Source organism: Onychomys torridus, chromosome 11, assembly GCF_903995425.1.
Source record: "Onychomys torridus chromosome 11, mOncTor1.1, whole genome shotgun sequence".
Lineage (NCBI taxonomy): Eukaryota > Metazoa > Chordata > Mammalia > Rodentia > Cricetidae > Onychomys > Onychomys torridus.
Window position 1 is genome coordinate 31,225,629 of NC_050453.1, and position 144,179 is coordinate 31,369,807.

Genomic DNA, 144,179 nt, shown 5'->3' on the forward strand with positions numbered 1-144,179 from the left:
TACAGTTAGTGACATGTTTTTACCTTCATCTATTCTTTCTCTAGTCCTTTCTTGCTTTGCATAGGACCCATATTTCAGGCATATCATTTTCCTTCTTTTCAGTGAATTTCTCTTAACATTTCATGCAAAAGATCTGCTGGCTATGAATTCCTTCAACTTGAAGGGTAATTTCAGTTGGACAGAGGGCTTGCTCTGTGAGTATGAGGACCTGAGTTCAAATTCCCACTGCTTCCAGATTAGAAGTGGTAAGCAGAGCAATAAGCCAATATGCTTTTTAAAAATGAAATACAAGTGATTAAATATGAACTACTGATATGGAAATACACAGCTTTATTTTGAAAGAAAACGTGTGCATCAGCCTTTGTAGCCCTTACATAAACAAGGAAAAAAAAAAAAAAAACCTGTGATTTAGTTTTTTGTTTTTTTTTTTTCTCTTCTTTCAGCCCCAAAGAAAACAAACATCTACACAGCTGTTAGAGCACTTGCTTTCTGCTCCTTACAAGAGTGACTGCGGAACAGAAATCTTTGGGCTCTCAAGACATTCCCTACTAGCTGAGCAGTGGCAAACAGCAGTGGCCAGACTCTCAGCATGGAGGCCACGATTAAATGGAGATGCTTCTGTGCACCTGCAGCAAGCTGTCCCCTGCTTCTCTGCATGCTAGAGACTGTCCGCTCATAACTGTAGAGTAGGGAGGTGAGGGAGTAACATCGTGAGTGTGGGGAAAGAAGGCTCCCTGCACTTCTACCACGATAGCCCAATTTCCCAAGATTGAGTATATAAGAGCCAATAAAAATACCTCTAGTTCAGAGGTAGTGGGCAGAAACCATCAGTGCTTTCTCTTAGGTTTAATGAAATATAAAGGAAAGACCATTTACAATTTAAAGCATTTCAGTGGGTCATGCGGTTGAAATGCATTAAGATCTTTGTCTTAGGTTAGAGATGTCAATGAACTTAGTCTTTCTTGTAATTGTTCCTTTTTATAGTTACAGTTACTAATAGTATTAAATCATGCAGGTTAGGGCTGCAGAGAAGGATCTCTGGTTAAGAGCACTTGTTGCGCCTGGCGGTGGTGGCGCACGCCTTTAATCCCAGCACTCGGGAGGCAGAGGCAGGCAGATCTCTATGAGTTTGAGGCCAGCCTGGTCTACAAAGCGAGTTTCAGGAAAGGCGCAGAGCTACACGAAAAAACAAAACAAACAAACAAAAAAAGAGCACTTGTTGCTCTTGTAAAGGATAGAGTTTCAGTTTCTAGTACCCACAGGATGCTCACAAGCATTTGCAACTCCAGCTCCAGCAGACCCGATGCCCTCTTCTGACCTCCACCAATACCAGGCACCATACCCGGCACAGACATATACCCAGGCAAAATATTCATACACAGAAACTAAAATAAATAAATCTTTAAAACATAAAAACAGCAGATTAGTGTTTTATATATTGTTCTTTAATGAAACTAAATTGGATTTACTTATTCATTCTTATAAATTCTCAAATTCCGTTTTGTAGATCTCTAATTCTTTTGTATTTTAGCTCCTTTTACTTTAAAGATGTCTAGCTATGTAGAAGTTGATTGCTGTTCTTCCTTGCCTAGTGGTAAAAGCAATAAGAATATGAATTTGTTGTAAATATAGTTTGTGTTGCATTTCTAGGGAGGAAAATATCTATTGGTCTAACTATCATCTATCTATTTATAATCTACTTATCTGTCATTATCTATCAACCTCACTAGCTATTACCTATCTAGCTATCTATCTGTCATCTATCATATATATGTTTAGTACACAGGATGTGTTATTTAAATGGACATATTGTTATTAATTACTAACTACTGTATTATTGTGGTTTTTCATTCTTTTATTCTTTTTGGCAGAATGAAACAAGTCAGTCATTACAATTAATTATCTATGAACCTGTCAATTCTTTGTAGTTTAAAATATCTGAAGTCTATACCCACAACTAACATTTAGTAATGCTTTACATTTATAGGAAGCATCCTGCAGATACTACCATGCTGATAAAGTCATCTATATCTTTTATATTTAGGATTATTTTCAAAGGATATTATTGATTGATGGAGTTTTGTAGACATAACTTAGGGAGAGACCATTTGTTCCCAGCCTCTTAGCTGCCATATTGTATTGTATCATATGACTAAAGCTCGTTTGCTTGTTTGTTTGTCTTTTCAGACAGCCTCATGTGGAACAGGCTGGCCTTGAACCCACTTCATAGCTGAAGATGACTTGGAAACCCTATCCTTCTTCCTTTACCTCTCTAGTCCTGGGGCTATAGGTATGTGCCAACAGGCTTAATATACATGCTGCTGGAGATTGAACACAGAGCTTTGTATGTACCAGGCAAGGATCCTACCAACTGAGCTACATCCAGGAGCTGACTAACCAGTTTTAATCCTTTCCATTATTAATAGTCTGCTCTCTTATATTTCAGTCTGTTGGTATTGCTTTGCTTTAAATGTATCATTTGTTGGTTTTACAATACTGCATGTTTCTTTCAAATATTTTCTAACTAATTTTGACTTTTAATGATCTTAATCTGTGTGTAGCAAGTACTGTGAGTATTGACATATTTGGTTTCATGTTTTGTATTTACTGTGCATCTCTCTCTATGATTTTATTTCCACATCTCTATCAATTTTGTTGATTCTTATTAATGTTTATTTTCCTTTAGTGGTTTTTAGATTGTGTAATTAATTTATACTTTTTAATGGTTAACCTCAAATTTATAATACATTAATTTAACTTAATTAAAAAGTTAAAAATTAAACACTTTACTATCTTCCTCCTAAAGAAACTAACGTAAAGATCTTAAAATTATTTAAATCCATGCTCTGTTTTATGCATGATTTTCTTTAAATTTTTAGCTTTATTTTTTAATTTTCATGATTTTTTTTACAGTTAATCATTAAAAATCACAAATGTCACAATTACACTCTCTTAAGAGAATGTGACTGAATACGCAAATAGTAAAACTCTTACCTTAAGTAATGATAATGTCAGTCCTAAAGATATTAAATACATTCAAAATAGTAAAAATTAAATGTGCATTGAAAATCATTACGCAAAAGTACGAAGAGTATTAAAAAGAATCAATATAGATTGCCACTGAAATAAAATAATTGACCAAGTGGATTAAACAAAAGATCAGGTCCTGCTAAAGAGATAATTAGTAAGTTAGAAATCCATCTAAGGAGGTCATTCAAAACACAACAGAAAGAGATATAGAAATATATCATATGAAGGATGTTTAGGAGATGTGAAGGATGATCATCCTGTAATTAACCAATCACAGAAGTAAGTAGAATACTTTTGATAGCGTGTCAATTATCTATTTTTCCATAACACAATGCTACCCATTCACTAATAAGATAGTCCAGCCTTGCCTTATTAAACAGAGGCAGCCAAACTCAAAACAAATAACACTATAGTGCATGTTGTCTGTGCACAACTAAAACTAAACTTTAAAAAAGACCATTGTGTTAGTATTTTTGGGAAGAAAATGTTTAATTTTTAACTTTTTAATTAAATTCATGTATTACAAATTTGAGGTTAACCACCTATAAAACTTGGCAATATTGATTCTCTTTTCTATACCCAGACCTTACTATTAGCAATAAAGAGAATTGAGGGTTGTAACATTTATTAATGCAACAATATCTTACCATTTAATTTTGTGAATCACTCTTCCTTTAGAAGCCTATATATGGATTGAGTTGACTTGATGCTCCTATGAGAAAGGACAGAAGGTTGTTATCGGGGCATAATGAGATGTATGCATCAGTAATGAATCACTGAGATTCATTACCTAGAATGTCAGTGTATGGCCCTTTGTTCCTAGGCTACTTATTTGTTATTGTTGTTCTCCCAAATACGTTAAAAAATATTCAATGATAACAAGAATACTTGATTTCTATTGATTTTAGGATGATAGAACAACTGCTTTTTTGGTTTTTGTTTTGTTTGTTTTTCTACAGGCTCTTCATCAGTTGTTTTCTAAAGGCTCTTCATCAATTGACAGATTTTACTGTCATGTACCATCTCATTTTCTCCTCTCTCTCTCTCTCTCTCTCTCTCTCTCTCTCTCTCTCTCTGTGTGTGTGTGTGTGTGTGTGTGTGTGTGTGTGTGTGTGTTGTGTGTGTGTGTGTGTGTTGCTAGAGATTAAAGCTGGGGCCTCATAAGTGTTAGGTAAACATTCTATCACTAAGCTACATACCTAGCTATCTCTAACTTTTTATTTTGAAACAGAGTCTTACTAAGTTGCCCAGTCTGGCCTACAATTCACTCTGTAATCTAGAAAGTCTTTGAATTTGTGACACCCCCCCCCCCTTAGCTACTGAGTAGCTGGGTCACTAGGCCTGGCTTAAATTTTCATGACTTCTTAAAATAGAGTCCACATCTCAGACATTTGTATGAAAAAACATGTGTTCTGTCATTGAAAGCTCTAAGAAATTCTAACAGGAAGAAACTTATTTGTATATCTTGCACCAGATTATCAAAGAGAAAACAATTGCAGCATTCAATTAATTCTACTTCTGGTTGTCTATGCTGTGTTGTATGCTCCTTTTTGCTGCTTCCATTGTGACTTATAAACTTAGAATAAGATAATCTATTTTTAATTATAATAGAAGCAGGGAGAATGGGTCAGTCTGTAAAGCTCTTGTCCTACAAGCATGAGAAGCTGAGATTAATCACCAGAATTCACATGAAGATGTAACGGCATTCTGTGTAGCAGAGTCCAGAAACCAGAGAATTCCTGGGAGTAGCTGATCAGTCAGTTTAGCTAAGTTGGTGAGCACTGAGCTAATAATAGACCCTGTCTAAAAGGAAGTGAATGACATTCTTAAGGGAGACAGCTAAGGTTGTCCTCTGGATGCCATGCACACACGTGCAGATGCATATATACAACATGCACTTACACACACATAAAATGCAAAAACAATAGCAAGTAAGATATAAATCTGCACATATACAATTTTAAATATAAGGTATGATAAATAGATCAAATATAGAAAATCTTAAAATACACACTTTTTAAAAACTTACATACATGTAACTCTAGTTATTCAGAAATAAACATCTGCATGAAGCTGGAAAGAAAAAACTGAAAAGAAAGCAGCTGATAACAACTGACTAAACATGGGATGGACTTAGAATTGTTTTTATGATAGCTTTCTAGAAGGCAAGTACTGGGAAAGACAAAACTCATTTCTAATTTTTAAACCCCTATAAATCATTAAGAATTAGGACTTACTATTTCAATATCAGATATCCAATTGTAGAGAAAGTTCACAAAACCTAAGTTATGTCTACATAGATGAGGATGAGACTACACTGTCAGTCAACTTGGTTGAAGAAAAAGAGAGAGAGGAGGAGTGAATGCTTAGCTTCGACACCTCAGACATCCTCCTTACAGAGTGTCCTGCCAATTCCAAGGTCTTTTCAAAAACCCACTTTCCATTCAGATCTTTAGAAAGCGGTGGCTTCATGGAACTCTATCCTGAATCAAAATAAGGTGGGTAGCGGGAGGAGTTGGCTTTTTTATGCTTCCTGGGTTATCCCTTGAATGGCTTCCTCATCTCCAGAGTATGAGAAAGACCCAGAAGTTTGCATCCTCTGTGGTGCAGAATGAGGTTGGGGTTCAGAAGGCAGCTGGGCTGAGCTGTTAGACCTGCATGGTATCTTTGTGGGAAGAGATGAGAAACCTACAAGGCTCTGGGTGTGGGGAAGCAGAACTCAGCTGGCAGAGACTGAGCAGTCTGGATAAGGTTCACCAACAAGCATGAATGTTAAGAGAGAATAGAAACACACCTTTATCAATAAAACTATCAAAGAGAAATCCAGGAATTGAGCCCCCGAAAGCAACTTTTCACAGAGGATCCAAAAGTCAATGCAGAAATTTCATACATGAATCTTAGATTTATTCTCCCAGTCTCTGTGAGACTTGAGACACCCTCCACAATGTTCTAAAATGCCATCCTAAAGGAAGTCAGAAGGAAGCAAGCAAGAAAAAAAAAAAAAAAAACTACCAGAAAGACAGCAGACATGACATTAAGTTACCTTCAAAAGACTTCAATGTCTAGAAGTCTGAGGTACGATGAAATATCAGTTTAAACTTTCCTTTGGTCCTACACATAGAAAAGCTAGGAGAATGGGATAATTACAGAAATTGTAGAAATTGATTTTCCCCTTTTTTAAGACCTGAGAAGTAGAATATTCAATTATCAGTCCTGCAACAAAAATCATTTTACAAATACCAGTTTCTCTCCTTGTAGTGAACACACTGTGGGCAAGTCAGATTTCTTTACTTCCTAGGGATAGTGGGCATGCATGCTGAATGCCAAAGCTGAGGAGTTTATTTTTAAAGTCCACATGTTGATGGTTACAGGTAAACAAACATGAGAAGGACACTGATGATAGAGCAGGTAACTGTGGATACCCAAAACAGCAAATACAGAGAAATCAGGCCTGCTATTTTTGTGTAAGCTGATTCTTTCTGATCTTTAATCTCCAGTATCATTAAAAAACAATATGGGCAGTAAAGGGTTCTGGAATCCTCACTTCAAGTGCTGCCTGACTCAGTAGTTATACTTTTTATTTGATCTTCAATAAAGCCCTCTTTGTTCTGATGTATGAATAATGGGTTCAAAGTTTTTATTAGCTCCCGTGCTGCAGCAGGGAGCAGTAGCTCAAATGCTTCTTCAACTTGTGGAAGTACAGATTTATTTCTCAATTGTAGCTATTATCTCCCAAAGAACACATTTCACCAGGCCAGTGCAGAGGCAGTCATGATAACAGGTCTCCCCTCTTGTGCAAGGACAGACAGCTGCCTCTTGGATGCTGAGGCTCCTGTCTGAGATGTGCATCTCTGTTACAACCTGAGAACCAACAGCTTTCAAACACAGAGTAAGGGAAAGATGGGGGGAGCATGGTCAGGTGTCTTCTGACTTACAGCTAAGTGTACCTTTTGCAGTCCCTTAAACCTATGTTGGACCCAAAACTTCCTAGCAAATCTGAATCCAGCCCTCCCCTCCTTTACTCTGACTGTAAGAGAAGGAACCAGACTAGACAGGTTCTGAAGCGTTCATTGCTAAAGTTAACCTTGGATCTGAATCCTTGGGTGAAATAAACACGGGTATCAGTGTTTTTTGGTTCTTGATATCTCTGTTTTTGTTTTGCATTGTGTTGTGTTGTGTTTGTTTTTCTAGAGCAATGAGACTCAAAAGGCATGGGCTAAGGAAGGAAAACAGCAACTGTCAAGGATGAATGTATTTAAATCTTACACTTACAGTTTCACGTCCCTGGATTAGTACATTGTACATGTATTCATTTCTGCGTAACCCTTCGACAGTGTTTCAGACCATGGGACTGGTCATCAGTGAGGAACAGATTTTAATCATGGCTTAATGATTCCCCTGGGGAATCTGCTTCATTTTTTTTTTAATCTGTAAAAGGGGATAAAACTTTCATTTTGTGGCTGTTGTGAAGACCATGTAAAAGAGTGGGTAGAAAAGTATCTAATGTGGTATTTAACATACTGTTCACACATCTGAAGATGACAAAGCGTACTTATTCAGTTATGAAATTGAGGGCAGTGTGAACAATTGCATACCTGACAGAAATTTATTATGAGCATATGTATTTTAGATAACTGTGCACAATGATATTTTCTTGGCATGTGTCCTAGTTAGGGTCTCTATTGATGTGATAAAAATACATGACTAAAAGCAACTTAGGGAGGAAAGGGTTTAATCTCATCTTACAAATTTCGGGTCATAGCCCATCACTAAGGGAAGTCAGGATGGAAACTCAAGGCAGGAACCTGGAGGTAGGAACTGAAGCAAAAGCCATGAAGGAATGCTGCTTGCTGGCTTGCTCCTGGGGCTTACTCAGTGTGCTTTCTTATACCAACCAGAAAAACATGCTTGATGTGGCACTGCTGCCCACAGTGAGCTCTGCCCTCTCATATCAATCATTAATTAAGATTATACCCCCACAGACTTTTCTACAGGCCAGTCTTATGGAAGCATTTTCTCAGTTAGTATTCTCTCTTCCCAGATATGTCTAGGTTTGTATCAAGTTGACAATTACCAACCAGCACAGTATATCATTTTACTGGACACAGAAAAGCATGGCTAAAATCCTCTTCAGTCTTGGACTGCAACTTACAAAAAATTTGCTATTTATTAGACCAATTAACATTATATTATAAACACTTTATTTGTGCTCCAACTCATATAGAAATCTCCTATGGTAGATAAATGATATCCTGATAACAAAACTAAGTCTTCTATTTCCTGCTTGAATTATCATTTCGATGAGATGTGATATGAAATCTTTTCAGGTTGGGAAAAGCTTTTTCATCCTAAATAAGTGATATATAAACTCTATGCTGTTTGTGTCTACTGTTTTTCAAATATTATCTTTGAGAAAATTATCCATATTATTGCTAGTGTTCAATTTAATTAGCATACAATTTTTTTATAATGTTGATTTTGAGTATTTAGGGATTTGGGTTATTTGTTTGTTTGTTTTGTTTTAAGATAGGTTCTCATTCTGTAGCCCAGGCTAGCCTTGAACTCATCTTCCTGTCCCAGCCTTCCTACTGCTTAGATGACAGGCATATATTGTTGTTTTAAGTCCATGCATTTATGTTGTATATTTACTTAGGAATAAAATATTTGGGTCATAGCATGTATTTGGTGCTTGTAGATATTATCAGCTTTCCAAAGTTTTATCTGTGTGTATTCCCCACAACAGTACATGAGAGTCACAGTTAGGTGGACTAATTTACTGGCAAAGCATGAGTGCTCTAGGGCATGACAGCAGAGTTATTATTGTTCTGCATCCTTGAATATACCAGCTTAGTTAACCATTTTGGTGAATGTATCATGGCATCTTAGGTACATTACTCCACTCTTTTCACACAAAAAGAACTATTTCCATCTTATTGCACATCCTCTGCCTTCAGAAAAGATTATATAGAAATATTAGTTATCAGTTATTCATTAAAGAATTTAAAATAAATACTTTTACATTTTACCAGCAAGTGCCTATGTTTCAATAGGGTTTTCATGACTCCTATTGATCAGACCAAAGAAATTGCTTCCTATTCCAAGTTTGTTAAGAAAGTGTGTGTGTGTGTGTGTGTGTGTGTGTGTGTGTGTGTGTGTGTATGTGTGTGTGTGTGCATGTGCACATGTAGGTTGGAAGCTGGTTGATGTTGGGTGCATTTCTCTATCATTCACTCCTCACCACAGTATTTATTACTTATTATTATTACTATCATTAATTTTGATACAGCCTCTCACTAAGCCTGTTGCTCACCCATGCAGCTAGCATGGTTGACCATTAAGCCCCCAGGATCTTTTGACCTTTACCTGGTAGTGCTGAGATAACAGGCATGCACTGCCATATCCAACTTTTGACATAGGTACTGGGGATCCAAACTTAGGTCTTCATGCTGTACAACAAGTACTATACCCACTAACCAACTTCTGAATTCCAAGAATTTTAAAAACTATAATTAAATTTAGCTACAAATGTAAATAGAATTAAATTATAGCTAGTGAATTTTATCAAATGCTTTTTCTTCAGCATGTGATAAACATATTTCTCTTTCATTATATTAAATTTTCATTAAATTAAACTCACATTGGTTCATTTTATAATTTTAAACCAACCTTGCATTCCTGCAATAAACCCAACTTGATTGTGAAGTGTTTGGCCTTTTGTATCTCACTTGCTTGATTTTTTAAAATTTGTATAGAAGTTTTATCTATTTACTTATGAAGATTAGCCTATAATTTTTCTTTTTTATGATTTATTTTTTATCTCCTATTTTGGTGATGTTGATAGGACTACATGGTTCTCATATAATTTTAAGAAGTATTTCCTCTTTATTCTTCACTAAGTTTTATGATGTTACTGTTGTTTGTTTTTCACGTTCTTGGAAGAATTCACTTTTAATGACAGTTGAGCCTGAAGATTTCTTTGTGGAGAGAATTCTACACTCATTTCCTTTAAAAGGTGCAAAATTATTCATACTTTCTAATTGTTTTTATGTCAATTTTGATGAATTATGTTTAATTATGGGACTTTTATGCCCTCTGAATTTTCAATCTTATTGTAATAAAATATTTATGGTGTTCCTTTCAGACAGAGCAGGGATTCAGTTCAATGGTTCAGTGCTTGCCTGGCATACATGAGCCATGATTGTGACTTCCGACATCACCACATTCTTTAAGTATTGACTGTAAGGGAGTCAAAGCATGTACCCAGCATCGGCAGTTTCTCCCTCTTTACAATTCTTTCTTAGTCTTGCTATGAGTTTTTGAGTTTTTCTTAGTATATTTAAAGCATTTATCTTTGTGGAGTTTTTTTGAGACAGGGTCTCTCTACATAGTCTGGTTGCTCTGAAACTCAATATGTAGGTGAGGCTGGCCTCAAACTCACAAAGATTCACCTGCCTCTGCCTTTAGAGTACTGTGATTAAAGGTGTGTTCCCTCACTCCCAGCCTTACTTTATTAAAATTTTTACCTTTATTGTTTTGTCCTTGTACTCTATTAGTCATTAAACTGAAGACATATGTCTTTTTTGATACAGTTATGTGACTCATAGGTTTAGTTCTTTTTTATGTCTTCAGGGTATAAAAATCTCCCATTAATCTCATGCCTCAAATACCTTCTATAGGTTGAATATATATATATATATATAATGTATGTGTGTGTTATGTGATCCACATTGTTTGTAATTTGCATTTTAATTTCTTCCTTGATGAACAGTATGTGGAATTGAATAGCTTAATTTCTAAACATTCAGAGATCTTCTAGTTATCTTTTTTTATTGATGAATAGGTTACTGTAATTTGAACTCTAGCTAGCTTGAAGATTTAATTGGCTTGTTTCAGTGTTTTCAATAATTTTGAGACTTGATTAAAAGCTCAGCTTTCTAGAAATCCTGACATATACTAGAGCATGTTTTACAAATTTTCTTCTTCAGCAAATTGTAAACACCAATGATCTTTCTGGAACTATCAAGTTGCCAAAATTTCTGCTCTGATTTTTATCTACTTAATCATCTGTAGCCTCTTACCTGTGCTTCCATATTGGGAAATTCCTTTAGGGGAAACTGGTGAGAGAGTTATTCTTTCTTGTTTCAGCTTCTGTTCTCTTTGAAATCATAGTCACAATCTCGAATTTGTCTTTCTCCAAGGCTACACGATTATATGTATGTGAACTGTATTTTCCTTGTCTTGGTGAGCACTTACTCATTTTCCAGTCTCTAGTTATACACTGAAGTACTGAAGATAAACCAAAAATTAAAAGAGAAGGAAGGGAGTTTAGTTAACGTCAGAGCATCTTTTTCTGGAATATTGTTGCTCAAGCCTTGGCTTCCCCTTGATATTTGAGGAGATGACAAGGACACAAATATTTTGGGTATTTTGTTTGCTCTTGGAGAGAGCATTGGTGGTCCGATCCAAACAACTACATCATAGCCAAATGTGGAGACTGAACTAACTTTTGTTGACTACTTACCACATTCCAGGCACTGGTCTTGATCCTCCCTGTGTTATTTTAGCATTTCTGAAGTAGCCTGAATACTGAAGCTCAGAGTTGGAGATTGAGAGGACTAAGTAACTTGTTTAAAGCTGCATTGAGAAGGCAGAACCAAAGGTATCTAAAGCGATTTTCTCTCCCCCAACTTGGGCTCTACATGGTCAGAGCAAGATGTCTAGTAGTGGTTATAAGAATTAATGGTTTGCTTGCACTTTACATCATTTGGTACAAAATAGATATAAATCTTAACATCTAAGGTCTTAGAGAATAATTTAATGGATACTGAGATCTATTGGTTAAATTATTAAGGCCACTCCACGTAGTTAAAAGGGAGGTTTATTTTGTGGGGTAACTTACAAATGAAGGGGTAGGTTACAGGGTCTGGCAAGGGTATAGCGCAGTCCGGCGGTGTTCTCTTGAGAACTCTGCTCGGTCTACCTCCAGCGTCCAGAGTCTGGGAACCAAGAGAGAGAGCTCTTTCCGATCCTTGGTCTTCTGCTTCCTTCTCCGCCCCGCCTTGTGGGCGTGACCATTACCGAAGCCTCAGTGGGGGTTGGAACTTCCAGGCCAATGCTGGGATGGCTACCCACTACAGAGATCAACCAAATAGTAATGAATATCAGAGACATCACTAAATCTTACCTTCAAATTTTGTGTTTGGGGTTTTTTGTTTTTTGTTTTTTTGGTTTTTTTGGTTTTTTTTCTTTCTTTTTTTCTTTTTTTTGTCATTTGTGACAATAATATCTCTGTATAGCCCATGCTGGCCTAAAATTCAGGATGTTCTGGCTTTGTTCTTCCAAATTTTAGATGTCAGCATCCACCATCATATCTGTTGTCACAGTTAGGATCTGGAATGTCACTAAACATTGTTACATCAAAAGCTTGCTTTCTCAGTGCAACAATGTGTGTATGTAGGGCTTTGGAAAAGTAATGGCTTTCCTAGTAGCTATAAGTATTAAAATAATACATTATTCAGATTTTTAAAGTCAGGTGCCTCAGTTCCACTCCTTAAAGCTTCCTGCTTACTTGTGGTGTGAAAGGTAAGGCAGGAATGTTAGGAAAAGATAATTGATAGTGATGGTAACTCAGCTGGTCTTATATACAGTTGCGGCTTCTACCCCAACTTACATATACATTGCCCATAGCATCTGTTGGAGCCAGGCAAGGAAAAAATGTCTCTGAATTTTTGTTACCACTGTTTAATCTGTGGCAGAGCTTGAAGTAAGACAGATCCATGTGTGTTTAACAGGAGAAAAACATAAAGAAGTGATGGTAAAAATATATACTTAACCTAGCATATGAAATTAGAGGAGAAATTTCAACCATCCATCATTACTGAAAAAGTGGAGAGGCAGGAAAAGGAGGAGAGGGAGGCTGAAATAACTAGAAATGTGTGAAAACACTCAGGGAGAAGAAAGCAGTTAGAGAGGTGGCCTGGAGTTGGCTCCAGATTTTGGGGGGACAACAAGACAAGGGAGGTTATCCACAGCATACCCATGGACATTGTGTAAATCAACACTGAAGTCACTTGAAGAGACTAAATGGTTTCTGATCAGCCAAATTCACCCAGGAACAAAACATTTTGGTGTTTCTCCAATAAATAAAATCTATGTCATCTGGGCATGGGCCATAAACAAATCTGTGCCCCAAAGTTAGGGATTTTGCAGAGGCCCCAAGTCTCGGTATACATGTCTTGTGTAAGGCCGAGAATCCAATGAGTGTGCAGATTCATGAATTCTCAGAATCCAGTGAGTGTGCAGATTCATAAATTCTCAGAATGGGGCACCCTCCCCTCACCACCACGAATCAGCTCTCTTCTTGGTAGGGACTAAAGGGTCAGTCATGGCTTTCTCGGTAGCTCTATGTGCTATCTCTCATAGTTACATGTCCTTGCCATCTTCAAAGGATTTTTAAAATACGCAGCGGTAACAAGAATTGAGCCACTTACTATTCAGTGCAGCCCCAAAGAACATGTAGTTTGGGCCATTCATATATGAAGGAAGAGACAGAAAAAGAGAATTAATACCTGTTTGATGTGACCACAGTAAGGCAATTCCTCTTTGTTTTCTGTCTTAATCTTCCCAAGAGTCGTATGTGGTCCATCTGAAATGACCTGATGATTAAGGATTGGATGCCTCCAAGGAGGTGTCTACACATAAATTTTTCTGAGGATATTTGGCCAGGAACCTTGACTACAGACTATATCATGTTTACACAATATAAACACACCCAAATATCATACCTATATATTTTCATGTAGCTTTTCTTATCCCCCCCTCTATTATTACCTAATCTTTCTCCATTTCAATTCCACCAGAATATGGTGATTATTTTGTGTCAGTATCATAGATTGTTATATAAAACTGGTAGACCCTTTAAAATGTTTTTAATTTAATTTTTTTTATGTGTATGGGTATTTTGCCTGCATGTATGTCTGTGTACCATATGTATGTCCGTGCCTGTGGAGGCCAGAAGACAGCATCAGATCCCTGAAAAATGGTGTTATAGATAGTTGTGAGCCATCATGTGGGTGCTGGGAATAGAACCTAGGTCCTGAGGAAGACTAGTAAGTGCTCATAACCATTGAGCCATCACCTCCCCAGCCCTCAAATTGGTAGATAGTACTGGTTACCTGGAGAAGCTAGGGGTGTTGTCTGAAATAACTCATTTTCTACTGGGGGAAGAGGGGAGAAGATTGTGAGTTAAATTTTGGACATGTTAAATTTCACTTTCCTCAATAAATGTGCAAGATCATCAGGGAGATGGCTTTCTTTTTATTTCCAAGGCTTACTATATGCCAAGTACTGAGCTAGATGAGTTGCATGCATAGTCATTTAACTTTTAAAGAAGTGTGATAGAAGCCTTATTAGCCCAATTAACCTTATTTTAACTACTTTTGAGTTTCATCCTGGTGGCATAGCTTTGTAACCAAAGCACTCAGGCGGCTGAGGCAGAAAGACTCCTAGTGTGAGGCTAGCCTGGGCTACCCTGTAAAATTCTATCTTAAAAACAACAAAAACAAGACAATGATGGATTTTAGATTCATTGGTAATCAAGGGCTGGTTATGATATTGCTCAGCAGTAAGTTATACGGCAGAGACCGGTCAGGAGATCACGGATAGTTTGGGCAAACAAGTAGCAGTTAACCAATGATTATATGTGAAATCTAAGAACAATCTGTTTATTACCAAGGGCAGTAAAGATGATGGATATAGCTCAGGAAAATATCAGTCTTTAAGAGGGAGAAAAATTCTCCATGAAGACCAAGGGAAGCAGCCAGAGACATAGAGAGACGATGAGGAAGAACTCCCCAAGTACAGTACTTTGCACTGTCAGTTACAGCAGAAGCCTCTAGTAGCATAAGGCCTGAGAAGGGCTCACTTGCATTGCCAGCATGCAGGTGTCTTTGACTAAAACGACCCCTGTGACATAGGCAGCTAGTTGATGGTGCGAGAGGCAGACAGATACAGTAAAACCACAGTAGGTCACTGAATATACTGATCTCCCATCCTACGGTAAGAATGGGCCATACCAACTCACTGCCAGCAAGTCTGTTTTTAGTCTTATTTATTTTTATTACTGCATTGAAAGTTTCAAAATCTTTCAATGGGAATATTAGACAGAGTTTGGGGTACATAGGAAACCTCCACTCAAGACATGAGGAATTTTCCTAGTATGCCACTTAGGGTTACAGGAACTAGAGTTGGAAAGACATGATAGGGTCTGACATAAAAGCTCCATAGAAATATTAAAATATGGGCACCCTGTAGAATCCAGCTAGCACTTCTCCCCCACCTACCCCCATTTCTCAATATGTACTGGACTGTCAGTCATGATCAGGAGGGCAGTTCCACCCCTGGCATGTTGTTTACATGAAGGTAATACTGTGTTCTTTATGTGTCATGGAACCTGTGACGTGTCATGTGTGATTATCATGTCAGCCAATTAAGATGTCAGAGAGCACACAACTCCTGGCTTCTAGCTCAGAGGGGGAGCTGCTTAGGGTGGGGGACATCCTGCTAGCCAGATGAGGCAATGTTGTGCCAGCTTCTAGTGCCAGAGAAACCCTGGACAATAACCACTACCAAGCCTATGCAGGACCACCCAAGACTACATGGCTGTCAACCAAAAGTCCTTCTTACCTTGGTCTAGTCTCTTGGCAACTCTCCTAGCTAGTTCCAGCTCTGCACCCACTGAGGTGGGGGAGGAGGAGTCGGAAAACATGAATTCTTTTAAAGGGGGCAAGACCAGAAAGAATGGGTGGGATGCCACTGTCAGGTTATTAGGATTATTAAATTATTAGGAAGAGAGCTCTGTAAGTTACATCATCCAAAGTTACAGACTTTAATAAATAATGATTGATTGATGGACAAGAGTCAAAGCAAAAGGCGAGGGAGAGGCTACACATGTTCCAATCTTCCTACCAGGAAGTCCCTTGGGAAAACAAAACAGTGATTAGAGAATGGCAAAGGCGAAACCAGGCCACTTTCCTCTAGGACCTTCTAAGTGCTCAGGCCAGTCCAGCATCCCGCCTGGAAAATGACTGTGTACTGATAGCCATAGCTTCCCTGAATAGCCCCTCCTGGCATATTTCTGCCAGATGGTCATTCTCTTCCGGAATTCTGAAAGTTCTTGGCTCTCCCGGTAATTGCAACCTGAGCCCAGAGCACTTGGTTTAACATTTTTCTCCTTGCTCCACCCCTGCAGCCAATAAGCCATCCTGGAGCCTGGACAGAGAGGAGAAAGGAGGCCAAACCTCCCCAACCCTGAGCTGAGTGTCTTGGAAGAGCATTAACAGTGCTGATTCTGTGGGATCTGGGAACACCTTCTCCTGCCCCAGCATAGGCTCTGATGTAAATGTTGTTTGCCATGTCTTGAATTTCCTCCTGGGGCTATTCCACAGTTTTTAATTGCAATCCAGAATCTCAACAAATCACAAATGCCATATATAAACACAATCAGGATGTAGATCCAATCCGGTTGTGATTGCTAATAGAAAAGGAGAGAGAGAAGAGAGAGAGAGAGAGAGAGAGAGAGAGAGAGAGAGAGAGAGAGAGAGGAGAGAGAGAGAGAGAGAGGGAGGGAGAGAGAGAGAGAGAGACTCATCAGCTCTTGAAAGAGCCTGGGGTAGAATGGGAGATAGTTCCCAGAGAACTTGCTTCAGAGGGTTTCTTCCAGCGCAGCCAATCCCTCCACCAACACCCCACCCCACCCCCATGACGGCGGGGGTCATATGCCAGACAAAAGGGCTTAAATGGACGCAGCAGAAGCCCAGCAGGCTTTCTAGGAAGAGCGCAGGTCCCAGGAGCTTTTTGAGCTAGCACAGCCTCTAAGGAAACCCGGTTGGGAGGTGGCCTAGCTGCCTGCCTTGCCCTCCCCAGGCACTAAGGGATGCAAGTTTCTCTGGGACTCTGCTCCTGAGTTCCAGCTTAGGGGCCCTGAGTACACTCTGGGCCCACCGATTTCAAAGGACACCCTTCTAGTGTGCCATTCTTGTTTCTAGAGTAGAGGGGGGAGCAACGGGGGAGGCAGGCAACCGGCAGAGTTGGTTTGCATTTGAACCTTAGGAAAATACCACACATTTGAATTTGCTATATTTGTTACTATATAAACAAATTTGACGCACAAATGTCTAGGCACATACCCTAAGTTCCTGTAGAAGCCGTTAGTGCCCTAGCTGATGCAATTGCAAGCAGTTGATATGCTCACGGGTAACACTAAGGCGATTTTCAAAACCTGTCTCCTGCCTCTAGAGAAAAGAGGGGGACCTGATGGTACTTCCGGAGATGTTGTATGATCTCTCTTCCTTGTCATTATTCCAGGGTCATCAGTCATACCGGCTACACACAGAAACAAGGCTACTTCTCGGGGGGGGGGGGGGGGGATGATGTCCTTCCACTTGGAAGAACTGTCTTGGGGTGCTAGACGTCCTGAATTTTTGCTCAGGGTTTGGTCACAAATGGCAATACTCCAGTCTGAAAGAAAAAGAAATCCAACTGTATCAGTGAAGTTGGAGAGTGTAAGGCTCCAGTTCTGGGACGATATGGGGGGGGAGACTGGTGCTGTGGGGACCCATGCTGGCCTTAGGGAAGAAAGAAAGGGTGGCCTCTTTCACCCAAGAGAGTAGAGAGCTCAGAAGTGAAGTAGTGATGGGAACTGTCACTTTAACCTGTCCAGAGTCGCTACTGCTCCAGGGAATAGCACCCGTGGTTTAGGCTCTAAAGGCTTTACCGTTAGCATCTCTAAAGACACCCAGGATACCCACGCTCCTAACCTGCCCAGCCCACCCACGCGCAAGTTCCTAGCCTAAGAACTAACTACCTTTCCCTGTTCGGGCGCTGGCAGACAAATCTTCACTACTCAGAGCCTGGGCTGAGGAGCCAGAGCGGCCGTCGTGTTCTGGCAGGGTTGGGGGGCTGCCAGTCGGGGGCACGAGTGGCTGGAGGGAGGCGAGGGGGTGGAAAAAGGAGGGGTAGCGGGTGGGCTAATGATGAAAAAGTCTCCTCCATCCTGGCTCCTTAATTAAATGCATGGAAAGAACCGAGGCGCGCACATCTGGTTTCAATCTACAACCCTTTGATGGCATCAAATGTTCTTTTCCCAGATCAGGGCTGGAAGTTCTGGGCTAACTATGGCCGTTTGGAGCCCAGAAACCATTTACACACACTCCGGACCCTTCCTCCTTTTCAATTCAACCTCATAGCTGTAGGGGGGCTGGGGTGTCTAGCAATCAAGGGAGTGAAGGGAAACGTATGTATGTGTGTGTTTAAAGAACATAAAACCCCACAAATAAGCACTTACTATTTTACTTACTGGCTATATAGTAACTCATTCCTAATGAGACTATTAAAGCTGTTACCAGATTCCAACAGGTCGTGAAAGCACCGCCCAGCACCTCTCTGTCCTCTGTCAAGCCTGGTCCATAGACACCGACCCTGGCTTCCTTGACTCAGTGTCTGCCAGGCTCGCACCCGGCTGGACACAGATTAGCATAGAGCCTACCCCCAGATCCCCCAGTTCCCTCAGCCTGGAAGCTCCTGTCTGCTCCGAATTTGGGCAGCCTCTGTGCTAACAACACTTGTCGCCTGGGAAAGCGACCTTGACCACACCTAAGAAATTATACCCCTTGGAAGGATAGGGGAATGATCAGGACAGACTTCTCTCCTGCTTAATAAATATGTAAATTTTCTGCTGTCTGAAGCCTGGAGATTTCTAAATGGTGGCAGCGAAAGTGGCGAATCCATTCGACGCCGAAGACTTCTGGATCTCTCCAAGCCGCCTTTAGAACGCAGAGAGCCTCCAGTTATTATCGCTCTTGTTATTTTATTACATTATTTAATAGGCTGTCTCTACAGAGCAAAACGAGCTTTAATAGGCTTGCTCTTTTGCTTTTCTGTCTCAGACTCTCCTTGCGCTCTTCGCCAAAACAAATCTGCAGGAAAAGTTACCGGGGGCGGGGCAGCAGCAGAAGATTTGATTGTTAGAGATGTGCATTTTTTTTTTCTTAACAAGTTTGCCCTCAGCTGTTATCAAAGCATGCAAATGAGATTTTCCAACAGGATCTCAAACAAATCCGGAGGAGTTAATGCCCAAACAAAATAATCAGCCCATTTAAAGAGACTGTGGGTTTCGGCTCTTTTCTCTCTGTGATACTACTGCAAGGGAATGATAATTAGACCTTTATTTTAAAAAATCCAACGGGACTCTCTCTGCTTCCCTCCCTCTCTCCCTCCTTACTCCCTCCCTCTCTCTCGCTCCCTCCCTCTCTCTTTCTCGCAAAGGGGGTTTTCTTAATCAGACTTTTTTCGGTCCCAGGGAAAGGGGGAAGGAGATTGTGATGGAGAAAGGGGGTCTGTAAAACGTCAGGCGCCGCACAAAGGCTTTGCCACGTAATTACAGGCTCCTATTAAGTGGAGATCTGCCCTCCCAGGGGTCTCCAATTTTCTTGTATTCCCTACAAAGCCTCCTCTCCATGCCAGTCTGTGCCTTTTGAAGTGCCAGAGAGCTTCTTGATCCGACTGAGAAGGGGAGAGGAACTCAACCCAGAGAGGAGAGAGAGAGAAGGGAAGGGGGGACCCGCCGCCCTTCTGCAGACTCTTGAAGCCCTACTTCTTTATTTCTTATTTTTTTTTTTCTCCTAACGAAAAGTAAAGTGAGAATCCTGCTCTCTAATACATCTGCAAGACATCACTCTCCTGAAATTCTAGTCACTCCCGAGAATCCACAGGAGTGCAGAGAGGGGGAACGCGATTTCTTGAAGACATTTTAAAGCTGGAACAAACCTCCTTCTGTTGGTGCTTGAACTCTTGCCGGGGAATAACTTTTTTAACCTTTTTTTTTTTAAAACCCACTTTGATTCTTCTCTCCACCCCTCTTCTCTCTTCTGTTTGCCTAACTCCCCCGCCCTGCTGGCCTACCCTTTCCTCTCTCCCCCTTATTATTATTTTTAGTGTCTGCGAGTGGACGCTTTTTGAGAGTTCGAAGGGATACTTTTTTCTTCTTGATTTAAGCATAGGGTAATTTTTTTTTTTTAACTTTTTGGTGTGAATTGTGTCTTTGGACCGCACCGCCGGACTTGGCTTCAGGGAAGCAACCGAGGCCGCCGCGGGAAAGTTATTGGTGCCGAAAGTTCCGCTCTGCTCTTCGGAAGGGGATATTCTCATTTTCTCTCTCTCTCTCTCTCTCTCTCTCTCTCTCTCTCTCTCTCTCTCTCTCTCTCTCTCTCTCTCTCTCTCTCCTCTCTCCCTCCACTCCCCCCTCTTTCTTCCCCACTCGACTCCTCTCCCCCCGTCGCGCCCACAGCGTTTGGTGTTGATTCGAGCGGGAAGAGGGGGGTGGGTGGGATTGGAGGGGAGACCATGACCTCCAGCTACGGGCACGTTCTGGAGCGGCAACCGGCGCTGGGCGGCCGCTTGGACAGCCCCGGCAACCTCGACACCCTGCAGGCGAAAAAGAACTTCTCCGTCAGTCACCTGCTAGACCTGGAGGAGGCCGGGGACATGGTGGCGGCACAGGCGGACGAAAGTGTGGGCGAGGCGGGCCGGAGCCTGCTGGAGTCACCCGGACTGACCAGTGGCAGCGACACCCCTCAACAGGACAGTGAGTGAGGGGCGCGCGCTCCGGGAAGTGTGTGCGGGGGACAGCGGGTGGCGGCCCGGGAAGGGCGGCGGGAGCGTGTTCTAGGCTTAGGTTCTGGAAGAGGTGAAGGTGAGGAAGTTCAGGGTCCTGGGAAAAGTGGCTGATCGCAGATTGCCGAGAGACGGGTGAGAAAAAGAGGGCTCCGCCAAGGGTGTAAGCCAAGCGGACGCTGGAGAAAGGCCCGAAGGCCCAGGGACGCTGGGAGGCCAGGCGATCCCAGGCTGGGACTCTGCGGCCACGACTGTCTCCAGCCACCTCGGCTGCATCTCGGTTTCGAGCGAGAGCGGCGGTCAGAAATCCGCCAGGCGGGGCGGCTGCGCCCCGGTAGTAGCGGTCTGGCCAGAGCGCAGACTGCACGGCCACTTCGGTTAGAGAAACCCGGGGACAAAGATGCTGGGTGTGCCTGGGAGCGCTTCTTCCGCGGGGCTGAGGGGAAAGCACTGTGCTCAAGAGAGTCTGGCAGAAGCCACTCAGGTTGCACATCCCAGTGCGTGGGATCCAGGCCTGGAAAAGGCAGAGGGCAGTACGGAAATGCCCAGCCCTACTTGACTAGGTTTGTTCTCTGCCCCCATGCTGTCACTTCTACCTGCAAATCAGTTTTGAGACGGAGCTAAAAGCCCATCTGTTAGGGCAAACCTTCACGAAGCTAGAAGGATGTTCTTTATTAGCAAAACCCAAAACTGCTTAGCTTGATCTAGCACCATAGGTGCACCGGGGAATCGCGGGTTCCAGGCCCAAGCAGCGCAGCGGGGCCTATTGGCTCCTAGACCTCCAGAAAAGTCTATGTACAAGATGCCTTACCTATCTTCAACCCACGAAATGTTCATCTCAGAGTTGTAACTTTGCCCTTACAAAAAGACTGACTGCAAGCTTATGTGGTGGTCCCTGAGTATGTAACACACTTGTCACCTGGTTCATCCCAAGTGGCCTCTAGTCAGATGCACACAGATACTCTCTTCCCTCCTGGGGGTTGCAGGAGTCTGGACCCAGAAGACAGTTCTAAAACGACCTCTTTTCTTATCTTTATATGCTGTTCGCATTTTCGTGAACTTTGTAGTTTGGAGGTCCTCGGACATTCCATGATTTTCTCAAGATGCTGCCCATCTTAAACGTGCAAATAATAATTTTAAAAAGACATTCAAAGCAAACTGGCATCAGAAAACGCTGGAAATGGTACCTGGGCACAGTGTGTGTGTGGGGGGTCAGGCTCACTGAAGCAGGCCACTAGAGATCCCTACTGGTCAGGGCACTGGCCACTAGTTCTGTAGCCTTAAATTCTGCAGTCTACTAGGATTGAATTAGTTCAGATGGAGGTAACCTGGGGGACAAACAATTCTGGATTGGGCCCACTGAGTGCCACAAGAGCTGGATGAAGAGGTTTGAAGTAGCCATTTGAATTGCAGAAACTAGTCCAAACCACACCCAGGAAGAATCAGTGTCCCTAAAGCCTGAGTATGGACTAGGTTTGGAACTATAGTCATTCTGTGTAGCGTTTGGGGGAAGCTGATCCTGGTATACATACCAGCATCATCTCAAGGATGAAGCTCTAACAAAATGGGCTATGAAATTCTACAATTATTTACATCCTTTCACTAGGGAAAATGAAAAAACAAAGACTAGGAAGATAGTACCAGGAAGCCCAGCTGCAGCTGCTCTGTGACTGTCAGGACGGTTATTGATCCCGACAGTTATCACTGTTAGAAGAACTGAACGTTGGGACCTCACACCACCACCCATACACACACTACCCCAACAGAAAACAGGCTTTAAAGAAACTGCTGTGTAGAGACCAGTATTGCTTTGCTCCAAGAGAGGCCTGGAGCATAGGAAAAGCAGCCAGCCTCAGAAACTGCGGGGCTGGAAGGGGACAGAAAGCACTAGTTTTGTTTGTTTTGTTTTTTTACTTCTTTAAGGAAACCTAGGAGAAGGGGACTTGGGGACTGTCATGGTCGTGTAGTGGGCCTATAGAAAAGTGAGGCTAAGGAAACCATTGTGGAGCTGATTTGGAGAGGTTGTACTGAAACTGGTTGAAACAGGGAGTTTTGTTTTGTTTTGTTTTTTTTTAATGAGACTTATGCCTGGAACCACCCAGGTCACATCATGCATACAAATCCCCTGGACAAGCTTAAGGTTTGCACCTGAGTTGTGGGACCTTTTACCCCCAGAGAAAGGGACAAGACCCCATGAATCTGCCTGCATCGAACTCAGCCCCACCTCAGAATTGTAATGAATAGAGAGGCTGATGGAGAGAAGACCCAGAGAGGAAAGCGAGCCTCTTAAGTCTAGCCCAGGGAAAAGGATGCAAACAGGACCTTCACTAGTCAACACAATGCAGGGTGAGGTAAGAGGTGTAAGTGACCAGAACATAGGACTGACAAAGAATTCAGGGAAGCCTAAGACACAGGCACTGGCTGACTTGGCCTTTGCTGGGAGATGGTTGCAGGGCTGGACTAGAAGACTGTTGCTTTTGGAAGCAGAGTTTTCTCAGCCTTCCTCTTCTCCATGGGGGGTGATAACAGGAGACTCCAGTCTGGTCAGACAAGCAGTTCCCCCCCCCCCTTATTCTTGGGGATCAGTTAGAATGCAGAGGAAGTTGTGGGGTACTTGGAAATCAAGATCTGTGGGGCAGCACTGGTTCTTCAGCTTGAGAAGACAGTATAGACAGAGAAGAGGGGAGTCTGGAACAGAGGAGAGCTACTGCAGAGATCTGGCTGCACAGGATTTAGGGGTCACACTAGGGGTCACAGAGGATGGAGAAGTTCACAGGTCATCCGGTGCTTAGAGTGGGAAGGGAGAATGCCCTTCAAAGAGATGGGAACAAGGAACAGTTGCTTCAGCGTGTTAGGTACATGGAAACCTGGCCTCTCTAATTACCTATCTGGAGAAATTAGCGTGTAGGTTCCACAGACACCCTCAACATTAGATTCTTAATTGGGCAAAAATTGGCATTTCAACCTGGCCAATTATTGTAAAAAGTAGAGAGTCCTTATTGGCCTCTCCTACCATAAGTCAGCAATCCTGTCCCCCCACACCGATCCCCTGCGTGGGGGCTGATACTTACTTTGTTTTCCCTAATGTGGAAGAATGCTTTTATTATTGATTCTTCCAGCCCAGTGTATTTTTCTTCATCTCTGGTACGTTTACTCTATGGCTAATGTAGTGGAGGAAGATTTGGTGTGTAAATGCCGGTGATGGAAGAGCGGGGATAAGTAGGGAGGGAGAAGGAATCATAAAAAAGCAGACCTACTCTTGGGAGGACAGTTCATCCCGCTGTCAACTTTTTAATTTCAACTTCTGCAAACTCTTAAAATAAAATAAATAAATAAATAAATAAAGCACGCCTGCCTTCCACATTCCCAACCTCTAAATTAGTGAAACCAGATTGTCCTAATAAGACCTTTTGTTGGAAACACATGTAGTCATAAAAAGGTAGACGGAAAGTCAATTAGACACACGCGCGCGCTCACGCACACAGTCACCAGCCAGCGCTAAGTGTGCACCCGGGCACAGCTGGGTCCCGGGCCATGGTGGATGCAAATATGGAACAGGGGCGCAGGGAAATCGATTTGTCACAAAGGGAGAGGTGTAAACACCGGCAAAAGATCGCCCTCCCGATTCACCAACCCCACTCTCGCTGGCCCAGCTCCCCAATCCCTCTGCGCCAGAGGAACGCCCCGGAGAGCGGGAACATTCTCTAGGGCGCTCCCCAGTTGGAATCCGCATCAAAATAATATCAATTCCCTCTCTCCCCCAGCGTCTTATTTCGCAACAGTTATGGCGCCAGAAATGTCTTTCGCGGCACCACCCTGGGATTTATGCCCCATACTGGTACTCTGAATTTGAATTCAGGCCTCAATGATGTTAATTTAAGATGGAGATAATAAAACAAGTCCTTTTAATGGTGGCCTCGAAAATTCTCTCTTCATGGGAGCAGAGAATGACATTCAGAAACAAGGGAGTCCCTAGAGCATTAACCCTAATGCAAAGGCTGGTGGTGAATTGCTTATTTTACACATAGAGGCTAAGAGCCTGGTGGCCTCCATTTAAATTTTTCAGAGAAAAGGACAATCAAGTAATGTCGAAGTTTGGGGACCAAGGACAACTTGGGAATTGGGTCCGTGGGAGCCAAGGACTCAGACTGAGCAGATTCCTTGAGGCTCCATATAAGTGTCACCGTCCCAACCTCACTCTTCCAGAAACCCTTTCCAATACACCATAGCATCCTAGCCTTAGCCTTTGCTCCCCTGTAGGTGACCTTCTCAAGAGGCACTCAAGGCAGAACGCTGGGTAGCAAGGCAGGCCCTAGTGGATCACACGATGGTCAGTAGTAGGCCCTTCGTTTTCCCAGGACAATCATTTTAGATTTTCCAGCAGGAGTGAATAAATGATCCCTAAACCAACAAATGCTACCCGTCGTCTGTGAAGCAGTCTATTCTAAAGCAGTGGGTATTTTTCTATAGCAGGGACTCCAGAACCCAGCTTTTGTATTACTTCTATCCAGGACCGAGTTTTGAAGAGTTTTAACTGCTCCAGGCCAGCGGCATGGAGCCCTGTGCACGAAATGACAGCCATAGATTTTCTACTATAAGGGTTCCTAGCCCAAATGGATGCTTTATTTTAAAGGATTTACAGTTCTCTTCCTATGCGGTGTTTATTGGCTCACTACAGCGTCTGTCAAAGCAGACCTGAACCCTTCGGTGGGGAAAACACTGGAGCTGCTGCTACCCAATTGTTGCAAACTTGTGCCTGCAGGTCTTGCACTGTGACCCCAGGGAGCCTCCAGCTTCAGGCTCCATCCTCTTTGTATGCTGTGGAATGTTCATTTTATTAACCCTGTGGAAGAGCCGCATGAGGAACCATTTAAAACTGGAAGGGGTATTTATGGAAGAGGAGATAGGTTTTGCATTGTGTTGGGGATGGGCAAGAAGAGTTTTTTTTTTTTAGTCAGAAATATTCTGTCCCCCAAATAAAAGTAAAATATGGGTCTCAGGATACTCTATCCAAGTCTTGGTAAGTTTAACCACAAGGTGTTAAGAGCTAGAAACATCTACAAAAAAAAAAAAAGATTATTTTTATTGTAGATTATTTTTTTATTGTTGTTAAGTGAAGTGCCCAACTCTCTATGGCCATTTCGTGTCCCAACAATTAGAGAATTCCCTGCATGCAGAGCATTTCTCTATGACTGGCCATTTCTTGTCCATTTCCCCGATTTACTCTGATGCTCTGAGGTACCACCTCGCATGGGTTTCCTATACTTTAACTCCCTCTTTATCAAGAAAAGGAAGATGTGTATGTCTTTGATAATGGCATTGATCCACAAGAATTTGGATTCTTGGAAAAATGAAAGACCTTGGTGTACAGGCTACAACACTCAAGTGAAAAATCAAGATTTACAAATGTTAGTGAAAATATCAGCAAAGCACCATGCCCTTCTTTTTTCTAAAAGTATCTTCTGGTTATGCTAGTATAGATGAAGGTATCAGAGAAACAACAACAGGGCAATCACAGGTGTTTCTAAGTAAGTTAGCAAGTTTATTTTCACAGAAAGATGTCTCTACTGGAGATGGACTATTAATAGATTTTTGGCATCCATAGATAGAAGTATCAAAGAAGTGTTTATGTTATGACATATCAATTTTGCACTAAGATTTTAAAATTACAGTATTTCATTAGCATTGCAATCACTTAAACAAAACAAAACAAAACAAACAAATAAACAAAAAACGAAGAAGCTGATTGAAGAGGTTGACAGCCTTGGCATAGAGGAGTTGGTCATAGCCTCGGTTGGTAACCACTTAAGGGTATTTCGTAAAAGAAACAAAAATCATGACAACAAATAAAACTCACAGTGACCTTTTAGAAGAGCCCAAGGACAGTCGAGGATCTTAGAATTCTGTTATCTCTGGGGTCCTCAAATATGGGAATAAGGGACTGAGTTGTGACCACATACATTCTTGGGTCCTGAGTGCCTAAAATCCTTTGCTACACTGCAGAGTGAGGGAGTCTCAATTTCTGAGAATTCTACACTCCCTTTTTATGGTTATTGGTTCCATTAGGCTCAACATCAAATAAGGAATAAATTTGGAATGTGTGTGAGAAGTAGCCGTATGGTGTGTGTGTGTGTGTGTGTGTGTGTGTGTGTGTGTGTGTGTATTAGGTAAAGAGGAATTAAGTGGACGAAGATTTTTAATTTTAAAACGCCATCTTCAGTGTATTTGGTTTTAACCTCTTTTTGTCTTTGCCTAAGGGAAGATGCAAACCCACCTAGTCCACTTCAGCTAGTCTAAAAATTCCTGCCTTTTGCAGAGTAGGACCACCAGCCTAGCTTGACTGGTTCCTCCTTGCCTTTTCTTTTCAATAGGGGGTGCAATTCTCCAAGGCTGAGGTTATTCTGCCTCAAAAACCCCCAGTGCTAGGCCGGGAGACACTAGCTGTGAGAGTACACTGCATGAGTAGCAAAGCACAGTAAATCTTGATAGCATGAAGACACTTCAGGGACTGTACGAATGTACTCCACACAGATGCATTTTGACAGAAACATGGAGATAGCTGCTGGAGAAGGGGGCTACTTTCCTTAGCTCCTTTGAATGATTCTCACCAAGATCCCTGGGTAAGAAGGAAAAGGTAGAAGGAGGTGAGGCCAGAAGACTGGCCCTTCAGTTAGAGCATCTAGAACTGGTGCCTGGATTCTATGAAGGGGGTGGGGTTTGACCCTGCAGATGTGCATGTAATTGTGTGTGTGTGTGTGTGTGTGTGTGTGTGTGTGTGTGTGTGTGAGAGAGAGAGAGAGAGAGAGAGAGAGAGAGAGACAGAGAGAGACAGAGAGAGACAGAGAGATAGAGAGAGAGAGAGAGAGAGAGAGAGAGAGAGAGAGAGAGAGCGCTTGTGTGTGCACACATACACGTACACACGGGTATCTAAATGCATTGGAGGTTTTAAAGGAAGAGGTGGAGACTTGGCTGGTATAAGCAAGATGTGTCAGACTGCAATAGAAACCCTTAGAGTACCTAGAGTCTTCAAACAGGGCAGGAAATCTGGCACTCTGGAATGAGGGTAACCCTTTTCCACCAAAGGAAGGTGGAAACTCCCCCAAATGTGTGTGACACTGAAATCTGAACACTTGGAACCACTATCCAATCCCTAAATCTGACCCTTTATGGTCAAGCTTCAAGGACTTGGGGATAAATTCTTAACCTCCTCTGTAACTTTTGCAGGTCTTTTAATTCCTTCCTTACCTAAGGCTGACTGGAGGGAGATGGGGCAACTCTGGGGGCAGGACAATGGCTGAATGAAGATTCTGTTGTCTTAGCATAGATGCTGTCCAATACAAACTTTTCCCGATAATCTGGCATCAGATGTTCAGTAGGAGTAGAAGCAGGAGGCCAGAACTGTGAGGGAGATTCCTTTCCCACAATCCTGTGTCAGGGAGTGAGAACATTCATCCCATTCAGCTATTTTCTCCTCATTACTCATGCCATTATATTTTAAAGGACCTCACAGTGCTGGAAGGAGGTGCAGTTATAAATAAGCATCAAAACAGATGGGTGCTCTCACAACTATATTCTGAGTACATACAAGGAAGCCAAGTCTTTTCAAAGGAGACTCAGAAATACAACATCAAGGCCAAAGGGCCCAACTCAATCAAAACCCAGTGCCAGAATGTGCTAAGGTCAATCTGCTTGACTGTGGGCAAAGTGGGGAGCCTGGCCAGAAGTAGGTACATGCAGAGAGCCACTTTTTCTAATGTTTCCTTGCAATCTTTTTATACAAATCCAGTGTCAGTCTGCCAAGAGTTCGGTAGGGTTGGCTTGGGCCTGGTGGGAGGTAAGAGTGTCAGCACCTCTTTTATTTGTTCTTCTTTGTGTATCCTCTGCCTCAACAATTTTGGTGCTAGAACATAAACTATCTCTTAAATAGTATGTTCTGGAATCTTCCGAAAGAGAGGGATGTTAAGCTCAAGTATATACGCTATGCCAGGTATTTTTCCTCTCTGCTAATTCAGTTTATTATTTCATTTTTAATTCGGTGGTTCTTGAGACAGAGTCTCACATCATGTAGCCCTGGGTATCTGGGAACTCTTTACATAGACTAGACTGGCTTTGAACTTACGGTAATACCCTGCCTCTGACTCCTGTAGGTTAGAATCATAGGCTTGTACTACCATACCCGGCCTCTGCCCAGTTAGGAACTTGTTGGTGATTGTACTTTGGGAGATTGTTTATTGTATTCTGTTTCTTTTCAGGGTAATTGATTAGTTCTCAGAACGGAAGGCTCTGATGGAAAATGTACTGATTCTAAACCTTCACACCTTGTAATTTTCATCCATCACAATTAATCCAGACCAGGAAGTAGCACTGAGTAATTATGCTGTACATGCCCACTCTCCTTTCCACTTCCTATCAATGTTTCTTCCACAAATGCTACCATACATAGCTCATAGCAGCCGTGACAGGTAGACAGCTGTCAACTGGTTGTCTATGCTCACTAGTGCCTAGGAAGTACTTTCAAACAAAGGCCTTTCTTACAGAGTGAAAGTACTCAGCATGCTAGTTTCTCCTTCCCACCTCCTGCTTTTTGCCTCGGCCGGTTGTGTCACCAGCCATTATTATTCCCTCTTCATAGCTCTATGACTCTATGGAAGTTACAGAGCTACGTATGCAGCCACCTACCTGATGTGGCTGTTCCAACGTCGTCACAAAAGTGCTTTGGCCTTGGAACTAACCAAGAGTGGGACTCCCTTACTTCAAGTCTCAGAGAGATTTTCCTGGTGGCAACACATGACATCCTTCCTCCATGCCCTTGCTGGCTCCATCCCTGAGACTTTTTTTTTAATTTTTAAATTTTTTTTTTTTTTAATTTTTCGAGACAAGGTTTCACTGTGTAGCTTTGCACCTTTTTCCTGGAACTCACTTGGTAGCCCAGGCTGGCCTTGAACTCACAAAGATCCGCCTGCCTCTGCCTCCCGAGTGCTGGGATTAAAGGCGTGCGCCACCACTGCCAGGCTCATCCCTGAGACTTTACCTTTAAAATCTACCTATATCCCTCTCCTTTAAAATGCCTAACATGCCTACCTCCTCCTCCTCCTTTCCTTTTCGGTTTTCCCCGGAATGCATCCTTGTCTTCCCTATGTGCAGGTGACTGACTAAGTACACTAGAGAGTTAAGGTGGTGGCTTCTCCCACAAATACGTTGTTTACAAATCCTAGCTCCTACTCTTCTTTAGAATGCACAATTGTCTTTCAACCTCTTTGACATCAATGATGGATGACTTGTCCTGATTTTTTTTTTCTCTTAAACCCATTCTCTACAGTCTTTATTTCCATGTCTCCAGCAACTTGCCCCGTTCATCCCCAATCCTGACAGAAGCTGTCTGCCTGCTAGGCCCTCCTATGGTAGCTAGGCAAGTGCATTCCTATGTGCTGGCCTCATTTCTGTCTCTGGGCTTCTTACGTGGGGGAGCTTGCATCACACATGCTACCTTCCGGGGTTCTATCTCCAGGACACTTTATGACACCTCTGCTTAGTTATCGTCCCTGCAGATCCCGTCCTGTAAATGCCTTTCTATAGTGCATATTCCAGAAACACTCGGTGCTCCCACATGTGTTGTTTACTTATTTTCTAAATATTTTAGGATTGTGAATGTGCCTTTAGAATGTTCTTAAGACTAGAGACTGTGGGGTGGGGCATATTTCCTCAAATACTGAATAGATACATCTGCCTGGAGGCATTCTGCTGACTGTGTGCATTCTACCTGCAAGGATTTTGCTTGTTTGTTTGTTTTGTTATAAGGTAAAAACCACAAATTGCACATATTTTAGAAAACTATATTGATTTACATTAAAATTTCAAATGAAAAAGTAAAGCCATTATTTCACTACCCTGAGGTAAATACAGTTAATATTTTGACATTGAAGTGTTTTCTTTTTAGTTTTGTTTATACAATTTTTGATTATATGGTATTAGTATCCTTGATGACTGATTGTTCTTTAATCAGTAGAGGAGTTTTTAAGCCCATTTTCAAATATCCTGTTTCCTTGAAACAAGAAAACACATAAACATTTACCCCACTTGTTCTCATCAAGAAAGTTAAACAAATAAACATGCAAACAGCAAACAAATGTCTCCAGAGGGTTATGCAAACCTTGGCCATCACAGTCAATTCTCAGCATTCTCAGCTTCCAGCGGGGAGGCATCTCCAGCCCAGACTCTTTCAGAATAAATAGTTTCTTTTTCTTTTCTGCCTGTTCTAGTTGGGAACCTTCCCTGGACATGAACACATATTTCCTGAAGTTGGAAAGGCCTCATATCTAAAGGATGCTCCTAGACCACACTTAGAAAGGGATTTTCCACAGGATTAATTTTTTTGAAGTAACTGGTACAGCGTGCTCACCAAGTGGACACAAAGCAGAGACCAACATGGTTTCTTTTATTGTAGGTTCTTGGATCTTGCATTTCCTTTTATTAAATGTTGGAAGATTCATATATTCTCTTCTACTTTGTAGCAATGATAGTGACAGTGGCAGATTCAGGACCTAGTGAACATTTTGACAAAGGAAGAAGCATAAATAAATAAATAAATAAATAAATAAATAAATAAATAAATAACAAAGATAATGAATTTTATCCAGACACGAGCTTTTGTTTAAAGGAAGATATGAAATAGTTATTATGAAGTCTATTTAAAAATCATTTCAAGGCAGATTATCATTAAAATATTTGCCCTATGAATACCAACATTTTATTGAGGGGGGGGAAATTAACAAGGGGTACAACGCCATGCTGAATAAAAACTTTTAGTTTATGAATTAGATGTATTTTGTATATCTTAATAATTAGTTTTTCTTTTCTCAGTAGAGGGAATAGAGTAAGCATCGTTTTTGAGAATTAAAAAACCACACTTGCCCAATAAAAGTTTCTGTAGTTCCCCACACTGCCTTCTTCTAAAGGAGGGAGGGGAGAGAGAACACCCAGTGAGCAGGCTGCCTCTAACCAGATGTGCCTTCCAGCCGCTCTAATCCTTAAGACCGGGGAAGACCACAGGATGAATCCCCAACACATTTAAGAAATAAAACGTAATTTAGCTCATTAATCATGGAACTGAATTCTGCAGTTCAGCTAGACATATTTCAAAGACTGAATCCCTTCTGACAAGAGAAACAGAAAATAATATCTCTGCACACTCGACTCTTACAATCTGTTCTCAACCAGCCTCAGGGAAGGAACAATTTTCCTGAGTGTGATAATTTTTAGGACCTTTTTAAAATGTTTATCTTCGTCTTCCCCTCTTCCTTTACCTCCACTATTCTGCTTTCTTGAGATGGTGCAAATATTTGTCTTTTGCCTTGTTTGAGGTTTGTTTGTGTGTTTGGAAGGTTCAACTCTACTTTGAGGTGGGAGGAAATTTAGCCTACATTGGCTTCGGCCTGACAGGGGCAATATTTCAACTGACCTAATTTACTTATATTGCTGGCTTATTTCTTTCTTGATTACTTGCATGACTTGCTTTGTCATAAAGTATTGAAGACATTAATACTTGGAAGATGAAGCGATATAAGGTATACACGTACTTCATAAACATTTAAAACACAAATTTGCTGTTCTAATAATTCTCTTGAGCTAATTCTGAGACGTAGATGGAGTTAGGGCAATTGTTTTCAGTTTGTGGATAGGAGTCCTGCTTGTATATAGGATCTTAGTGCATTACAGCTGTGATGTGACTCAGTCTTCTGATTCCATTTTAAGTTTTTAAAATTCTACCCTATCACCTTTGATGTCAACAAAATTATTTTACTTGCATTACCCTCTTAGAAAACAATGTAAATTAGGAATGAGGATTTAGCAAGCTATTTTACAATATGTCCCCAAGCTGTATAAATATTTGAAAAGTAATCACATTTTTTGACTATAAAGCCCTTGCTCTGCCTATCTCTTTCATGGGGATGCAGTACACCAAGGAAAAACTGTGCTTCTAAAAATAAATGAAAAAAGAAGGCCGGGCGGTGGTGGCGCACGCCTTTAATCCCAGCACTCAGGAGGCAGAGCCAGGTGGATCTCTGTGAGTTCGAGACCAGCCTGGGCTACCAAGTGAGTTCCAGGAAAGGCGCAAAACTACACAGAGAAACCCTGTCTCGAAAAACCAAAAAAAAAAAAAAAAAGAAAGAAAGAAAGAAAGAAAGAAAAAATAAACTGGGCATGATGGCTCACGCCTTTAATCTTGGCACTCTGGAGGCAAGAAGATCTCTGAGAGTTCCAGGCCAGCCTTGTCTCTATAGTGAGTTATAGGACTGCCAGAGCCACATAGCAAGACCCTGCCTCAACCAACAAACAAACAAAAATAAAAATAAAATAAAGGGCTAAGCATATGTTCATTAATGGACTGTAAGAGATAAAACACAGAACTTTCAAAATTGTTATCAAGAAAAGATAAAAAATGAAACATGCAGTTCATTAGATTTATGCCCAGCTCTCAAACTGCAAGGAATCTTTGGAACTAGCAACATAGGTAGTTAGGAGAGCCTGTGCTTATTAATATGTGTGAGACTTGGATTCTATCCCTAGAGCTAGAGCCTATACACACAAAAGTGAGAAATATTTTATCTGGGTATTAGGAATTTCTATGTATTTATTGTGGATTCAGAGAATTCTTTATTCAGTTTTGATCCCAACAATGCACTTACAAGTAGATTTTGTACAAATCTCTGCGTCTCGGTCTTTGTCTGTAAAAGTGCTGCATTAATATGGATGGCCGAGGTAATGAATGCAAAATGATCAACACTCCAGTCCACTTCCTGTTGGAGGTGTAAATAAACGCTTGCCTTTTTCTTCTGCACTTCTCCAAACCTTTCTGACAAGCATCGCCTCTCCCCAGCGTGGTTATATATTCAGTGTGGTTTCCCAGTCGGGGCTGGAGGCCATTTAGTACTACCGAAATTAGAATATTCCCATACTCTGAGAGTCAAACTCTTCCAGCCTGTCATTGACTGAGTGACTTAAGTCGACAGCCGTTTTTAATCCACAGTTAGAAACTGATGCCTCATGACTTTTTGTGATGCTCACAAGGCTCCACCACAAATGCCACCATGCATGCTAGGCGTGTGTCTGCCTTAGAACTTTCTGGATAAGATCCTTATTTTCAGGCCGTGCTTCTTCCTCTCTTCATGATTATACTGCCCCTGAAGTGCTTTGGGGGCATGAGCATTCTTAATCTCCACCTGTTTCGGCCATCACCATGGGCTTTACAGGCTGGGAGGCAACCCCCTTTTTTTCTGTTGAGCTTCTGAATGTTGCATAGATTATGATACATACTTAGGACACAAGGCAGCAAGACTGTTAAACCCAATTTCGTAAGTTCCTAGGAACCTGCCATGAAGCATTCTCCCTGTGTTGCTGTTTCCACAGCAGCACTAACAGACTACTCCGTTGAGATTTCTGTGCTGCTTAATAAGTTTTTGTACAGACATAATACCATGTTAACTATGACTACACATAAGTTTGCCATTCTGTTCTCCAACTTCAGTTTCCTAATGAGTTGCATAATATAAACATTCTACCCTCCATCTGATACGTGACCTGTTTTCTTACATTCCTCTTCGAAATCTAATAAGCCTAGAATATGTACAGACTGCATTTCTATATCATGAAGTATCTGAGACTTCAATTTTTTTTTTTTGCCAAGCCATTAACAATCAAATTTCCCTGGCATTTTAAAGCAGTGGATCTGTATTGCTCACAGCTGTGGCACATGTGGAGAAAACCAGTCTCTATGGGTGAGGCGCTCTGAGAACAGTTTATTGCAAGGCGGTGTGCCTTCCCTAGTGTGGTCCAAAGAAGCAGCTTGCCATTTGCTCATTTTGGGAGTGAAGCAGATTATGCCCCAAACAGTCTCAGTGAATATGAGGTAAAGATCATCTAGATCTGCTGAGGATAACTTGCAGTCTTATATAGAAGTATTTGCACATGTTTGTTTAAAAAATAGTCTTCATTTTATGACCTGTGATTCTGTGCTAGGGGACACAGGTAATTCTGGGTTACCATTCTCTTTCAAAGGATATGGAGTCCTTCTTTATCTAGAATGACTTTTCTTTTGGCCCTTGTTTTCATAATTGATCTGTTATTTATGCTATTGCAATGCTGTTAATTTCTACTGATTAGCAGAAAAAGAAATAAAGAGAAATACCAGATCACCTGTTTCTTTCTCTAACACAGTCACACCCCTTCTTGTACAAACCTGGTTCCCTGGCAACGAAATGATTAAGGGACACATTTGGGACTCCAACATATCCAGTAAATGAGGCTTTCCAAAAAGCACACATTTTAAATATCACAGATAATATTTTTATGTGGCACTGAGTTTGAAAGCCCTAACTTAGACCACTTTGGTCCGTAGCAATTGGTATCGAGCAACAGAATAAGGTATTTCCTTGTGATGGAGGCTGAATATTTTGTGTCCCATTGTCACTTAAACTCTGTCAATCTTATGTCTTTATCCAGGTCCATGCAGTTTGGAAGACAAGGAAAGAGAGACAGAAGGTTTATACCTCAGAGCACCTGTCATGGTGCTTTTCCTTGTGCATGTTGCTTTAAAGCAGCTATTGCATAAATGAATATCTGTACAAATCAACAGGAAATAAAAAGCATGCAGACAGCATTTATGGGCACATAGCACTGCTCTAGAAGGACAAGAAAGACACTATAGAGAAATAGACAACCCCTGAGAATAGGCTTAGGTGACTGTTGTCTCGGCATTTAGCCTTGAAGAAACATGCATTTGGAAAGTGGCACCCCGTCACATAGATAGTTACATTTGCGTTTAGTCTCCCAAGTCTAAGTCATTCTCATATGAAGGTGTTCTCCTCTGGGAAGTTGGTGTTCGCGCTCTTCCTCTGCTTCCTTTTTAAAAATAAGTATTTCCTAACTTTCAGATAGATGACAAAGCACAAGTTTTGCGACACTTTGAAATCTGGTTACTTTTATTTGGTTTGATAAATTATCCCCCTTTGGATGTGTATTTATGAGAATAAATACTGTATATGAGATTTCACCACAACTTTTCCAAATGTAGCTTGTTTAATTGCAACTGAATTTACTTCATTGGTGACATGCTTGTACTTGGCATGCATTAGGGCTAGATTTTCAATATTGCCTTTTAAGTATGCTCCAGGGATATTGTCCCAAATGGATGTTTTATTAATACCAAGACATGCTTTCTAACGAAGTGCTTGTCTCCAAATGGTCTATTTGTTGGCCCATGTCAACTGATAGGATGTTGGACTGATGAGAAGGAGCCAGTCTTAGAAAAGCAGAGTGAGTTTGACTTCAGTAAGGTCAAAGAAAGGGAACAAGAAAGATGGACCCTTGCAGAAATGAGATGAACCAACACCAGGGCCAGAGGCCTTCTTGGATCCAGGTCTGTAGCAGACTGCACTACAGAGTTACAGGCCTCTAAGCCCATCTGGGATCTCTTTGGTGACACAAACTTTGCTCTGGTGGTCTATGACATCACTGGAACCCCGTTGGTAGAATTACAACTTCATAATTCACAGCTCACTCTTGTTTATTTTACATTTAATCATTTGTGAGCACACTGGCTGCCTACCCAGGGGAGCTATGTGGTTATGCTTCTGCAAATCTCCTTGTTACATAATCAAGTACATCAGAAGTCATTCACCAAATGTCATAACATCCCATGTCTTGGGCCTTGCAGATATTGATCTTATTTACGACTGTCCTGAAGTTATCTTGGCTGACTCACCTTCTCAATGAATCTTCTTATTTGGGGTGGGTAGTTATTAAAGAGAGCTTCTGGCTTAAAGGCAGTTTGCCGAGTAGTAAGCATGTCTCCATAGACAAATAATGTGATCCTAACTTCTGCAACACAACTGAGAAACAAGATTCTATTCCTGTTAATTCACAGATGAAAAATTGATATCAATGAGACAGCAAAGAGGGCTTCTGGGTAAGCAAAGAGACTCTGGACTTCCCTGCATATTTCTTTATGTTTGTCCCTGAAGTTCAGAAATGATTCTACTTAACTAGTGCCTTTGGATTTCTCATTGGAATAAGAGTACTATAGGAAAGAAACTGAGATTTATTGAGCACTCATAATGAAGGAGACAGTGATTTTTACTAATTAAGTTGATTACATTTTCATAGCAAGGCTAAATAGTAAATATTGTTGTCCTTAATATATACGGCTCTGATACTCAGTAGAGGCTGACCCCCTTACCTGAAGCCTTGAAGCGAGTTATTGATAAAGATCAGAACTTATCTTGACCCCTCAGGTACATTATATTCCATTACCCTCCAATACTTTCTCCTGAATCTTTTAGTACCTAGAAAAATAGAAATTGTGGAGCAGGACCCGTTTTATTTGTGGCATTTATTCAGTAGAATATCAAGCTGGGCACTGTGAGAGCAGGTTATGGCCTGGGATTATACTTTTAAAAAGTCAGAGAATCTGCCGGGCAGTGGTGGTGTATGCCTTTAATCCCTGCACTCAGGAGTCAGAACCAGGCAGATCTCTGTGAGTTTGAGGCCAGCCTGGGCTACCAAGTGAGTTTCAGGAAAAGGCGCAAAGCTACACAGAGAAACCCTGCCTCAAAAGCCAAAAAAAAAAAAGTTAGAGAATCCTTTGAAAACTAATACCCTTGCCAAGAAAATCCCCTAATGATGACAGAGACTTTTATTTCAGTTAAATAGAAAATCGGAGGTTCATTACAGGGCTCAGTAACTTAAACGAAGGTATTGAATTGGAGGCAAGTTCTAGAGATGAAGCTAGTTGAACCAGAGACTTGACTTTGACCATGAATATTGCCAACTGCATGCTTTTGCATATGTCCTCAAGCTCCTTTGGGCTCTAGTCCTATGAAAGAGGAGTGACAGAACATCTTCTTGACAAGTCTATTAGAGGTTAAACAAGATGCCCATGGACCTACCTATCACAGGTGTATGGAACCAAGATCTTTATTTGTGTCAGGTCAAATGTTGAATTTTAGAACATTATACAGGGAAAAAACATTCAAAATTTCTGGATAGGTAGCAATGAGACTTTTTAAAATTGTAGACTGGATTTTATTTGAGAGATTCTCACAGTGACCTCTAATTTGACTGTTTATATTTGGAAATTCATTTGTTCAAATGTGATGTTCTAAGTAATGATTAGTTTCCCAGGAAACCTAAAATGGTTAGTAAATGTATGACATAGTTGAACTGTAGTGCTGGTAGGGACAGTCAGAATGCTGCCATCTTGGAAGGAAGTGATTTTGTGATTCCTTAGTGAGGAAGAAAGAGGTAAATTTTTCCTCTCTTTGATGTAGGACCCATGCTAGGGCAGACTTAGAATGTAGTGAGTTTACTCTCTGGACTGCCCTATTCAACAGTCTGTCTTCCAAGTCTCCTGTGTGCTTCTAGCATCCTTTACAGAACTGCTACACACATTGTCTCTTGAAGCTTGAGATAGATTGAGTAGTGCCTCAGTCTCCCTCCTGATCCTTTGAGAGTTCTTTGTGAGGAAAAAACACACAGAAGAGTACCTAAATAACAAATAATATACTGAACAATCACCATTTAGACAAACACCTGACAAAACATGGGAATCCAGGTTTGTAAGATTTGCTGATACAACCAGGTAGGAGGTCTGGAATCAACTCAGTAATAACTGAAGACTCTCCCTCCAGTCTCTCTTCCTTTCACTCATGTTTTCACACCATTGGCACAAATGCACTGAATACCAGCCATCCTTGTCCTTCTCCAAGGTGTTGGGGCATCAACAGCAAACAGAAAAACTGTTTTTTCTTTTAAGTTTGACATGTTCCTGGGGAGGAAAGCAATAAAGAAGTAAATGAGCAAACACCCAGGGAAATAATTTAGTTACAACCACAGGTGAGTTCTATAAAAAATGAAATAGGCTTATTTGAGCAAGGATATGAACAAAAAAGGGAGATAACCATGAGAAGAGGAAAAGGTCAGACACAAGGGCTCTGAAGTTGGACCAAACATGGGCATCCAGGGTGTGGAAGGAAGGTCAATGTAGCCAGAGGACAGTAAGTGATAAGAACTTTAGAGAAGACAAGGTGAGACATATATGATAGCAAGATGTCATATAGATGGACGTGTATGCTAAAGGGGTTAGGTTTGTTTTCTGAGGATGGTGGTAATAGGAAGCCATTGGACAGATATAAGTTGTGGAATTTTATAACGAAGATTTTGATCTTTAAAAGAACATCTTGACCGTTCTATAATAATAGATGTTAGAAAAGGACCAAATAGTCCATTAGAAAGTTATTGTAAAGGAAAACAAAGAGATGATGGCATCTTGAAGTATCCATGAGGAGGATGTCTTGAAGAGTCACGCTGGACAGCCAGGGTACATGTACTGCCCCAGCACAGGAGGCTGAGCAGAGTTGGCTAAGGTTAGTGGATGAAAGAGAAATAAAGGGGCATTATCAATGAAGCTGTATGGCCTGGCCTGCAAGACCATTTTCCTAGCCCCACCTTTTCTCCACTTTTGTACCTGGATGTTCTCTTCAACGAGCAGTTGAAATAGGAGAAAGTGACTGTATCCAGTAGGGTGTGACATGGGAAGTTTCTTTCTGGAATTCATTATTTGAATAATTAGAGCTTGCTTTAAATCTTACAAAAGCAATCTCTTTGAAATTTATCAAAACATTTACAGATAACATTGCCAAATACTAAAATTGAGATTATATGTGAAGACTTTTGTAACTGAAATCTCCCAAGAAGTTACTTATTTCCTGGTTCTGAGCCTCCCCATCCTCTTTAAGAGGTACTTGTTAGTGGAACCAAAGATCATAAATCAGTCAGATATTTTCTTCCTACAATAAAACTGAAATCATACCTCAGATGGGCTAAAAGCAGAAAAGTGGCTACCAGTGGTCATTCCATTAACAAATATTTATTGTGTAAGCACCACAGGAAACATTCTGGACAACACTGAAGAACTATCTGACATGTCCTCTTGCCCAAGAGACAAATCTAGTACAGTACCTTGGGTAGTTCCAATTTAGCATGCTTTTAACATGTGCTTTAACAGCGACACTGAGCTCATTGATGCTCTAACCTGCTCTTCTTCTCCCTAACACTCAATGATATCTCTAGACTTCAGCTAGACACAGTTCAAAGCTTCCACACTATCTTCATCTTTTCTTGTTTTTATTCTGAAAGTCTGTGTAGCCTCCTTCTTTCAGGGCAGACATTCTGTCTTACAGAGGGCTTGCTCAATTTTTTTTTTTTTGTACTTTCTGTGAGCCTGATATAATTCCAAACTATGTCAATTTTAGATCTGTAAGAAGCCATTAATTTGGAATCATTGGAAGAAACTGTGTAGCTTTTGCAGAATATTTTTCGACCCCAGATTTCTTTAGCTTTGTGCCTCTTGGAGTGTCTCAATAGAGAAGAATGTCACACTACCCCCTCTGTCTCAGAGTCCAGGCCTTCTAACGTACTCCATGACTTTTAAAATGTATTCATTGCTCAGCACAGGAAATTTAATCTATATTTTGCCTAAGGCTGAAAGATCAGCTTTTTCATCAGGTCTTGTTTATTTTGAGGTTCATATCTTCAAACTCTGAGCCTTTACAGATGGCTTCATTAATGAAAAATGAAAGGGGAAATTGGGTCAGGATAAGCTAGTTTACACCTACTGTGGCTGAACCAACCAACCCTGTTCATCTCCTCACACCGGAGGACAGGGGGTGATATGAGGGGAGTCAAGCCTCTAGCCTGAGTTTGGGATGTACTGTCAAAGGGTGACTCCAATCTGGACCAGCAGCTGGCTGGGGCCAGAAAGCTGCCTGGAAGCCAGGTCTTTTAGAAGACAAACTTTAGAGAGAATTAGTTAGGAATGAAAGTATCTTCACCCATTCTTGGTAATTTGAAAAGTATTCATTTTGAGAGATAGAGAATAAAGAGTTTGGAATTTAGAGTCAGAAAATTTAGGCTTCAGTTCCACTTGCTCTTCTGCCTAAGTGCCTCTGCTGGCCTCCCACGCTTATTAAGAAAATGAAAAATGATAATGATTGCTTGAGTTTGTTTAAACCAGGAGGCCTATGTATGGTTTGAAGTCTGATGGAAATTTCTGTAGAAGTAATAAACCCTTATTGCAGGCCGAGAGGGGAACTCTTTGCTATCTACTAGAGATATAGAAGAAACGCTTTTTTGGGGAGGTGGCATTTGAATGAGGCTTGTGTGCAGTACAATATTGTTTCCTTTTACAAGTTCAAACATTGTGAGTTAAGAATAATATAAACACCAAGCAAGCAAATTTAGTTGATGAGATACCTGTTCAATCCCATAAGGACTCTCCAGAAATGAATGTTTCCTCGCGGATCTCCTTGATAGTAGTTGACACTGTGCTATTTTGTCATACTAAAAATGTAGTCCCTTTGCCTACTAGGGTTTAAATCTGGCTCTTTTCAGTAGTGTTAAACTCACTTAAAAATGAGTTGAAGTAAGTCTGGAGAGATGATTTAGCAGTTAAGATGACTAAGTTCAGTTCCCAGCAGCTACAAGGGACATCCTACCATCATCTGTAACTCTAGCTTCAAGGAGACCTGATGCTTCTGGCCTCCATGAGTATCTGCACTCACATCACACACACACACACACACACACACACACACACACACACACATCATTAAAACTCATTAATAAGTATTGGCATATTTTTAGTTAAAAAAAATCACAACCTATTATTTTATGTCCTGTTTTGTTTTGTTTTATTTTGTTTTGTATTTTAAAGTATAATTTAGTGAATAACGAATGGGAGACCAAGAACCTAAGGAAGGAAAAGCAGGCAGGTCTGGTTTATCTTTTCTTTAAAAGGAGCCATAGTGGCTTGAAGAGAAGAAGGAACAGGAAGGAAGGATGAACCACGAGGAAAAGATTTCTCCTTCAGATAATCCTGTGGTTTCAGCAAGGTCAAGAGTGTGAGAGTCCTGCAGTGCTTTGGGGAGTGGGCTAGGAAAGGTGGTTAGCCATTCTGACACTTATTTGAATTCTAGCCTTATGGGGTGGGGGGAGCTATTTAATGAGGTGGCAGGAAAGGATGACATTTAATGTGGGTAGAAGACAGCAAGCTGCAGCAGCAAGTGCAGTGGATTCCTTGAGAGACATTCCAGAACAGTCACCTCTTAATTGCCTGCATATGGATTTCCCACCTCAGGAATTCTTTGGCTAGTTTACAATTGTGGACACTTCTGTCTCGTGTGCACATTTCATAATTTCTGTATCTCATTATCAGCCTACATTTTGATAATTCAAAATCACGTGGAAATACACCAAGGCAAGACTAATCAGAAGTGTAAACATTGCAGATAAATACAATAAATTAAAGCGAAGAAACTAGAATGTTTTCCAAATCCAAATACAGAACATTTTTGATTGTTGGTTATTTTGGGTAATGGAGCCAGCATTAATTGAGTTCCTCAGAAATCATTCTGCTTTGTCCTTTGCTTAAGTAGAATAATGAAATAGCAACTGGACAGTGTCCTACCTCATCTCAAAAGCAAAGCATTGGAGTCTTCTTGCTTATAATTGCTTTCATCGGTGTCAAAATGTTAACTAAAAAGCAGAGTTTCTATGAAAAGAACTTAATAAAAGATCTTCTTGACAATTGATTTCTTTCTTGTTTTTCAGAATAAGTCAGCATACCATGAGTGCAGAACAACATAAACACTAAACAGGAAAATTTCAGGACCTCAAGTGTAACAGCTGTTTTTCAAACAATAATAACACATTGGCCTCAGGCTGTCATAGTCTTTGAATGTATATTTATTTGGTGACTGTATTTATTGATGTTATTAGTTGAAACTGTAGGACTTTTGTCTTCTCTACTCTCTTTGATAGACTCTTTAGATATTTAGGCATGCCTCAGGACTTTAGTAAATACTCTCCAGTGTTTCCTGTCTTAAACCTACAGAGGAGAGCCCTCTGAGGGAGCTGCAGGACACAGATGCAGAACGAGGACCTGGAACAGCACCTTTTTTTCTGTCATGTTTGTTCTGAGATTCTCTCTGAACCTCCTTTGCTTTCCTCTAAAAGGAAGATTATAACACCACCCCGCCATGTAGGGTTTTTGTGAACACTGACTAAGATAATGTATTAATGTGGTGAGCACAGTGCCTATCATGGAATGAGTCTCCGTCAAATCAAAGACTTTTTATAATAAGTGCTTGAAGCTCATTTTACAGCAGAACAGGCACTGTGGAGTCCTTTATCACTCAGCCATAAAAACTATGTGGATATTTCCGTGAGATATTTGTAAACATCTGGAAACAATTTAGTGTCAGGACACTTTAGGTAACTAAAGGGACTCATTCTCAAAATGAATGTATAGTCTCAGAAGACTCTGAGGTCAAAGAGCAAGTGACCAAATACTTCTACTCAATCCAAAAAGCTTTGTGGTGAGAGAAAAGGCAAAAAGAAAGGAGAAAGGAAGGGACTTTGGAAATTGATTTTGCGTAAAGTTAAGCCTCACGAACAGTTTGATGAGAACCCGCTGCCCTCCTGTAAACAGAAGTCTAGGTATGTAGGCACTACACCCACTCACTGGTGTGACCTTTGAATTCATTGTTATAATTTCTCAACAATTGTTGTTGTTGTTGTTGTTATTACTTTATTAACCAAGAGACCTTTGGAGGGAAAATAAATCCTAGATCTTTTTGTGGACTTTGAATCCACAAAGTAATGTAAAAGAGGAATTTAGGGAAACACTAACCATTCAAATAGAGTCTGGGTCGAAGAACTGTGTTTTATATAATGTTAATATTCTTTCCGGAACTGGACTACACTGGGCAGAAAAATTAAACCCGCAGATCCCCCCCACACACTTTCTTTTAAAAAATGCTTTTATTTCACCAATCCCTTTGGGAAAAATTAGATATTTTATACTTGCTTCTAAAGATTGCTCTAAGTCAGATATTTTCAATGCTTTCCTACTTCTAATTTTCCTTGAAAATTCATTTTAGAGTCATTCTTAAGTTAACCCAGAATTTAGAAATCTATATACCAGTAAAATTTTATTTTATTTTTTGTAACTGGGAACTGCTTATGTAGATTTGTGAGAATATTTAAATAAATCTACAATCTGTTATTTTATAAAACAAATGACTTTATAGCACCAAAATCATAGTAAATTTATTTTCAAAATAAAATATGTCTATATTTTACTTACAGACTACATAGCCTGAGGTTAGGTAATGCAAATCACTGATACAGTTTGCTGGATGAGTAAGGTTTTGAGACCTAGAGTATGTTGGGGAAGGCACACAGGGACTGGAGAGTGTTCATATTATTATTTAAAGATGTGAATGAAAACAAGATTGCATTCTGAAGCAGATTTATATTTGAATCTTGTTTGTAGCCATATGTCTATGTCAGAAAACAGGACTTCTTATAAACACTTTTAGCACATGGTTTCAAGGTCCTGATATTTATCACCCTGAAAAATCATTTTCAGCCACACACAGTAGCACAAGCCTGTTATCCCTGAACTTGGGAGGTAGAGACAGGGTATTCAGGAGTTCAAGGTCATCTACATAGCAGATTGAGGCCAACATGGACTAAACGAGAAATGATCTCAAAAACAAGGAAATAAACATTATTTTTGTTTCTTTTTTTGGGGGATGGTGGTGGTGTATTTTTCTTGCTTTTGGGCACCAGGTGGCGATATGAGGTGAGCTGTGAGATGCATGGAGGTTGGCAGTTTAGATTACCACCTAAATTAAAAAGGAAGCCCCCCTGAGATTTGGAGAACAAACAAGGTGTGTGTGCTCACACATGCACGTGCATGCATGTGGGTTTGAGAGAGAAATTTAAAAAGGGAACCCTTGCTAAGGTTTGGTAACACGTTGACTAAGAAATACTAGGTTAGCAGCTCCCATCTGAATGAAATAGTTTTCTTCACAAATTCCATACAATATATTTTTGGTAAAACATAGGAGCTCCTGGACTTGTAGATCCTGATGGCCATTAGGACTAGCATTTCATTGTATAGGTCTTCACTCCTCCCCTCTCGCCTACAATGGCCCACACAGTGAAGTAAACTCTAGAAAACACCATTGCGGATGCTCTCTGGTCCCTGCTGTCTGGGAATTAGATGTATAAGCCTTAAATTGGCTGAATTTTATGGAGTAAAAAATGAAGTTAAAGTCAAGGCAAGGCTTACAAAGGGGAGCTGTCTATCTAATGGGTAAAGAAACAAATACCAGGATAGATATGAACCTGAAGCTAAACACAAGAAGATGAGTAGATGTGCATTAAGGAAATTACTATAATACATGATTTTGTCCCCATGAACTGTTCAAGCATGTGTAGTATGTAGAAGAAGAGACAGCTGGGTCTAAGCATTTATATATAGTCAATCTTGTAAGGACAATCGGGAGTTAACATTAATAGTATAGTTATTTGTTTGTTTGCTTACATGCTTTTTTGTTTTGTTTTGTTTGAAGCAAAGTCTCACTGTAGTAGCTCAGGCTAGCCTTGAATTTACTATGTAGCCCAGGCTGATCTTAAACTCCCTCCTCAGCCTTTCAAATGCTAGAATCACATGGCCACCTGCAGTGTAGGCTTTGCATGGGAAAACTTGAGGAAACACAGATTTGATGAAACTTAATTTCCTCATTTATCTTCATATATGGGGGTTTGTGTGACAGCTCCAATTATGATATAAATTGGGCTTTAATGTTCAAATACCTTACTGGGTCAGAGAAGTTAAATATAGGAGTCTGGACAATGTGCCAGAAAGGTGTTGTAAGTGTGACTGTGGGAAGAAAATAAAATGAAAATTTGAAGCTCCTCAGAGAGTTGGACATTTCATAAAGTAAGAGGTTAAAGAGAAAATAGGGAGACAGCTTGATTCAGGCAGTACCGGGGATCAGAACAAGGAAGCAATGAATTGCTTGTCAGTAGTTTACTCAGAATGATTTGGTTCCAGGGAAAAACTACTTAGTAAATTCAGGTGTGTATAATATTTCCAATTCGAGTTTAGGAACAGTAGAGAGAGCAGGGCGAAGCTTTCAAGCAAAGTTCATATTTCACTAACTACTGTTCTTTTAGTGTTCTTCACAGGACTGGAAACTGTTGCTCACAAAGTATTTATTAGCCTTGAATGAGTGCATGGAGTATAGGAGATGCGGGAGTTGCCAGCAAACGAGCATGAGTTGGGTGAAAAGTATTTATTAGGAATCTAGGGGTCAAATATAAACTACTGACTTGTAGGGACCACTGATTGGGAAGCATAACGAATGGAAATGAACTTGATTTTATAGACTTGCCCCTTGCATGAATTTTGACATCATTGAGAAAAATGTTGTCTACTCTTTCCTTCCCTCCCTCTCTTCCTCTCTCAATAAATAGGGAAAACCTTCCTTGATTCATTCTTGTATTTTATTTTAGAATGTAGCTAGCTTTCCCTTGGAAAGGATCGCCTTACATTATTATTAAATCACCAGGCGTATTTGAAGACCAACTGAAGCTGTATTTTATTTCAGACCACTGGAATTCTCTTACTATGTAACAATTGGATTGGTCCTCACTATAGGATCTTATTTTCTCCCCTAGAAGTGATAATCTATGACAAGTATTGGGAATTAATACAGGTTCACTGAATACCATTCATGGAAATAAGAGAAAGAAACCCTTTGTTTCATTTCATTCTCTCTCTCCCTCCCCCCCCCCCCCCTCCACTACTACTACTACATTTTTCTGCAACTAAGACTTTTGGAATTTTTATAACATCAAGAATGCTTACCTTCTGCAGAAAGTCCTTGACCCAGAGGTACCTTGGGAAATTTTAGGAGCTGGCCTAATCCTATATATATTCCAGGCAAATTTTGACAGGCTTATTGCTTTTCATCATTAAGTGATCCTGGAACTTTTCCTAAATAGTCAGACATGTTAACACTAGCGTCTTGATCCAGTTCCAACCAAACCTTCAATTTATTCCATTTAGGCTAGTCACAGCATTTCCCCCCTACTCTGTCTGTGACCTAAGCCATTTCAGGAGACCTCTGTGTGTGCTGGTAATATTTGTAGAGTTCCCAGGGGACAGAAGCTCCAGAAAAGCTACATAACATAGGTTTGTCATCATTCCCAGTCCCAGGGTCCTACCTCAAAGGAATGAAGGCAAGAAGAGGTGAATCAGCATTGATAAATGACCTGCAAAGTAGAATATGCTGTAAAAAGGTTCTAAATCTGCTCCAAAGAGTGGAGACAGTGTGCAAATGTGATTAGGGAGACGGGGTCAGAAGAGGAGTGCTGGAATATGGTGCACTTAGGGTCATGGTGACCGAATTCCACTATGATGTAATGCTTGCACATACCAATCTCCGAAGCAGGCTTCAGGAGGCAGACTATTCGACGTGGCAGTACTGCCCTGCTTTTGGAGGGGTCAAGAGAAGAACAGCACTTTGCTTTCTTGCTGGGCTGAGATCCCACTCTCCTTACAACCAACTACCACTAAATTCAGCTTTCACCGTCATGCAAAATGTCAGAATATGTGTGTTAAGCAAAACCTGCTCAGCCAGCCTCCTAAAAGAAACCATTTAGCAATAACAGATTTCCTAGTGCAGATAGTATTATGAGCAGTGGCTAACCTGTTTAGTATGGCACTTTATTACTCATGGTTTCTTCAGAAATTTAAATAAAAAAGATGAAAGGCTTAGTTAGGCCTTGAGTCAGCCTAGGTTTACAAGACTGGGTGAAAGATAAAGGAAATACATTTTCTGAGAAATCTGATCCAAGAGGGAACAAGGAGATGTAGTGAGCTACAAAGCGTCTACAGCCTGTGATGGTCAGGTGGGTTTTGTACTCACAAAGCAACCATGGTTGCAGACAATGCTTTTATCTTATTTATACCCATCTGAGTCCTACTCTTCATGCTCTGTGCCCATAGGAAGTGAGAACACTATTTTCTACCACACGGAGAGTCCAGGAAACAACTAGAATTTTAATTTTTGGAAGCCTTTTGTAGTTCCTGGATGAAAGTTGCTGCCCAGAGGGACTTTACTACCACACATTCTGGTTTCCAGGTGCAAGGGGGCCCAGACCCCAGGTGCAAGGATATCGAAATTTCAACACCATAGGTTTTCATTTTCTCACTTGCCTTTGCTGTGGTGCCTGCCACCACACGGAAGGTGGGAGAAAAGGCTGGATCGTTTCTTAACATGAAATGAGGAAACACTTGTGACTTTCAGAATTGTTAACGTCCTAACTGAAACCTGTAAGTCACCCACCAAAACCTATCCTGGAAGCTGGAATATTCCTCCTCTCGCATTCCTGGCAGACATAATCCAACCTTGTGCAAAGATTTTCACGAGAACACTACCTCATAGAGTCCTCGCGTCTTCTAGAGGGTGCAAGTTCTTGTTAGAAAATTATACGAGAATTCTGGGTATGCACACCCATAATCTGTATGCCTAGCTAGGAAAGGTAGAGTCCTACAAACTTGTGTTTTCTTACTCAAAAGCTGGTCCTGGGGCTGAAAAATACAGCCATACATGTGGGGAAAATAAGACCGAAGTGGGATAGTGCTTAAGCCTGGGAAGCGTGCCCACAGCCTTTACTGCTGTTTTAAGGAGACATACTTATGCTGTTAGTACCAAGCACATCTTTTTATTGATTCAGAACGTCTACCATTTTACAGTGAGAGTAGATTATAAATAAAACTTTATTGGTTTTCTTTTTCTTTCTTTCTTTTTTTCTTGTAGCAACCAAATGCTTTCAGCCACTGGAGTCTAATGAGTAACAGCTGTGCTTGAAAGGGTCCTACAGATAAAGATCAGAAGTATGTTAGCATCTTAGGATGTTTTGCTGTGTTGTTAGAATAAGGGCACACTTAGGAATCAGAAGTAGGCTAGAGGCATCAGTTCTTCTATTTTGTCATTTAGCTTCTCCATGAAATTTGTTTTGGAAGAGAATGCTGAGGTTCTTGACGTGATTTTTTATCACTGAACTTGCTGTGGTCGAGTCTTACTCTCTGGTAACGGTGAGAGAAGCTCACCGAATGTCTTTGGAGGCCTGAAATGGGAGATATTGGATGTTAGTATGACCAAAAGCAGGAATTGTAGCCATGGAAGGAGCCAGAGATGGTGCCCCTCCAAACCACTTACTTGCAAACCGAGCAAAAGAAAGTGAGTTGCGGGGTCAGCTTGCTAGCTTGCAAAACAGGGATAGGAGCCTGAGTCCCTGTTTACCTCCCATTGTAGTCCATCAACTGCTTTACCACAGCTGTGTTATGTCAGAGCCGTTCAGTATTTTGGATCCCATTAGATGCTAAATACTCAATACTACATAGCTAAATGTTCAATGTGATTATAGATTTTTTTTTTCTCCTCCTTCTACCAAAACCACAATGGAGCTCACATAGAGCTGGTAGAAGGTGCCAATGTTTTGGATTGGACTATTTTTTTTTTTTAATGTTGGGAGAATTTCTGAGATTCTCAGCAATAGTCGGAGGAAAGTGTTCTCTGCCTTAGAATCAGGACTGACAGCATTTATGTCACCAGCATTGGGACCTTTTCACTTGGACATGAGAACACCCAGGTGGTTGTGTTTCCTACCTCTTCCTGATCAATAGGAAACCCACATGCAGTGAGCGCATGTTCTCACATGTAAGCCCTTGTATGAAAGACATAACTTTGTATCCCTTCTCCATATGCCTTGACTTCTACTTTCTCTTCTCAATTTTTCTTGGGTAAATTCTTCTGCTCCGTTCTCTGGGAACTTCTCTGGAACCTCTGCTAAAGTCAAAGTGCTGGTACAGAGAAACGGTGGGTGACTTTTCCTAGGTGTTCTAGATGCTCCATGGGGAGAGATAAAATACAAGCAGACTTTTCTTCAAACTACACGAAGACTATGGTACTTCAATTTCCTTTGTGTATAGCAGTGCATGTGTCCAAAACCCAGTCCAGAAACAGGGGCGCAGGGGACCTACATATGCCTCACACCTGCACAGGTCATCATTGCACAGAGGGTGACAACAAGAAGTCCTAGGGGAATACGGTAGGTAGTGAGACCACCCAGGCACACTGGTTTCACAGCTGTTCAAAAACTCAGCGGTTATCATCCAGACATCGAAAGAACAGCACTAACTCCATCGTTAGCCAAGAGCAGCATGGGCATTCTGAACCAGAGAAAAAAGGGTAGCTGTGACTTAATTTCCAATTTTCTGTTTTATATTGGCTGTTCTCCAATAGGCAGATCTCAGAGAGGAATGTGTCACAGTATGGCAGCAGTTATGAAAAGATAATACAAGGTGCAGCTGGAGGTCCAGAAGGGATGTGGTTAAGACTGGCCAAGCTCTCTAAAGCCACTTTTAAGTGAAAATCCCTCCCTCAGTCACTCTGAGGACCACAACTCTCTGGTTAAGAGGAAACGATGAACTTATTCAGCCATTTGTGCCAAAGGTTAGTGTCCCTTCATTTATATGCAAATTAGTCTAAAAGCTAGGAAGACCTATAAAGTTTTCAATATTCCACACCAGGGGTTTACACTAAGAGTCTTTGTCAAATAAAATAGTTCTCACAGATCTGCTTTCAGCTCCTTTGCCTCTAAGCACAGTCTCTCTTAGAGGAAGGAAACAGTAAAGTTCTCACAGAGAGAGAAAACGTTTACCACTCAGTAAAAATCCATGGGCCTTGCTCTATGAAAGCTTTAATTTAGCTCAGCTCACAGCTCCATGAGGTAATTTAGAGTGCCAATAAAAGGAGATTATTTTTGGACTGCGAATCTGCCTGGCACATTCTTTGAACTTAATAGAGCTAAATAAAGCTATCCAAACTCGCGTGATTTTTGGAGAAGGTCATCCACACAGGATATTCCTGTGATAGCTGGTATGTACACAGCAGAGCAAAATGAAAGAGAGAGATTAGGGGCCAAACACATGAATAGACCCGCTTCTTAAACATACATTAACTGGAAAAGATAGGAATGCAAAGGAGCCAGTTGATTCAAGAGCACCCACACATGCAGCCAGGAGATATGGGAAGGGCAGAGAGAATGCCATAGGTCCCAGCACAGAACAACTGTGCCTTAGCTTTGGCTGCGGAGCGGAGCTGGTTTCTCCTGAACCAGCTACTTCACCCCCTTAAACCTCAGACACTTTGCTGTAATGGAAACTGTCTTCCCTGAAGGGTTGTAATTGAGTCTTAGCCTATTAGCACGTGTTAAAGCTTTCTAAAGAACCACTGTACAAAGCTAATATGTTAGTCTGGGTGATTTTCCTTGTCAATATCAACTATTCTATTTTCTACTTATAATAACTGTGTACGACAAGCTTTTGGAAAATTAGAGAACAGAGAAAAGAAAATATTCATTCTTGTATCACTCAGAGGTGAACATCTTAATATTTTGATTTGTTTCCTAACAGGTTTTCTGCTGGATATTGTATTATGTAGTTAATGATATATACATGTAACATATATATCTTCATATTATTAAAAGCATTTATGAAGGTAACATTTAGCATTACATACTCTATTACATGTCATACTCACCTGTACCTTTGTCTCTACATCTACATTATCATGTCCCCAATATCCCTTGGACACTATGTGTCAAGAAGTGTAGAAATGGTTTACATACATTGTGCCCCTTTACTTCATCCTTGAACATTATTAATGTTGGTATACTTAGAGAAATATGATCAAAATGAGAAAAAATATTAAAGAGAAGCATAGTTCAGATGTCAGTCTCATTCCTGTGAGAGATACTTCAGGGCCATTTAAAACAATGGACTTGTAGCATATGTCATATGTCATGTAGCATGTGTCATGATCTTGGGATACTTAGGGAAGCTGAAGCTAAGAAGTGATATCTATCTCTCTATCTATTGCTTGTCTGAGTTCCTTGAGAAAAGTCTCTATCTATCTATCTATCTATCTATCTATCTATCTATCTATCATCTATCTATCTATACACATATATATGTACAAATACACACACACACACACACACACACACACACACACACATATATATATATATATATATGTAGCCACTTAAGAAAAAAAAGACATTGTTTAAAAAACTGAAAGACTACAAAGCAAAATATTTCTTTGCTTTTCTATTGTGAAGGCATTAAATCATTTTAAGGTAGGTTAGACCACGCATTAAGAGATAGGCACCACTCAGGGATTGAGAAGTTGATTAGAATCAATCACAGTGGAGACCTTTTGTTTATTTGAATCAGCTTTTTCTCTGTTTAGCCTCTTGGAGCAGTTGAGAGAATTAGCGCCCTATTATTTCATTAGCTTTCAGAAATCAATCTTGTACTTTTTATTTACATCATCAGAATACATTCAGAACAGAACCAGAGGAAAGTTGCTGGGGACTGGATTCCGCCAGTGGGTTATAAGATATTGCTGGAACACGGTGTTCTCCTCTTTGCTGATCTCCCAGCATCAGCTAGCCCAAGGTAAAGGGAGAGAGAGAACGGGAGAGTCCCTTACAGCTGTTGGGGGAGAGTGTAATGGAAGGGCCAAAGGGTCTCTAGAGGAGGGGACCCTTTCCAAGCCTCCCTTCAGCGAGGCCCAGACTGCCAAGACTGAGCAATTCCTTGTGCAGTGTTGATGGTCCATAATCCTTTGTCAGTGTAATTGACAGTGAAGTCTGCACTTTTGCAGCTAATGATAAATAGGACTTTTAAAGGTTGTAATTTCTTGTTTAACCAATGCCAGTTGCAAATACTTTGTGCTGAGAAATAATTCCTCTCTGCCAAATAAAATACAGTGGACGTCTGTGGTGTGTTTTTCAGCTTATTGTTAGTCACAGATCGCCTGACAGAGCACTTTCTACGCAGGAGATAAATGCCAGGCCGACCGGCTGCCAATTTCAGCACAGAAAAGACTTTTCTTGTGGAAGGAAAAGACAGCTTTGTTTCTCTCGAAAACATTAATAAAGTTTCTTCCCACTTATATTTTTAACCTTTAACAAAGCTCTTTTAGAAGTAAATGCTTAGGTTCCATGAAATGAGGATTCATTGAGAGTTGACATGCGTTTCTCTCCATTCCCTCTTCAGTTCAGAGGCTCTGGTTTGCACAAAGCTCATTTACATAAAGGCCAAGGAGACAACTCCGCAGTCAGTTCACAAAAGTCTGGGGTGTCATGGAGTATAGAACAGAGAAAGATTTCCCCAAGGGTCTGTCTACCCCCAGATAGAACAGAAATCAACAAGGAATGGTGCCCTGTAAATGAGTCAGGCTCTCTTTGGCTCAAAAGGGAAAGGGCTTGCTTACAAGTAAATTGATATTACTACTCCCCCATATTCTGAGACATGTCAGCATGCCTCACAATACAAGTAGATGGATTTTTAAGGGCTTTTGCACACACGACTGTAATGATACTTGAATGTCAGTGGAGCTGGCAGCTTATAAACATCCTGTAGTCATTTTTTTTTAAGGGAAGTGAATTGCCATATCTGATTTTATGGTCTTGGAAATTATTTTTAATGAATCAGATTGCTTACAGTGAGACGTTCCAGGAGCCCAGGAAGTTCAGTAGGTCTCAGGTGAAATATTAGAGAGCAAGGCATGTCCAGCTGGGTTAGCACCACCAGTGACTTGTGTGATCATTTGTTGCTCATAGAAGTGAACATGGGCTTAAGAGATGTATCTGGACCATTTGGAAAACCTTTCAGACTCTTCTGTCTTTTAAAAAAAAATCACATGCCCTCTGAGTCTTGAGTCCATACTTTGCGTTTTTTAGTGACTTAGATACAGATACACTTTATTGGCTGGGAAACAATACGATTTTGGAGAGTTAGAAAGAGAGTGGGACAGAGGAGAAAGTGGGAGGTGATGGGAAGGGCCAAGGCAGACATTTGGGAATCAGAGAGGCTTATGCATACTAAGCATGAAAAGAGCAGGACAAAGAACATTCTTAGAAATGAATCTCTTCCGAGTCTTAGAGCAGAGGCATTTGTCTCATGCCCAGACAAACCCGAACTCTGCACAATCACCAAGACCTCATGTGGAAGGCAAAAGTGCTTGGGTCACTACCTCTCTGCTGGAATCCCATTACTGACTTCCCTGCACTAAAAGTCTAATAGCCAGAGAATACTGTAAAGGGCCCCACTGCCATCCACCTCCTCGGTCTCAGCTCCATCTTTCTTCCTTTCTCAAAACTCCCAAACTCTCAGTGCCTGCAACCCAGGGAAAGCCACCATCTTGTCTCTTCCTGATGCCGCGCTCTGGACAAACTTACTTCTCTGAACCTAATATTAGGACAATAACACCCTCTTAGGGAATAAATGAGGTAAAAATACATTTTTAGCAATGAGTCACACTGCTTTTTATCACTCTGCTCTAGTCATTACAATTTTTTTTCTCTCTCCAGTTGGTCAAAATATGTACTTTTTTCCTTTGAAAATATAATTTAATTATTTCCTCTTATTCTATGACTTTTCCATCATTTAATCTCATCTATCAAGAAATGGCTGATCCCTCTGTGCCACAGCTTTACAGTATATACCCTTGCTTAGTTTACTTAACTCATTTGTTGAAGTTACTTGCTGACATAGGTTTTTGTTTGTTTGTTTGTTTATTGGTTTTTTTTCTCCCTCTGCTGAACCATGAACTCCTTGTTGGAGGGAACTCATCTTTCGTTATTATGAACCAATTGTTATTCATTAAATATAAGTTATAACAACCAGAAAGAAAACAAAAGGTCGGAAATATGGATTGTGACTTTTTTTTTAATTGCTGCTCAATTTGAATTCCATGAGTTGCAAGCTCATGTAAAGCTTGAGGGTGAACTCAGTTTAACCTGTGGACATCTGATTGTTTCAGCTCTATTCAAGCCAGAAGCTTTGCTTGCATTTCTGAAGCCCTGCCGTTTCAGAGAGTGTAAAATTTTCATCTTAGCCTTCCAAGGAGTAAAAAAAAAAATTTTAAGATCCACCTAAGAAGAGGATTTATTCGAGCTTTCCATATGGAGTTGGTACTCTGTGATGAGTTTGTTAGGAGGAAGTGGACCTGCACTTCTGCTAAATAAATGTAATTTTTTATACAAAAGGACTAAACACAAAACTCCTAGTCTAATTACACAAGCATGAGGCTAACTGGTCCTAAGATCAAGGCTATTGTCTATGTTGATGCAAGATGTCACACTTTGATTTGCTTCCCATTGTTTACTATTGAATCCCTCTGTGAATGCGAACACTCCAATCATTACTATTACTATTACTATTGGTTTTTTTTTTTTTTTTTTTTTACTTTTAAAATTGAGATGGAGACAGTCTAATATGTCTCTCCCAGACGTAGCAGCAAGAGAGTATTTCTAACAACTTGGGGATTTCAGAATGCTGAGGCTGTTGCATATGATTTATGATATCAAGTGTGGTGGGTAGGTGACATATCTGTGCAATTATCTTGTTCACATTGTCTTCATGCATTATCAGATTTATGCTCCCATGATGCCAGGAAAGATCTGTAATGTGAATCAGGAGAGGAATAGAAATATTCTCACCAGAACTTCAGTTCTCAAAGGCAAGCAAAATGTGCACAAATATGCATATCTTAGAGGAAGGTATGTCTTATGAAAATCATCTAATCACACCCTGATCAGATGAAGAAGAAGGCTCATTTATCTATCTCAGTTTCTAGGTTAAAAAGGCATCCAATGTATTTGGAAAAGTTCCCGTCTACTAAAAAGTCCCTCATTCTCTCCATCACCCTCTTTCCTTCTCTTCTATCTTTCCTTCTCTTCTATCGCTTTCTCCGTTGTTGTGAGACTGGGTCTCACCATTGCAGCCCAGGCTGCTCTTGAATCTGTAATCCTCTTGTTTCTCCCCACCACGTGCTGGCATTAGAGGCATATACCGCCTCACCCAACTTCTTCCATTGTTTATTAGTTCTTAGGAATGACATTCTATGGCTTCCAAGTTCTTTCAAGATCGCTGAGTCCTTGAATAACAAACAGAGTAAAGCATTTCACAACTTGAGTTCTTTAGCCAAACTACTAGATGTCAGCTGCATGTTCTTAGCCAGAATGCTCAGGCCCCCAAGCTTGGGCTCCTTCATATATAGAACAGATATATGTAATAGCATGATCTCCTAGGACAAGGAAAGTGAAATTAAAAAAAAAAAAAAGAGCCTGTAAAGCACCTTAATGGTGGCTGTTAGCAAATAGAAAGTGCTCAGTAATTGTTTAATATTAAGATATATTTATTGAGTGCTTACCTGGAAAATCATATCCACCCAACATTACATTGGATCTTTGAGAGCATATAAGAAGCTAAAAATATTCTCTGCCTTCATAGAGTGTGTAATAATAATGCCTCACATGTGTGCATCTGTAACGTGTGTACATGTGCTCGAGTACACATATGGTTTTAGAAGACTTTACAGTTGTATTTTTTATTTGTCAGTTAAGGAACTTGGACTCAAGAAGGCTGCATTTGGTTTAGTAAGTGACAGATTCATTCTGGTTCTAAGGGCTCTGTCTTCCAAACAGTATGAAGTATGTTACAACATGATAAATTGTTTGCATTCAATACCAACTCAGAGTTAAGGAAGAAAAATAAAATTAATATGGCCTAGAGGTTGGGAACAGGCAAAGAAAATATCATCATCATCATCATCATCATCATCATCATCATCATCAGTAATATGTATGGGTGTTTTTGCTTGCATGTGTGTCTGTGACCACATGTGTGCAGTGCCCACAGAGGCCAGCAGAGGGCATCAGATCCCCAGCATTTGAGTTACAGGCAGTTGTGAACCACCATGTGTGTGCTAGGAATCCAACCTGGGTCCTCTGGAAGAGCTCTTAACTGCTGAACCATTTCTCTAGTGCCACCACTGCTATCACATACATTTTAATTAAAAGGTAGAAACAATAAACCTCCTGAATGGCTAATTTTTCCAAAATATTACTAGGTGCTACTGTTTCTTGCAATTAATTAGTTGAATGTGACTTCACTAGGTTGTGTTTTAATTTGTTAAATTAGCCCTTTTTGGTTAAAATTGTCTTAAGTGTTCCTTTGTTATACCAGAAACATTTGGAATATGAATGAAATAACATATGTGAGGAGTTTTATGGTCTTTGGAAGAAAGGACCTACAGAAACCTTGACGTGCTAAATGCTCGGAAGTTGAGAACACAATTCCATTATGCTTTGCTGATGGAATTCTGATCTAACAGTGCTAAGAAGAGAGAGAGAGAGAGAGAGAGAGAGAGAGAGAGAGAGAGAGAGAGAGAGAGTGTGTGTGTGTGTGTGTGTGGTGGGGGGGTTGCGTGTGGATCCCTACTTGTTTTTCTGAGGTTCAAAAATCTTAAGGCTGTGGTTAGCTTTTGGCTGGAGACCATAAAAAACACATTCCAAATAGCCATTATATTCATAGGTGTAGCTGGATGCCTAAGATGTAACTGATTTATTGGCTATGGGTCACTGCAGTGATGGTCTGGGGCTGTCTACAAACGTTCCTTCTCAGCTATATTTTTCCTTTGAGGGATCTTGAGAAGCAGGATGTCCTTCAGAAAGCCAGTGACATCCATGTTACTCATGTTCTTCACCCCCACATGTGATGATCTTGGAGAAACTCACCTTCCTCTTAATCATAACTGGAACAAATTTAATGATCAACAGCTTTTCCTCAATAGGTCAGACATGTGTTGTATTCCACGAACAAAAGTTTTCTAATGTTAAGTATTAGACTTTCAAATGGAATTTGGAGAATAAACTGTTTTTCTCAGTCTTCTCTTAGAAGAGAAATCTAACTCATAGGCCTCTGTGCTGTTGTGACTGGATGCTTTATACCATTATTTCTCCAGTTCTGACCAAAATCCCCTCTTTTTCTAGAGGGACCCATAAAACTCACATAGTGGCTTAGCTCAGAACTTTGAAATATACACCTCAAATGTCTCCAAGGGTGTATATATCATTTGGGTTCTAGTAGGACTGAGAATGTCTCAATGTCAATGTATAAACACTCAGATTTTCATGGAAGGTTGTTTTTTTTTCCTTCTGTGATTGTCTTCAATGTCTCCATTACCTTCCTTTTTTTTCCATGCTTGAATTGTACAATGATTTAAGAACCCATTCATGTGGTGCTAGGTCATGCCAACCAGCACAATGTGCCAATTGGCTTCACTTGGAACCTTACATGCTCTGCCTTGCTTTATTTAAATTTCAAATGTCTGAAATATCTATTTAAATTTTCTTTTGTTTTGAAGCTAAGTCCAGCTGGCAGTGACATATGAGCCATTATCTGGGAACTCCCACCAGCAACTAATATGTCAAAGTGAGTTACCAGATATAGTTAGTACCCCACCAGGTAATGATGATAGGTCTCAGCAGCTTTAGTGGGCTATGCAGACAGCCCAAATAAGTAAATCTTTCACAGCGCAAGAGTCTGGGCCTTTCCACCACAGGCAATTGAGTCTGCCCTGAGTTCTTATATTTATAGCACTGTTGTTACTAGTTCAGTTGTGGATTTCCTGAACACACACACACACACACACACACACACACACACACACACACACACACCACATACACTGCTGAGTCCATTTTGTGTTGCTCATATGTTTGTTTACATGTTTAGTGATGACTATTTGGGCTTGGATCACCTGTTGTGGAGCTCAGTGGTTAACATCTCATACTATTCTTTCAGTGAACTCAGGTTTCCCAACACCCACTTTGGAGAGCTCACCACAGTCTGTGAATCTAGCTTCAAGGGGGACCTTCTGACACCCCTCAACTCTACAGGTACCTGCACTCAAGTGCATGTACCCACTCATATACAATACATAATTTAAAAAACCTAAATCTTTTTTAAAAGAATCCTTCCTTATCTGGGCAGTGGTGGCACACACCTTTAACTCCAACACCCAGGAGACAGAGGCAGGCAGATCTCTGTGAGTTCGAGGCCAGTCAGAAGTACAGAGAGAGTTCCAGGATAGCCAGAGATACATAGAAAGACCCTGTTTCAAAAAAAAAAAAATCAAAAAGGGGGAAAATCCTTCCTTAAAAGTAATTGGAAAATCAGAAAGTTTTAAAGTGATACCAAAGCTGAGAAATGACACAAAGATATGGAAAGGAGTATGTCTGGCGTGGGAGGCACACTGGAAACAGATGCTGAGGGAATGAGCCAGTGGTCATTGAAATGTTGTCACTGTCTTCTACTTACCGTTTTCTTTTCAATCAATAAAGGCTTTTTATTAAGGCTGTCCTCTACCCTGGCTTCTTCCTGCTGTGAGCTGGGAAAGCATGACTTCCTTCTACCAGCTTTCAGATGCTGGGGTGTGGATTTGTGGTCATGATGTGAGTCACAGGTCACTCACAGTCTCCACTCCAGGCAGACAGGATCATCTACTAACAAGAACTTTAGGATACTTCAAACCAGGGCACATGACTCAGTGCAATAAGATTATCCCACACGGAGTCTGGGAAACTTTGTCCAAATTTAACTTTCTTTTTTTTTTTCCATCTGACCTTAGCACATCACCACCCTTTCTAGTTAAAACATTCACAGATCCCTAGGGAAGAAATCGTCATATAATTAAGGTTAGGTGTGGTTGACAGGCAGTCATATTCCTGTACGATAGGGAGTGAATTAGCCAGGCTCTTGCCCAAGCTTTCTTGCCAGGGAAAGGAAACAGCAAACAGTGCCTGGAGATGAGTGGCTAAAAGAAAAACGGTCTAAAGTATGCATGTCTTTTGGAACACAGAATTAGTTGCACTGAGCCATCTTTCAAGATTCCCTTTGCCTTCATAAGACCAAACTGGTCAATAATTCCATAGGTGCTGCCATTATTGGAGTCTAACATTTATTAAAGGCTTCTAGGACTGTGACGGAACCTTCAAGGGTTCCATTTTCAACCGAGAAGAGTTATTGATCTACTGGATAATCTCTGATGCAAAGCCACTGACAGAGTACATCAAAGATCTGAATAAATGCTAACCCTGGACATTATGTCCTTTATCAAGACTACAGTAAACCTTAGTCATTCAAAAATCTATGTGCCAAGATTTTTTTTTTTTTATTTAAATAGAAACCGATGCCTGAAAGAGTTGCCAGACTCAGTAGCTAAGTGTGAACTGGCTAGGCCACGCAAGGCATTTTCACTAAGAGGTTTAATGTATTCCTTTAGTTATTCCAAGAAAAGTTCCTAAACTGTGCTGGGTACTATTGCTGGATGCCATAATGTCACACTTAGCAAGTCAGACAAAGCGCTTGCCTTCAAGACACATGTCAGCAACAAACCTAAGGCATTATAGATTGCCATAAGGGTTTGTAAGGGTTATTAAGTAGGCTAAAATGCTGGGAGTCAGGGAAACAGTGAGGAGTGGTCTACTGCTTGTTAGAGGAAGTTTCTGCAAAGAGCTGGCAGGAAGCTGAGACTTTGAGGACAGTAAAGTGCATGGATAAGAGTAGGGCCAAGGATGTTTCATTAGGCCACAAGAGACACAATAGAAGTTTTTGTTTTATTTTTTAAGACATTGGTCATCATTAGTGATACTACTAGAGTGGAGAAAACGGAACCAAAAGCAATGCTGAACCTGAGGAAGGATGGTGAACTTCCAACACAAGAGAAGAAAGCTCACGCAGGTTGTGTCTCCACCCTTAGCACTCACGTGGTATCTCAGTCCTCCTCCTTTGCCTACTGCTGGCTCTAGTGGCCATTAAGTTGAATGCACATATTTTCTCTGCGGTTACTTTTCCATTGCAATTTTACTTCTCAAATCAGCATGAAATCCCCTGAGAGCAGACTGTATGTGGTTCTTCTCTGCCTCTAGAGAGCCTGCTTTCCCAGGTGGCAACAGGAACAGTGAGAGGATGTGAGGTCATGACTGGTTTCGACTACAGTTAGAGGCAGTGATTTTAGAATAGTTGATATAAGCAGTGTATGCCATAAGGAGAATGTTCTAACTCACTGGAAGGGGGTCAAAGACAGAAGAAATGGAGGCAGTATATATTATTACTAGTTTCTTTTAGTTTAGCTAGAGGACTGGGTAACTGACTGCTAGGATTCTTCCTTGTCTAGACAATAATTGTACCTGAACTATTTCTTAAAAAATAACATTCATATCACCTTCAACCTGGCGATTAATCCCTGTGGGATTCTTTTGGCATTCAGGTATTTGTCAATCACCCAGGATTTCCCCAGGCATGCTAATTACAGCGCAGCCCTCATATAATTTATGATCCAGCCAATGATTTCCTTTAAAGAGAAAAAAAAGGAACATACTACCATCAAAAGAGCATGATGTAGTTTTCATCTAAAGCAAACCACTCTGGGACACTTTCTATCTGGCGAGGACCTCGAAATATAAAAACAATCCCATGATCCCACAGTGAGACATTGGTTGCACTGCAGGTTGATGTCACAAACTTGGCCAGTAACTCCTTGAATTAGAATCCAATCCCTCTGTTTTCCAACCCATACTTATTTCCAGAATTGCTAGTAATAATTACTAAGACACAATATGTTTTAAAGCAAAAGGCAATGGTGTGTAACTAGTTGCTCAACTGGACTCCTCTAAAAATATGTGAATTCTTTGCATCAAAGCGATTCTCATGAAGCAAATGCTTACCCCCACCCCACCACCACCTCCATCCCAGTTCGGGTGTTGTAGCTATAACACTGAATGGAATGTATTTGAAGGTCAGGTCTTGGGGAAGTGATTAGGTTCAGATGAGGTCATGAGGGTGGAGTCTTCAAGACAGAATTCAACCCTTGTTACCCCAAGAAAACACCCCCCCCCACTCTGATATTGTTAAGGAGCTGAATAGGCCCACACTCAGGCTCCGAAGCTCCCCAGTTTCCAGGCTATGAGAGAGACAGTTCTGTTCTGTAACTCACAGTCTGAGAGAGTTGATGATGGCAGCCCGAGCTGACTGAGATCGAAGCAGAGTTTACACATGAAAATATGGACACTTGCAGATGTGAGCCCTGCAAAAATAAATTCTAAGCTCTGAGCCACCATACTTTCACTTTTCTCATACTTTAAGGAGAATTTTGATTTCCTTTACTAACACACTATTTTTAAATGTCAGACTTCTTATGTTAGGCACGTTGGCATCCTCCTCTCTTCTGATTATTTTGGTATCCAAGACCAGAGTAACCACCCAGAAGGACCTAATCTCCTCTTCAGACTGCCTTGTTTACTGGCAGATACTAAGATGCCCTTGCCTCTGTTTTATTGTGATGGACAGCTAGCTCTCTGTTCCCTAGGGCTTCTCGGCTAGACATCTTGTCTGAGCATTTTGGGAAATACCAAAAGATTTTTAAAAAGAAAAAGAAAGAAACCACCAAGGAAGGCAAAATTCTGGCTTTTTATAAATCTAAATCTAAATAAAAACATGCAAGGCAGTCTAAGTCACACTCTATTGTAAGAGCTCAAATACCTTTTAACTATTACTTGTTTTTTAATTCAAGGAGAAGGGCCCTCTCTGTTTCACTGGTTCTGTCCTTCCAAGGGCTTCCATTAACTGTGGACTTCTTGCTCACGGCAGTCTGATCCCAGGAGTGTTCTGCTTAAGCCTGTTTTTTGTTTTGTTTTGGTTTGGTTTCTTTTGTTTTTAACCAGCTTTTAAAGTAACATTTTAAAATGTAACAAATAAAAGAATTATGTTAAAAACTGACCTGGAGCACACTGATCCACGTGATATTGCCAGTTCCTACCGGCAATGCCATTGGTGACTGATGTCAAGCCTTTTATAAAGTGGAAACAGTCTATGCAAAGGAAGGGTGTCTGTCCAGCAGCAGCACATACCTCACCCCAGCTGTCTGTGGAGGGAGCAGTCACCTTAGGGGATCACACACTTGGAATACCTAGAGTTTAGAAAGCTTCTAAAATCCGATTCAGAGTTTATTCTTTTCCTAGAATTTTGTCTTCTGTGGTGGTTTCTTTCTTTCATTTTTAAAAATCTTTTGGTATTTCCCAAAATGTACCGACATAAAAAAGAAAGAAAAAACAAAGAAGAGGAAGAAAGAAAACTCACTGAATAAATATTGAGTAATGTGACTTTTAGTTTTTAGACATGTGGCAACCAAATTAGTTAATACAAAGCAAATGAGCTGGGAATAATTGCATTTTCATAGCTTGGATTTAGCCTTTGGCCTTCTTTTTCCTGTGTTTTCGAAAATACTAATTTCTGGTGAGGTTGCCTACAAAAGTTATGAATTCCTTACCTATTTGAGTGCTGGCATCTGCTTGATATTTGAATATTTATTTTCCAAAGCAAACTTTAGAAAGAAAAATGGGCTCCGTAAAAAGCCAGTAATTAGCTAACAGCCAGAGTGTCCCCCAGTGGAGTGTCTGGGACAAACTGGGGATTTCCTTAGGCTTTGCTGGGCCTACCACCCTGTCTTTCTTCCTACTGATTTTTACAGCTTTTATGAATGAGTCTTGTTAGCTTCCAGCTACACACTCACCCAACGTGATCAAACCATGGTCACCATGTTTAAAGTGTCTTGTGACTTCCCTGGTGGCTATTCTGTGAGTGGATGGCTCACTACCCAGGGGGATCAGAAGGCAAACAGATCAGCACAACGGCTGGACTAGTTCATTTCCAAGGAGAAATCACACCTATAATGGCAGCCACACAACCACTTACACATATTTCCCCTCTGCCCCACTGGCTGCCCAGGATGCATTCGTGAAGGCCTCCGGCAACCTTGAGAACTGAGTCTTCCTCTCTTCTGGTTGCTTTAAAAACAGGCTCAGGGAAGTAAAGCACAAAGTCCAAGGTCACCGAGAATAATGAGTAGGACTGCAGGAAACCAGTGATCTGGGTTTCTAAGCTGGGATGCTTCCTGCTCTGTTCTACTGTATCCCCTCCATTACAGTTAGGTGGACCTGATTGAGGACTCAGAAACTGAGGGTACTATACACACCTAACCCCAGATCTTTATGTCTCTATCAAAGAGAAGGTACTCTATCCAATAACTCAATAGCTAGAATGTATTATTATTATTATTGTTGTTGTTATTATGAGACGATAAAATATTTAAAGCAATACCAACCTCAGTAAGGTACCTTATAGTTTTTAATGCCTTCTGTTTCCAAGGAAGGTTGGCTGTAATGAGAAAGCTACAATTTGAGATCATATACAGAGCCACAGGCTCACCTTTTTAGTCAGAACCACTCAAAATAAAATTCTAAATGATTAAATGTGTGTGTGCCTGTGCCTGTGCCTGTGCCTGTGCCTGTGCCTGTGAGTGTAGGTGCCCATGGACATGTAGAAGCCAGAAGAGGGCATCAGACTCCCTGGAGCTCAAGTTACGGGTGGTTATGATGTGGGGGCTGCAACTCTGGCCCTGTGCAAGAAGAGTATGTGCTGTTAACTACAGAGCCATCTCTCCAGGCCCCTTTCATGTCTTTAGAACATTCTTTTTTTTTTCTTGAAAGAATAATCACATTTTATGTGTTTTAATATTATTTTTGCAAGACTTAGACTGGTGCCTAACTAAAAACAAACTAAATCCATGCCAACTTGACAGTAAAAGAAAAAGTACGCCTGTCTAATTTCACCATATGGCGTGGGCCTGGCAGCTCTAAGGTAATCATTTACCTATAATGACTGAATAGTGGCATATTTGTCAGAGACCTCGTCTCTCTGTGCCATGGATGAGAATCAGTGGTAAAGGACCATGATGTTAAGAAAGGGTAGGCATGCTACTAAACCTGGCTTTGGTCATTGTGATAGTGAAGCTCCATATGCTTTGCAACCGTGTCTCCAGTTAAGTGGTATCTGAGCCACTTAACAGGGCACATGTTAGAAGCACGCTGCTGTCCTGATTTCAGTTAAAGCTAAGTGTACCCAAGGAAACGAGGACGGACACCACAGCTGTATTTCACCGCTTCTCACAGGCCTGGCTATCAAAGCAAAACAGCTTTTAGTGGCTTTTGCAATTATACTTCCTCTCAATTTTCTAAAGGTTCCAGGGCCTGAACCACACAAATCCCATTAAAGTAAGTAGCTGTTGTGCAATATAAATTGCTTTGAAAACATTCTTCGATGCCCATAAAGTGATCAGCGGTCTGCATTTCAGATCCGCTTGCCTGCCATGATTTCAACCCAGAGACAGACGACAAGCTTTGATGTGGTGGTTGGTTTCTGCTACTGAAGTTGGCATTTTATCTTCTTGCATCAGATTACTTCCCAAATTGATGTGACTCAGGCACAGGGAACACATTTTTTTTTTTTTAAACTGTGATTTTCTTCCTAAAATATATTTTTACTATACCTTTAAATTACATTGGGCTGACCATTGATCTTGGACCTCAGAGGTTTCTCCCACTGGACACAGCACAGCAGACATTCAGAGATTGCGTGGGGGATGCAAGGCCTTATCGAGTAGGGATTGCCACGGCTGCCTGGTCCTGATACTTGAAAGGATCGTTTTCTGCTTTCTGCACCCTACCTCCAGGGCAATGCCAGCCATCTCATGCAGAATTCCAAGGAAACTTTATGATACAGCCAGGGTGAGCATCATTGTTTTTTTCAAGCCATGTGTGGATACACAATTTCTCCTGCAAGGGGTTCTGACCCCTTTTCCTTGTGAAGTGTTTCATCTCTGACCCACTGAAAACATCATCTTCCAGCATTTCTGTCTTGTATGTGTTCCCAATTATTTAAATCACTCAATCATCTCAAAGCTGCTTTTCACATAGGAGGTGAAAATGAAGGGCTGAGCCTCACATTTACAAAGGAACAAGACCCCAAGGCTTTTCCTCTGTCTAGATCTTAAGAAGACACACTATAAAAGATTTATTTTTCCTTCTGTATTTAAAATTATCCAGAAACAAAGACATCCCTGACCTAATTAGTTGTTTTTCACTGTTAACACGAATCATCACAATTCAGGAATCACCAAGTCCTTTAGACACCAGGGTTCTAATTCTCTGGGCCCTGCTTCTGCATAGTAGTGTAGGTCTAACTCTTCCAACCTTTGTTGTCAGCTCATCTGGGCTTCCTGTATCTCTTCCACAGTAATGATTGAATGCACAATAGCAAGAATATATGCACCTGGAAAGAACTGGACCATAATTTTTACATAGTATTTGATAAAATACTAACATATGCATGGGGATTTGGAAAGGGATAGGTCAATATGGAATGAAATTATTGGGCAAGAATTAACACAGGTGAAATGTGAGATGTTTTTCTTATGACACATCAACTTTAATGTGTCCCTTAAAATGAAAGAGAAGTGTACCCATATGTTTCCTGGGGGAAAAGATGGAAGATGGAGTATTCTTTTGCATGAAAATAACCAGAGATACTGAAGAAGGCATCTGAATAAGAAAGCACAGAATACCCAAAGCAAACAGCCTACTCAAATGAACACGGCTTCATTTTTAATGGGCATTCCAGCAAGAATAGTATATGACACATTGATTCTTGTTCACAGACCCTCCTTATCATATCTTTATAACAGCTAGCATGATAAAACGTTTCCCATGAATAATTTCCCCAGGTAGCAGCCTGTTTGCCTTGTGGACGCTTTCTTGTTTGTCTATGGCACAGCATGAATATTGCCATTTGCATGTTAAGAATGGAGTAAAATTAGCTGTCTTGGCCTCCAGCTTTGTCTAGAAATCTCAGAATTTCATTATTATTTTGGGCAAATCACTCTGTTCTTCTAGGTCCCTACCTCATCTGCAAAATGAGAGGAATGGATTAGGTAATTTTGTGTGTGTTTTATTTGGTGCAAGCATTTTATCATTCATCATCCCTTGGATTTAAATGATTTTAATGAAAACGTATTCACAATTCATGGTTATTATATGTGCTAAGGTCTTAATCCCTTCAGGATGCTAAAGAATAATGCCCATCCCATCATCCATTTGGATATTAATGTCTATGGACCACAACTTTTGAAATTCCCCTTCACTGTGGCTGTCCTCCACAAAATGATGACCCTCCCACTCTGATAAACACCCACTGCTTTCCTTCCTTATGTTCAACCAGAGCCCCAGTCTGATGAGTGTATGTATCACACGTTTTTCAAGAGCCCTGAATTTGTAAACCTTGGCAGAGTTTACTTACCCTCTCCTGCTGTGGAAGACTCCATACCTGGGCCTGTTGCTCAGTGGTAGGGAAACGTCTCAGACTATGAGTAGTGAGCAAAGACAGATGAACCAAAGGACTGCCACGCATGCTGTCTCTGTTGCCTACTCATTGTCTCTTCCCATTTGCCTTGGGCTTTGAAGGACATTGGCCAGAGCCAAACTCCTGGGACCCTTGTTATTTGCATGTCTTTCCTCACCTTCAACATGATCTGAACCGATGTTTTCATTTCTTAAAAACAACAAGAACCTTCACTGGGAAGCTCTTGCTGGAATCACTTGAGATCATTATAGCTATTTATCCCCTGTCATAAACTGTAATCCTCTATTTCCTTTACTCCCACGTCAGGGGAGTTGGTGGTTTTTACAGTGGACAGTCAGTAGAATTTCAATGAAGAGTGGGAGATTTCAAAGAACTACCGAGTGATTATGTGGCAGGTTGTGGCACCAAGAACAAGTTGTAAAATATTCTTGACCTTGATCAGAGCTTGGCAGTACAAGGAGAAACAGGATCACAAAACAGAACAAAGGATTTGGAGCTTGTGATTACACAGGAGAAAGAATTTTCTTGAGTGAAGAAAAATCAGAGTATTCACTTAATCTGGGGCTTTCTTTATATGAGAAAGAATATTAACTTGTGGTCTGATTGGTCTCAAATTTAGGAGAGTATAGAAGCTAAGGACTTTTTGCAGGTTCATGTTTAATGGAAACATGAAATTTCATGATAAGGTACTGGTCTCAAAGTCCCTGAAGACTCAGAGATATCCAAAGAGCTAGGCATATTGAACTGTGAATAAGAGATCTGGGGGTGGGGAGGGGAGACAATAAGAATAATACAAATGTTTTCAAACAGTTGAACAGGAAGGAGACTGTACATGCAAGAGAGGTGCTAAAAGACTTTAGGTCTTACATGTCTGAATTACAGTGTTGATGTTAAATGTCAATTAACTTTCCTAATAGGTAAACAGTGTCAATCATGTTAGCTGAATGTTCTAGGCCCATCCCATCATCCATTTGGATATTAATGTCTATGGACCACAACTTTTGAAATTCCCCTTCACTGTGGCTGTCCTCCACAGAATGATGACCCTCCCACTCTGATAAACACCCACTGCTTTCCTCCCTTATGTTCAACCAGAGCCCCAGTCTGATGAGTGTATGTATCACACGTTTTTCAAGAGCCCTGAATTTGTAAACCTTGCCAGAGTTAGAAAATATTATTCAAATAATGAATCATCAAAACGTGGCTGCTTTGAGAGTTTCAGTGGAGTTTGATGGAAGCTCCATCAAGGTGCCATAAGTATCAAAAACAAAGAGGATTAATGGAGCTCATGTATCAGTCAGAGCACAGTGGCCAACAGTCTCTTTCTTAGAGAAATTGGGTAGGGTCTTATACAATTTTCTCCTATAGAACCATTTCTGAGGACAAGAGAAGTTTCATGTTTCTCATGGAAAAAAACTTCAGCTAGTGCTTATTGTATCTGGGCCTTTAATTACCAAGGACAATATATAGTGTCTATTCTAAGTCCTGAAGGAGCTGGAGGGAGAAGGAGTCTCAGGGTATGAAGATAGTAGTCTCGGCCATCAGGCACCTAGAGATCTGCCCTGCAGGAGTCCTGTGTCTAACCTGTACTTTGAACCCAAACATAAATATAGAACAGGCTCTAATTTGTTTGTTTGTGGTAACAAGAATATTACAGCTGAGGTGGATGTTGATGAGACATCTTAATTCTTGCTAGCAGCTTTGTTGACAGTGCTGTGTGTGTGTGTTTAGTCACAGAAAACCAAGATTAGATGTGCTAGAAACAAAGAGCTGAAAGATCCTCTTTGTTGAGGATGGAGAAAATATAGAACTTCTCTTCCCATCATCTTTATTCCGTGTAATGTTTTGGGGGCCAAGCCTCTCTGTTGAGAAGCTAATGGACAGCATGTGCCATGAAGGAATGCATCAGAGATGAGCCATACAGACTCTGGGAAGTTCAAGTGTCTGGACAATGGGTTGATGGTGATGTTAGCACAGTTGATCAACCACTTGGTTTCCACAATCAATAATTCTTGTCCTGGGACTGGGTAGATGTTCAGGATAGGCTCATGTTACTCTCTAATGGGGGCATGATGCTCGTTGAATGATTAGCAAACAAAGATGGCTTTGGGATAATTTATAGCAAACCCTAGACAGACCCCAGCAGGTAAAAATTCAATGATGTAATTTTCCAAAGGTTCCTCCAATCCTCAGGACCCTACTACTCAATATAGAGTGCAACATTTCACTATTTCAGGAAATAGCTCCCCATTCTTGTGTTTTCTTAGGGTGAGTCCCAAGCTAATGGTTGCTTGGGTTCCTGGTATTGTTCCTGACATTAACCTTGATCTAAGCTGAAGCGTGCTTGGGCAATATCATGGAGTTTTTAGTGAATATTGTTTTCAGTCACTGCTTCAAAGAGAAAGCATGTTAAAATGGAAATCCTTCTGGTTGGTTTTGAACAGTTTCTTTTCTGTAAATGTGAACGTGTGACCTTGGGTCTGTGCTTTGGAGAGGAGCCAGGAGGGGCCTGGTATAATTGGTAATGAAACTGTATGAATGAACATCATATTGTGTAAGGGAGTACGATAAAACGTGATCTACTTTTATTTTTCCATCTCTAGTGAAATATAAAGAATAGAGACAAGCATGAGATTTTTTTCTTTAGCCCTCTTTTATGAAACAGACTTCAAAAAGCATGGAAGTAATATTCTTCAGGCAACCATCTCAGGTCAAATCTTACATATAGATGCAATAATAAGGCACCAGAACTGAGGAGGATTCTTGGCCTTTGCCAGGATTTGTATAAGAAAACTAACGTTTGACGTTAGTACTTTGCTAGGGATCTGAGTAATCTCCCATTATAGAGAATGATAAATCTAGGCCACCTGGGACCTCTGGAGTGATATTAATTCCTTATCCCCAATCAATTTCATTCCAGATGATCAGTTGAACTCAGAGGAGAAGAAGAAGAGAAAGCAACGGAGAAACAGAACAACCTTCAACAGCAGCCAGCTGCAGGCCCTTGAGCGTGTCTTCGAGCGAACACATTACCCGGATGCTTTTGTGCGAGAAGATCTTGCTCGTCGGGTGAACCTCACTGAGGCCAGAGTGCAGGTAACTCATACTTTGGGTGGCAGGTACCAAGTGTCCCCTCCACAGCAACCCATCTCTGAAGACTGATTATGAATATAAGTTGTAGGTTTGGAATTGGAGCTGGTACTGAGAAGGGCTGTGAATATGAATTATGACAACAGACTTCATACCTTTACTGTATTTCTTTGGATTGAATGGTATTTTTTAAAAAATCAAATAGAATGCCTTTAGGAAGGGAGGAATATGCCGTAGGGAGGGCTAGCTCCTTCCCATTGCTGTAAACCTTACGCTTTGGTGTTCTATTACACCATCCACTTGAGCGCTTGCCTCTGCACCCCTAACTTTCAACTTGAGCTCTAGAGTGGTCGTACCTAAGCTATTAACTCTCCCTCACCTGAGCTTTCTTCTCTAGCACCTTGTTCTGAGTATTCATGTCTGTGAATGGTGATAAAGATTGGAGAGGATCATGAGGAATTAAGTTAAGAGCACACTCAAAGTAAAGAACTTCTTATAGTCTCCAATGTCTCTATGAAATAAAGCAAGTCAAAGGAAGGTAGCATAATGGTGACTCCTCCAGTTGGAAGAGGAGTGTGAGAAGATTTTCTGCATGGGGAGACAGGCACTCCACCTCAAAGTTCTCACCATGAGACAAGAAAGAATTGCAGTGCAACGATGCAAGGAAAGACATCTAGGCCCTTTCTGTGGCCTCGAGGAAAACTGAGACAGAATATTAAGGATACACCTCTGTGTTGGCTGTTAGGACTCATACGACAACACTATGGTCCTGTTTTCTCCATCCTATCATACTCACAGAGCTGACATTAACCTCAGTGTACACCACCCCAGGCTGCTTTCTGCACACTGCTCTGAATTTCCTCTGCTTTCCTAATCTTCTACATCTCATATTTCCCCAACATCAGCCTGCAGTGAAATGAACAACTTTATATGAGTAAAACACACACACACACACACACACACACACACACACACACACACACACAAGCATGCACATGCATGAACACACAAAGCACACACACAAAACATGCTCTTCTCTTTGTTTTGGCATTCTTTTTTTTACTGTTTTTTGTTTGTTTTGACCTTTGTTTTGTGTTTATTTGTTTATTTGAGAGAGAGACAGAAACAGAGACAGAGACCGAGAGACAGAGAGGGAAAGAGACAAAGAGACAGAGAAACAGAGACCAGGAGGTTGGCTAGGTAAGGAGGTAGAGAGGCCCTGAGAGGAGTTGGAGAATGGGAAAGAATCTGGTCAAAATATGTTGTATGTAAAAAATAAATAAATTAATAAATAAATAAATAAATAAATAATTGATTAAACTAGTAGACTCTAGTGTCTTAGAGCACCATTTTGCAATAGTGCTTCAAATTTGAAAACGGAAACTTTGATAGTGCAAAGGTGAGAATTATTTTAAAAATGCAGAAGGGTAACTTTTGAGTTGGGAGATTATCTTGTTCAATTACAACAGTTGAGTGTTGTACACATACATGCATATATACCCCCCCCAACACACACACACACACACACACACACACACACACACACACACACATACATACAAGGTGGGAGAGACAGGAAAATGCCATCTAGTATCATCTGGGTGTCTACCATCCAACTCTTTTTCCTTTCTTTTTCCACCACACTACAAACCAATGCCTTCCATTGCTGTGAACATTTCCTAGGCGAGCGGCACAGAATTGTTCCCCTGTAACTTTACTATTTCTCCATAAGGTCCCAGGCTTTCCTAGATCAAAATAATCCCCTAACTCTGGGACTCCATATTAAGGGCATTCATCATAACATGACAGGTACTGTATCGAGCTATCTCGATGTGATGCAGGTACTGTATCCAGTTATCTCTAGTGAGGGTCACTTCCCCTCACTGGGTGATGGAGTCCTCTTGTGTGGGATAAGTTTTATTCAGCTTTTTGAAATTCATTTCCCCCTTTTCCTCAAATGCCTATTGAGCAACTGCGGACTTTTTAACCTGATTTGATTTGTTGGTGATAAATAAGACACTAACCCTCTTCTTAAGGATGACACAGTCTGGAACAGAGAGAAAAGACAATTAAACTATCAAATGATGCCATCATTGAGATGATCCCCACAGTAAAGAAATCTGCAAGAATTATTGATAGAGTAGAAGAAACAATGATCCACTCTGCCCAAGGAAAAGGGACTATGCCCTTATTAACTGTACATTGTGAACCAACTCATAACTATTTGTAATCATGTCAGTCATTTTTAATCAACTATGAGACAAAGTAACAAACAAATTAGCAGTTCAATGATAATTCCTTAGTAGAGAATAGCTGGTATTTCTATCCAATTCTCTTAGACCTTGAAGTCTTTGCCTTTCACTACAACACTTCATGGAGGAAATGATGTTACAATAAAATCTTGGGTTTGATACTTGGACAGAGGGAAAGAATACTGTCAGTAGAGGAAATGTCTGATGTAACTGTGTAGGTAGACAGTCACCTACTGCATTTGGGAGTCCTCTGGTAGCCCTGAGCTTAAGACACAGTAGAAAATAATGTGGCTTTATGATAAACAGAGAGCTAATTCTTGAATAGTGTTTTCTCTGTGTTAAGAAATTTTCATTTTATTCTCCAGTAGGAGGGCACTAGATGGTATCGAGCAAGGCACCAATTATATTTACATTTAAAGTACTAATTGTATCAGCAATGTGTTGACCACATTACAAATGAAAGATCTGAGGACTGAGAAGATAGGGAGGAGATGTTTAATCTCACCTTTGCTGATTTCCATTCAGGTCCTGCATGCTACACAATTCCATGGTGGTGGGAGGCAATAGTAACATGGTATTTTAGGCAAATGTCGTCCCCTCGAGTTATTTCTTCCCATGTACTGACATACTTTCTATGATTTGACTAAAATATTTGCTTCGCATTATTTCAGATATACTTACACATCTGCCTTTAGTAAATTTTGAGCTGCTTGAAACAGTCCTCTTCATCTCTTTCTTCCCAGCATTTAATACAAGGCCTGGGCTCCAATGAGCACTCCACAAAGAGTTCTTGAATGAATATAAATGAGTGGCTAAAATTCTATTGCAGTATAGGAGAATTGTATGGTCATGGGTTAGACAGCCTTAGGTTAAAAAAAAAAATCAGTTACTATTTGCATATATTGTAATCTCACTGGACATGTTCCTCAACTTTAAAGTAGAAATGATAAAACCCAATATGCAGACTTGTCATGCTAAGTAGAAACAGTGCGTGTAAGTCACTAGTCCTGGGAGCGGCTTAATAAGTAATGAGTTTATCATTAGCTATTACAGATGCTGTCAGGGCCACCCACATTCCTTGAGATGTGCAAATCAATGTCCTCCAATTGAATTCTCAGGGATAGAGCCCGTTTTTTTTTTTTTTTTTTTTTTTGTTGTTGTTTGTTTGTTTGTTTTCTGCTGAGAGTTTCTTTATAAAACATAAATAGGTTTCCATGTGTTTCCACATTAGAAGTGCTAGACACTTATAGGCAGGAGTCAGTGTACAGATACATCTCTGAGGGGAGAGGGACACCCCGGAACACCTGCCCTCCATTAGTCTTGGTCTTTTGAGTCACCATTTGATTGAGCCCCATAAGGGTTGCTAATGTGTTGGGTACTCTTTAGTGGTTCTTTCTCTTCTATTGCAGCCTTACTCTCTGATGGTTTTTCCTGCACCTCTTCATATGAATCATTTTTTCCTTAATCCTTGCCAGAAGGTGTGGGGGAGATAAAGCTTGCCAGAAGGTGTGGGGGAGATAAAGGGTTGTCTTTAAATAACGAACACAATAAAAGCAGATGAAAAAAATCTGCTTTGAAGAATTTTTAAAATGCCCTTAGAAAAACCATTGTATCTATTGCCAACATCTAATGAAATCCTCCTTTTATTGATTATAATTACAGCAGGGTATATAACCTACATTTCCATGTCTCATCTATTATTCATAGATACCACCTCTTGGTTCTTAATTACTAGAAGTATTTCCATGTTTTTTGGTGAAGGGGATTAATATGGGGCTTTATACATGCTAAGCTCTACCACTGAAGTGTTCCACGGACATTCCATGGACATAGAGGTTTAACTCTGAATCACGTAGCTCCTGGGGGAAGGATTACACTGCAATATTTCTATTGTTTGAGGAAGGGTTCCAGATCCATCCCGTATCTTTCTTGGGATGGCATTGTGTAGTAAAATCAGCCAAAATTTGTAACCTACTTTTCTTTGTTTTTCCTCTCCTTCTTTATGTCTTTCTTCCCTCCCAATAATATTCCAGGTGTGGTTTCAGAACCGAAGAGCCAAGTTCCGCCGGAATGAGAGAGCCATGCTGGCCAATAAAAACGCTTCCCTCCTCAAGTCCTACTCAGGAGATGTGACTGCTGTGGAGCAGCCCATAGTACCTCGCCCTGCTCCTAGACCCACCGATTATCTCTCCTGGGGGACAGCCTCTCCGTACAGGTGAATGACTGGCCCACTGTCCCTTGCTCCACTTCATATGCTTCTCAGCCATCCCACACTCTCAAGGCTGCTTTGGCAGCTGGTTGACATTCCTTACTGAGTTAACCTCTTCAGAGACATTCAACTTGCTGACATCCCCACATTTTTACAGGAGATTGTTAGTTGCCCCAGGAGCAGGGTTTGGGGCAGAAGAGAGAGGGGCAACCATCAGCAACCTCCTCTTGGACTCAGGAATTCTTGCCAAGGTTGCAAAACTGGGAAAGAATATGAAAGACCAGATCCTTTGTAAACCGTATCCAATGCCCCTCTTGGAACCATTCTAAAACAAAACTATCCTGTTTAGGACACATTTGCTGTGTTATGGTCAAGGAGAGAATCAATGTGTAATGCTCCAATTGTAGGACTAAAGGCACTCTTCACAATAAAACTGATTTTGAATTAAAAGGAAAGGAAGGAAGGAGGGAAGGAGGGAGGCATGGAGAGAAGGAGGGGAGGAAAATTCAGCAACAGAAAAGCTCAATCACTTTCATGGCCCTAGTTCTCTAGTAATGGGTAAGGCTTTCTTAAGACCCCAAATGCCTTCCTATTCTATCTATAATTCTTATATATTCCAACGTTTATCCCACTCTCTTTTTTCCCCTCCTCTTTCTCTGCGGTATGCTTCTTTTTCTCTCACTCTGTGTGGTATGCTTTGAATAAGAAAAAAAGAATACACTGAACTTTTATATTAAAAAAGGAATTGTTTGAAGCAGAAAATAACAGAGGACCATTTCAGTCTCTATTTGGAGACTTTTACCCTCTATCCAGGGTGCTGTTCAGAAAGCATAGGTTGATGCAATCACATCTAGGATTCCTGTACTTAGCATATGATCAGGCTTGTGTGCCCTTCTTTAAACCTGGGAGACACCACCAGGTCAAGGCTGTATATTCTGTCTGGCTGATTTCTATGGAAGAACTACGCACATGTTCATTTTTCTATTAAATGACATCTGTTTATTTTTTATTCTTAAAGCTAATTCTTGACCTAACGAGGGTTTAAAACTGGTTACAGGAGATTGGGCCCAGCTAAAGATGTGAAATGCACATTTGGGAAACACGAGAACTTTGTCACAATTGGTAGGTGTCATTAAATCTCAAAGCCACACCTAAATGGTCTTTCTGGTCCAAATAATTTCTTCAGAGAAATACCATAAGAGGAGCATTTGGGAGTTTTGGGTACATTCCTTGTGAAATTAGCCTGAAGTAGCTCTGATCTCAATGATAGATATCCCATGTCTAGAAGAATGAGAGGGACCTATTCCTGCTCTGTGTCTTAATCACCCCCATCCTGGCTGACTTTGAAAGATCAGTCATGTCTTTGTTTCCTACTTAAAATTTAGATGCTTCTCCCATGGAACTTACTAAGAACACATTTTGGAGACTGTTATGGAATAGCATATTCTTTAATATTTTAAATAAGTTGAAGGCCTCTTCTCCCTACAACTACTGACAGTCTACAGATTCAGCCAGCAGCCTGGGATATGGGTACAGTTCAGGGTCGGCTTCATTAAGATCTCTGGTTTGAATTGGTTGTAACCAGGAAGTATTGCTCCTTTTTCTGCTTATGTCTTCACTGGGATTTTTTTTTATACCCTGCCCCCAGCTATTCACAATCCACATGGCTGCCATGTGGTCTCTATCCATGGAGCCAAACACAGCATACTACACAAATGGAGATGAAATCTCTCCTGAACTAGCACTGAATTAGGCCACCTGAACCAAAGATAGACAAGCCCCAGTGTCTGCATCCAACAGAAAACTAGTAACATGACGATTCATGTGTGCCTTTTGGAAAACACTCTATTTTAGTTGAAAAATAATAGAAATTCTAGATATATTTCCAAAATCCACCCATAACTTTAACATCTTGACATAACTAGTTAGTTCATTTTATGACTAGAGTTCAATATTTTATTTAGGAATAATCTTAGTGTACATATTTTTGTATCATGCTTTTTTTCACTTAAGACTGTATAACCTAGTTCCCTTTACTTATTTCATGGTATGCATTTATTTCTCTTACAAACAGTGTTTATAAAAAACTAAGTGAAGTGATACCGAAGCTGATTGTTCATATATTGTATGAAGAATAAATTAATATCCAGGATACATAGAAAAACAAAGGTTTAAGGCAACAGTTTAATGAATGATATGTTTCTTTGACCTAATGTTGACTGAAGTGTTTATAATTTGGTTAATTTCTGTTACTTGGGGATTTTTTTGACTATGTTTAGAATCAAATATATTACGATTTTACATTTCACACCTTGCTAGGAAACATAATTGTTGTTAAGGAAATATGAAAGAAAAACAAACGATGAAAAGCAAAGGAAATGATAGCTGTTGTTGTTGTTGGTACCATTATGTCAAGCTAGTTGCCTCACATGTGATACTCATTAAAAGGTATTTCTCTTGGTTAACCTTTTAGACCACTCCTGTGTGATAGCTCTGTCCTTGCCCTGGTTCAAAACAAGAGGAAACTCAACACTTCCCCAGGTTGAAATCTTCAGGAAGCAGAGTTAGAACAGTACTTCTGGGTCCCGTTTCTGTCCAACACATAGGGTTGCATGGCTAGCAATTCTATTCAAATTTCACAGTGCATTGTATTGGGAGTACTAAAAAGTATAAGATCAGAAAACTTTCTAAATGCTTCTTGGTTCAAGCATTCTTTCTTGATCAGCAAAGCATGTCTGCAGCTGGGGTCTCTATCCTGGGTGTGGGCATCCCAGTGGGATGGCCTATGTGGTTTGATCATGGAACCCCAGGACAGTGAGTAGACACTTTTGTCGGAGAGAATGGTTTTCTGACTTCAGTAACTCATCTCTGGGAGAATAAGAAACCAAGTCATAAAATCAGGTATCTGCCTATGGTCAGATCATAGGCTGGGAAGTAGCCAACACCCCCTCCTGTTTTTGCTGGATATCTTTGCTATTGAGTGTAAAGATCATATAACATATCATCTGGACTGGGAAGGTTTTAGAATACTAATAATTATATTAGGACAAAGAGTATAATCCAGGATTGTCCCTGGCAAGCAAGGACATTTGGCTCCCTCTAATTATAGCTCAGTATGACCTCACCCATTCTCTTGAGGACACTAGATGATGATGTCAGACAGTGAACCAAGGTACCAGAGGGAGCAAAGGATTTCCTAACATGGACACCACTTTCCTAGTAGAGGTTGTTATTTATTTACCTATAGCTAATTAAAGCAAGTTTGTCTTTGGGACATAAACACACTTCTTAGCAGAAAATTACTTTCTTTAATCAAATTTTGAGAATGCAAATGCACACAAACACTAAAATTATCAAGACTCACTAACTTTACAGTGTTATGCCTCTTGGGGAGCAAAAATCAACCAAATCCTATACTCTTCTTTGAGATGAAGTAGCCAAGAAACCCTTCCCCAGACACCTTTTTTCCTCTGAGAGGTAGCTCGTGAATGGCTTATCTCTGTAGTACTGGTCTGGAGTGCCATTTACAGAGGGAGGGCTGGACTCGAAACTAGTGGCAAGGGAAAGAACAGCTGGGTCCTCTTTCATAGTGCCCCTCCCCTCAGTTGGTCTTGGTCATGGTGCTGCTGACATCTGCTCAACACATTTGGCTCATTTCTCCCTTTCACACTTTCAAAAATAGATCTTCGTCCCTCCCAAGATGTTGTTTACACGAGGGGCTTCATAACGGATTCTAACGGAAGACACTGAACAGGTAACTTGTCAGATGGGGATGAGGGTGGCTTCTTGGGGTAGGGCTTAAGGGGGAATTAGTTTTCGTTTTTTGAAGAAACTGGGGGCTGATGTCTTAGATATATAAGCAGCAGAGTTTCCCCAAGTGGGAAATTAGAACTCATATCTGTAAGAAAGCATGCCTTCGAAGGAAGTTGACAGTCTAGGGCAGCTTCCCTCAAACATGGTTATGTGCTGGGATCATCGGGCTGTGCCTATGAAGACTCTGATCCATTCAGTCTAGAGGGAGGCTGGGCTTCTGATCTCTGTTGTTCCACCCTGAAGTAATTCCCATGATGATCATATTTGACAGACTTTGACTAGGGAGCCTTTAGACACCCAGAGTATGAACCAGGGGTCAGAATTTATTGTCTTGCTTCTGTTGCTCCTCAGAATAATATCATAGTTGATTTATTATGTAACTTTATATTGAAAAATTGAGCTAGACATAATTTCCCTATTGTATGTCTCACAAGGGAGTCGAGAATCTAGGGATAAACAATATGGCATGCTCAATACTGAAAAGGGGAAACACAAAAGATCATATGGCAGTAGAAAGATGTTTCTAGAAAGAGGAGGTGAACATTACAAAGGGATCACAGAACAGGCAATGGAAACAAACGTCTTACTAATGAAATGCAGTCCCATGTGTCCACTTAGAAAAAAACCAAGTATATGTTTTAAAACTCAACTTCCAAATTTCAAGCAGAAGTAAGAAATGATGATTTAACTTACATAGGCGCACCGCCAGAGGATTTGTGGGATCTTACTTTAGAAGTACATTTCCCTAGGAAAACTGAAATTTACTTTTCTTAGATGAAATAAGCATACCTCCATTGTTCTCATGTTGGCAAAAGAACAAGCCATCCAACCTCTGTATTTCAGGGTTCAGAATACTACAAACTAGAACCTGTGAAAGACAAGCTACAGTGGATGGGAACTTGGATACTAAGGACCATTCACATAGTCCTTAGGCTGTCATAATCATCTTTAGGGTAACATTTTGAGCAGTTTGTCATCCTGTATTCAAAAAAGCTGACCAGAAAATAGCACTTAAGATTGAGTCAAGTATCAACGTTTCTCCTCAATGGTTTTGTGATTTAGAGGATCGACACTAAGGGTGATTAGAAGTCAAACAGTTTAGGATATTTGCTATACTCCCTTGGTATTGGCAATTATCTTCACTCAGTTTTCCTTAAAAACCACCTTTCAGATCAAGTAGAGTTGGTCTCCAGAGGAAACAATTATCTAACCGTTAGTGGGGTTAGGGTGCTGCTAGGTTGCATCTGCTTGGAATTTCCAAATAAGGAAGTGGAAAACCTCATGCTTCTCAAAATATGTCAGCTCTGAGAAGTCCCACTGCAGACTTGATGAGTCAGCAGATGGAAGACAAGCATCTCTTTCTCATCCCTAATGTCTCCATGTACTTTATTTGGCAATACAGTTTCTTGGTTACAGATTCAAAGAGCTTTGTTAAAAATTCATCAGAAATGGTACATTAGCTAACATTTTAAACCCCAGTCCCAGGACTCTCAGCTCCTATGTGCTCCCTGCTTACATGAGTAAGAGATTCTTACCCAGTGGGAGACTTAGTACTTGGATGTCTGTCAGTTGACCGGGCTCTTGGTGGTTGTCCTGTGATTAACTGATACACATAACCGAGTTTCTGTCTTTTTTTTTTTTTTTAATTCCAAGAAGTTTCATTCTGTGTAGGAACAAGTGGTAATTTTACGTGGGCTAGATGACCCATTATTTGGTGGGAAGGTATTTAACGGCTCTCTCTCTTTTCCTAAAGCAGAGTTTTAGAGGTTTCCATGACATAGAAAACAGGTGGTCATGAATAGTCTCTTAGATTGGCAGCCATTCAAGGCTCTGCTGCATCTGTTGTTACTTATGCAAGCAAATCTTCCACCTGCCAATGCTATGTTTAAAGCAGGACTAAGCAACTCCTGGGGCATCAGTAGTTAATTCTCTCTTTTCTGGCTGATAATGTTTGTTGTAGGTATGTCAAAAAGCTGCTCATTGCTTGCCTATATTGCACATTTAGCTTAAGCTGTAAAAATAGACCCATGTCAAACACCCAGAGGAAAATGTATAAAATATGACTGAAATTCTGATTTGTGGGATTATGTGGTGTCTGTTCTTCATAGTCTCATATTCAGCTAACAAATGCTACAATACTGTTTGTTCAATCTTTGAAAATCAGTGACTTTCTTAAGCATTTATTAAGTGAAACTGGTATCACTTACCAAACTTCCCAAGGGAGTGCAAATGTCAACTTCTTTCTTAACTTCTGGCTCTGTAATTTGAGGGATTTCATATAAGATTGCCACAGAATCTCTGCTGGATGTCGCTTTCACATTGCAGAACCACAGAGTGCGAAAAGACCTGTTCTCTGCTGTGCTACTACAGGCTGCCACTTGATGCCCTGCTGAATATTCAATCTCCTATGCAAGATACTATCCTAATTCTTATTCATTTGATTTTGAGTGAGAAAGTAGATGGATTCATATTACTTACTGTCAACCTACCTTAGAGAGAACCTCAATGTGTCTAAGAGATGTGTTACCGTAGAAAGTATTCCAGCTAGAACTTCAGATGAGATAGATAGCAGACAATGAAATAATTGTAGCCAAAACAATGTGCTATAGCAGAATGGATACCAACACTATAGTAGACAGAAAAATAGTAACAACAACTTCAGAAAATTAATACATGCTCCCCAAAGTTCCAAATCCCTTCTTCCAGCGAGGAAATAGAATACTTTCAGTTATCAAAGAAAAGGTGAATTTCTATGAAGTAGGAACTAGTTGCCCAAAATCTCAAAGGATGGAGAACAACTCTCTTAGAAACATGGGCAAAGTATCTAAAAGCAAAATCATTCCATAACAATCTATAATTCACATTGATCATTTTTAGCCTTGTATATTCAGAAGTCACTTAGTTCTCTTCCCAGTATTTAACAAATAACACAGATACCCTGTAATGTCAATTTCTGCTCCATGTGTTTAAAATGCCAATAACTATAGACTGTCTTCAGACTTGATATTCTCATAGAAACCTGGATGAGAAAGGCTAATTCCATTTTATAATAATCCATAATTTAGATATTTTCTCCAAATCTGGTTATTATCTCTTTTCTTTTTTGTTTTATTTTGTTTTTTGTTTTTTCAAGACAGGGTTTCTCTGTGTAACTCTGGCTATCCTGAAACTTACTTTGTAGACCAGGCTGGCCTCAAAGTCAGAAATCCACCTGCCTCTGCCTCCCAAGTGCCAGGACTAAAGGTGTGTACTACTACACCTAGCAGCTACTAAATTTCTGAGTGTTTGATATATCCTGGAAATTTTTGAACTATAAATTTTGGGTTTGCATTGATTTCTGATAGGATATTAGATAGAAGTATACAATTCATCTAGAAAGTAAATGATCTCTCTTTGGCTTTTGTACTTGTCTTAGTGGATTGTTGTTATCATTTACTCATTCATAATTTAAGCCTGCTTTAACTGAGGACTCTTATGCCTCTTGGACGGACATTGATAAAAAGTCTGTTTTATTAAGTTTTAGTGTCATTTTTTTACTATGAAAAGATATCTTTATAGGTCTAGGAATATGCAATGATTATGCTCCCTTATGCCACATCCTTCTGACTCTTTTCTTCCATTAAGTTAAATTTTACAGAAAAGACTAGTTCTCCAGAATAAATGAATTCCTTTTAAAGATCACTGCAGCAGGATTATAGATATCAGAGACACTGAGCACAGATCAATTTAATCAGTGTGGCTGTTTATTCAGTAAACAGTTTATTGAACACCAAATATGTGCTGGATGTGGTATCAGCTCTACCTGAAGATATGGTGATGGAGAAAGCAGATGTGGTGACCTATGCAGCTTATAGATGACAATGATATATACTAAACAAGTTATTAATTAAACAAGAAACAAATGAGTAAAGAAAAAATACAGGGCACTACAGGAGAACCTAGCTTTGTCTGGGGAGGGAGACTTAGGACCAACTACCCAGAAATTATCAGTAAGAGGGAAAGCTGGACAAAGAAAATGTAAGCATATAGAATTCTTTTGTAACCTTGGGCCTTTTCTCTTCTGCTGTAATGTAGACTTTATTCTCACAGTCACTTATACCCATGTAATAAAGCTTTTAAAAGGTTTGTTTTATAGGGTGAGTAAGTGATCTGAAACTCAGTGTATTTCTTTAACTCGCGTTTTTCTTGGTAGATTCTAGAATCTGAGGTGAAAGACTACTGTGAGTCTTAACTCTAATCTTGACTTTGTGCTGTCCCAGCTAAACATCAATTATCTATTCCCTCCAGCTTTAGTTTTCCTTCTTTCTGATCTTGTCATCTGATCCCAGAACCACAAACTCCTGTGTGGCTGATAAAATTTCACTGGAATGCGGGTGGCAGGATAAGCACATGTCATCCCATTTCTAAGTCTCATCTCAGCTCTCCGTTGAAAGGGATTTTACTAATCTTAGAAACAGCTAGAAGCATTCCACTTAGTCCAAAAAGTCTCATTTTAACTATTTCACACAGAGAAAGAGACCCACATCTACACACCTTTTTCTTTTTCTTTAAAAGAGATTCCCTGAATAGAAATCCACCAATGATGAGTTCTTGTCTAGGTCTTAATTATAGTCTATGACAATCAAAACTAGCTCACATTTCTCTCAACAATATAGACAGTGAGAAACAGTTATGTCTGAGATCAAGAATGGTAAAACTATAACTTGGGAGGTTCATTTTGAAATTTTAAGAATTTCCAAAGTGACTCACCCCAAAGGTGGGGTGTGCTAGTCAAGTACTTTTGAGAAGCTTTAAAAATCAAGGCCCGTTGATAGGAAAGTCTTGATTTGACAATGGTTGCTACTACTACTGTCCAGTGAGTCACAATGCCAGAGGAGTATGTTGGGTTGTTTAACCAGTTCTACAAGCACATCATTCCTTATGGTTACTGTCAATTATCCAAAATGCATGGAAATGAAGGTCAGTTCCCCCAATGAAGAAGCAAAATTCTTCAGTCTAGTGTCATTCGCTTGCTGATCTGCTTCACTGGTTTCATAGGCTGTCTGGTATAGGCAGGAGAGCTCAGACTCTGTTTAAGTAGCTGATGAAACTGCTGCTATTTGACTTGAGCAGAATCTCCTCTTCCCTCAGAAATAAACCATTACTCACTGTATTCAACACAGCAAATACCTCTCCCTACCCTATCTCATTTTCCTCTGCTTCCCCAATGCCCTGTAAAAGATGGCCACTCTTTTCCAAGGACCTTAGACTAATTGAAAGCTGGGGCTGTAAGAGGCCCCAGAGGTCCTCTGTCCACCTTAATGCCCTGCCTGCCCCTGTCCTGAGAGTATCTCCACCCAGGGCATGGACTTGCAGCTTTATGAAACTAATGCCTGTTATTCTCCCTGCTCTCTCCTTTGTCCCTACAGCGCCATGGCTACTTATTCTGCCACATGTGCCAACAATAGCCCTGCACAGGGTATCAACATGGCCAACAGCATTGCCAACCTGAGACTGAAGGCCAAGGAATATAGTTTACAGAGGAACCAGGTGCCAACAGTCAACTGAGGAAAAAATAATAATTAAACAGGCCTAAGAAGAAAGCAAAACCATAAGAAACCTATCCTGTTCTGTCATTTCTTCATCTGCTGGAAAAAATAAAAGCAAACAAACAAAGCCAGAACTAAAATATTGGGACCATGGCGGAGAAAAGCAGGAGAGGAACAAAATGAAAATTAGTTAACAGTGGTTCCTTCTTCCTCTCGGATATCATCACCATTTGCTTCTGTGTGTGTGTTTATTGTGTTTTCCTTCTATCCATGCTTTGCTAATTATACTCCAGGCTTCTTCAGTTAGTCTCAGCCCACCCATCCCTATAATTGTATGAGAATAAAAAAAAATTATGCAGCAGCCAAAGAAACACACACACACACACACACACACACACACACACACACACACACACGTATATAAACAAACACATATATATGTATGTGTGAAAGATTACTTCTCAGTAGCCAATTTGACCTCAGTGCCTTACTCTGTCTACTTCTAAGTGTCTTTAGGAGATTTTGAAAATCCAAAGTATTTCTGAAGAATCTGTATCATTGTCTCCAAGTCTGTTTGTCATGGTAAAGTTTTTCTATCAACTTCAGGAATAAGAAATGTACACATATTCTGGTGTCTGACCTGTCTGGTCGATGTGATTGGCCATGTCTGGTGCACTCTAAGCTCTAAGATCTAGAGCTAATCTGTGGATTTAAGCTCTAAGCTCTAGATTATAATGTCACCATCAATACTGTCCCTCATCCAAACCAAACAATAAACATCCTAACTTAAAGATTTTGTTGTTTTTGAACAATTGCTGTCACTTGCTCTTTGGTAGAAGTACTTTTGACTTTAGAGATGGAGAGAAATTTTTGTAGGATATTTTGTAGAATTTTTTTAGGAAAACAGATGCTGAATTGTGAAAGGCATAGCCTTTATCTCTTTGGTGCCTTAGGGGTAGTCAGATGCACACACACACACACACACACACACACACACACATACACATATATATATATATATATATATATATATATATATATATATATATTCTGTGTATATTTATATATATATATATATATATATATATATATAATATTGTAAGCTTGAGTTTGCAGTTTCTCAAACACTATAAAAGCAAACTTTACACCACCACTACTCTCCTTATCTACACAGTAATGATACATTAATGTGGCATCTTGCTGTTTTCTACATTCTATACAAAATTCTCATTAAGGTCAAAGAGCACTTTACTGGGAAACTGAGAACAGCTTTCATTTTTCACACTAGGGCTTTAATGGGATTAGGAACTATCTGACAGTATAAGAATGATCTTGAGTTTGGAGCCTAAGCTTAGACAGAAAGTCTATATTGTCTGACATATCACGGAAAATAGACCCAGAAAGCAGGCACGGCGTGGGGACGGGGAAGGGGAATAGTTAGCCATCTGCTCTTTCTCCACTCCACAGAAATTTGAAAACAAGTAACATGTTTAAGTGAAGTACTTAAAGCTTTCTCTAAATTCCAATACAAAATTAAGGGCAATTGTACTTTTATATTTTAGTATTTTTGAAATGAGGTTTAGTATGTAGGGTGGGAGGCAGGGCAGGTATTTCTTTGTTTCTCTTTGTTCCCGGTTGTGTTTTGTCAACTTTCCTGGTGGACTTGACCAAATCATGTTATCACACTGTGTCTAGTTTACCGGATTATAATGGGTTTAATAATTCTTACATACCTCACAGGGATGCTGTGAGCTATGTTTGTTGGCTCAATTTCTTTCCCCTTTTTTCTTCTCTTTTCTTTTTTCTTTTCTTTTCTTTTCTTTTCTTCCTTCCTTCCTTCCTTCCTTCCTTTCTTCTTCCCCTTCTTCCTTCCTTCCTTCCTTCTTCCCCTCCCTCCTTCCTTCCTTCTTCCCCTTCTTCCTTCTTTCCTTCCTTCCTTCCTTCCTTCCTTCCTTCCTTCCTTCCTTCCTTCCTTCCTTATTCTTTGTTTTTCCAGCACTTTGTAGCCATGGGAGAAAAGGGACTTTAAGAGCATACAATGTTTATGGACTAACACAGTATCTGGAACCTTTGTTTTCTAGTAGGAAATGATATCTGGATGTACATACATATACCCAACCCTGTATTTGGAAATAATAAATAGGTTTATATTTTTAGATATCTCAACAATCACATCATTTGACCAAAGAATGATTTAAGGCACAAAGTATAGAGATATTTTTAACTTATATTCTCATCAACAGCTTGGTTCTAATAACCATAGTTCTCAGTGAATAAAATGCTTCAGATTGATTTTGGCCAAACATGTCAACTTTGTAATATGAGTGACAGGCAAAGTATTTGGGAGTATATAATGCACTTTTAGTACATGTTTGTATTTCCCTTGGCATACCTAATTGAGTTATTAGTGATATTTTTTCAGTTAACAGCCACCAATCTGAAGATATATTTCAAGTGATTTTGTACTTTGTTTAATAATAAGAAGGAAGACCATCTTGTGTACTTTGATCTCATGAAGTGAATCTTTTTCAATAACTACTATTAAAGCAGTTATTTCAGAATAGTTCATGTGGTCTGGCTGAACACACATTGCTTGTTTTAAGGAGTCTTACCACTCATGTATTTGCTCCACTGTTTGCTGTGTATTATCAAATTTCAAAGGAACAGTACAACCTTATTGTAAAAACTTCCTTTGATTTGCAAAATGAGTACAAGTCCAATAGACTGATAAACTTTGGGGATTTAGAGTTTTCAGAGAATAGCTAAAAGATTTGGATTATAGGCAAGGAACAGAAATTAGAAATGAAAAGGTTTTGCTAAGGAGGGTAGAATCTTGGTAGAGAGTCATATAAGAAAGTTGTTTGAATACTTCATACTGACTCCATTTCCAGTGGTCATCAAAAGAGCCCAATTCCATAAACTCAAAGGAGAAAGTGGGAGGAGGCCTTATCTGATGCTTCAAATCAGCAGTTTCTAGGAATTTCATAGAATAACCCATGCTAGTTAGTCACAGGAATGCCTGCTGCTGGTGGACCCACACCACAACATCTTTATCTGAGCACTTATCTGGATATACCCGGAAACACTAGCTCTCAATTTTGTTCATTTATGACCCACTTTTTAAATAAACGTAAGTTTAACAAGTAATTGGGAGGAATAGATTTCTAGCTTGTAAGTCAACTGCCAGAGGAGTGTCTCAGGGTACCACAGACTCAAGGCATACACCTGTTGCTCTCCATAAATATACCCAGATGAAGGCATTAAACTATTATCGTCCCCAATCCCTTTCCAAACAAGAGGCTAATTAGTAGAGTACTTGGCAGGTTAAATTAAACCAGAAGTAATGACCTAATTAAATGACATATGGTAATAAAGATCTCATAAGAAATGTAATATGTAAATTATATCTTGCTTTATGATGTAAAATATACATTGTTTGTGCTAGAATAGAAATGATTTCAATAAAATGAAAGACAGATACAACATTATCTTTTGTTATAATATATACTGGACTCAGATGATTATTTTTACTTTGAACTTCCAAAATGAAGAACTGCTTGGATTCAAGATGACATTGAGAAGAGTGAAGGTAAGAATGGTTTATAAGCAAGAGAACTTTTTTTTTTATATCAAAGTACAATATTATATCCTGTAAAAGAAAAATAATATAGTATTCTTCAAAAGCAAAAATAGTAGTGGGGGAAAAAGGAATATTTGTATGTACAATGGGAAGATGAGGGCTGAATTTCTGATGAAAATTCAGCAATTTTACCAATGTCTTTAGTACCCACAGTACTACATACAATATGACAAATAGTCTTCAAACAAGGCACAGGCTTTTATTTTAATAATATCAAAATGAAGCATTTTAAGCAACCATTGTGTACAGTGTGCGGCGTATGACAATAAAGAGAACAGAAAAACCATGTCGTGAGCAATAAGTTGCTTTCTTAACAATTAAAATCTGGTCAAAAAGGCAACTTGATAATAAACAATTTTACGCAACAATTCAAGACAATGAGCTAATAGTTGTTAGACAGATAGGGTGCATAGAATAATTCCAGAAGACAAAAGAAAACGCTGAGCTAGAGCAGGATAAGAGGAGAAAGGAAGAAGAGGCAATAGGAGACAGGAAAGAATGAGCCAGGGATGCAGCCTCGAGGAATCTGGGCTCAGGAAACTTGGGGAGATGGAGAGTTTATTTTTAAACTAAGTAGAAAAAAATCCCACTGAAGTTTGATGTTGACCTTTAACTTCAAACAAAAGACATGAACTTTTCTTCAGGCCATAGAGACCCATAGAAGGGTTTTAAGCAAGAATGGTTTATAAGCAAGAAAAAAAAATCTCCAAACTTGCCATTTTGGCAGGACACTTCTTGCAAAAGGACAAAGATGAACTAAAACAAAGCAAGCACTGGAAGACAGAGGTGTCATGGGGGATGGTGACTAGGGCGAGTCTTCCAAAGGAAGACTCAATAGGACTGCCCTTGAAGAAAAGAGAGTTGAAGATAACACTGACTGAACCCCGGTGACTCAGAGAGTAAATCATTGCTATACTTCATCAAAATCAACACCAAAAAGAGAGGCTCAGTCATGGGAAAGATGATGCAGTCTCAGATATACCGTTGAAACTACCAACTGTAAGTAAGGAGGTAAGTAAGGACATGAAAAGCAGGACTGAGTATCAAGTCAGGGGCATAGTCAGAAGTTTAAAATGAGAGCTTGAGATACAAATATGAATTTTTTCCAAGATGAAAAATTGCCCTGTCACACACATAAATCATTTTAATAAATGGTTTTTGGAAGTAGTTTCAACACAGGAATAGATCTTGTGCTTTGAAGAACAGTCAGGGAGAGGGCTATGGAGGACTGCTTCTAAGAATCTGAGAAAGAGAGAAATCAAGCCTGTCTATTACCTCAGACTTATGTCAAGGCATGTCTTAATCCTTGACCATCAGAAAAACACCTGAAAACTACATGGAGGTGCTATCTCCTCTCAGTGACAAGAAAATATGTGACAGTTACTGATGAGAATCCTTGGTTGGGAGGGTGGAAATCAGTACAGAGGTCCTCAAAAAACTAAAACTAAAAAGAGAACTTTTATATCAACTGCAGTAAACATGTAATTTACAGTATCCAAGATATGGAATTAGCCTGGATGCTCACCAACAGAAGAATGAATTTTAAAGATGTGATTAATGTACACAGTGGAGGTTTACTTATCTACAGCGAAGGGTGAAATTATGTCATTTGCAGGGAGCTAGGTGGAGCTGTTAACTATTTTAAACACAATAATATTGCATATTTTTTCTTATAATATGTGTCACCATTCTAGAAATGGTAGGACCTGGTAGAAAGGAGACGATAAATGAGGTGGAGTAAAATTTCATGCAATAGTCATTATACAGAGCCTCAGACAATTTGTGCTCTGAGGATTAAGAAAGGTCTCATGAGTGAAGTTCTCATGAATTCAAGTTTTATACAGTCACAAGGATAAGCTGCAAGTAGTAAAATCATGTTTTTCCACAGAGGCATATAAAGGATCACTTAAACATTTAATTAAATAATAGCAGCAAGCAATAGCGAGTAATCTGAAGTAAACTCACTCCTGTCCACCTGAGAGGAGCATGAAAACATGTTCCAAGAACAATTCCATGTTTTTGAAGAAACTGAAGTCACAAGACTCTTCTCTTCTTTTCTTGAGTGCTCTCACAAGAACACAGAATTCTCCTCACATAACTTTATTCCAGGTCCATTCTCTGACAATATGGAATCTAGATTTAAAAAAAATATATAGGACATATCATTGATATATATATGCTTATCTTGGTGAATTTGCTCATATATTCATTTTGGTATTTCCTGAAAGTGAAATACCATCTCTCATTGGATACCAATATTGCTGGTATAAATTACATACAGTATGATTTCACAGTATGATATAATATGTTTATATTTCATATCCATGTGAATTATCTTGTCAAATAAGATCTCACACCACATTCCAAAAATGGTGATTGTGAAGAAACCTGAAGTCGCTCAAAAGATTTAAAAATGAAAAGATAGACCTCATACTATGAAATATGAAAACCAGAAGCTACAACCACAGACTAACCTCAAATGAGTCTACTGAAACATACTCTATTGAAAAAATCCAAGTCTGACTGGTTGGAGGCCTGAAGTAAGGATTAGGTATTGGATTCTCTCCAGGTGGCGTCTCACAAATCTGAGTGACGAAATAGTGGCTTCTCCATTTCATTCTGAATTTGTACCAATCGCCTGTATAAGGATAAATTTCCAATTTCCCCTTTACACTATTCTTTTATTTTCTCAAAGCCAGGGAGATACCACGTCAGCATGAGCAGGTCACCAGCTCCTTGTCACCTTAGTATAGTGGGTACACTGTGGACTTTGCAACTCTCAAATTTCTTTAAAATTTTAAATCTTTTCAGGGAAAAATCAAACTTGGAAAAGAAAAAAAAGTGAGGAGAAGAGGAACAGGGAAGTCAACTGCTGTGCTTGCTGGGTACTCCTATCACACAGAACTGAGAAGACTATTAATGGTGGCGAATTTCCCTAATTATTCTTGAGAATTTGACCTCCAGTTCAGTGCTGGAGTGCCTTCATGTCATGCTGCCCAGCTTGAACTCTTGAAAACTTTCAGATTGCTAAACCCAGCATCCCCTGATTTTGCCAAGGAAAATAAATCTATTTTCCTATTTCCTGTGCTCTGTCAGGGTGAAAACCATAAAAAGAAGCCAAAATTCCTCCACAGTAGGCTCGAAGACCTAAGGTGACCATTATTTTCAGTGCGGAAAGGCAAATAATCTTTCTAGAACTGACATTCTTGCTGCTGACCACGTTGAACATTGAGAAATCAGAGAAAGTTTTCTTGAGGAAATAAAATAGAATTGATTGAGTAATTTGGCCTGAGAAAACAGGAAGTGTGTTTCGATTGCTGTATACAGCCAAGAAAGGATGGCATTTCTAGACCACACTGGTGAAAATGAAGAGGTGTGTGTGTGTGTGTGTGTGTGTGTGTGTGTGTGTGTGTGTGTGTGTGTGTAATCCCTGGAGACAGTGACTACATTTGATGCTTATCTAAACTAAAGCAAAGTTTATGCATCACTCCTCACATAAAGACAAAGCCAGTCTAACACCAATGGACTTTCCTGAATTTTCATTCTTTTCAAGGCAGAGGAGCTTAAGTTGGGAAAGGCTACTTTAACACTTTTAAGAAGTCTTTGGTACAAACACATTTCATCCATTAGGGTAATGTTTTCCTCAGGCTTGTCCAGGAATAAATCCTAACCTTCTCTCCTTAAGATCCCAACGACACAGCTGATTTGTTTTCAGTTGGGGCAATGAAATGTTGAAATGGGAAACACATGTCCGTTTGGTCTGGAGGGGACATGTTAGGAAGCCTCTTGTTTATGAGGCCTCCACTTAGCAATAACCTGACAGCCACAGAAAGTCTAAACAAGCAACTTGCAATTAACTCCTAGTAATAATTCTTTCCAGGGTCAGGATTAATTTTAATTCTATGTATAATGCTTCTTATCTAGTAAAGTTTTCAAGTGTTCTTTAGTCTGAAAAGAAGGCAGTGCTCTTCAAAACCTATTTAATTGTTGCTTTCTTCTTTCTTGGAACACAAATAATTTGACCTAACTGCTCCACTCAAATGCCCATGAGCCCCCAGTGCTGTCCATTTTAGGCAATGCTTCCCTATTGGTTTTTCTTTCAAGCATTTAAAAAAAAAAGTTATTCTGATTTTTTTTTCTAATCTTGAATCCCAAGTACAATCTTTAGAGAGAACAAAACTCAATAAAGAGCAGTTGCTAAGTTAAAGGATTTCAGGAAACAATGTCCTTCAAGAGTTTGAGGCTGTCACTTCAGCCACCTGGACTGGAGGATGTGACGAGAAAGAATCACAGTGCCAGCCCTGCTTGGAGCTACTTCCATGGTCCCACTGTGTGTCCATGGCCCCACGTGAAGCTCATAATGAGTCATTCTTGTAAATAAAGTAAGTACTAGTAAGTTTAATCACATATTGTGTCATGTTCTCTGAGTAGTTTTTCAAGAAATAATAGTTTGGAAGCAAAAATAATGCTTAAATCGCTTATACCAGCATGTGATTATCTGTACTGTTGCTATTCATGTTAGATGATATGAATAACAGAGACCTGCAAATAACGGTCTCTAGTGTTTTCCAGCATTTGTACGTTATAGGCTGCAGGGGTTTTCATGTTACCTAAAACATATTCACATTACTATTAATGAATATTAATAATAAATAAAATTGATCAAACAGATATTTTTAGACATTTACATGAGCCAAGAGTATACAGAAGATTCAAAGTACATTAAGAATTACTCAAGACATCAAATTCCTGAGAGTTCCCAGAAGTTCTGATGTCTTGTTCCCTAAATCCCTAAGATTAACACCTTTTGATTTGAAGCAGCAGTTACCCTGGGTGAATTTAGAAAGAAACACCATTCTAGAATGGAAAACTAAGACCCAGATATTCAGTGCACAAGCAAAGAAGAGTGAAAATACCTTGAACACAGAAATCAGAAGACTTAGAGATAGGCCTCCTAGGTGTTCTTGGAGAAGCCACTCTTTTACGAAGTAGAAATGCTAACACTTACAGGATTGCTGATCAGATCAAATTAAGGTTAGCCTTTATACCATTTACACCACTTAACATACTCTTGATAAATAAGGAATACAAATCCAGAGACTAATCATAAACAATATTTACTAAATTTTGTGTGCCCATGTGTAATTTGGAGAAGACTAGTAATTAGGGGTAAATAGTAGATACTATTTATCAAACGAGGAATGTTAAATACAATAAAGAGAATAAAGAGTGATGGATGTGCCTAAGGCTGCCTGGGACCAGCTTTGTGGTTGGTTACAAACATTCTACCTAGGCTACTGGGTCTCTACAGTCTACAGAAAAGAGTCAGGAGAGTGTGCTGGGAAGAGAGGGTAGAGTTTTAGACCTGAGAGATTCTCCATGTCTGCTTTAAACAAGGCTCCAGACCTGGTGGCCTTTCTTTGCTCAAATCAAAGTCCTACTTACTAAGTGACAAAACATGAAAAGGGGATCAGCTAGAACAGAAAAGGAGAGGTCAGGGGTGCCCAAGGATGCTACCAAATACTCAAGGTCATCAGGACACCCTAACCATCCAGTGTTCCCAGTACTTCTGAACTTGAGTTATTTAAGCACCATTTTGTACTTTGTGCAACATCTGCCTGCCACCTGGACTCTTATTTACTTAATATTTTCTTTAATTTGGCCTATTCTGTAACTTAGCCTTGTCCTAAACAATAATAAACATGAAATTATTGATTGATGTGCAAATTATATTTCCCTAAGGCACATTTACATAACTATTACATATATCATAACACATTGCTACATAACTATGACACTAAACAAATGTCCATCTGCGTACCATCTAGCATCATCTCATTTACTGCTGGCCCACACTTTTTGAAATTGTAAAAAGAATGTTTGCACTGAGTTCACTAACTAAGCCTGGAGGAAAGGCATCTCGCCTTAGACGAGTAAAGGTAAGCAGACCTGTGCAGCCACACATGGCCCTGTGCTCAGAGGGCCCCAGGCTTGTCTTAATGCTCAGCTGTCACCTTCTTGAAATTCTGAATAAGTTTTGAACAAGTGTTTCCACGTTTTCATTTTTCATCAGGTTTTGCAAACTCTGTAGTCAGTCCTGAGGGGGTACAGGAATATGATAGGCTGGCAGGAAGTATGGTTCAATGGCACAACTGAAAATTCTAGAGCTCCTTTACAACAAATCATTAAAAAGCTGTCAGGAAAACTTCTGCCCAAACACTATCTAAGACAACCATGGAAGTTCAAACAAACAAACAAACCAACATTCTAGATATTTGTTAGCTAATATTAGAGCTTACTGGGTTGAGGGATATAATCATTACCCATAAAGTAATCAGATATAGTCCACATATAAGAGTTCAGTTTCATACATTGGGTAATAATTGGAATAATAGTTTGGAAAATGAAGATCTCTCTGTCAGGAACAGTTAGGGGGGTGGGGAAAGGAAGAACTTGAGCCATTAAACAGCTCATGAATCTCTTTTAGGAATTTATATACCAAGCCCATGAGACCTTCCAGAATCTCATTCACCCCAATCTTTCCTACTCTACCTCTGATCAGCTACCTCAAATATAAAACTGTCCCTAACATTTACAGAACCCATAAAGAATACCAATGGAGACCTACTGACCTTCATTTGAATACTGATATGCTGTAAAACAAAGTAACAATCTGTGAAATAAATGCATCATACTGCTCTATGTTGATTATCCCGCCCTTAGAACAACCTGCAAGGCTCCATTCCAATTTATAAATCTTGGGTTCCAGGAGTGGGGTGCAGATGGATCCTAATACCAGTCCTGTCATCTGCTGGCCCTCTCCCCCTGTGACCTGTTCAGTGTGTGATGTGAGGGGCCTCCAGCTCACCCACCCACCCTCACTCACAGCCCACAAAGAGATGCCCCTTGGTATGTACAGCAAGCAGCAGCATCTTCCTTTGGGAGCAGAGGCTTTGAGAAATGGTCCCCGCAGGTACTCAAGGAGGGCAACTTGAGAAGGAAACACCTGGAACCCAGGAACCAGGTTGTGGTCTGCGAAGGCAGAGGTTGGCTCAGAGCAAGGCTGCCGTTCTTGCCCATGAAGTTTTTGTTTCTTGGAAAGCATGCAACTAAGGGAAAGTGAAGCCTGAGCTTCTGACACTCAGGTTGCAGACAGATACGCAGTGTGCTTGCATTCTGTTCTCAATTCTTTCTTTTATTTTTGGAAAGTCTGGGTGTCTCTTTGCCTTTACATAAATCACACCGCTGGCTTCCTCTTTCACTGAGAACATCTACCTCTACTCCATTTAAGTATGAAGTCTTGGACAAATGGCACTTCATCTTTGAAGCCTTGAAAACTCTCAGAGTTCATCTTTGCCTTGAATTCCTTTGTCCTCTTGTTTGGGCGTCCATCATAATCTGCTTTACTTTTCCCACTAGGCTCTGAGTACTTTGTGTGTGTTTGGTCTCCTGTATAAAAAGGGTGAGTAGTCACATGTCCGTCCTTTCACAAATGTTACCCAGAGAAGAAATAAGTGAAATATGCTCCTATGTTCCCTTTTCCAGTATGTTATGTAAAACTGTATATACCTTGCAATATTGCTGATCTTAAATAGTAGATGTCTGAAGCTGCATGACACCATCCCAGTGAGGACTGGAAACACTCAGTCATCCAGATGTTTGGTGTCATGTGGATAAATCCCCAGATGATTGACTGAATTTTTCAGTTTTCATCGGAATGATTGGCATTGTGTGTACATGGCCTTGTGTTATCAACCCTCAGACCTCCCATAACAGTGGGTTCAAAAAGTTACTTTTATAGACTCAAGTATTCAGAAAGCTGCTAATGGGACACAGCATTCTTCATCACATGCTACTCATGGGTAAGTTGACAACATCAGTGCCAAAGGCGATTTCAGTTCATCAGTCCTCATTGCCATTATCAACTAGCGTTTATTAGGCCTTCACATGTGCGAAGCACATTTTCCAATGAAAGACACCATGACAAACACTAGCTGATGAGAGCAGCTTTTATTTTAAGCCACGGCATCAACTTTCTGGCTGCACACTAGACTGTTTTATAAGAATTCTACCTAAGGAGAGTTCAAAGTAAGTGCCACACATTGCTCAAGGAAATTCCACTCACTCTGTGGAAGACATTTCTTTCCTTAGTGTCCTGCTCTGTTGTCATGTATCCCAAACTGCATTTACTGGGCATGCATTTAGTTGTGCTCTTTTGATGCTCAGCTTGGGAACTGAGGTACAATAGAGACTGAGGGCCCTGAGAACCAAAGCCCCACCTTGAAATACGAGGGAAATCATTTCATCTCTCCATAGCTTGGCTTCTTGAGTCATAGTTACCAATGTGTGTGTTAGGGAGAGCCTGGCATCTTGCTGGGCAGCTTCAGGGAGGAGGGGGCCTCGTATTCAAGCAGTTTAACGAAAGCTAAGATAAGCGCCTAGCTAGAGGGTGAAGTTTGCACAAGCAGGCAGGATAACGGAAGCTAAGTTAGCTGGGGTATCTTGACCTTGGGTTCCTAGAATAGAGCTGGTTAATTTCCCATGGGATTCTCTATCACGATCATATTCTAGTTAAACTTGAAATGGGCTCAACAAGAGCACAAGATAGAGGAATCTCTGCGCTGTTTTTCCCTGTCACACATGCCTTTCAGAACTGTGAGCAGGAATCAGATAATGTAGGAAAGAGTGCTCTGAAAATGCCTAAGAACAAAAATGTTCAGGGTTATTACTATTTGTCTTATGCATGTTTTTATATTTTATTTAAGTGGTGGCCTCAATCCTATATGTTATCTGAACATTGTCATATAGAGAGTGTCCATATGCAAAACACTGAAAAATCAATAAAAACTTAATAATCCCTTCGAATGATGACAAAGGTAAACTGTGAAACACAGACGAACTATCTTGAGGGCTGACACTTTCCAGAGATAGAGAGAAGATTCCAGAACCCTCGATCCAAATTCCAATACTCCTTGTGCTCCTTCTCTTGCACTGGCCTCTCTATAGTTCTCTCTTGGAGAATTACAAAATGAGACCTATTTTTTTATGTGCTTTTGTGTGGCTCTCATGATGGAAGAGCTGGAGAGCACCAAAGAACCCACTTGGGTGATATTATTCCATATGTGGGACATAGTCTCTCTCCTGAAAGATGCTTGTGACTCAACTTTGCTCTCCCCTGTAGTGCATATAGAAGGTATCCAGGCAGCAGTCAACAAATACAAAATTGTTCCTCTTCCTTGAACATGGGAAAATGTGCTCTATTGGATTTTCTAAACAAATGTATTTGGCCAGCCATTTCTCTCAGTTTCTCGACAAATTTGAGGTGCAGAAAATGACCCACTTAAATGGGGTGATAGGCAAGCAAAGAATCAACACAATATGGGTCAGGAAAAATTCTCTTTAGATTAGAACTTGTTAAGGCCAGATGGCTAAGGGAATCAGTTATTTTAATTGCACACCAATACCATAAGTATTGGATCTGGAAAGAATGGCATGAAGCCTGAGACTTCTTCTTCTTCTTCTTCTTTTTTTTTTTTTTTAAAGATTTTATTTATTTATTATGTACACAGAGGAGGGCACCAGATCTCATTACAGATGGTTGTGGGCCACCATGTGGGTGCTGGGAATTGAACACAGGACCTCTGGAAGAGCAGTCAGTGCTCTTAACCTCTGAGCCATCTCTCCAGCCCAGCCTGAAACTTCTACGGAGAGATTTCTTCTTCCTGTAGCTTGCTCTAAGGCATTGTTTGAGTTTCACAAACACGGTTGATGTCAGTAACAGAATATTTTCTGCATATCAGAAATAGTTTCTTAAGTATTTCAAAGGAGCATTTGAAATGGTGTTTTATGAAATTTTCTCTCATGGTCCCCCAGCCAGACAAGAGGTTGGAGTACTGGTAATTTCCCAGCTCACTTGCTCCCTGTTTATATCAGTCAGAGGGAATGCATTCTTTGAGGTCAGAGAAGTGACTCTCCTCTTGGAAAGAAGAGCTATTGTGGTGGGCAAGGCAGCTTCCTCACTGAGATGCAAATTTGGGTCTCCACACTCACTCATCCAGGATTTTTCAGAATTTACTTTTGAGATTTATTTTACTAACTTAAAAAGAGTAAGCACGAGGTTGGGGATTTAACTCAGTGGTAGAGTGCTTGCCTAGCAAGCACAAGGCCCTGGGTTCGATCCTCAGCTCTGGCAAAAAAAAAAAAAAAAAAAAGAATGTTTGAGGGGCTGGAGAGATGACTCAGTGGTTAAGAACACTGGCTGCTCTTCCAGAGGTCCTGAGTTCAATTCTCAGCAACCACATGGTGGCTCACAACCATCTACAGTGGGATCTGGTGCCTTCTTCTGGTGTGCAGACAGAACACTGTATCCATAATAATAAATAAATAAATATTAAAAAAAAAAAGAGTAAGCACTGCTACTTCAAGAGTTACTGCAAGAAAAAGAAGCTCATGGCTGGAGAGTGCCTCATGCTGAAGCGCAGAGACTTGCATTCTATTTAGTGTTGTGTAGATAGAGCATGCACCTGCTTGTAGTTTTTACTTTCAAGCTTAAAGCTATAGTTTCGAGTTTCTAGTTTAGTGAGACCCAGTGTCAAAGGCCTTCACAGTGGGGTAGGAGATGCATAAGCAACCAAGTTTGTCTCTATGATAATTTAACCATTTAACTCCCTTACTCATTTCATGGACCACAGGAATCCAAAAGTCTTGATTTCTGCAAATTTGTTGTCAGAGGTGGGCTAGGGAGTTCGACTAATATTCAACAATTTCCTCACTTTGTTGGAACTCTCTGTTTTAGGCCACACTGGCCCAAATAGTAAACACAGCTTCTTCCCTCACTGGGCTTATATTCTTACTGTGTCTTTAAATGATTTTAGTACGTAGATTTATTTAGGGCTAATGACTGGGAGATAGGAGAAAGGATTGTACTACAGAATTGAAAACCTTTAATTATATCTTAGGCTTGTCCACTCTACTATATTTCCATGTTCAGGAAGCTTCCATTGGTCCCTTAGGCCACATAAGCTGAGATTGCTCCATCTACTGGATACCTTATCCATGGTCTTCACCTTCCCTCTTTCTCCAAGCAAGACAATCTCACATATAAGAAGCTATCCATATGTTTGTCCTGGTCACAGTCACACCTATAAATTCTTACTTCCAATCCTGTTTGTTAGAGTATTTTACTGAGCAAAATAACGTTTTCGTGTAAGAGGATGTCGGGCACCAGCTGTTAGAGTTGTAAGAAAGACAGATTATGCATGCTTAGAATATAGAGAATGTTGAGGATAGGACAGCAGAAGAATTCTGGTACATAGTGCCAGGGATAGACTTGACAGCATCTAAAGGAACTGTCCCCATTGCCCTGCCAAAAGGCATCCACTAATGTGGGAGGTGGGGGTGGGGCTAGGTGGGAAGAAGTTACATGGAGGCAAAGCACAGAAGGTGATGGTAACTGTGGTGGGAAAATGATTCATCAGCATATCTGTCACTTGGAAAATTTCATACATAACTGGGAGACACTATGGAAGCCATAAGCAGGGAGGCACAAAATACAGAAAATCTACATATCCCTGTGCCACTGTAATTCCAAGTAAGGCCTATGTTACATAATTCAGATATCCAGATGCTCTGTTTCAGGGAGGCAGAGAGTATAGTAGCCTTGCTTTGGGATCAGGAGGCATTTCTTATAACTGTGGTGTAAATGTGACTTGTCCTGATGCAGTAATCTTTTTAAGAAAGCATTTTCTGATTTATGACATTGAACTTTAATTGATGGTACTCAAATTTCTTAGTTGCATATTTATAATTTAATCCCAATGACAACTTCAGGGCAAAGTTTGTGGAGTCCAGTTTAAATGTATCTCTCCTTACATTTTTTTTTTCTAGCTGTCAAATAGCTAGATGGAATCTCAGGTGCTACAGGTGTGCTAATATTGGGAAATAGATGAGGTTCCTGGGCCTATGAACAGTTTCTCTCTCTGTCTTGGAGGATTACTTATTTCTGATGCCTGTGGATGTGCATGGATAAAGTCACAATCTGGATAGGTATACCTGTCTCTAGCATGCTCAGGCACAAGGGACAAATGAATGCATAAATGTATGTGCATAAAGCATATGTAATACTTCTAAGCCTATAAATAAATGCCTTCTGCTAGATTAAAGCTGTAAATTATACTCTGTAGAAATGTGTAAAAATTAAACTATGAATATGACTTCCAATTGTTTTAAAGAGAATATTTCTACCAAAACAGTTTCTGATTTACATATTTATCTTTTAACAGTACATATTAAAAGTATCTTTCAATTAAAGCAGATTGCTCTAAAGCATCAATATTTAGCCACACCTTTTTTAAAAAATTATTTTCATTAAGAATTTTTTATTCATTTTACATACAAATCACAGATGCCCCCTTCCCTTCTCCCGCCCCCTTCAGCCTCCTCACCAACCCACCCCCTTTTTGAAGTTAATTTTTTCTCATGTAAATTTAACAATACTCCATTAGTTCATATTATTTTGAATAGTCAACTTCACACTGGAGTTAAATCAAATTATTCAAGGTTTTCTTTAGCTTTTCACAACAATCAATTTTATTAGTGGAATCTCTCCATTTTCTATTGGAAGATGAGGGCGATATGAATGTGTTAAAATGAGCATTAGATTACAACAGGATGACCTGGTTCTATTCACACACACACACACACACACACACACACACACACACACACACACGTGTGGCTGTTTCCAATTCTGAGGATGGATCCTGTGCTATATTGCTGAGTAACAGCCTCAGTTCTGAAAGCTGCTTTTGAAGGTGATCACATGAACTTGCCCCCTAATTTTCAATGCCCTCATCTATTAAGTCAGGACAGTTTGATCTAACTTCCTACCAGCTTTGTGGTTTTCTTCAAAGGTCAGGTCCTTCTCTTCTTACTCTAATGTCTTTTTCTCTCATTGTCTATATTCTTTCAGATTAGAATTTTGCTAGCCTTGTTTATTTGTCTGTATTTTTGTTACCTGTGAGTTCTGGCACCCATAGTTACTAGCTACAGACTTAAAACAAGGCTCTTACACTTCTTGTTCATCTGAGAACAGGGATCAGCATAGACAGGCTTTTCAATATAATGGCTGGATCTGTTTATATTAAAACATCTACTTTTTTCTGTTAGTCTTTTACCTTCAATAAATCATCATTAGTCAGTCAAAATACTTAAGTCTGTGTCTGTGTAGGCACAATGCTCAGATAAATTGATGAAAGAATGGACATCCAAGTTCTATGGGGAACTATGTTCCAGAAACACACGTACCTCACCATTGGAATTTTAGAGTGTAGAAGTTAAAAAAGAGTCTGAGAGATAGGAGGAAATAGAATAAGGAGAGTCAAAACCATGGTTGGACAATTTGTAATTCTCACTGAAAAAAAGAGTAGACAAGATTGCAGGCAGTCAAGAGTCTTGGTGAAATGGACATTGGAGGTGGGAGCACTGCATCCTGAGAGCCTGGTTACAGGAAAGACCTCCAATGGCAGCCTAGCCACCTTGTTCACAGACAGCAAGGAGGCCTAGGCCGAGTATCTGGAACACAGTGAGTGTGCTGGAGGGTGGCCAATAACTTCTAAAGTGCTCTCACAGGAGTAGGCCCAGAATTAGTGATTTTTTTCCCATTTGAAATTATTTTTTAATCTGTAAGTTTATATAAAAACACTGGGCTTTGTTACATCATTTTCATACAGATGTGCTGTTATCCTTTATTATAATTGACCCTCTTCCCACTACTGTTTCCTGTGTCCCTTGAACCTCTTCTGCTTTCATGGAACAAGTGTCCCATTATTCTCTCTCTCCCACTTCCTAATATCTCATCTTTGATTCTACTTCATGAATCTTTCTTTTTTCATTTTAAAATTTTCATTGTCTATATCTACCACATGACCTCTCTGTACCACTCCTCAGTGTTTTCCTACAGGACCCCCAGTCAGCTTATTGCAGAGACAGTTGCACATCAAATGTGTTGTAGTGCTATTCACAGTAGTAAATTCATGAGCTCAATTTACCTTTCCATCAACAGAGAAGAGTGAGAGAAAATGTAGCATGAAATAAGAATCTTAAAGCTATTGTCTTAGTTAGGGTTTCTATTGCTGTCCTAAAACACCATGACCAAAAGCAACTTGGGAAGGAAAGGTTTAGTTTATCTTACAGTTTGTCATCAGTCCATCATCTACAGAATTCAGGGCAGGAACCTGGAGGCTGGAACTGAAGCAGAGGCTAAGGAGGAACGCTGCTTACTGGCTTGTTCCCCAAGGCTTGCTCAGCCTGCTTTCTTGTATATACCAGAACTACCTGTCCAGAGGTAGAGCCAAGCATAATAGGCTGGGCCTTCCCATATCAATCACTAATTAAGAACATGAATCATCACAGGCTTCTCCATAGGAAAATCTACAGAGGACATCTCATTTGAGGATCCCTCTTCCCAAATACTCTAGTTTGCCTCATGTTGACATAAACATACAGCATGGCCATGAAGAAGAAAGACATTTTATGATTTGCAGCAAAGTGGATGGAACTGTAGGTGATCATATTAAATAAACTAAGCCAATCTCAGGGAAAATGAAATAGTATGTCTCCTCTCCCATGGGTTTGCTACATTATACATAGATAAGTACATTCAAATATGTATACATGACATGAAAAGAGAAGAGGAACTGTCTAGAGGAACAAAGGTGGCTAACAGAGCTGGGGGTGGAGAAAAGAGAGGAGAAAGGGGCATGAGTGGGAATACACCTAATGTACAATGTGTGCTTGTATAAAAATTACCTAGGTAACAGGAGAAAGATTTATATGATCTGAAGAGAAACCAGAGTATAAAATCTTTTTAGATTATGAATTAGCCTATAGAAAAATGTCTGCTGTAAATCAAACAGTGAAGGGGAAGTTGAATAGGAATCTCACTTACACAACTTAAGTAAAACATAGCTCTCTGAACAGATAAAGATGAGTTTCTTCTGTATCCCAGAATCTAATCAATATTTATATGTATAATTCAGCTATTATTGTGCTTGAAAGGGCTTATTGGGAAATGTTATTATTTTTACTATTTTTCTGCAGAAATATTTTCCAGTTTCAAATAACCCTGGACTTTTGAATTATAACCTGGTTTTGTTTTTTGTTTTTTGTTTTTTCCTCCTTTTTTATTTATTACATTTGTGCTTTAATTTTACACATCAGCCATGGGTTCCCCTGTCCACCTCCCTCCTACCCCCGCCCCAAACTTCTCTCCAGCCCCTCCCCTCCATTCCCATCTCCTCCAGGGCCAAGACTCACCTGGGGATTCAATTCAACCTGGTGGATTCAGTACAGGCAGCTCCAGTCCCCTCCTTCCAGGCTGAGCAAAGTGTCCCTGTGTAAGCCCAAAGTTCCAAACAGCCAGTTCATGCACTAAGGACAGGTCTGGGTCCCACTGCCTGGGTGCCTCCCAAACAGATCAAGCTATTCAATTGTCTCACTTATCCAGAGGGCCTGATCTAGTTGGGGGCTCCACAGCTTTTGGTTCATAATTCATGTGTTTCCATTAGTTTGGCTATTGGTCCCTGTGCTTTTCCGATCTTGGTCTCAACAATTCACACTCTTACAGTCCTTCCTCTTTCTCAACAATTGGACTCCTGGAGCTCCACCCGGGGCCTGGCTGACATCCACTTCCATCAGTTATTGGATGAGAGTTCCAGCACGACTGTTAGGGTGTTTGGTCATCTGATCACCAGACTAGGTGAGATCAGGCTTTCTCTCAACCATTGCCAGTAGTCTACAGTGGATGTACCATTGTGGATTTCTGGGGACCTCTCCAGCACTCTGTGTCTTCCTGTTCTCATGTGGTCTTCATTTATTATGGTCTGTTATTCCTCGTTCTCCCTTTCTGTTCTTGATCCAGCTGGGATCTCCTGCTCCCCTAAGCTTTCTTTCCCTTGAACCTTGCCCTTCATTACTCCCACTGTCTTCTAGGTTGTTCATGTAGATCTCATTCATTTCTCTGTCATTGGGCGATCCTTGTGTCTTTCCTAGGGTCCCATTTTCTAGGTAGCCTCCCTGGAGTTGTGTAGCAGTCTAGTCATCTTTGTTTTACATCTAGTATCCTACCATGAGTGAGTACATACCATGTTTGTCTTTCTGAGTCTGGGTTACCTCACTCAGGATGATTTTTTCTAGATCCATCCATTTGCCTGCAAACCTCATGATGTCATTGTTTTTCTCTGCTGAGTAGTACTCCATTGTGTATATGTACTATATTTTCTTTATCCATTCTTCAGTTTGTTCAAGTTATATGTGTATTATTTCTTCTGCAGTTATACATAAAATGTTTTCACATTAAAAAGGACAAATACTATAGAATTGTACTACATGAAATATATAGAATATACAAGTTCATAGAGACAGAAAAATTAGAAGTTATCTCAAGATGGAAAAGAAAGGAATATAGAGCAATTATTTCCTAAGTACAGAATTTCTGTTTTTGAAAAGCCCCACAAACGTATAGAAGTATCAGGACATAATATCATGAATGTAATGAATCATATCATAAATATAGTTATTGAATGAATATGTAATCATTGTATCAATGTAATCAATGTAATCAATGTAATCAATGAATACCACAAATGTAATTAATATCATGAGCATAATTGATGAATATCATGAGTGTAATTAATATCTTGAATGTAATTCATGCCAAGGAATTGTGAACTTAAAAATGGTTATAATTGCAAATATTACATTCATTAAAAAAATAGGGTGGGATGTAATCACCATACATTATATGTGTGTATGAAATTGAAGACAGCAATGTTCTAAAATAGAAAGTGGTGATGGTGCCATGGGCCTATGAGGATGCTGGACTAAAGTCTATCAAATTGTGCAAACAAACAAAATGTAAGCTATGTGAATTATTTGTCAATACAGATTTTATAAAACAGAGTAAGGGTGTTGTTGCCTAACAGAGACAAGCAGAGCAATGGCAGAGTCAAGGTTTGGCACACGTGTCAGTTAGTCTTTTGTTGCTAAGACATTTGGATTAAAAGCAACTTACAGAAGACACGGTTTATTTTAATTCACAGTTTAGAAGGAAAGTCCATAATGACCATGGAGGCAGGAAATGGTGTCAAGAGCAGGAAGCAGGCTGATCACATTTTTATCCATACACAAGAAGTAGAGAAAGCAAGCGGGAAATAGAGGGATGCTATGAATTCTCAAAACTCACCCCTCCCCAGTAATGTATTTCTCCTGTGGGATGTCTTTCTGTATGCTGTGAATATGTGTTGCTCTGATTGGTTGGTAAATAAAGCTGCATTGGCCTATGGCAAGGCTGCTTAGAGGCAGGTGGGAAATCCAAGCAGATAGAAGGAAGAAGAAAGGTAGAGGCGGGCGAGATGCCAGCCTGCTGCCAAAGGAGCAAGATGCTTACAGACCAGTAACACCATGGACACGTGGCAACATATAGATTAACAGAAATGAGTTGAGTTAAGTTATAAGAGCTATCTAGCAAGAAGCCTGCCATAGGCCATGCAACTGGTTAAATAATATTAAGCCTCTCAGTGATTATTTTATAAGCGGCTGTGGGACTGCAGGGCCTGGTGGAACTAGAAAAACCTTCCAGCTCCAAGGTTGTACCTCCAAATGTCCTACAACCTCACCAAACAGCACCCCAACAGATTCTGAGTGTTGAAACTTATGAGCATCTTTCTCATTCAAATCTCACTAGGAATTAAACTAACAAATTAGAGTTTATTTCAGTATAGGTTGTGTTTAGAGTTGAAGATGATCAAATAGAATGAATGAAATCACCTCTTTACATAGGTGGGAATAACTTTATTTTAAAAATTTATTTTATTATTTTATGTGTATGGTGTTTTGCCGGCATGTATGTATGTGTGCATGCATGCATATATGTATATATGTATGTATGTATTATGTATGTATGTTTCATATATGTATATATGTATGTATGTATCAAGTGTGTACCTGGTGCCTGCAGAGGTCAAAGGAGGGTACTGGATCCCCTGGGACTGGAGTAACAGATGATTGTGAGCCACCACATGGATTCTGGGAATCAAACCCAGATCCTTTGGAAGACCAGCAAGTACTCTTAATGGCTGAGCCTGCCCAGAAATAACTTTATTACTAATTGTCATTTTTCTCTTGATTCCCCAGTACAATTTTTACATCATCTCAGATCACACAAATTGAATCATCCTCAATATTCCAATTATTTACATGATGACATTCTGCTGTCATTCTCAAATCCAACAAACTGTTTTGTCCTCCTACCTCCTACATCCTGCTTCACTGCTGTGCAACTCATCCTCAGGGATTTCTGATGAGAGCACAACCATTGCATCCTCCTGAGCTCCGGTTCCTGCTACAGCCTCGGATGTTGTCCCTCACAATGGAATCAACGTGAAAACAAATCTATCCTAACACGGCTTCACTGCACATGCAGCCTCTTTTATAAAGCCTCTTGCCAAACTTTGTTTTTATTCCTGTGCTATTTTACAGTGTATAGATCTATTAATTACTTTCCTCCTTGATGTGACAAAATACCTGAGAGAAGTCAACATTTACTTTGGCTCACAGTTTCAGGGCAAGTACATGATGGGATTGAAGGCATGACAGCAGGGATGAGAGGTAAATGGTTACATTGCATGCACAACCAAGGAGCACGAAGAAATGAATGCTGGTACACAGCTTGCTTTATCTTCATTCATTGTGTGACCCCGGCCTCGGGAATGGATCTGCTCACATTTAGGGTAGGTCTTCCCACCTCAATCCATTCTAGAAACTCTCACAGACATACTCAGAAGTTTCTCTCCTAGGTTAGTCTAGATTCTGTCAAGTTGACAGCCCACATTATCTACTACAATATATGCATACAAAGGAAAATTGAACAATTATTAGAATTGTTATTAGTATATCTATTCCTCCAGATTTTAATCTCCCTTAGGCTAGGGATTATGTTTTAGTCAAAATAAAGAAAATAATCTTAAAATAAAAATAAAGATCCATTATGTTTTAATCAGTGATCAACAAACCTTTGTTGACTTAATCCATGGATGCAAGAATGACCTAAGGGTCCCTATGCAGACAACAGCATGCCGAATGTTTCATTGAATTTTTTAAAGGTAAATATATACTAATTAAAACTGGATTCATTTAAGTTTTCCCATTCAAAGTGCTTCCCTGTTGAAATGAAAACTGTATGCAGAGCAAGGACAAATGGAATTTTGCATGAAGCAAGTAAAGAAGACAGGTATGGAGTAATGGAAAGAGAAGCAGATGATGATCAGTAACTCAGACCCAGGATCAGCTTGTTCACTGGCTCCATGACTTCTGCCACCTTGGACCCCTGAATATCTATGTGAAATGAGGCATTGAGATGATATAACCTAAGGTCCCTTCCAAGGTTAACACTTCATGATTCTAAAGTGCTATGAAATAATCAGGTGTCTGTCAGACATGAGATCAAGTTGCCAAGGAGAGTCACTTGTAAATTTCTGGCTTGGTAATAACATTGAGTGGACACTGTAATTGTTCACCAGAGAGAACAGCAAATTGTAATTCTTCTCTTCCCTTTCCAAGGCAAGATGATTGGTTCTGCAAATCACGTACTACTCTTAGCTCAAAATCCCAGGCAAGTTTTATGCTCAGATCTACATCAGAGGACAAGGACGGATGCCCAGAGTCTTCAGTCTTGATGGAAAATGTGTGTTTTAAGGGCCCATGTGAGTGTACATCTTCTTAAATCTAAATGGAAAATGTGACATAGTTCAGGTTGGGTTCCAACCAATGTACAGAGAATCACTTCTGAAACCATGAAAAAGAGAAAAAAAAAAAAAAATGACCCTGCATCACTTCAACCAAATTGGAATTGATATTTGTTGCAGAGCCTGGAGACTTGCCTCTTGGCAGAAGTAGATTTTTTCCCAGTTGGTTACAAGTCTAATGATATAAAACAACAGCTGGCGTTGTAATGCCTAATAGACTGCATCTGCCCTGATATTTGAGAATGACCATGTCAGCATTCCCAGTGGGGAGCTCACCCAGCCTCAGATGATGCTCCCATTCCTTTTTTTAAAAAGAGAAATCATGAATTGTCCTTTGTGTCCCCAGGATTATGCCCAGGTTTGAAGAATCAGAGATTCACAGAAAAGGCACAGAAGGAACAAGATCAAGCTTTAAATTCTTTAAAGCCAAAATTAAATGTCTTACAATTCTACTTAGTGGTCCGTGACTGATTGTGGTTTTTCCATTGCTGTAAAAGCGGTGATGTGGCATAATGGAAAACCATGGTGTTTGGCAGCAGGTGGCTCTAAGCTTAACTAGTAGCTCCTCAGTTTACTGGCTAAGTGGTTTTATGGAAGTCACTTAATAGTTCTCAGTCTGTTTGTTCCTCAGTAAAATAAAATCACTTCTTGCTATTGCACAGAACTGTAGATATCATAGTGGCTAAAACACATGAACAGTGTGTGTGTGTGTGTGTGTGTGTGTGTTTTCCTGTGTACATATGTATGTTTAGGTACACATGCATGTATGTACTCATGTGTATGGAGACGAGAGGACAGCCTCAGTTGTCTTTTTTCAATTGATCTCTACCTGATTTTTTGAGACAGAGTCTTTCACTAAACTTAGAGCTTACACATCAGTTAAAATAGCCAGCAATCCCCAGGGGGATACTTCTGTTTCTGCCTCCCTAGGTGCTGCATTACAGGCATACATCACCATGTTAAGCTTTTTATGTAGTTTGCTGGGGACTCAGGTCCTATGCTTTCCTGGAAGGCATTTAACAAGCAAGCCATCTCTCCACCTTATACATTTGTGTGTGTGTGTGTGTGTGTGTGTGTGTGTGTGTGTGTGTGTGTTTGCTAGATTCTCTTTGATTATGAACAGTCTCTGACAGGATAATGTGAGTAAGTACTTCTATCTTAAACAATAAAGATGTTGCTTTAAGACTGAAAATATCATTTTTAACCCTACAGACTTCAGCACCATTGTTCTCAAGATGATATCAGCTGCAGATGAAGTGAGAGCTGGAAATCATTGATGATGAGCCTGCTTCTGAGGTTGTCTTAGACACACCACCTTCACAGGCATTCTTCCTGGGCAAAGGGATATGTGCTTAGGAAGTTTCATGCTTGGTCTAATATTCTCTTATCACTAACTTTTGAGCAAGGGCCTTGCATTTCCATTTCACACTAGACCCTGCAAACCACTTAGTCAGTCCTGAGATTTAGGAAAGAGTTCAATTCTACATGCATTCTTGCTCAAATGTATAGAAAAAGAAACTTCACATAAATGGTATCACTCTGCCTCATGACAAGAAGAGATACGAGCATTTTTGGGTTGTGCTTCAATGGATAAAATTAGTTCTTGAGTTGGTTTTGTAGCATGTAAATGGACCTGATTCCATATTCACACATGAATACAATAAGGAATGAGAATGATGTCAAAGAAGGGTAGTAGAAACATTTACAAACCAAAGCTCTCATGTTAAGAAAACAAAGCAGTAGCAAACCACAGTAGTTATATAAGAATTCTGCAAGCAAACTGTTGGGGTTGAAGCCCAGTACTGCTTACTAACCATGGAGCTCTGAGGTAGTTACTAAACCTTCCTGAGTCTATTACCAACCTAAAATGGGATACCAGTGATCTCACCAGGCTGCTATGAAGACTCAACATTACCCAGAAATCTCTTGGCACACTGATGGACACAGAGTGTGTGAGCAATATGCATAACTGAGTATTATCCTCTCCAGAAAAGAACCAACAAAGTCCCATGTCCATTTAGAAAGAATATGTATTTGTTACTTTAGGAGATCTTTAAAACATCTTAAAATAATAAAGATAATTTTGGGGGGTTGTTGATAGTATTTTATAAGCCTTAGAACCATACCATCTGGGATTATTTTGATTCTACAAAGAGAATTATTAATAAACAAATTTAAATACTGAGAATAAGTATGCAATATAAGGCATTTATTCACCTTTATACAAGTGAACTTATTATGGCTGTTCAGTAAGTACTTGTTATATACAATAGATATATACTCATAAGTTAGTGAAGACATCTCTCTCAAAGCCTTCTGTACAGAGAATACAGATCTATAAATGAAAAATTATAATTACCACGTCAATACATCTCCATAGACCTATAACTCTTATGAGAAATAAGTGTCAAGTATCATGGAACCAAAGGGAGATACCTCTAAATATGAAGGGACCATAGAAGGCTTCAGGAAAGAAGAAAGAGCTAAAATCATCAGGATTACCTTTATGAAATGGAGGACAGTATGAATAAAGATCTGAGGTTGGTTATAAACTCTGTACAAGATTCAGCAGGACAAATGGGACTTGTGAGGCAGAAGAGTATCGAGGCAAGAGCTTGAGGAGATAAATTATGGACTTTGACTTTGTAAGCCATGTTAAGGAATTTAGACTTTATCTTTAGGATACGCTGAGTCAATTCAACTGAATTGAGAGAAATAATGAAGTTACAATTCAAAATATTTACTCTGACTGCTGTATGAATTATTGATTGGCTATAGGAAATTGTGCTCAGAGAGATAGAACTCTGTGAAATAATCTGAGTGAGAGATGTTAAGATTTGAACTAGGAAATGATAAAGTGAATTATAATAAACAGACCATCAACAGATGTCATGGTAGGAAAATCATAAGGACACTAAGAAGAAGAAACAGGAATGATCACTAGATATCAGGGTAGGCTAATGTAATGGTTGGCAACCAATCACTGTCACTCATGTTTAAAAGGATGGGTAGGATTGTTAAGGGTAGTGATGGATTTAGTTTGGGAGGTAATGGCTTTGAGGCATCTTTGGAATAAAAGTTGGAAATGTCCCGTAGGCAAATGTGTGTTTGCTTTAGGGTTTGGGCAAGAATTTTAGGAAAATATTTTGATAATAATTAGTATAATTAATGAAAAGTGAAATTATGAAAGGGGGAATGCTTAGAAGAGAGAAATTATGAAGAGCCACTGTTTCGAGAGGGAAGTCAACATTTGACTGGATGCGGAATCAAATGCAAGTGGAAGAGAAAGGGCTCAAGGAGCGGCCAACAGTTGGGAGGGACAGAGGAGAGTGCTGTACCAAAGCCTCTAGGGAAAGGAAGTGCTTCGAGCAGCAGAGGATGGCCCAGATATCCAAATGCACAGTAATGCCAAGGAAGAGAAGGGGTGAGAGACAGTGCTCACTAAAGTACTCAACAAGGGCACACTGCTCTTGGTAAGACAGCTGCTGTGCAATAGGAAACCACCATGTGCATCTGAGAAGAATGAGGAGGAAGAGCAAGGAAGACTCCTGGAGATAAGGGTGGTTGCCTAAAACTGAACCCTACTAAGTGATGGGACTTAAGAGAATTTATAGTCACCCATAGTCCTAGGACTTATACATGAGGAAATAGAGGGGATATACAATCCAATTACTGAAGACAGGTTCTAGATCAATGAAGAAGCTTAAGGGAACTGAGCAGACAAGAAGAAAACACAGTGAGGCCCTTGCAAGGGTGGAACACAGCTGATGTCATTAAGTCTTTCTGGAAGGCCTCATCCTCAGTGAGAAATCCGGAAGGAAAAATCTCCTGAAGAACTGTGGGTTAGAGGACCGTGTACACAGAGTCAACAGGGAAAGAGTTAGATTGTGTGTAGAGCAGACTTTTGGGATGAGGGGATGTTTGGAGAACAAGGCTGCATGATCAAGACAGAGAAGAAAGGATGTCAGCCTTCCTGTTCCCACTGAATCCTCTCTGATTGTCCATCCTGTTCTTTGTTCCCCGTGTCTCCCCTATAGTGTCTTCTGATGTTTTCAGTGATGTGTCTTTGCTGTTTTATTTGCTTCAATTTTACTTTTTTGTCCTAGTTGAGGCTTTGGGGTTGGTAGAATACATCTTTATGTGGTCACAGCCAACTTTAAAATGTCCTTATCACATCATATATACTGGAAAGTCCTTATTGTAGTATTTTTTTTTCCTGGCACTGTAATGCATTTTACTTTCACAGACTGGCATATGCCCTGAAATACATTATTATTTTTAATTTTTTTTATTAAAATTATCTCACAAGAATTGGAAAGTAGAAGTGATTCCAGGTTGGTCCACACAGCTAATGCTTTCCAGTGCACTTCCTTCTATTTGGCAATATATGTTTCCATTTTGTGTCATTTTCCTTCTGTCTGAAAGAATGCCTTCAACACTTTTCTGCAGTTGTAGGTGCTCCAGCTTTTGTGTGGCTAAAGATTTCTCTCTTGTTTGGAATGAGCAGAGGAGGATTTTACTACAGGCAGCATTCCGGCGTGACGCCTTTTTCTCACAGTACTTGGGGAAATGTTGTCCGCCCCCCCCCGACCCCCAACCCCACTTCTGAGCGCTCTGGCCATCCTAACCTCTTGTTGTCTATTTCGTAATGTTTCTTCCTTCTTAGGATGCTTTAATGCCCTCCACTGCATCACCAGTTTTGAACAAATGCATTCTCACGTGCATTTGTGCAATTTTGATGCTCCACTGTCTGCGGGTCTTCAGCCTTTATCCAGTTCAGAAGTTTATTAGCAATTGTTTCTTTAAATACGTTTTTTTTTCTGACCTGTTTGAATAGGTTTTCAATTATACATATATAGGACACTTAATGTTTTTCCCACAATGCATTGATGACCTTTAATTTTGTGATTATTTTCCCCTGTGATTTGCATAGGAATTTTTACCGTTTGATTTCAAGATCACTGCCACTTTCTCCTGTTGCATCTCATCCCTGTGATGTCTTATTCTATTCAATGTATTTTCATCTGAGACTAGTTTCCATTTCTAGAAGTTGTATTAATGTCTGTGTTGTACCTATATTTCTGGTTAACATGTTTAGTGTATGTATATTATAATAACTGTGAGTAATTTTAATATGTGTCTTTTCATTTGGTTGAGATGTTCACTTCTAAAGGTCATACATTCTTCATTCTTTGTGTCCATGTTGGTTTCTTTAATTATTATATTCCAGACTTTGTGAATGTCAGCTTGTTAGCTGCTAGAAATGCTTGCTTCCTATAAATAGTCTTCTAGTTTCTTCTGAAATACAGTTGAATCATAGAAAAAGAGTTTAACCTTGTGGAGGGCTGTTTTTCAAATGTGTTAGGTGGGATTGCAGGAACAACATTTCCTAGGACTGACACAAACCTCTTCTTGTGTCACAAGTTATCTTATTCAATAACTCCAAATTAGGATGTTTTCCAGTCTGCTTGGTGAAAGGAGGCACTACTTTCAGCCCTTGACATGTTATCATGGACTGTAGCTTTCATTCTCTGGATAGCTATTTCCCATCACTGGGTAATTGCAGTACATACATGGCTTCAGATCTGAGCGGGAGGAAATGTAGTTGCACTCTTGTGCAGCTTAATCAATTGACCTGAATACTGTTTGCTAGCTTCTCTCCAGAGTTTCATCTTCTATGTATTTTGAAGGAAGGGCCTGAACACTGCCTGAACTCCTACTTCTGAAACAGGGTCTGGAAACTCTCTTAAGGGAGCAAGCTTTGGGCAGGCAGAGTTCAGCCTGTTTATTTCCCGTGTTGTGAGAAACACTATCCCTTGTTGTCTTTCTTCCAAACCCCAGAAAGTTGTTCCAGATAGATTGTCCAATGTGTTTTTGATTGTTTCCAGCAAGATGGTAAATCTGGTCCCCGTTAGTTGACTTTGGCAAAAAACCCTAAAGCTCATCCTTTCAGAGTACATTTCCTAGTCCTCACTTATGCGGACTTCAGGAATGCCTCCCTGGTGAAAGCAAAGGACTTGGTATCCGGAGTTTTGTTTCAGCTAGAATTCCACACTAATACAAGAAGAATAGTTTGCAAAAGTGGTCGATTGTAGGGGAGGGGGCTTGGCTTGAAAAATGTTTAATTTGGGACCACTTTTCTTTCCTCCTCCTCCTCCTCCTCCTCCTCCTCCTCCTCCTCCTCCTCCTCCACCACCACCACCTCCTCTTCCTCCTTCTTTATATGGCAGGGAGCAAGAATTCAAGGACAAGAATGTGTCAGCTTGAAGGGATTTCACAGGCCAAATCACCACTGAAAGTGATTTCTCTATAAAAAGTATATTGTAAAACAGGTAAACAAATATAAAGGGTAGATATATACCCATTTCAAAAGAGGAATTATGGTTTCTTTCTCATTGACTAAATAATATTTTCTTTGTACACTAATACATACAGCAATTAAAACTGAAGAAAATACCTACCATTTTTCAACTCTGTGATAAAATTATTGAGTGTGGTAAGGATTGCCAAATCTATGACAAAAATCACATGAAATAATAATTACAATTTATATATTCATGTGGAACCGCAATTTACTTTCTAAGTATATGAATTCTTAAAAAGAAAGTATTACAGTGGAAACATCTTAATCAAATACTCAAACTGGCATTATTCAAAACAGGACAGTTTGATTTTTTTTTTGTGTCATATGATGTGACACAACCCAAAATACATTGCATCCTCAATAAAATCTCCATATTCAACATCTTTAACCTGAAGCTAATTATTTCTTTATACTGAACTCCTAGTTTATAGGACTAGAAGATAAAAGAAACAAAGAGAATGACCTCCAGATGGAAACAATCAGTCTAGTGAATTCAGGTTGCAGGAACTCTGTACGTCTGGCCTGGTCGCTCCAAAACATCAGTGTTACTGAAAAGAAAAAATATATTGAAACTGTTCTCAATTACGAGAGGCTAAAAGATTTAACAACTAACACAGTAGGGACACTTAAATTGGAGTTTTGTTCAGGAAAATTAAAAAAAACAAAGAGATAGTTGGTAGATAATTGGGAGCTATTTAAATATGGGCTGATCAGACCCCAAGAGTTTAGTTCTCATTTTCTCCACAGTAATGATAATCCCATGGTAATTTATTGTTACAAACAGGTGAAATGCAGGGGATTTTTATTTTCAGCCATGATTACGGTGTCTGCAAGCTGCCTTGAAGAAAATGGACAATTGGTCCTTCTAAAGCTTCAGTATCCCAATGCATTTCATTCCTCTTTATATGTTATGCCCACAGTTAAATTTTCTCATGATATAATGTTTGGTAGAAAAGAGAACATGTTTATAAAATAGTTTGATATCTATGACGCCATCCTAAGTAATTAATCATGAATGGTGGCAAAATTTTAGCCACCAGAATTATCCTAATAAAATAACTTAAATATTTAATTTTATAATAATTATATAATAAATCTTTATATATAAATAGAAAATATTGAAACATATTTATATAGAAACATATATTTCTATATAAATAATGAACTATAGATTTAAAATCGTAGAAAGATAAATTATATGTATAGATAAACTAGGTTGATATTATCAAGAGCAAAAGACTCATTCTGACTTTTTTTTTAAGATTGATTCTAAAATGTATGTAGACCTATAGAGAGCAAAGACAAAAGAGTAGACAATTCATTTCTGAAGAGGCTGAGAGGAAAAAAATGGTTTGTGATCACAATATGGAGGGGTTTTGTTTGTTTGTTTGTTTGTTTGTTTTATTTTTGTTTTTGTTTTTAAACTATTTCAGAGTTAGAAAGTGTGGTATAGAGACACACTGTTGATATAACACAATAGAGCACTCATGTAATCATGGCATTTTGGTGCATGATATAAGGAATATGGGAAATGAACTGGGGAAGTAAGAAATTGGTTGATACATTGCAGTAGGAACAATTGGAATTCTCTTAGGGAAAATGAAATTGGATGGAGCTCTATCTCAAGTCACTTATAAGAAACAATTCCAGGCCTATTAACAGCTGGAGGACAGCATCAGATGTGTCCTTTGTTTTGATCAATAGGGGAAACACAAACTTCAAAAAAGCATCTACTGTAGACGAAGACTTAGAAAAACTGAACAGGTGCCCTGAGCAAGCAATGGCAGTGGACTGAACAGGACACACTCAGTACCTTTCAAGTATAGGAAGTAACTAATAAAGAGAAGAAACTGGCTTAGGTAGAAGGTACAGAAATTGCTTGAGAGGAAAGAGTCTCTTTTTAAAAGAATATTTTGTATTCTTTGACTATTTAATCATGTATACAATATATTTTTTTATTGAATCCACCCCCACCTCCCCATCCCTTTCCAGCTCCACCTAAACTCCATCCCCATCACCTCTCAACTTTTAAAAAATTATTTGTTTATTCATCTTTAACTCACTGGGTCCAATGAATGCTTCCCATATGCACATGATGATGGGGTCACCCACTGATGCATGGAAAACCCACCAGTGGCCACACACCCCAAGGTCAAAACTGACTCCTCCCTCCTTCCCCAGTAGCTATCACTTGTCAGTAGTTCCTCCTCTAGGTGTGAAGCCTTAGAGGTCCTTCCTCCATCCACACCGGAATTTTGATTTTACGTAGGTAACCACCCTGCTGTGGGCTCATGTGTAAAACAACCACGTCTGGTCCAGAAGACAGTGTGTCATAGCCTTCCTTCCCATCCTGACTCCTACATTCTTTCTTCCCTCTCTTCCCAGATATTCTCTAGCTTGGTTAGGGGAGGGCTGCTATAGACTACCATCCACAGCTGAGCACTCACAATTTCTTATCCTCAGTACTTTGAATAGTTATGAGCCTCTGTCTTAACTGCTGCACACTGCAATATGAAGCTTCTCTTACCAAGGTTGGGAGCAACACAAAACTATGTAACATTCGTATTTAGAAGGCAGTCTAAAAGAGGTGCTCAGTTAGCACAGTTGGTGAGAGCAGGGTACTAATAGAAGACAGTTTGACAAAATGACCACTTAGAAAAACATTAATACAACCTTTCCCAAGGAACAATGGCCTCCCTAGCCATGGATTTTGACAGACAGGTATGAAGGTGAAGGTAACCCTGCCTCAGTCGGCTCTGTGACTTTCACTTTCAGGCTTTGGAAACATGTCTTAAGCTAGGAGAAAACTCTGCATGACTACAAGTCAAACACAAATTCCTCAAAGTTAAAGAGCATAGAAATCATACACTGATAAAAGATAACACGTCCTGTGTGCCAGCAGAAAGGTTATTGCAGAGAGACTTCATTAATGAATATCATTTGCTTACATGCATACTGCTGATGTCACTGTTTTTCTCCCCCTAAACCTCAGCACCAATACATTCCCTTGAACGATAGGTGTTTCACATGACAAAAAGTGTCGCGCACCAGCTATGGAAGAAAGCTAGTCCTCAAGCCACACCATCTGGGTTTGCCTGCTGCTCACACTGCGATGAAGCCTCGCTCAAGTTACTGAGTATCTGGAACTTAAGATGCTTCAATCAGGTAAAAGTTCTATTAGTTTACATTCTTTTGATTGCAAATACTGGAAAATGACTGTGGCAAATGAGAACAGGCCCTCACAGAGAGAACACGGTGCAGCCAGAATCAGGGAAAAGCTGGGCTTAGCTGAGCAGTAATGCGCGCAGCTCTAGACATCCAAGGAGGGAAAGGGTGAATAGTTTTCCAGGATTCTGGCCTCTGGGTGGACAGTGTTCAGAGATTTGTGCCTGGTGTTGATATGCTCAAGAGTCAACTTCCATAAAGTTTTTTTTGCAAACAGCCTAATTTGGTTTCCTTGCTCATTTTTATCCAGAGGAACACAGGTCATCATGATTCATCAAGCTATAGAAGAGCTTCGTTAGGAAGGAAGGGGATGGAGGTAATTGCTATGTGAAAACACAAGGGGGTGTGTGCTCCATGCCCTTAGTGATCCAAGTGTCCACGTTTTTATCCCTATACTTCAATATTTAACAGTGCTTTGGTCTAAAGAAATAAAACTTTCCATAAACAAGAAAAGTACAGTTCTCTCCTCTTCAGAGATGGACGACCCTAAACCATTGTAATTTCCAAGTCCAAATTTCTAAGTAATATAAATACATGCTTTAACTCCCTTGCCAGCCTGGCTCTGGAATCTGTTGCCTGTGTATTTCAGGAAAACCTCATAGCACAAATAATCAGGGGTTTCTGTTAGAGAGCAGGGTGTTCACATCAGTACTGATGTGTCTTGAAAGATCTCCTGTGGACAGACATGGAAAGCAAGATCTAGAACAGTAATATACTTTATCCAAAGCAACCAATAACTGGGTAGTCAGGCAACACAGTTAGAACCATAATTTGCCAATTCTAGAGTCATCCGTTTCTGTTCCATTTCTGGGGAGTGAAAATGTCATCAATCAAATGCCCCTCTAGGGGAATCTTAGTAACCATCAAAGCTTTCAGGCACAGCAGGGGAGTGCTGAAGAGTTTCAAGTTGTAGAAAGCAAAGGATGGGAAGCTTAAGAGTATAGAGTTATGAGTAGGGGGTGAGAGGTGTGCTTATTTAATGGAGAGGAGGGATGAGTTGGAATTTCCTATCTTTAAAGACATCTCTCTACATTGTAACAGTTATTGATGACTTTCCATATAACCATCTTTATACTAATACAGTGGCTCAGATTGTCTTATTCGTAAAGGCATTGATTGACATAATTAGCAGATAACGTTGATATCTGATGATCTTACTAATGTTTTTTTTTTTTTTTTAACCTTTATATACATAAAGCAAAGTGTCATTCAATAGAGATATGGTGGTGGTTAAAATGACTATTTCAGGAAGACATTGAGGTTCTTGCCTTATGACAAAACAAAAACAAGACAAAACAAAAAAACCAAAATCAGCCTAGAGAGAAGGCTCAGTAGTTAAGAATGCATGCTCTTGCACAGGACCTGAGTTCAGTTCCCAGCACCTACACTGGGCAGTTTTCAATTGTCTATCACTCCGGTTGCAGGGAATCTGTCTCCTCTAGCCTCTGAGGGCACCTGCATTAATGTGTATATAACTCCCCACACACATACGTACACACACATACAAAAATAATGAAATATCTTTTTAAAAAGAAAATTCTAAATGTGTTACAAAGTTATTGTTTTTTTTTTTTTTAAATAGGAAGTGTAAGTTAAAAGCTTAGAGGAAAACATGGATAAGAGAATAGAAAATACTGTAGGAGACCAAAGACAATGAAACGTCCCCACTGGCTGGAGCACAGACATGCTCAGTCAGGTATTGCCCAGGCTCTTGTGATTGGGGGTGAGTGGTAATAAGACATGTACAGAAGGCAGTGCTACAGTTAGTGTCCAAAAACATGGGCTTCTCTTTAAAACTTCCAAAGAGGGAGTACCCTGACCCCATTTCTTTATACTCAGGAAAACACAGTGCCAGTTTTTTTTTTTTTTATCCTGCTAAGATTTATTCCCAATTTAAATCTTGGAAACTGCACACAGGCATAATTATTTTGGTCAATCAAGGAGAAAGCTTATTCTGTTTCAAAACAAGTCATGCAAGGAAAGATTTAAGGAATTTCATTTTAGCCTGAAGAAGTGAAATTCAAACTTCCACTAAAGGACTCTGGGGGGAAATGTTTAGAGAAAGTCATGGTGTTGGCTCCACTTTTTCTGAGTGACTTATTCTGATGTCAGGTATGTGGTGAGGCTTAGTAAGAGCCTCGTATTTGGCACAGCCTAGGTTCTCACAGTGTCAAGTAACAAGCTGGCCACACTTGAATTTTATTTTCTTTGAAGTGTTTACATTGCATTGCACTGCTGGCGTGGTTACCATTATTCAATGTACACTTTAAAGATTTATCTGTGGGTAGGCACAGAAGTCAACAGAGGATATTTTTTTCTTTGTTTTTAAGTTTTTGGTCAGAAGATTTAGAACATGTTAAGTTCCAAGAGAAACAAACTGAGATCTAAGCTCATGGCTACAGTCATTGCTACAGAATTCAATCCCCGTGTGTCATCTCTGACTGTAATTTTTAAATTAGTGCTCACATGGTGTCACACAACATGAGAGCTGCTGCCAAGCAAAGCAGAAATAAAAGATAATGTCACAGTGGGGCATTCTGCCAATCAACCGAATGAGCCACATGTAGTAAAGAATGAGCTATGGGTGGGAAAAGTCACTAGCAGAATCCCAAGCTATTGACCAGTTCTGCCACATCTGTCCCAGTCAGTGTGTTATCTTCTTGAAGATGACATACAACTTGGCTATGTCTCTCGATATAGCCTCAAATCGGGTTATAGAATAAAATCGGGACCTGGGGAGATACCTCAGTGGAAAAACACTTGCTCTGGAAGAATGAAGACCAGAATTTGGATCTTCAGGTCCCCATAGGTGTGGCAATTCCCTGTAATTCCAGTACATGGGAAGCAGAGAGAGAGAGCATCCTTAGACAAGCTGGCTATCTATATTACTCAGAACCGGTAATTCCTGGGTTCAACAAGAGACCCCAATTCAGTAAATAAAGTGGAGAGCAACCCAAGAAGACTTTCAACTTTGGACCTTCTTAAATATGCTCACACTCACACACATGCACACACACACACACACACACACACACACACACACACACATACACACACACTTCATGTGCATCACTCTCACCCCCATGGGGGGAAGGGAGAGAGCATGCATAAACAGAAGTACACCAATACATTAGTCAAGAAAAAGCCTTAGGAATATCTCAAAGTTATATACACAAGTAGACATAAATTTCACTGGAGAATGAATGTAGCAGAGTTGTAAAGGAAGGTAGATGGGTAAATTGCAAATTAATTTTGGGAGCAAAATAGCACAACAGATCTCCATTCCATGATGTTATCAACCAGGAAACATGAGTTATAGAAACCATCCATAAATTACATTAGATGGAAAATTATATCAGCATCTAGTATAGCATGTGAGTTTTAGGAAAGGAATAGGGGCCTTACTGAAGTGCTGTATCAAGGGTCCAAACATTGGTGTTGGAGGCTCTTTGAAGCAACAGAGATACAAGTAGATATAGAGAATATGTACAAAACCAGGAATGATTTGAATAATGAGAAAGTCAAGTTTCTTCCCCATTCCACCATAATTTAAGAAAGATGTGGGTAAGGACATACAAAGCTTTGAAAGTGTCCAGTATCTCTCAAGGAGAAAGATGAAGAGTCTTAGTGCAGTAAATCCAAGCTAATTATTAGGATAAACTTTCTGACAGTCTTGTTTTAGGTGGAGAGAAATTGCTTCACATAAAACAATGTGACAGACAGACTTCTAAGAATTCTTTGGACTTATTGTCCTCAGTAGCAGTCATAAATGTAAATGGGCTAAACTCCAGTTTCTAAAGCAACTCTGACTTTGTCCCCCTCATAATTGAAGCATGTGATTTTTGTATGTTCAACCATTTCTTGATTCCTGGTGTAACAGAAACTTAGGTTCCTTGGATGAGTGTGATATTTTACTTACCTTCTCATAGGGCCTTTAGGAGATTTGACCTGCCCATCTATGATCCTTATAACTGCATGTTCTCTTATAATATTCTCTTTATCAGACATCGTTGGCCATGCCAATCAGGTTAAATATAGCCTATATCTACAGCAACACTCAACTGTCTATGCAGAGAGTGACTAGAGCTATCGGTTCACAGGGAAATAGGAGACATGTAGTCCTGTACTCTACTGGGAAGGAAGAGCTACAGGGACAATGTAAAGATAGGTGAATTATTTACATAGTGTCTGTATCCATTAAGTCAACAAACATTCATTGCTTGCTCATGTAAGAGTGGCTGTGTGACTAGAAATTTGGAGCATATAAAATGAGTGAAACACCAATCTAGACATTGACGAATTAATGTTTCATGAAAGAGAATGTGCACATGCAACAATTTTGATGTAAACTGACATGTAATATGGTACTATGGTAAAGACTATAGTAAAAGAAAGCCAAGACAACAAATAGCATCCTATTTCCAAGGTCACCATGACATTCCTGGCTTATACTGCTCTAGTCTTCACCTAATGGAGAAATGAGGTTTGTATTTAAATGAAGAGTAATACTTTATTGGATGATATAAATGTATTAAGAAGATCTCCCCATTTCTTTTGTTTCCTCATACATTTTATTCTTCTGATTTACCATCTATTTATTAGAATGAGCAATTTCCTTTTTTTAAAGTTTTATGCTTCTAGGTTTGTCTCCTCCATAGACTCCCAGTATGATACACATTTTGTGGCTTCTGTCATAGGGAGTCTGGAGTAGAGTCTATCTCCATCCCTTTCAGATTCCATGACCCTCACCTACGGAGGTTCATTCAACTGTCTGCCACTCAGGTTTCTTTCATTAACCTTGAATATGTTCTCCTTTGTTTTTATTGGTCTGGCAATCAACAAGTGTTAATTCCTCCATCAATCCTACAAACTATTATTCTCATTCCAGTTGCTAACAACTCTCCTGTGACTTTTACAATTACATTCTGTCTTGCACATCTACAATTCATTCTCCAATATATAGAATTCTTAAAGCATTAACAATGTCAGAATTTGCCCAATGTCAGTGTCTTCCCATCATGTTTAAAATAATTTACTTCATCTTCAAGGAGGTGTACAATGTAATTATTGGGTTATTCTTTAAATATTTGCCTTTCCAAATTCAAGTTGAAATTCAACAATCATTTTAATGGTACTAAGATGGTCCTTTAAGCCATGCAGTAGTGGCGCATGCCTTTAATCCTAGCACTTGGAAGGCAGAGGCAGGCAGATCTCTGTGAGTTTGAGGCCAGCCTGGTCTACAGAGTGAGTTCCAGGACAGCCTGAGCTGTTACACAGACAAACTCTTTCTCAAAAAAAAAAAAAAAAAATTCAAACAAACAAACAACAAAAAAGATGGTCCTTGAAGATATGATAAGGCAATGAGGATCATATCTTTATTAACCCATTCTGCCCTCCATTACCATAGAGGTTGGTTGTTACCAATTAATGGGCTTTGGCCTCCAACTCTCCCCTTCATTTTCCTTCCCTTGCACCACTGTCATGGGGGAGATACCAAGAAGGCTCCTTTTCAGTGTTAGGCTCTTGATCTTCGACTTCCTAAGCTCTAAAACTATGAATGGTACATTTCTGCTTACTATAAGCTACCCAGTCTGTGGTATACTGTTATAGGAACACAAAATGGAGTAAGATGCTCTGGTGTGCCTTATAAAATAATTTTTAGTTAATCTTTCTAGGTTAGCATACAACATAATGTGTTTCCATATTGGGCTTCACACATGTATGTCATTATGTCCTGGTTATGTTCTCAACTCCATCTCACACTGCTTCCTGCTCACTACATTCAATCCATGTGACTTTGTTTCTATACCCACCACCACAGTAACTTCATTACCTGTTCCAGCCTTTGCATTTGCCTTTCCTTCTGACTGAAATTCTGCCCAGTTATTTTCTTGGATGGCTTCTTTTGTCATCCAGGTTTCAGCTGAACTGTCCTTCAAATGCTCAGAGCAGAAAGAGGAACGAAAACATACCTCGGTAAAAGCCCAATTGCAGCGTTGAGCAAAATGAAATAACTAATTAGGAGGGAAAGGGCTGGTGGCATTCATTTTACTTCTCAGCAGTATGGAGAGCAAAGGTGCTAAATTCAGAATTTAAAAGCAATCTTTTGAAATTGTGTCTCCAATTATCTTTTTGTAGCATGTATTGGCTTGGAATAAAGAAACCTAACCCTCCATCATATTCGATGCACTCTAAGTAGCACGAATCCTGCTGAGATTCTAACTCATATTTGAGGAGGCATATCTATGCCTTATTTCCAGAACCTGCTGCCTGGAAGCACAGTGTGGCACCACGTGTGTGCTATTTCCACAAGTGATCTAGCTGCAAATGGTGGAGACCTCTTGAACTATGGAAGCATGACATATATGTTGTGTTCATGAAAAGTAGACAAATTGAAGGCGATTTGCCTAATATGCTGAGATATCCTCAATATATTACCTAACATTTTCCAAATAAAGTGACATTAATTAGTGAGTAAAAAAAAAAAAAAAAAGGTCACTTAAGAGGATTTAAGTGTGTTACAATTTAGGGAAAGGGTTTGAAAACATACATGTAGAAATGTTTTTGCTATCGTGTTATATGTGACCTTTGTCCTCTCTACTGCTTCATCATCTCAGTCCCTTCTCTTTTCTAGATGAATTGTCTATAGCCACACTTATAACTATATACACATAATCATTATGAGCTAGAATCTACACATAAAAGAAATAAACACCAAAAATCTAAACTGCCAATCAACAAGTAGGCTAATGCAACACAGAGACATTTCTCAAAAGAAGAAACATAAATAGCAGGTAAGTATTTTCAAAAGCATTCAACATCCTCACCATCATGGAAATGCAAATGAAAACTGTGTCGAGACTCCAGTTCACCCTAGTCATAATGGCTATCATCAAGAAAATAGACAACAAACCCTTGTGAGGACGCGGGGAAAGCGGAAGTGTAAGCAAAAACAATTATTATGGAAATCAACCCAGAGATTTCTCATACAATTAAAAATAGAACTACCATACATCCTAGCTATACTACCAAAAGGACTCTGTGTGCATGGAAATACTTGCACATCCATGTTTATTTCTGTATTATCCACAATGGCAAAAGAATAGAACCACCCTAAAAGCCTATCAACAAAAGATGAATAATGAAAATATGATATGTGTGTGAATTTTATTTATTGTTAAGAAAAATGGAATTTGGAGGAAAATGTACACATCTGGAAAAAGTTATATTAAACCAGGCTATCTAGCCTCAGAGGCTTGAGGAATTTAAGAAACGTATTCAAGTGGCAAAGGTGGGATTCAAATTGGGTTTTCTGTGAGTTCTCTGTCTTTGGACTTGATTTTTTTCACAGTGTTGAGTTTCACTGACAATGTAACACTTTACTCAGAGCCTATTTTATCTTTATCAAAGCCAGCACAGGGAAGAAGCTGGGAGACAGGGACTCTACCAGCATGGGCAGACAAGTGGTAGCTGATCCCCTGGGGGTAAATTCCAGCCTTTGTTAATAGTTTGATAGAAATAGCATTTAGAATTACAAGATTTGGATTTAAATTAAGGGACTAGGGATTCCCTAGGTAAGTGGCTTTGAGCTTAGTCTTCTTGCTGTAGATTTGATGGAGTTAATGTTGACTTCTCTGAGAGGCTTTGGGAAACTCTATTGGGGTAGGAGGTTAAGGGGGGAATCAAAATGATTGACAAACTGATACAAGCATTCTACAAGAAATTTATTTACATGGGTACCTTGGAATCTTCTTGTCTGAAGTGGAAAGATAACACATATATAATCTTTGTGTATAGAAATAAAAAGCAAAGCCTTCTGGAAGAAAACTCATATTTAATAAATATGATGAGATAACAAATATTTAATTTTTGAAAGGTAGAAAAATATAGAGATATCTATCAACTGAAATTGTTTCCCAAGAGATGTTGACTAAGCTGTTTGTGAAACTTTATGAGGTAGGAATGTGATGTGTTCTTTTTTTTTTTTTTTTTCTGAGACAGGGTTTCTCTGTGTAGCTTTGTGCCTTTCCTGGAACTCACTTGGTAGCCCAGGCTGGCCTCAAACTCACAGAGATTCACCTGGCTCTGCCTCCCGAGTGCTGGGATTAAAGGCGTGTGCTGCCGCCGCCTCCGCCTCCGCTGCCGCCACCACCACCACCACCACCACCACCCGGCTGTGATGTGTTACTTTATATTCTCTCCAAAGTCATATATTGAAGTCATTACCCAATGCCACCTAACTTAGCTATCTTCACAGATAAGGTCTTTAAAGCGATGATTAGCATAAACAAGGTCTTCAGAATGTGTCTTAACCCAGTCTGCTGGTGTAAGAAGAAATCGGGACATAAGGAGAGGCCAGGGGTGTGCACATAAAAGAAAGACCATGTCAAGATGTCAAGAAAGCAGCCATCTACATGTCAAGGAGAAAGGCTTGCCAAGACTTTGGTATTGAACTCTACCTCCATGAACTAACTGTGAGACTAAATTTCCATTGTTTAAGCCACCTATCATGAGATATACTATTAGAGTAGCTTTAGCAAACTAATACACACTGATAATTTAAAGATGACTTGGGCTGAAATTTTAAATGGTATTTAGTGGAGCAATTCAATTTTTTTTAAAATTAGGAACAAAGCTTATTGGGCCCTTCAGGGGAAATAAATCCTAACTTTAGTGCTATAATTTATATCACAAAATCATCTGCATACCTGACAAGCCAGTTTCATGGTGTCAGCCAGGCATGGTGTCACATATCTATAACCCTAGCACTGGTGAGGCTGAGGCAAAAGGGTCATGAGTTCCGGGGCAGCATGGACTACATTACAAGACTCTATCTCTAAAAACTAAGGTCCAGGGATACAGCTCAGTAGTAAAGTGCTTACACAGCATACACACAAAACCAGGTTCAATTCTCAGCACTCTCCTTACATAATACACAATCTATATAGTTCAATAAGAATATCCTTCTGTGATAGTTAAAGGATGATGTCTATGTTTTAAACCAATTTTCTTAGCAAAAGGAATTTGTTCCTTTCCATGTGTTTACAAAGCCAATACAATCTATATTTACTCTCCAAAGATAATGCTTTCCCAAAACTGATTGACAGGAAGAAAAATGCTATTCTTACATGTAAAATTTAATTTTAATCACAAAAAGGTCTGATTTTGAGTCTCAAGTCCACTTGCCACAATAGACTGACCTCACTTTGCCTTTCACAGTTTAGATTAGTCAGTCTGGTGTGTAGAATCAGTAATTTCAACTAGAGATTGCTATACCAAACCTAACCTATGAACTGTGCTGTCCCTAACAGAATAAGATAACGCAATTGCATTGGTGTCTCTTACTTGAAGTCTTGGATGTCAGCTACTGATCTCTGGTGAGTAATTGATTACATGTTCACCTTCACAAGAGTAATCAATAATGGGAACACAGTTCACTTCATCCTTGGGGGCAAGCAAGCAATGAAATGCTGTGTTAAAAACATTTGTATATAAATATTTGTTAAAAGTACACTCTAGCTTGGATCTTCTGAGTCCTGTGCCCAAGGTATGTGGGGTCTTCTACAGTAGGGGTTTATGTTCCATCTTTGAGGGACAACCAAAGCAACAGCAATAGCTTATATTGTTTGGGGAGTCATATGGACTAAACTAAGCAACAACTTGAATGGAGGTTTCTCATGCCTCGATACTGGGTTTTTGTTAAATAGTCTATGGCTCTTCTGGAGAACCTTATAAGCCCGAGCGACAAAACTTCATTTAAGATTATACACACACACTGATCTGACAACAGAGAGTATGCATGGGATCAACCTAGGTCCTCTACATATATGTGACAGTTATGTAGCTTGGTCTACTTTCGAGACTCCTAATAGTGGGAGCAGGGGCTGTCCCTAGTGCTTTGGCTAGCTTTTTGGAACCTGTTCTTTATACTGGGTTGCCTTTCCCAGCCTTAATACAAGGGGAGGAGCTTAGTCCTACCTCAACTTGATATGCCATGCTTTGTTGACATCCATGGGAGGCCTGCTCCTTTCTGAACAGAAAAGGAGGAGGAGTGGATGGGAGACAGAGGGGAGGGAATGGGAGGAGAGGAAGAAGGAAAAACTGCAGTCAGGGTGTAAAATAAATAAATAAAATTTAAAAAAGATTATACACACATACTCATATGTATTGTGTATAATTTTAGATAAATATAAAATAATACAATTTTTTGAGGCATTTTGAAACATTCTTGGTGTTGTTTGTCCCTCTTTCCTCTCTCTCCTGTATTAATCTCCCTTTCTGTTCCCCAATTAAAGACCCTTCCTTATTGTCCCATTTTCCCTTTCATACCATCTGTTTATATTTTTATGTATTTGTACATATATGTAACAGTAATGATCAAAGAAAAAGATGTCATCAATCTGAAAGAAGAGGATGGGAGAGGTTGGAAGGAGGACAGGGAAGTGGGAAAGTGATGTAATTATATTTAAATTTTAAAAAATCTTAATAAAAATACCATCCATTGACACTAACAAATGGTATTTAATTCTCCCAGTTGGTCAAGAATTCAATACAACTTCCACCAAATTTCTAACATGTTTTTTAATAAAAATCAGTAATTTCATTCTAAAACATATGTGTAAATGAAAAAAGTTTTAGAATAGCCAACATAACTGTGCAAAAAAGAAAAGTTGGAGGAATTGCGCCACACTAAATTGAAGACTTAATATGTGACAATAATCATATTTTCAGAGTGATCAACACATAGAATGATGGAACCGCGTAGACAGTACAGAGAAAGACCAACCTAATTCTTGACAATTGGGTTTTCATGAAACATTGGGCATTTTAATGGCAAATAAACAGATGAAAAAGATATTCATCATCTTCTTCAGTCATTCCATGGAGAGATGCTTGTATATAGCTGTCAAGGATGCAGAACAACTGAAACACACACACACACACACACACACACACACACACACACACACACACACACATCTATATATGCTGGTAATGCAAAATGACACACCCATTTTTGGAAAACAGCTTAGACATTGTTATAAAGTTAGACATACAGTCTTGACTCTCAGTTCCACTCTCAGGTAGGTATTTTAGAGAAATAAAAACACATGCACATAAAAACCTTCACGGGAATGATTGTAGCATCTTCGTTCTTGCCAAATTGTCCATCGGGAACAGAATGGATGAAGAAACAGGTGCTCCATTGAATGGCATACTATTAAGTCACATCAAGGAGTGGAATATTGATTCAATTGCTGAATGAGAGGTTAGGAAGGTAGTTCATTTGGCAAACTGCTTGCTATGGAAGTATGAGAACCAGAGCTCAATCTTCAGAATGCCAGCCTTAGTGGTGCATGCTTGTAAGCCCAGGGATGGCAGAGATAAGTAGATTCTTGAGGCTTGCTGGCCAGTCAGCCTAGCCTACTTGGTAAGCTCTAATCCAGCGGGAGACCCTGTCTCAAAAAAGCAAAAAGGTACATAGACAGGGAGGGGTGATAACCGAGGGTGTCCTCTGGCCTCCACACCCACCTGTACCTGATACAACATTGATATGCATAAGCACAAATAGCTGAATGAATCTCAAAGGCATTATGATAATTGAAAAAAAATCTGCTGTAAAACTTTCACACACTGTACTATTGTACCGTGATGTTCTTGAACAGAGAGCTATATTAACATCTCATTAATGGTGACTGCGGGGAGGGAAAAGTAAGAAGTGACTGTAAAGAGCATCACAGGAATTGTTTGGGATGATGGGACAATTCTATGTCCTGATCACAGAGTTGCTCACATGACTCTATGTATGAATTAATCGTCAGAACTCTACCTTAAACAGACAGAATTTACTATGTGTTGATGAAAATGATCTTGAGGTCAGCACCCTCTTGGAGTCTCTGGGTCACAAAAATACAAGCCCCGTTCTTGCATTCCATTGCCCCATCATCACCCTCTTCAAATGTGAGATTCATCCCCTCCTGCCCCCTCCATAGCCCCCTGCCAGTTGTTCTTTGTTTCACTGAAAAACGTTCATGATTTCTATTCTCCTACCCAAGGGCTCGCCTAATAACCCAGTCCCACTCTGCCCTGCCACCCCTCGACTCGTATAACTCTTTCTATATCCTTCTTGGCACATATCCTAACACTTAGATTATTCAAACAATTTTTCAGGTGCACATATTGGTCTGTCATGACCAGAATGCCTTTTCCTCCAAAAAGCGTGCAGATAGAGAACAAACCCAGACTCGCTGGAGCCAGCGTAATCAAAATGTTATGTCGACAAAAGCCAATCTTATTTCTGTGAGTGTGAGACTTTAGAGAGGATGTCACAAGATGACCCAGCAGGGCACATGGAATTCCAACAGTCTATAATCACAAAATTTCATTAGGGAATATGCATATATATAACTGCACATGCACACACATGCAAGCATAAACATAGAAGCCCCGTGTCGAGCTTATAATTACCATTCAAAGCAACTGGTTATAATAATATCAAAGAAGTATTCATGTCATACTGGAAATGCTCACAAAGACTCATTTTTATAGATTTCATGTGGCCATCTCCTAATTTAATTGTCACGATAATCTTTGATCATTTATATTTTTGCAATGAAGAACTGGGGAGGACCAGGATGTTTTGACGCTGGTAAAGTTTTGACACTGGCAAAGATTCTCCTCCAAGCATTCCATATTCATCCAGAGTTGCTGTGGTTTTCTCTGTTGGGGGTCCCCATCTCACACTCCTCCAATAAACGCTGACTGAACTCGAGCACTTCCTGTGTGCCAAGCACTGTGCTGGACACTGAACAGAACAATGAATACAGAAGGCATTGCCCTTTCACTTAAAGTCCACATGTTAGTAAGTGCAGGCAGCCAGGAAGCCAACATTTGTAGGATCCATGACATGATGTGTCAGTTGTGGGTACACAAAGGGGTTCTCTGACCCAGGCAAGGATAGGCAGAGATGCCTCCCTACAGGGAATGGTGCCTGGCCAAGTTTTCATGACAAATAAGACTTAGCCAAGCTATGGAAGATGGAAAGGAATTGACATTGACAGAAGGCAATATCTGGCACCACATTTTGTTAAACCTAATTTCTGGTACCTGACATTAGAAACAACTTCTCATTCTTCTCCAGAGCCCCCCACCCTTTCTTCTCAGAAACGGTTATCCATCCTGTCATCTTAGCCAATGCTGGTACAAAATCCTCTATGCTTTCTTCAAACCATGTCTTTTTATATAGTTTGGTCAGGATCAGAGACTGTAGGAAAAGATCCTGGGTTTGGGTTCAGCTGTGCAATTTTTCACTTATTGATCACTCTAGAATCATTAGCTACATCAAGTGTAAACCATGAATAGCAACATCTACTTTGCAGGGTTCCTGCAGAGGTCAGGTGTGCTGATCAGTACACACTGACTATGTGTAAATGCTCTTAAGCACTGTGGGAGTGAGGATGGGGGTCTGCTGTGGAGCAGCCACAGACCTACTAATCAGCCTTAATGGATGGGTTTTTTTTGTTTTTGTTTTTACTTTTTCTTGTGACCCAAGTCAATGAATACACTGTTTAAGTGGGAGAAAATGGAGATGTTAGCTTCACCTCTTCTATCTGGCTGTGTGTGTAGATATTGAAGCAATTTGCAGAAAGGAAAAATTTCAAGTTTCAAGTCTGGGATGTTTCTGTGAAGACTGACAGGTCACTAAGATAGGACAAAATAAGATAAAGTGGGAGTAGGCACTGGTCCTCCGGCCACCAGGGAAAGACGAAGGAAAAGTGCATGGGCAAGCAAAGAAGGGGAAGAAAGAAAACACAGGCCCAGATACTGAGATAGGAAGTGGTCCTGATGAGGGCCTGGAAACATGATCAGCTTCCTGTGATACTTGGTGGTAAGAAAAGCAAGCATCAAGACCTACTAATGTCGTAGATTGCAATATACGGATCATAATAGAAACAATTAGATTAGATGAGTCATAGGAAGAGCCTAGGAGGCCAAAAGAGGATACTTCTGGGTACCCTGTCAAAAAGAGTTATTCCAAAGGATATTAAGAGTTCCAGTCCCTTTACCCCTCCCCCAAATTAAAAAGCCTGTTCAGGCTTCACATTTTCAAGCCAAACCACAAATTCCTGACTGGGTCATATGAGCATGAGGCCCTTTCATATTTCCTTTGATGTATGAGCATGTGTAATGGAGTGACCATCCTCCTGTGGGTCCATGGCTTCAGGCCACACACACACACACACACACACAGAGAGAGAGAGAGAGAGAGAGAGAGAGAGAGAGAGAGAGAGAGAGAGAGAGAGAGAGAGAGAGAGAGAGAGAAAATAATTTGGGACCAGCAAAGTTTTGTTTTGTTTTTTTGTTTTTGCTGTTTTTTCTCCTACATAATGTTTTTTTATCCTTTCTGATTATAAAGTCACAAAATAAAGTTCTATTTCTCTGGGACTTGAGCAGAGTTAGTTTCACAGGGGTGACATTTTATTTGCCTTCCAATCATGAGCCTTTCATGGAGAAAATCCCACAGCCAGATCATTTTTAGCAAGTTACACTAATTAAAGGCAATTATTCATAATGAAATTGTTCTTAATTTATAAGTCCTTAACCACAACACTCTTAAATAAAATACTATTCTAAAGAATGTAATTTTAAAAATAAAAAATTAAAATGATCGCATACAATAATGTACATTTGTAATCTAAAAATGAAGTTCGTAAACATTCCTAGTATGCTCTTTTTAAAAAAATTTTCCCATGAGTGAGACACCATCAGGAACCTGGACATGCAATCAGTTGAAGAACATGATCACTAAATAATAAACACTTCAATCTCAGAAATTTGTTCTGACCCATAGATTGTTTCTAAACAGTAAGAAAGCATCTCTTGTTTTAGAATTACTCTGGACATCTTTTTATTAAAAATTTTTTCATTTATTTTATATCCAGATCACAATTCCCCTCCCTCCTCTCCTCCCATTCCCTTCCCTCACCTCTCTCCTGCCCTCCCCCATCCACTCCTCCTCTGTTTCTGTTCAGAAAGGGGCAGGCTTCCCATGGGTGTCAACAAAGCATGGCATATCAAGTAGGACTCCCCTTGTATTAAGGCTAGGTAAGGCAATCCAGTATGAGGAAGAGGTTCCTGGGAGTCAGCCAAAATGTTAGGGACACACACCTACACATAAATAAAAATATTATAAATATCTAAAACAGCATCTCCCTTATATCCCTTAGTATCCTAGTCATTTTTCCTTCATATGTTAATGATTAGTTTTAAGCCACATTGTTTTTCTAAAAGAAATCACTTTCCCAATGTTTTAGAATTACTATGATTAACTTAGATCAAGAATAACTCACTTTCCAAGGCTGTTGAAGGGGATGACCTTCTTAAATAAGCAGTGAGAAAGGGATCCTTTCTGGAGAGGGATGGCAGTGGTAACTCTTTGGAAGGCATAAAGATTTGTCTTCCATAGATACTACAACGAGCTTCTTGGTCAAAGAATATGTTAAAATGGCTAATGGAACTGTTGAAAACGGGGGTTGGGAGAGAAGCAGAGACAAGAGGGGAAGGGAGAAGTGTCCTGAGCATTTGAATCGTAAATGATGCCACTTTTACTTTAAAGTCTTCATATGGCACTTGCTCTTATTATACCCATTTTCTAGACACCCTTAAGGCCTTTAAAACACACCACCAAAACAGGATAGAGGTAGTTTGAACCCACATGGACTACCCAGAAAGTACATGTTCTTATCTCTTCAGACAATGATAGGTGCTTACCTATCATTGCTTTCCATGCTTTTCACATGTGTGAAAGAGACCAATCAGAGGAAAGTCGCTATCTTTGGGAATGCTTGTTGAGTGACTCTTTGTGTCTCCAACTCTTTCAGCATCCCTAACTAAACAAAGCCATGTATGCATCAGTAGTGTGTGTGGGCTGTTGTTTCTCAGGGTTGCATGATGGGCCTACTGTGTTTCCTTACTCCCATATACCCGAGACTATGGAAATTGTAGGTACCACCGCTGGAAACTAAGAAGCAGGGAGGAGAGACAGAATACACAGAGGTGGGGGCTGATGGGGAGGGGAGAAGAGAGGAGAAATGAGAGTAAGAAAAGAGAAACCACAGGCAGAAATAGAATAAGGAACTCCAAGGAGGGATTCTAATATTTCATTGTTATTGAAAATTACACTTCATAAAAAGTCTTGTTCATTTAAGGCCCAAAGAGTGACAGAAAAAAATGGCTTTCATACTTAGGTCTGCTAAATGTATGATAAATCAAAAAAGATGGAATGAGGAGAAACTTCAAGAAAAACAAAGCGTGTAAAATCGGTATGTAGTTTAAGTAACACTTCATTAGGGCTGCAGTACCTCACAAAGCAGTCTAGAAAATTCCACAGAGGAATTGTAGAATACAGCGCAGAAGAGAATAATTTACTGTCGTTAGGGGTTTGTAATCCCTACCATAGAAAGGAGAATGTACGCACACAACTTTTTAATGATAGTGGACCTTGCAGGCATAAATCCCTGTGTGATGAGATGTGCATATATTTTATAAATCTGACTTTCTGTAAGGTAAGAAAAAGTCAGGCTGTCTGGTTGGATCAGAGCTCTGACCCAAGTCTACAGCTGGCCTACAGAGAACTGCAGCCTTCTGAATGTGCTGCATCCACTCTGCCTCAAAGAGGCCTGGCTCTGGGGAGAGCCAGGCAGAATGTAGTGGTTTGGTTTCTCAGATACACATCAACACTGTAAACAGACAGCTCTTAGTCAGTGGCTGGTGCCAAACCCATGACATCAGGCCATACTGCTTCTCAAACCCTCAGCAACAACACAAGTGTTTTCTGTTAGGAAGCTGTTTTAGACACCAGCTTAGAGTGGGTTCAAAGCTAAGAGAAGGGTCAAGGAAAGTGAAGAGTTTAGTCTCTACCCTGCAAAGTGCCCTTTCCTCTCTTAGCAGAGCATGTCCTTAGTCAACGCAGTCCTCAAACTTTCCTCAAAAACTTTTCTCCCAAACAAGATGTGAAATGTAAGGACACAGAGATATAAGTGAAATGCGGTAACATAAGTGTGGTCTTACACAGACCATTCCCTTTTAAACATGAATCAAATCCTGAAGCTCTGAAAACCTTAGGAAGGATTTTGAAGGGCTGGTCTATGAACAAGGAAGCCTAGACTAGACAAGGGATGGGGAATAGTGGCCTCCCAAAGTGGGATTAGACATGGTAGAGGTATGCAGGACTTGCAGTCAAGGAGGGAGTAGAGAAATAGATCAAACTAAAGGTAAGACAACATAAAAATGAAGAAATGATTTCTGGCCAGACACTAGTAAGAAGGCCCCTTGCTGAGAGGCAGGCTCAAGGGAGCAGGGGCCATGGCCAGGGAGGAGGGAGGAGCCTCTGCACAGTGCAGTGAGACCAAGCACCAGGGGTAAGTGGTGCCATCTGGGTGGAATGGGCTGGATTAAGTCAGAGGGTTCTTCGCCTAATGGGACAAGTGGTATGGGAAAGAAAACAGTGTATAAGCAGCTTCGGGGGGTCTGGAAAACCCTCTGAACACATATTAAAATGAGAAGTCTTAAAGATTTGATTAAGTTCTCAGAGCAGAATGTCATCCTAAAATGACTAAGTAGAGCAAGCCAAGGGAATGAGCTTTTGTGGGCCCCTGGGCTCCCCCTGCAGTGGTACCTACCCTCTGACTCTTTCACCATGGGCAACAGGACTATAGCCCGTCTTCCATTATGTACTAATTGGTTTCGTTCTTCCACTACTGTTACAAAATGGACTCTGCCCCACTCTCTGGTGGCCAATGGGAAGTGTGCATCCTCATGCTGGACACTGGACATGTCAATCATTGCCACATTTATACGTCTCTGCTGTGGATCAGATAGACAGCTACTGTGTCTAGTCATTTATCCCTCTCATGTGTGAGTCTGGTTCTGGACCACCAGAGATCCTGAACTCAAAGGACAACATCAAACTTTCCAACAATATCAGTTGGGAAATGGACAGGAGTTGAATGTAGAGTAAACAAACAGCTCTGTCTAAAATGATGCCATTTTACATTCTTGCAGTATTTTAGCCCAACTAGTTTATGCTCTAACATGGGTGCTAGACTGAAGTCTCAATGCCTGTGATTTACTAGCTTCTTTCAAAAGCCCTGCATGGAAAGCCGTTCTTTGGGATGCGGTATAAGTTGGAGTCCATTTTCTTGATGCCATGGGGAAAATGAAGACTGAGCACTTTGATTTTAACCAGCTGTAATTTCTGGGCAGGTGGAGGAATAGAAAGACATCCCATGAGGGAATGTCTCTGTAAACAACCACCAGCCTACCCCAACACTGTGTATTTAGGGAACAGTCTTGGAAGAACACTGGCCCCTTCAAGGTCTTTGAAAAGTGATTGTACATTTACCTTACACTTGAACAGGAGGCTGTTCTGGTTGGACTTTTGCTATTTTGAGTTAGTAAACCTATTTTGCATGCACAGGTTGCTTTCTTTATTGGGTGCCTAAAATGACACATCCCTGTTGATGGGGTGTACAGGGAAGGAAGGAAGGAGAGGGAAGGAGGAAGGAGAGGCTTCTAAGTGCCTTAATACAGAAAGCAGGAAGCAAAGAACCTTTTGGAAAACTTACAGGTTCAACAGCAGCAGCAATCGCGATGAACTGTCATATAAGACACACCAGCGATTTTGTCATTAAGAAGCCCCTAGAATGAGGCCTGTGGGTAGGCTCAGCATCACCAGAGAAACTTGGAGAGTTTTCTCATGAGTCTTGAATATCCTCTATGAAAAACAGACTCAAATGCAGCAATATCTCACGTATCCAGTTTGATGAACAATATGCTCCTGTTGTAGAAATGTGTTTTTCAGATGATGTTTAAGTCTGTGCTATGAGCTAATCATGTTTACAAAAGCGTTCCTTTTGTTTTCGTTTAAATCCTTCCTACCATGTTCTGACCCTTACAGTGACCCACAGACCGTGCATGGAGGTTAGATGAACACTACTGTGAAGCCATTTCCTCTTCAGGACACACTTTTCACAACTGGTGGGGGCCCCACCCTCTTGGCATCAGTCTTTTTTCACCCCAGTCTAGTCCAGAAGACTTGAAATACATCGGATAAAGGATAATTGTGAATTCTGTTTTCATTTGATGTTACTAAAGAACCCACCCATAACTGAACTAAAATTATTAATGATTTTTAGCAACCTTAAAGCACCAAGCATTGTTTAATCCTGTGAAACAGAGAGGGGAGAGGGGAAGGGTGGAGAAAAGGGGAGAGAAAGGGATGGAGAGAGAGATGGGGGGGGGGAATTATTCTGGATCCCAGAAAACGTTAGCAGAGATCAGCCATGTGGCTAGGGTATTCCTGGGTTGTGACTACAGGTTGGAAGGCAAGCTGTTAATGTGAAGGCCATGTAGGAGTTAAGATAGAAGGGGTGGGATGTGTAGCCTGTGAACCTGAGAGCAGCGGAAGAGTAGTATGTGGTCTTGAGAGTTGAGCAGGCCAGCTGTGTGCACTGTCATTTCCACCAAGGCTTGGCCTGTTCTCTGTCTGTGGGGCCCCACTCTTCACTGCTGTGCAGAGTATCATTGAGGAATTAAGAGGGTGCTCACCTAGATGTTTTTGGTTCTCCTAAGTTTGTTTCCTATGACTCAACTGTCAAGTTTCATCAGCCCTGCCTAATTGTGATTTTTTTTTTTTGGATATTTACTATTTTAAAATATTTGCATTCCCCTTCTAGGAAAGAGGCAAATCCTACTCTATTAAGTTTTTCAAGTAGAGGCTTTATCCTTGTGGAAGCTGGAAACCAGAAACTTTTGCGGCAAGGAGGAAAGCAGGGCTGTGTTGGATATCTAGTCAGGAATAGCCTTTGAGCTAAGTGTCTGCTTGACCCTTAGTGTCCGCACCCCCTCTGCCTAGCAGGCAGAGCCTCCCTCCCTCAGCACCCTGGATAAAGTGTCTGCCACTGTTACAAAGACTCATTTCCACCATCTTCTCCCTTCTCTTCTGTCTTTGTCTCCCCTTCAGCCTTCTCCTGGTTGCAGCTTCTATTCTGTTCTGCAACCAACTCCAGAGTTGGCCAGAAAAGCTTCCTCTAGCTTTTCTTCTGGCTTCCCAGAGCCTTTCTGTGGTGATGTCACACAGACATGTAGCTTTGGGAGCAGCTACATTCCTGGTTCTGAACCTCAGTCTCTCCTAGCACTTTCTTCTCTGATTACACCCTCCCAGTCTTTGTTCTCATGGAAAACCTAGGAGATGCCCCACTGACACTGTAGCTCCATGAGCTGTCCCACTGCACACTGTAGCTCCATGATCTGCCCCACTGACACTGTAGCTCCATGATCTGCCCCACTGACACTGTAGCTCCATGAGCTGTCCCACTGCACACTGTTGCTCCTTGAGCTGTCCCACTGCACACTGTAGCTCCATGATCTGCCCCACTGACACTGTAGCTCCATGATCTGCCCCACTGACACTGTAGCTCCATGATCTGCCCCACTGACACTGTAGCTCCATGAGCTGTCCCACTGCACACTGTAGCTCCATGATCTGCCCCACTGCACACTGTAGCTCCATGATCTGCCCCACTGACACTGTAGCTCCATGATCTGCCCCACTGACACTGTAGCTTCATGAGCTGTCCCACTGACCCTGTAGCTTCATGAGCTGTCCCACTGCACACTGTAGCTCTGTGAGCTGTCCCACTGACACTGTAGCTTCATGAGCTGTCCCACTGCACACTGTAGCTCCATGAGCTGTCCCACTGACACTGTAGCTTCATGAACTGTCCCACTGCACACTGTAACTCTGTGAGCTGTCCCATTGCATGCTGTAGTTTCTTATCTTGGTCTGGTTATGAGAAACTCTGTCATTTTCCCTAGTCATTCCTCCAACTTCCACCTTTTTCTCCAGACAACTGGGTTCCTGCTATTGTCAGAGAGTTATCTATGTTTTGCTCTTCCAGGCCATTCTCCTTGTGACCCCTACCTTACTGGATTGCTTCCAAATTCTGATGAAAAACAACATTTTGGAGTTCTTTAAGCTTCCTCACAAGTAACTTCTTAGGAAGTGTAAGAGCTAGGTATGGTAGTCCATATAAATAATCTCATTACCTGGGAAGTGGAGACAGGAAGAGGAAGAATTCTAGGTCAATTTGGGCTAGAAAGCAAGACCTTGTGCTCCCCCCCACTCACACACACAAAAAAAACACCCCACCATCAACAATAACAACAAAACAAATAAGCAAGATAGGAAAGTTGAGCCAGTGAAACTTCTCAGTGGGTAAAGGTGCTTGCGGTCAAGACAGATGACCTGAGTGTAAGTTTTTAGACCCCACAAGGTGGAAGGAAAGAAATCACATCACACACACACACACACACACACACACACACACACACACACACACTACTTAAATGTAAGGGGGAAAAAGGACAAGGACTCCAGATGATCTAAAAGCATGTCATTTTAGTGTCAATGCCAAGTCGGATCTGTCCTCCCCTTCATAAACAAACACATAGGAGAGCAATAAGAAAGTTAGGTCTGTTGGGCTTGGGTTGGTGGGTGTGAGAGGATATCTGAAAAGACAAACATGCTTGTTAACTTTTCTCAATGCTGTCAACCTTGGCAGGAGGCAGTTAAATTTCTGCTCAGCAAACGTGTGAGACCAGGACATACCTGTTCTTGTTCCTCAGCTTTGGTCTGAAAAGTCTCAGGGGAGGCTGTCAATAAAACACATGCCTCCAAATTTGACGATTATTATATGATACATTTAGTACAAGATCTTTATACGTAGCCTAGTACGCATTTAAAGCAACTTCATGAATGTTTTGTTCTTGGGAATTCTTGAGATGAACAAATCAATCTCTGTGTTGAGAGTGAGTTATTTTCCAGTGTAGTTTACTCTATAATTTGATTCTCCTTCCCTCTCTCCTGAGCTGATCGCCCAGGTCCTTTTAAATCCTCTTACATCAAGATGCTATAGGATTGGAATATGGTAGGTGCTGAATAGTGTTTGTTAAATGGAATTGAAGTCAACATCCCAACATACGAGTTCATTTTACCTACATTCCCAGGGCAGGATCAACTCTTTGTTTTTCTGCTGTGCGATGAAAGCGAGTTGGCAGAAGTCAGCCACTTTTCATTCCATGGAATCGTTTTTTATTATTTACTTACTATTTGTAGTATGGACATGTTTCCAAGAACCTAACAAATTAAAATACATTTTCCTACTTAAAGCCAATCTCCTGTTTAGAAAGCCTCTATCAAGGATAAATCAGTTAAAAAAAAAAAAAAAAAAGGCAATCACTATCACTTTACCTATTTGGGGGTAGAAGGGGACAGGGAAGGGACATATTGACTGATGCACATGATGCTTAGCAGACCCACAACTACTTCCACAACCAGCTCAGTGTTTTGTACCATTGTGTTTGGGGCTTAATGAAGTTCTGCGCCACAGAAAGGGGAACTGGTTTGGCAAGAACATCTCAGACTATTCTTTTCTTCTTTTCTTATGCCCTCTTTTTTGTAAATGGCTTGGGTCTTGGCAAAACCAAAAAGTGTTTTTCTCTACTGCTCTTTTTTTTTTTTATTTTTGTCTTTAATTTTAACTAAGTGTGCATTTCAAAGGAAATGTAACCCATCTGTTTCTTATTCTTTTGCACTCAACAAAATGGTACTTTGTAAAAGTCATTTGGTGTCCAAGAAGCCTTGAGCCCCTTAAAAAAAAAAGAAAGAAAGAAAGAAAGGGGGAGAAAAGAAAAAAGAAAGCCTTTCTTTTCTTTGAACCAAGAACACATTTTGCCAAAAGAAAAGATTTGGAACCAAGAAGGCCTGGGATTTGGTTTAATTTTAAACTTAGATTTATAAATGAGAAAACAATTGTAGCCTTGGCAGGGTGCAGGTATTTCCAGGTAACTGCAATTTAACTCTTTTATTTATGAGCCTTGGCCACACAGAATAGAGGTACTTGCATATTCTCTTCCCTAAGAAGTTACTCAAAGGGAAAGTAATATCTATGTATTGAGAAAGCTGCGGCGCTGGGCAGGAAGATGTGTCAGGAGAAACTGAAATCTTACACCAACAACTGCAATACAGTGACTATAATGGAAGAGGCATCTGGATACAAGACAGTGGCCATTCAGAAAGAAGTTAAAGTTCAGTTTACTCTCGTGTTGTTTACAAGCAGTTCCCTAAATGCTTATAACTTTCCATTAAAACACGAAGATGTTTATTTAGGAGAATAATCTTCCAAAAACTGGGGAGATGTATTAGCAATATAGCAATTTACATTTTGGTTGATTTTATATATTCATTAAGACAGTTTACTAATATTCCTCCACATGGTGGAACTTTGTCATCCTCATTAGGAGTTGTTGAAAATAAGAAGAAAAAAAAAAGATTTTTCTATGGGTCTTTTATACTTTAAAATTGTCCCTAATAGAGAACAAACTTTTTCCATGTCTCAATTGCTCTGAACTTTATTGACAATTAAAGAGATGTCAAAACAAATATTTTCCTATAAAAAATCAATTGCTCACATGATAAAAGAGATTCAGTAAGGATTATGTTGGTGTTGTAGCACATTTTGCCAAAGCTCATTATTTCCTAGTAACATAACATAATGCCTATTGGAAGTCACCCCACTTCCTATTAGAAAGCTGTTTTGCCTTTGGTTGTCACTAATGATATTTTGGTATTTATCTGGAGATGTTGTATAATTGTTTCTTATTTAGAGAGATTTTATTCTGAGTGTGCCTACTATGTGACAGATGCTGTTAGGGGTAAAGAACCAAATATACAGAGAGCACCAATGCAGAGCCGCTTCCTGGAAATAAAATCTAACAACAAAATCACCGCCCTGAGATGCCACTGTATCCCAGCACCAGCAGAGTGGATCAGAGGCTGGACACAAGGCTAGGAAGGAGCTGAACACTGTGAGAGGGAAGTGTATCTTTGGAGGAAAAGAGGAGGCAGAGATGCTGGCAAGATGGCTTAGTACTTAAGAATACATACTGCTATTCTAGAGGACCTGACTTCAACTCCCAGATTGGGTGGCTTACAATTGACTGTATCTCCAGGTTCAGAGGCATTACCTCTGGCTTTCATGGGCACTTGCACTCATACACACACACACACACACACACACACACACACACACTTTAAACATAAAATAAATCTTTAATAATAATTTTTTAAAAGACTCAGGAAGCAGAATCAGGCATATCTCTGTAAGTTCAAGGCAAACCTGGTTTACAAAGTGACTTCCAGGCTAGCCAGGTGTACAGAGTGAGACTTTATGGAATGAGCAAACTAACGAACCAATGAATGAATACATAAATGAGGAAGGATCTCGAACTCATTGGAACTATTTCGAGAAATAGGTAGAAAATCTTCCTAGGTGAGAAATGGTTGCTAGAGTACTTGTTTTGCAAAGTGGGCAGTGCCTAAGTACATAGAAGGGGCATGTTCCCAAGAAACTCAACTCCACATGTGAACTCAGAGAGGGCGGCAAAAGCAGGACCCATTGACCCTGTCTGCTGAACCACCATAACAGTCCAGATCTGAGAGCTACACTAGTTAGTGATGGGATACAAAGAAATTTGAAGAAAACCTACACTTAACAAGAAACCTTAAGGCTTGATGTGGAGTTTATGATTTATACACTCAGTTTAAGCTCTTAGGAAATCACCTAAGAGGGGGTGGAGGGATGGGAAGATAACTTGAGTGAAGTGCATACCTGGCAATCATGATGACCTAACTTAATACCGAAACCCTAGTTAGAATAAAAAATCTAGGCTTGGTGGCATGTGCTTGGAATTCCTAAAGTGGAAAGGAAAAGGAAGATGGATCTCTGGGGCTTACTAGCTTGCCAGAAATCCAGGTCACTGAGAGACCCTGTTTCAAAAAAAAAGATGGATGGCATCCTGAGTAATGATCCTGAGGTTGTCTTCTAGCCTACACACACTGTACACACACACACACACACACACACACACACACACACACACACACACACACCTCACACATTAGATTAAGAAATTCTCCCTTGTTTATTAATGCTTTGGGTGCTGGAAATTGAGATCTTCAGCTTTAGTGAATTAAAGTGCCAACAGAGGACCATAAAAATCTGAAGCACAAGGATAACAAAGTCACAGTCCTGCCTTGAAGTAGCTCAGTGTCTAATGAACAGAGAGGGACGACCTAACCACTCGACATCTCAGCTGTGTGCTCAGAAAACAGTTGCAGAATGGACCTAAAGGAACATTGCGACTCAGGATCTACTGAGTAGTTCATTTCCCTCACCTTCAAAGTTTTGCTTGAAGTAAGTCAATTCTAATCTTATTTACTTTGCCTCAGAACCAAAGGATATGAAATATTTTGGAAAATAAAATGCTTGGGCAACTTTAAGGCATTTTTCAAAAACCTGTGGTTTTCACTTTCTATTTCCTTATGGCTTGGAAAACAAATACTTGAATGGAAATCAAGGCCATTAACTGGTACGGCTTTCTCTTAAACTACAAATGGAGAGTGGTGAGAACCTTGAAGCCTTGCACTATAGGTAACTGGGGCCTGTGCGAGTGGTTAGTGAACATGTGGCAGAGTGGGAAGGGAAAGAAGCCATGATAATACTCACTGTCCTGCCTACCCACAGCACAAGAGCTCCTCACAGACTCTATGAGGAAGGACAAGAGCTCCTCATGGGATCTATGAGGAAGGAACAGGCTGGTGTGGTCACACGAGAGAAGAACATGTTGGTGAGAACTGACTTGGGACTTAAAAAAAAAAAAAAAAAAAAGGAAAATTCTGGAGAACAGCTTAGCCCTTAGGCTATCTGGCCACACAGTTCATGTGGGAAGGGAAAAAAGCTAAGGAAGGGCCTGCATCCAAAAGGCTTTTCTAAACTGTTGTCATAGAACTATAGTGCCTGAGAATCTTTAAGGCTTTTTCCACCCTCCTCTATCAAAATTCCAGTGCTCTTCGATTTTATAGCCTTGTTGTTATTGATAGTCAACAACGAACCACCATTTCTTCCTTGTGGCAGCAATTCATAAGGCAGAGCTATGTGGAGGGAGGCGGTAGGTGCTCATGGCTGGATGAAAGGATGCCAGGAAGAAAGTAGGGATGATAGCTGAGAAAACACATGTTGCTTCTCACATGTGTGTGAGACAGCCTTAGATCTGTGAGATAAGCATCCTCACCATGTAACACCTTGCAAAATTAAGATTTTGGTGCAGTAACTCTTAATCAAGAAGCCATTTGAAATTATACCCATGAGCAAAGGGGAGATCGGCTTTCTCCTGTTGAATGCCAATGGGTATATCAACCATAGTCCAGAACAGATTTCATGTCCCGAAGTTGGCCAACATAAAAAGAAGTCCATGTTATTTGATTGCTGCTTTTCTAATTTTGTTTTATTTTGTGGGCTTTGTGTTTCATGTTCTCTTTGTTAATTTTGATCTCCCCCCCCCTTTTTTTGTTTCATTGATTTACTTGTTTTTAGACAGAAAGAGAGAGACAAAGGGGAAAAAAAACCAAGAAATTGGGTGGGAAGAGAGGTGGGGAAGATCTGGGGGGAGCTGGAGAAAGGGAAAAACATGATCAAAATATAATGTATGAAAATTTCAATAAAAAAGATTTCACTGAAGTACTTTTATCTGCTTATTGGCAGGAAGGGAAAAGTATACACATGCGCTCATTTGTGCCAGTAATAAATACTCAGTGAATGATTTCTAGCATCTTTCCATGTCAGCAACACAGCTGGTCTACCATTGTTACCACAGACAGCAGGGAACAGAGCTGGATTTAAACCTAGTCCAATGAATTCTGAATTCTCCTTTGTTGTTTAGGGTTTCTTGATTGCCTCCCTCCCTCCCTCTCCCCCTCCCTCTCTCTCTCTCTCTCTCTCTCTCTCTCTCTTTCTTTCTTTTTTTCTTCACCATCTGCACATTGTTGGTATTTTGGACATTCCTTGAGTCAGATTTTCATAGAATAATCCCCTGAGTAGAACGTCAATCATCACATTTTCAGATGAGGCATGAAGGCACAAACAGATCAGGCGATAGGCCAGGGTTGTGAAGCGAGATAGCAGAGCCAGGGGCTGACCCAGGCAAGCCCGCTCCACAGCCCATTCTCCGACACAGGGGACTGTGCTGCTCTGGTGCCTCTGTGCTGCTGACAGGAACTACTCTGGAGTCACCCGGAGCCGCTCACTGATGTGCTGTGGGTCTCAGCACAAGCATGGGAAAGACTTCTGTGACCACGGTGTTGGAGCCAACTGCAAGACAGTCACTGCGAGAAGCTTGGCCCTTGCACGATGCTCTCAATGAGACCAGTTGAGCGTTGGGAATTTGGCACATCTTGTGTTGAGTTCCTATGATTGCTTTCATCCCCTGACTGTCCCAGAATGGTGTGGAATTTATAGACGACAAACGGGAACAAGAGCAACTGGAAACGTTTTCTAACTCCCTCTAA

General features: G+C 40.1%; 1 protein-coding gene across 1 annotated transcript; it reads left to right on the forward strand.

Moving 5' to 3' along the window:
• The first annotated feature begins 20,310 nt into the window (after positions 1–20,310).
• Prrx1 (paired related homeobox 1) lies at positions 20,311–84,068 on the forward strand. The gene is made up of 4 exons (XM_036202775.1): positions 20,311–20,671; positions 69,711–69,886; positions 74,166–74,347; positions 83,563–84,068. Exons 1-4 carry the CDS (start codon positions 20,431–20,433, stop codon positions 83,699–83,701), a joined length of 738 nt encoding a protein of 245 aa, XP_036058668.1. The 5' UTR covers positions 20,311–20,430; the 3' UTR covers positions 83,702–84,068.
• The last annotated feature ends 60,111 nt before the right edge of the window (positions 84,069–144,179 follow it).

Coding starts and splice junctions, on each gene's coding strand:
- Prrx1 (XM_036202775.1), top strand. CDS start 20,431: ATGACCTCCAGCTACGGGCACGTTCTGGAGCGGCAACCGGCGCTGGGC. Junction 20,672..69,710: donor CGACACCCCTCAACAGGACA/GTGAGTGAGGGG, acceptor ATTTCATTCCAG/ATGATCAGTTGAACTCAGAG. Junction 69,887..74,165: donor TCACTGAGGCCAGAGTGCAG/GTAACTCATACT, acceptor ATAATATTCCAG/GTGTGGTTTCAGAACCGAAG.